This window comes from Vidua chalybeata, chromosome 10 (genome assembly GCF_026979565.1).
Source record: "Vidua chalybeata isolate OUT-0048 chromosome 10, bVidCha1 merged haplotype, whole genome shotgun sequence".
Taxonomy (NCBI): Eukaryota; Metazoa; Chordata; class Aves; order Passeriformes; family Viduidae; genus Vidua; species Vidua chalybeata.
Window position 1 is genome coordinate 4,258,689 of NC_071539.1, and position 136,728 is coordinate 4,395,416.

The 136,728-nt window shown below is 44.5% G+C and overlaps 4 protein-coding genes and 3 long non-coding RNA genes across 10 annotated transcripts in view; 5 read left to right on the forward strand and 2 right to left on the reverse strand.

Moving 5' to 3' along the window:
• The first annotated feature begins 5,322 nt into the window (after positions 1-5,322).
• PRKCI (protein kinase C iota) lies at positions 5,323-32,304 on the forward strand. 2 transcript variants are annotated; one of them, XM_053951786.1, is made up of 18 exons: positions 5,323-5,647; positions 12,758-12,879; positions 17,275-17,364; positions 18,699-18,749; positions 19,973-20,058; positions 21,081-21,221; positions 22,020-22,074; positions 22,597-22,655; positions 23,124-23,300; positions 24,035-24,132; positions 24,899-24,985; positions 25,584-25,719; positions 26,210-26,297; positions 27,253-27,378; positions 27,494-27,573; positions 28,547-28,636; positions 28,946-29,061; positions 29,796-32,304. In XM_053951786.1, exons 1-18 carry the CDS (start codon positions 5,532-5,534, stop codon positions 29,881-29,883), a joined length of 1,806 nt encoding a protein of 601 aa, XP_053807761.1. In that variant the 5' UTR covers positions 5,323-5,531; the 3' UTR covers positions 29,884-32,304. The 2 variants fall into 2 exon arrangements, with proteins under 2 accessions (XP_053807761.1, XP_053807762.1); XM_053951787.1 differs by lacking the exons at positions 5,323-5,647; positions 12,758-12,879; positions 19,973-20,058.
• Positions 32,305-37,788: 5,484 nt separating this feature from the next.
• Positions 37,789-55,163, forward strand: SKIL (SKI like proto-oncogene). Its single transcript, XM_053952116.1, has 6 exons — positions 37,789-39,085; positions 43,844-43,941; positions 45,296-45,537; positions 45,743-45,984; positions 47,003-47,227; positions 50,014-55,163. Exons 1-6 carry the CDS (start codon positions 37,979-37,981, stop codon positions 50,173-50,175), a joined length of 2,076 nt encoding a protein of 691 aa, XP_053808091.1. The 5' UTR covers positions 37,789-37,978; the 3' UTR covers positions 50,176-55,163.
• A 3,331-nt stretch (positions 55,164-58,494) lies between these two features.
• On the forward strand, positions 58,495-68,884 carry CLDN11 (claudin 11). The gene is made up of 3 exons (XM_053952371.1): positions 58,495-58,899; positions 61,638-61,802; positions 67,696-68,884. The coding sequence occupies exons 1-3, from the start codon at positions 58,674-58,676 to the stop codon at positions 67,926-67,928; spliced, it is 624 nt and encodes a 207-aa protein (XP_053808346.1). The 5' UTR covers positions 58,495-58,673; the 3' UTR covers positions 67,929-68,884.
• On the reverse strand, positions 68,701-69,744 carry LOC128793247 (uncharacterized). Its single transcript, XR_008432705.1, has 2 exons — positions 69,303-69,744; positions 68,701-69,010 (listed from the first exon to the last, which is right to left on the reverse strand). It is a non-coding gene; the product is annotated as an uncharacterized LOC128793247 (long non-coding RNA).
• Positions 69,745-69,881: 137 nt separating this feature from the next.
• On the forward strand, positions 69,882-71,201 carry LOC128793058 (uncharacterized). Its single transcript, XR_008432650.1, has 2 exons — positions 69,882-70,125; positions 70,349-71,201. It is a non-coding gene; the product is annotated as an uncharacterized LOC128793058 (long non-coding RNA).
• Positions 71,202-71,508: 307 nt separating this feature from the next.
• SLC7A14 (solute carrier family 7 member 14) lies at positions 71,509-100,699 on the reverse strand. 2 transcript variants are annotated; one of them, XM_053952007.1, is made up of 9 exons: positions 100,647-100,699; positions 87,321-87,713; positions 82,161-82,397; positions 81,177-81,394; positions 79,135-79,281; positions 78,045-78,253; positions 76,647-77,524; positions 75,108-75,453; positions 71,509-71,814 (listed from the first exon to the last, which is right to left on the reverse strand). In XM_053952007.1, the coding sequence occupies exons 2-8, from the start codon at positions 87,622-87,624 to the stop codon at positions 75,131-75,133; spliced, it is 2,316 nt and encodes a 771-aa protein (XP_053807982.1). In that variant the 5' UTR covers positions 87,625-87,713; positions 100,647-100,699; the 3' UTR covers positions 71,509-71,814; positions 75,108-75,130. The 2 variants fall into 2 exon arrangements, with proteins under 2 accessions (XP_053807982.1, XP_053807983.1); XM_053952008.1 differs by lacking the exon at positions 100,647-100,699 and adding an exon at positions 100,232-100,458.
• A 32,450-nt stretch (positions 100,700-133,149) lies between these two features.
• Positions 133,150-136,728, forward strand: part of LOC128793197 (uncharacterized) — a 12,065-nt gene continuing 8,486 nt past the window's right edge. The window contains exons 1-2 of one of the 2 annotated variants that reach the window (XR_008432680.1): positions 133,150-133,299; positions 136,482-136,552. This is a non-coding gene — a long non-coding RNA (uncharacterized LOC128793197). The remainder of the gene's footprint in view (positions 133,300-136,481; positions 136,553-136,728) is intronic. The other variant, XR_008432681.1, reaches the window with a different exon arrangement.

Here is a 136,728-nt window from a genome sequence, read left to right on the forward strand (position 1 = left end):
TAACAGCAATACCTCACACGATACAGCAAGAACTAAAGAAAAAAAATACCTATTTAAGCACCTCAAATGATCCTCCCCAGTCTTATGCGGCTTCCCTCTGCTGCAGAGCACAAAATGTCATCTTTATAACTGAAATGAATCACAAACCTCAATATATGTTATGGGGGTGTTTACTGCAGTTTCTTTTTCAGTCTTTGTATTATGATTAACAGGAAATCACATAGTAGCCGTTTATTGCTTTCCAAACTATGCCAAAAAAAGGGAGGGTTGAGAAGATGTGTTTCCTTCTTACCATAAAGAGGAGCTCAGAGAAATAACCAGAGAGAGCTGCAATGTACTCAAAGAAAAGCAGCTTTGCCAAGTTCTTAACAAAACCGCCCGTTGGATGCTGCATCAAATGGGAATATAAATCAGGAGTTTCAACTCACACAGCTGGAAGCAGAGCAGGACACTGCCAGGCTGCCACCCTCACCTCCCAAATCACGACTGCTCTGCAAGCAGAGGGCTGCACATGATGCTGCAGTTCCTGGAGACCTGCAACAGCTAAACTGTAACACACACACGGTCACCTAGAGACCTCTTGCCTACCCTTGTATTGGACACTTGCACAGACTTTGCCATGAAAGAAAACTTGTGGAAATCAAGGATGCTTTGAACGCAGAGATCCCTGCTACTAGAACTGAAGAAAAAATAGGATTTGTTGTTAAAAATGCAGGTCTGTCGTGCATTACTGATGCCACTTGTGTACCTACATCAGGGCACAAGTTAACACACTTGGGTTCCCACTCTAACTGCAATAAACCCAGCATCATTTCTAAAACTACTTTACATTAATTTCACATAAAGAAAAGTATATTGAAAAAAATCCTGTCTCCTTCAGTGGACATTAAAAGCACCTCCAAATACTAACAACCTACAACTTGTCTAGCTAGTTTTTGCAGAGTTATACAACCAGTAAAATTAGCTTAAAACAACATGTCTCGTTTCCTTCATTCTCAGCCACGTTTTCGGTGTGTTATGAGCGAGGTGTGTAACATATCCCACTTAATAACTATTCCATCACAAGTTTACTCCATGAGAGCTGTTAATCCTTTTGCTCAAAATTATTTAAAAAATAGAATTGTCATTGCTCAGGTTGTTCTCACAAAGGACATAAAATGAAAAAAGGATGTACAGTAAGGAGCTCCTAAATTTTTGCTCAGCATCTCCATCTCTCTTCTGACACCACAACTCGTGCAGGCATCAGATGCTAACTTGTAAGAAAATTATTTTTGTTTAATGATGAAGACCTTGCAATGATGCTCCCTGAGCAATGTTAACTCAAAACAATCTCCATAACGCAAAGTAAGTTTTAGAAAACACACTGATTTGAAACAACCACTACACATTTAAGTGAGCCCAAAATACAAAGCACAACAGAAAACTCTATTGAAAACATGTATTTATTCAAGCAGTAACAGTACAAGACACCATATAATGTCAAGTTACATTATGCATAAGGTAAATATTCCAAAGTTTTGTTTCTTTATATTTTTCTTGGTCAAAGCAACAACCTGAAGTAAAAAAAAAAAAAAACCTGATGTTCTATACCAATTAACAAACTACCCTTACAGTGGACATACGAATGTCATTACTCATGTTTTCATGTTTTGGAAAGTTTTGGTAGATGCCATGGTAATAACAAACCCTGCTGACAACCCACATCCACAACCACAACCACATGGTTTATTCTTTTTTTTTTTTTTTTTTTTTTTTTTTTTTCAATTCACAACTTCTCCCTACAACTCCAAACCACAAAAAACCCAAACTAAATAAAAATATCCTCCAAGCCTAACCCCTATACGCATTCCGGTATTTGACAGAGAGCTCTGAAATAATAATAAAATAATAATAATAACGAAGGTATGCTCTGTGGGAACACACCCCACGGCATGTGGAGCACCGCGCCCGCGCTGAGGGGCCCCGCTGCCCCCTCGCCGGCCGCCCCCCGCCCAGGCCGGGCTGACCCACCCTCAGCCCCCGCCTCGCCCAGCCCGGCCCCGCCACCGCCCCCTCAGGAGAGCAAAGGCAGGCGGGCGGGAAGGGCCAGCCCGTCCCGGCGCCGGGGCGCGGTCAGGGCGCGGGTTCCCCGCCCCCGCAGCCCGGCCGGGGCCCCGCGGCTGCCGCTGCCCGCGCTCCGCGCGCCCCGCCGGGACACTCGCCTGGGACGCGCCGCTCAGGGCGCCGCCGCCGCCGCCATTTTCTCGCCTCCCTCACGGGGGAGGTGCCGCGCGCGCGCGGGGCGCGGCCGCCGCCGCGCACGTGACGGGGCCCGCCGCCATGTTGGCGGCGCCCGTGAGGGGCCGGGGCTGAGGGAGACCCGCGGCGGGGCCGGGGAATTGGAATATGCGGTGTTTTCAGCCCAAATAACCTTCCGTGTGTAACAAAGCAGGGAACGTCTTTCAAGAGCCTCCTACATTTAGCAGCTGTTGCTCAGACACTGTCAGCAGTGCATCCATCCTAATCACGGCGTGAGCATCTCAGCTTTCCTTTCTGAGGCTCTCCTGGCTTCCTTCCAGCCTTCCAGCCACTCACCAGCTCAAAGCACTGCGTGAATATGAGTTAATTACCTCTGGCTCTCTTACATCATGCCTTGTTGTTTTAGCACCTGATACTTACAAATCTTTGTACTGTAAGTACAGGAAGGCTGTATTTGGATGACTTTGGGAGGTGCCCTCAGGCTAAATCCTCTGTGATTCCCACACCTGAGAGTTCAGGAATTGTCTGGACAATGCATTCAGGCACATGGTGTGGCTCTTGGAGATGTTCTGTGGAGGGCTAAAAGTTGGACTTGACAATCCTGACATTTCTTAGGCCATCACCACAGAAGCCAGGTTGGGGGATCCCCATGGAAGGGTCAGGGATGTGGGGGCCACCCTGGGGATTCCTAGAATGGACTTTTGGAATTCCATTTGGAATGGAAGGCCATTGATGGAGACTACACAGAGAGGTGGTGGAGTCCCCATCCCTGGAGGTGTTCAAGGAAGAACTGGATGTGACATTCAGTGCTCTGTTCTGGCTGAGGTAGGGATTGGTCAAAACTTGGAACTCAATGATCTTGGAGGTCTTTTCCAGCCTAAATGATTCTTAGGTTCTAAGAGGAGGGGGGAAATTGCCAGATACCTAAAAGCTAGTTGGGATAGCTCAGTTCTTTGCAAAGAAAAGAGAGTCAGCAAGTGTCTAACAAAACTCAAATACCTGCCAAGGCATTGGAGATGAGCTTAAACTGTTGACAGGTGAAACAGTTGTACTGAGCACAGGTAAGATGCCTGTGACAAGTAGTGGCAATTCCACAGGTCTAATGAGGATGCCTCCTTTCTATAAAATATGACATAAATCAGCAGGAGAAAATGGGGATTTTCACAGGTTAAAAATAAAGGTGTAGAGAAAATGATGACCCATTTTTAAATACTCATGTAACAAAAAGCTGAACTCCATGATGCTCCAATACAAACACCCAGATGTGATGCTGACTGGAGGAGGCAGTAGGGAAAAGCAATCGTTTTACTAGAATTGAAGAAACCAAAGGTTCGCATTTTCTTAGGACTGCCGGAAGCATCAATCTGTTCCGGAAGTCCTGGGCAGCAAATGTGGGTTGCCAAAAAATTGATGTTAAAAAGGCAAGGCTGAGAGCAAATACTGCTTGCAGAGATAAGGAGGCTTATGATTTGCAGCTTTAATAAAATACCTTTTTTAACCACCCTGCTTCACCCCTAGTTGAAATACATCCTTCATGTTACTTTCTTTAAAAATATCTCAGCCATTTGATAAAAGGGAATTAAAGCTTCGCCTGAAATTAACACATTGTATTGTGGGCAGTGCACATTGCAGGAAGTCTTCAGAATTCCCACAGAAAACACTTTGCTCAGCAGTCTTTGTAAGGAACGCATTGCCATTGCCTCTGAACAGCTCCTGCTGCCCCTCAGCTCTGTGCTGGCTGCTAAAGGGCAGTGTGCTGCTTTTGCCATGGATTTGTGTTAAAATCCTGAATTTTCTGTCACCTCCCAAATTGGCCTGGCAGCGACCACAACAGTGGAGGAGTTATGGTGTGAACAGATTGTCAAGATGCATAGTTAGATGTGTCTGGTGCTGTTTTTCCTAATGCTGGGACGGGTTCGGTTTACGTAACAGCTCAGAAGCAGAGCCTGGTCCATGGGTGGACAGCATCTGCTTCCTAAGAACTACCACTATGGGCATCTCTGGTTCTTTCAGCCTTAGAACAAGGACAGTTGCAGAATGGCTGGGATTGGAAGGGCTCCAGATGCCATTCACTTCCAACCCCCGTCACAGGCAGGGACACCTTCCACTCTCCCAGGCCGCTCCAGGCTGGTGAGTCTGGGACACTTCCAGGCATGGGGCAGCCATAGTCTCTCTGGGTAATGTGTCTCAGGGCCTCATCACTGTCACAGGGAAGGATTTTTTCCTAATATCTAATCTAACCGTTCGCTCTTTAAATTTAAAGCCATTCTTTCTTGTTCTGTCACTCCATGCCCTTGTCCAAGTCCCTCACCGGCTCTCTTGAAGACACCTTTAGGCACTGGAGGGGGCTCCAAGGTTTCCCTGGAGCCTTACTGTCTCTAGGCTGAACATCCTCTCAGCCTGTATCCAGAGCAGAGGAGCCCCGATTCTTGAGCCCTCTCCTTTGCCTCCTCTGGACTCGCTCCAGCAGCAACACGTTCTTCTTCTGTGGATGGACCAGACCTCAGAGCAGGACCGCAGCACTGCAGGTGCTCAGTATGAGGTGGAGAATCCCCTGCTGCCCACGCTGCTGGGGATCAGCCCCATTGGTACTTCGGTAGAACAAGTTTTCGTCCTTGGCTCCCTATCGCGGCAGCCACCGCGGCTGAGGCATCCCACAGCGCGGATCCCGCTCCCGCCGCGCCGGCGCCACGGCCGCCCCGCCGCCCGCAGCCCCGCCATGCTTCGCGCTGGGCCGTACCAACTGTGGGTGGGGGAGTGACACACGCCGCGGTGTCGCCCCCGTTCCCGACGCGGCGGCGGGAGCGGAGGGACCTGCGTGCGCTCCCGCACCCGCCTGACCGGGAGCGGCCGCTGCGGCGGCTTCGCTACGGGGCTGCCGGTTACCTGGGTGCCGCCGGCGCCGCTGCCCCCCCTCCGTTGCGGCGTGGAGCATCCCGCTCCGCAGGTGCGGAGTCCCGTCGGAGAGAGCCCATGTAGAGCGCAGGGGGACACGCCCGGGACTGACACCCGCATCCGGGGGTGGCGGAGCTGCCGCCCGGCCGCTCTCGGGGCGGCTGCTCCGCCCCGCCGGGGGAAATCCTGCGCTGCCCTCCCGCGCCGCCTCGCGCAGCTCCGCGCTCCCTCTCGCCACCGCTTCTGCGCGGTCCCCTCCCGCCCCCGCGCGTGGTGCCGCCCGGCGCGGGCGGGGCGCGCTGGAGGCGCGGGGGTCGCGCAGCCGCCGCCCCGGCCCGCTCCGACCCTGCGGCTCCCCCGCTCCGAGCCTGCGGCTCCCCCGGCCCGGCTGCGGGGCGATGCCGACACAGCGGGACGGCGGCGCCGGGAGCACCATGTCGGCTCCGGGCGGCCTCGGGAGCAGCCTCGGCGGGGACGGCGCCCACCAGGTCCGGGTGAAAGCCTACTACAAGGGGTGAGTGCGGGCGCCGAGCCCCCGGGAACGGCCGGGCGGAGAGGAGCGTCCGAAGCGCCGCGGGTGTTCGGGGTACCCGGCACGGGCTCCCGGGGATACTCCTGGGTATCCCTGATTTTTCGGGGAGGAGGGAAGGAGCGGAGGAAAAACATTCCACGACTGTGGACCGGCCCATCCACCGGCCGTGCTGAAGTGGATGTCAAGTGCAGGACTGGTGTCAGGGTTCAGGGGGGAAGTCGGATCCTCCCTTCTCCTGGGGTGGCCGTCCCGGCGAACAAGGATGTGCCTGAGCAGCCTCTGTCTTGCTCACCCTACTTCCCTTCACCCCCAAACCTTGGCTGCCAGTAATAAGTACATATTCCTCCATAACACACGCCAGAATTTTCGGGATCCAGGTGTGGTCATCGTCTTTCTATGTTTAGTGATGTTCAGGACTAAAGGAAGAGAATGCTTGTATGAAAATTTGTTTCATGGATTTTTAGAATGTTTGCCAGCGACAATTTCCAGGGGAGTCTGTAAATGGTAACTCAGATGCATCTATTGTCAATTATGCTTTGGCTGTTAAAAAAAAAAAAAAAAAAAAGCCAAAATACTCGATGTCTGCGAAATGGAAATCTGAATTTTGTGGACCTTATTCAGTGTCTCTCCAGCAATAACACACAAAGGAAAAGTTCTGGCTTGGGTTCACAGCCCACTATTAAATAGTAACAGTTACAGGACTTAATAAGTTTCAGCGCAAGGGTTGCCAGTAGTTCACTGGGCCATTAAGTTTGAGGGGAGGTGATCTAAGCAGAAAACAATGTAGGTTGCATTTTTGGATTAAGAGTGAACACGATGCTCTTGAGAGCTTCCTTCTAGTTATATGTGTTAAGCACAAGAAGAGGTGTATTACATTTTCAGTATTTACTCTCTGCTATCTCTAGCTGTGTAATTTTTAGGAGAGGTATAGAAACTATGCTGAGCATTTGGTATTTGCTGCTGTGTTTGGTTTCTGGCTTGTGTCTGCTTTGGGGCTTTTCTTGACAGGAGTCTGTAGAAGTTACTGTAGAGACTGGCACAGTCTGTGGCTTTAAAGGACATGTGAGACACTGTCAAAGTATGTGAAATTCTGAGCTCTTTGTTTCACAGTCCCTTTAATCCACTTTTTCTTAAGGAAGCAAAGATGCCCCTGGCTATCAGCTGGTAGAGGTGTTCATTTGGTCAGACAGTGAGCTAAAATGGGAACTCTTCTGAGTGAAAACCATTTATTTTTCTTCTGCTGGGTCAGTTTTAATCTTGATCATTTCCACATGCAATCACATAGATTCTTGCTTTAGCATAGGGAGGAAGCAGCCCAGGGTTGTGGGAGTGAGGAAAAAAATCTGCTGCGTTGGGCAGGAATGCTGGCTCATGACACTGGTAATAATTTCACAGGCACTGGAATGTTTCTTTTGCATCCTGACCATTGACTTTTTATCTGTTAATGCAGTTATCAGTTTAATAATGGCATTGAGTCATAGAGGGTGTTGGTTAACCATTGTGAATACCAACAAACTAACAAGCTGAATGCCTTAGTCATGATTTATTTTGAGATGTAAGCAAATTATTCTCTCCACTTGCTTACAACAGAAAATCTCAAGCCCCTTCTCAGACTTACACTATCAAGTGGATAGCAAAGCCAAACATTTTACCTGCACTTACCCTGAAATTACTCGGAGACTGAGAACTGAATGCTGATACCAAGGGCAGCTTTTTCCTTGTTTTTCTAATAAACTGTCTCAGAGCTGGATCGAGGAATTAAAGGGAAACAGTGTTAATCAGGAAACGTTAATCTCTCCTAATTTCCTTTTAATGGAAGCATTTAAATGGGTTGTAGAAGTTATTGGGAAAGTCTGGCTGTGAAGGTCTTTTCATCTTCCAAAAAGAGTTTCTGGTTAAAAAGAAAAAGAAATAAAAAACCACCAAGACAACCCAACCCAGCACTTAGAAGCACAGATTTGTTCTTGAAACGTTTGGGAATCTGATAGTCGGGATACTTGCCTGGGGCAAAGAGCCGAGCCTGAATCCTCAAAACTCGGCTGGGTCTGGCCAGGAGCCCAATTGCTTTTCTCAGCCAAGACAAAGACTTCACACAGGACCCTTTGAAGAGTCTTTGTTTCATTGAACCGTGCAGTGGTAATTCTGTATCTGAAATTCATGAAATATGTTAAAACAGGACCGAAAATTTTCCTAAAAATGAACACAGATCATGAGAATAAGGGGATGGGGAATTCCCAGAGACTTGGGAATTAGGGCATTAAGTTGAGCTTTTCCAGGTATTTCCTTCTCTCAGTTAAACTGTGCTTATCTTCCACAAAGATTGGTTGTTTAAAATTCTTAAAATAGTGTTACATATTTTAAAGAGTTGCTGTGATCTGTGCAGTGTGTGTAACAGAGGTTCCTGAGGGGGTTTTAGGAATTCACTCTGTTACTCCAAAGGTAGATTTTTGTTGATGCAGTAACAAAGTATAGCAGCTCCCAATGTATGGCACTGATCAGCATCTGTAATTACAACCATTTCAGTCTAATGATATTCAAAGTTTGCCTTTTGTCTTACCTCATTTGCTGGAGATGCTTTTTGTCAGGTCAGTACAAGAAGTTGTTACATTATTCATACCTATGCTGTAGGAGTAGGGAACAGGTAGGAATAATTCACTGCTCGTGCTCAAGGAATCCTGTAGAATTCATGCTGATTTAAAAAACCAAGCAGCTATAATAACCATTTTTCTGTCACAATTAGATCTGCTAGCATATATTCTTTCAGTGCCTGATATAGATTTTACGCTGGTTTTAGCTGTGCAGGCTGTAATGTAGGTTAGATTTTTAATAAAAAAGGCGTAGATACCAATGCTTTGCTCGCCTTCAGTTTGATTTGGTTCAAATGAAGAACACGCCTGACAGTCCTCTCATAATACATGGTAAACCTACTTCTTTTCTTAATTTTAATTACTTAATTACTTTAGTTGCATGAGTGGGAAAAGTGTGAGGAGAAAATGAATTTTAATTGTAAAATCAAAATTTACCTCCATAAAGATTTCCAGGGAATTAATTTCTTAAGGATTCTTGAATTCTTGCATAATTTCTTTTTTTTTTTTTTTCTTTATCATGGGCACTTTTTTTGATCAGTTCTTCAGTATAGCATCTTCTGTTGTCTGTTGACAATCACACTCTTTGTAGGAGAGCGTTCAGCTTAACAAAACTTTGGATTCAGCCTGTGAATACATTTCCCCCCCTTCTTGCTGTTTTAATATTTATTTAGCTTTCTGACAGTGTATTTTTTGCAGAAAAACAGACTTGATCAGGGGAAAGCAATACTTTAAATGGTTGTGAATGGCAGTGGCTGCACCTCACGATACAGAAATTACCCTGACACAGCAGAATTCCCCAGGAGTCCTGTGGGGGTTCATTGCAGTGACCTCTAATTAGACCTTTTCAAAAGCCTTAATGACTGGCCCAGGTGTGTGATGCATGTGTGGATATGTAGGTAACATGTATAATGTGTCTGTACATTTCCCCATACATAATATGGGATATATGAGTATGCAGGTGGAAAAGTCTAAAGCAGCAGTGTCTATTCTTACAGGGTTGTTCTTTCACAGGAGTTTAAGATCAGAGTGAAAAACAAAGCACAGATACTGAATTGTGTTTAACTGTTGGCATTGGTTTTGGAGCTTTTGTGTTGGGTGTTTTTTTTTTTTTTTTTGTTAAAGGATGTTACAACTCTTAGGTGATTTGTAAAAGAAAGTGAGGAAAGCTGTTTGATCTCAGGAAAGATGGACAATATGGTCTTCTATATGTATTTAAAATATATTCTCTACTGTGTTTAGGTTTACCATTTGCCTTTTCTCAGTCTTCCTAGAATTTATGTTTTACTGATTCTGATATTTGCAGGATATTGACTCAGACAGGCCTCCTAGTAGTATGAATAAATGATCTTTATTAATATTTATGAAAGATAGAAGTGATAGCATTTTCAGTGAAAATAATTCAGGACAAGTTCTGTCTTGTATATTTGCATGTTTCCTACTCAGGTCCCTGATTAAGACCAACTACAGTAGAGCTAAAACAAATGTAAAAAGTCCAGTGCTTCCATAGTAAGAGTTAATTGGCACCTCCAGATGTGGTGGTGCAAAAGGTGTGCTTGAATCAGATTTTCTTCCGGTTTCCTGTGTGTGCCAAGAGGGGACAAACAAAGATATTTATTTCACCTTGGAACAGCTTTATGACAAACATGCTTATTCCAAGCAGTGTATAACCTAATCTTCATCACAAGGAAAGGCCAATTGTCAGAAAATTTTTACCCACATCTCAGTAAAAGAAAACATTTTGTATCTTTAATGCAAGTCAGCAGTCTGTGGTCATATTCACTTTCCTTTGTCCCTTAATTTGATCAACAAACTTTAATTTAAAATGCAAAATTTTTTCTTAATAGAGTTTAGCTTCTTCTTGGCTTGAGTGAATGCAGCTTTTTCCTAACAAAGGCATCATCAGTGCTGTGTTAGGGGCAAGAAGTGTGGAGACACAAAGGTGTGACAGCAGAGCCATAGTGAAAATGAGACCTGTGTCAGCAGGAAGTGTCAGGGTCATCAGGGGAATTCAAATGGCAAAATAAAGCAGTAGGGAGACCTGTAACCTTTCAGTTCCTGTGTTATGTAGATATTGCTTGTGGAACCTCGTTTATACTTGACATCATCTTTTTCTTTTAATATTGCTGTTGGCTAGAGTTCTCTGAAAGACTGATTGCTGTCTGCTATAGCAGAAGAGGTATTCCAAATTATTTGGTAACTGTTTGATACATGTCCTGCTAGAGGTATTAGAGTAGTAATTTAGAGAACACGCTTAAATTCCAAAATAATTAAACTCTTCTTTTTTTCTGAAGGAAAACTGGTTTGCTACTTAAAGGTGCCAACAAGTAGTAAGATATTTTAATTTTTTTTTTCATTTGGTACCAGCTTTTACTTTAGAGATATGAAGAGATTCCAAGGCTGTTCAGTACATCTTAACATTGTGATTTTTCCTTTTTGCTGCAGTACAGATAAGTCTATTTTAAGTGAGCTTGAATCATCATATTTGAAAATGTGCTGAACAGATTTTGCTAATATATATATAATTTAATCTTCAGTTTTTGCTGAAGCATCAGTGATTAGTCTCAAAAAGTGTGGTCTGTAACTTTCTGCTTTTCTGGCAGTAGTAGTCATTTAACAAACTCTCTACTGGCTAGTTCAATCCCAAAAACCCCTGCAACATAAATTTATATAAATACTTTCTCAGCACTCCTCAGAACTAATCTTTTTTGTTTAAGAACATATTCCACAGTGAATATATCTGTGCTAAAATGTGAATCGAGGAAGGGGTGGTAAACTTAGTGGAGCTGCTAACTAAGCAGTGCCTTATTTCCTTCCCAGAAAAACAGGAAATACAGGTTAAGGCTTTGCCTGCTAATCCAGGCTTGCTGTGTGGTGGCTGCCGGTGTGTCTGTGACAGTGACATGCTGTCAGATCCTGTCAGATCCACCTTGTTGGGATTGGGTTCCCAGCTGGTGTTTCAGTAGAAGATGAAAAGGGAGACCTTTGTGTCTGAGAGAAGAGTTAGCTGGCTTGGATGGATGTGACTGGGCTTTCAAATAAAGCCCCATTTGCTGTAAGTGACTGTGCTGTGTCTGAATCCCAGGGCCCAGTTGTTGTTTGTTTTGCATTTTGTCTCACGTGGAAAGAACTGGAGGGATTCCTCTCACAGATCACGTAGCAGCTCTCTGACTGCTTTATTCAGATTATTGAAGAGATGTTGTGTTCATCCTGGGCACGTGCCTGCTGTATTTACTGGAGTCTGTCCCCTAACTCAACCTAACCCGACTGATGATGCTCATGAATCCAGAAGCTGGCTCGCAGTTCCTCCACAGTGCTTAGAAATTGCCAGTTGATTTTATTCCTCCTGCTGCTCTCAGAGGAGCCTCAGGCAGGCAGTTTGGTTTTTGTGTGCTCTCTGTCCCTGCTGAGCATTGTTCCGGTTCCATAACCACAGCATTTTATGTTAAGTCACCTTCTTGATCTCAGTCTGCCCATGCACATGATGATTTAAAGATATTTAACTTGCTGCATACATACACTTCAGTCTGGTAGGAATCTTGATGGGATTTCTGACCAGGTAAAAACTTTGTTGCTTCAATTATTTTTTTTAGCTCCCCCAACAGTCCTGGGCACTGGCACCCACCAGAGCAAATCCAGCTGGGTGAGGTTTTTATGGGAAGATTAATCTGGTAGCTCAAACATGGAGCTTTTATGCTATGTTTGAGGAGTGTGTTGTAAACAGCCTTCCTCCTTCCTCTCACTGTGTGTCCCACTTCTTTTGTTTAAGGGTCTGAGCCCTGTCACCTGTACCCCTTTAAGTCCCAGCCAATACAGTGGGCCAGAATTTTTTGCTAATATATAAAAACCAGGTTAACTCACTTTTAATTATCACAGAAATACCCATTCTGCATAACAGTAAAAGCAGTACATTTAAATTCTAAGTATATGGTTCTCTGTCAGCCTTCCCCTTCATTGTGTGAAGCACCACTCTTTATTCAAAGGGACTTTGAATATTTACACATGCCCCAAATCTGCTAGGAAATCTGTTTAGTATTTGTCATTAATTTTTCATAACATCTACACAATCAAAATTTAGTTTGAGTAGATGTATGTGTTTTTACATTTTGATACAGTAACTGTTAAAGAGGAAGTAAAATCAGAAATACGTTTTGAACATTATTCAAACATTTGCAGCATTTCATTCTTGTGTTTCCACTGATGTAAGAGATCTAATTTCTCCGTGTGATTAATGTCTGCTGCAACTCACTTCATGGTTACTTGGGCATGAAATCTGAGTTTTTCTGAAGCAGATACCTGGAAGATTAAATGTGAAGTAATAAAAATCACTTGGAGCCTGACTTTGCTATAAGAAAGGAACTTAGGTACTTTTATTTTGCTTTAACATTTTGGAGGGAGCTGCATCAGGGATGGGATTAATATTAGTGGTGTATGGAAGGTGTTAGAGATGATGATCAGTGTTATGTTCTGTGGAATAGTTTCTGAAGTTTATTTTTCTTTGTCTCAGGGACATCATGATAACCTATTTTGAGCCTTCCATCTCCTTCGAGGGACTGTGCGGTGAAGTTCGAGACATGTGCTCCTTTGACAACGAGCAGCTTTTCACCATGAAATGGATTGATGAGGAAGGTAAATCAATGCTCATCAATGCATTGCTCAGCTTCCCAGCTTTTCTGTCCCTTTCATCTTTTCCTTTCCCTCTGCCTTCATAAGATAAACTTATAAAACATAGAATGTGACTCCAAAAAGAAGTTATCCAATGCCTTCTTAGGTAGAGCTTAATGAAGACTATTTGTTTCACTCTACTTAGTGTGTAGCTTGCTCTCTTTATAAAGGTCTTTGTAAACCCAACAGGACCTCAGTGACTATGAAAATGTTAATTCAATGTTAGGATTTCTTTTGAAGGCAACAGAAAGTACTCCTTTATACTGCTGAAGATTCTCTTTATGTCTTGTATTTTTGAAAGAGTTGAACAGACATTAAGCTATACAAATTACAGTCTTTATCTAAAATACTGATATAATTTAATGTATAGTTGAGTTGTAAGTGTAACCAAAAACATTATATATCAAGTGTTATTATCAGCTGTTACTTTAGGAACCTAAAGTCTATTAACACATAGCTAGTAATAAAACTTTTTCCAAATACTAATGATGTGTAGTAACTTTTCATCAAAGTGCAGTGACAACCTTGATGGAGAACTCATCTCTAGTGCTTATATTATCCATCTTAAAGTTTACCTTGGATGAAAAAAGTCCAGAGCCTACTCTGCCTGTTAACAGATGTCATCCATTGAGCTGTGTGTGTACAGTAGTAATTTTTTTAGAAGGTTATTTGTAGATTCTGTTTTCTCAGTGGAATTAGTTCATCCCACACGTAGGTTTTGAGCTACAGCTACAAGGAAGAGCCCTCTGAATTATGAGATTGCTGTGGAGTTATTTTAGCTGATGCAGTACATAAAAGGCTGCAGTGTGCAGTGATTTGTTGGCTCTGGTTGGTGTTTGCATGCAGCCATCAGCATAAATGGTGCTTATGGAACTGTTTCCTCCCGTTTCAAATTGGGCTACTGCCAGTTTATTCAGCCTAAAGCTAAACATGGAGCAAAGTTGATTTTTGGCAGTGCCATATAGGCAGGTGTGTTGAAGATTATGTGGTCTTGGGAGTCTGAGCAGGTGGGGTTTTCTTTTCTCCTCGTCATTCCAAAGTTATTTATACCAGGCAGATGCAGTACAGTAAAATGAACAGTGTTTATGACTGAGCTGTGCAGCAGAGCTACTGGGAGTTGAACATTTACTTTATAATAAACTGGCTGTATTGTTTTATCATCAAGAAGATAATGCTCTCCTCACTGCAGGGGAGGAGTCTGCAGTGTCAGTCATAGCAGGAAATATATGTATTTTTTAATAAACATTTTGTACTGATTCAATAATTTACTTGAAGCCACAGTTTGTTCTGTCTCAATTTTTGCTCTTTAAGTAGAGATAGGCTTATTAAAAAAAGGAAGGTTGTGGTTTGCCTGAACTATTTTCATTTGTAGGATTTGATTTTCACAGGCAACCCATGTTTGCTTTAATAATTGACTTACAGTTTAATGTCAGTGGAGAAAAAGTTAATCTGCCAATGAGGAGTGTGTTTAAAGCAAATCCTCATGTCTTTATTGTGCATAATTCTTGCATGTACAATACATGGCTTTTTGCCAAGCTCCCTGCCTCTTCTCTCAGCACCACTCTGTAGTGTTTTCAGTTGATATTCTTTCTAGAAACCTGTTTTGCTTTACTGGAAAATTCCTGTATCACATCCTCTTCACCAAAACTGAAGTTCACTGTTGAACAGTAGCATGAGGAAATGTGTGTGCTGCAGGCTGGTACTTGTTACTCGTGCTTTTTATAGTCTGAGAGAAGATAAGGGGTCTGGGGCATCACTACTTCCTGACTAAACTGGATTTACCTGGACACTAAGGTTTTGATTTGTCATATAGTATATGCCTTTGTAGGATGAGCTTCATGTGTAACTACTCTGATTTCATAGAGATAATGGCACACAAAGATCAAATTTAATTGAGTGGAGTAATTTCCAAAATCTTCAGAATCAACTGGAAAATAGAATGATCTTGATTTGATTTTAGACAAATTTCTATTTTTTCCATATATGGTCAGTTCAGCTTCACTCTGCCTTCTGAAACATCCTGTGGGATGGACACCGGCCTTGTGTGTGTCTTCAGTCTGTTGTTTCTCACTATATAGCTCAAAAGTAAATATTTTCTTATATATCCCAGCTGTCTTTGACTGCAAAATTTGTACTACTCAAGCCTGTAGTAGTAGAGAGATGTCTGTAAACCTTCTGTTCTGAGTTTGCTTGTTCTTGAGACCCTCTTTTGCTTCTGCCAAAAGGAAACACAGAACTGTTTGCACAGGTGTCGGAAACAAATGAAGAAAAACTGGTTTGTTGATTCTCATAGTGAGTCTGAGTAAATACAATTGTTCCTTCTCCTCCCACCCTGCTCTGCACAGTGTAAGTCTGTGCCCTGGGTGGGCACTGTCCAGGTGTCCAGCTGCAGGGGGAAGTGGTTTGGTGGAAAATGACTGGTGGCTTCAGAGACTCATCGGGGGATTTTGATGTGCAGGAAACAATAAAGACAGAACACTGAAAATGGACCATTTACATTTATTATTTATATTTTTTGCAATAGCATAGAATGCATAGAACCACAGAATGGTTTGGGTTGGAAGGACCTTAAAGATCATCTCATTCCACCCCCTGCCATGAGCAGGGGCACCTTCCACACTCCCAGGTTGCCCAGAGCCCCATCCTGTCTTGGGCCTTGGACACTTCAGAGATGGGATGGCCAGAGCTTTTGTGGGCACCCTGTGCCAGGCCTCACCACCCTCACAGGGAAGAATTTTTTCCCAATAACCAATCTAAACCCTGTCAGTGTGAAGCTGTTCCCCCTGTCCTGTCACTCCATCCCTTGTAGACAGTCTCTCTTCAGCTTCCTTGTTGGCTCCTTCAGGTTGTGGAAGGCCACAATTAGGTCACTCCAAAGCTGCTCCAGGCTGAACAGTCCCAGCTGTCCCAGCCTTTCCTCATAGCTGAGTGCTCCATCCCTCTAATCAACTTGGTGACCTCCTCTGGGCTGGCTCCTACAGGTCTGTGTCCTTCCTGTTCTGGGGGAAGATACATTGGCAACAAATGCGTTGTGATACATTAGAAACAAAACAAATTCTCTGGAAAAACTTCTGTGGGGTAAGTTGAAGTACCTCCTGCTGCTGGGTGTGTGGTTGCACTGAAAAGCTTTAGCAGTGGCTGTATTAATTTAGATGCCTTGCAGTATAAAACACAAAGAGAATAGTTAATGGTCTGTTGCTTGTGAACTTTCTGACTGTGGTATTGACTGAGGACTCAAAGCAGTAAAACTTCCAGACTGGATCCAGTTTAGCCGGGATGGAAATGGTTCTGCCTTCCTCCAGTTTGGTTACCCATAATCAGTTTGCCACTTAAGGACATGGAAAGTAGTATTTCTGTTAAAAATTAGGAATATAGAAAGGCAGACTTACTCTATGGGATTTGGGCTAAAAATAAAGTTTTGCTCATGCTGGAGGACAAGCAGGCAGAGATAAATCCCTTGTTCTTGACCAGAACATCTTGTGTAGATGAAGAGGGGGGAAATAAGTTGAGCTAATAACTAGAAGTATTTTCTTTCTTTGGGGCAGTGATGATGGAGACTCAACATTGTTTTTAAAATGTTTCAGTTACAGTATTATTTTGAAAAAGGCTTATTCTTTTAGGGAGCTAATTTTTTAATAATGTTGCTAATCTGCATCAGACACCAAAGTAAAAAGAAAAGTTTGAGAAACTTTATCATCAAGGATTTGGCATGTAATTTAGTCTGCACCATCACAAAAGGTCAACAAAACTGCAGTTGTTTTATTAAAAAAATAAGAAACAAAGCCAGCCAACTCCTGCCTTTCTTCTGCCTTGGTGTCCTTTCTTTAAGGGATTTTATTTCAAATAGTTGTGTGAGTGTGAAGGTAGTAGTTACAAATCAGAAAAACAGGGTGTTGCATTTGGATTATGTTATTTGTCAGAAGTTTTCATTGAGGTTTGAGGAGAGACTTGAGCTCCTGGTGCAAGTCTTGGCAATGCTGAAGCAGCAGTGAAAATAGAATTTACTCCGTTTAATTAAAAATCCATCAAATAAAAGGTAATCTTAGAAGGCTTTTAGGTGCTGGAATATAGCCTGCACCTCCTGTACTGAAATATGTGTAAACATGCTTGTAGCAATGATGTTTTGTTTTAATGATCTGCTTGCCTCTTGGGAATGTCCTGTATTATTATTTTCCATGAAAGTACTCAATATGACTCTATTTTCAGATATACTCTTTGAACAGTGTTAAAAACAAATACTACCGCATTTGAGAATATTGGATTTTTTTCTACAATAATTATCCTGGAACCAACTGTGAGGGAACTACTGAATGGTATGGAACTAACTGGGTTGAGTTTTGTGCTATTTTCTTTCCACAGGAGATCCATGTACTGTTTCCTCTCAGCTGGAGTTAGAAGAGGCCTTTCGTTTGTATGAACTGAACAAGGATTCAGAGCTTCTGATCCATGGTAGGTGAAATTTACTGAAATTTACTGCTGCTCATGTTTGTACCTGTGAATGAGTGGAATTCTTCCCTTCCATTCCTGTGCCTTTCACACCCTTCTCCCCTCAGGCCTGTGGCCATCCTGTCAAGGGAGGCTGATGACCATTCATTGTGCTTTTAGCCCTTCTTTTTTAAATTAAGGGAGAAAAAATATTTTGCTGTTAGTTTATTCATGAAATGCAGCCTCTGTTTCTTCATTCAGCCAGCCCCAAGTGCCTTCAGACACATGCTGACAGTTAATGGTAGAAGTGATAAAGTACAATTTATTTATTTATTAGATTTATACATTATCCTGAAGTTGATTATGGATAAGTGCTTTAGAGCAGCATCTCTATTAGGAAAAAAAGTTAATGAGCTCCATTTGTGATGGCAGATTAATGAAAAATTTGACTTTCCTAAAATTAAGTACTTCAGTTTTAAACTTAATAATATCATGCCCCTGTTTAATGTGTAGCTGCTCAATTTTTATTGTTCAGGGTTATATGCCTATTTTGGCAGCTTCTCCAGGGTATTTTTCTAGCTATTTGTAACTTTTATCAGTAGAAGGTCGATCTTGGTTTATCAGAGGTTAGAGCAGAAAAGTCATCATTATGAAGTGTTGGTGTGTTACACTGCAGTCTTAACAGACTCCTTCTCTTAAAAAGATGCAAAATATCTAGTTTATCACCAAGCCCATTTGAAGGGAAAAGACAAATTTCCAGCTTCCCACAGAGTTTTTTTTAAAAAGGGGAAGAATATAATCCATTTGTAGATACATTTTACTCTTTCTGTGCAGATTGAATTTTTCATCTGCCCTTTCTCCATTAATTTTTCTGTTTGATAAGCTTCTGATTAAACTGGCACCAGGGCTGTCTGTCCACATTTATACTTCTCTCTGATGGTTACTGAAGCCAAATAAATTGTGAAAAAAAATACTTACATAGTCAACATCCTCTGTAACAGTTAGGACACTGTCATATAGAACATTTATAGTATTTGGAAATCTTGACTAACTGTGAAGATTGGCCACATGAAAAGCCAAAATCATTACATTTTCTAGTTACTGTCTTTAAGAAATAGCTTCATTTATTCTGCATTTTGAGTGTATTTCTCCTGTATGTCACTGCTATGCACAGCAAAAGGGGTTAGTGGTGGTTTGCAGCTCATCTGTTCTTAAAGAAGGTTTTGTTGAAGTGCAGTCAGTGCTGTTCTCTAGATGGTTGAATGCCTTTCAGGAGTGTTGTATTTAACCCAAAGATATATTTTATTTATTTTCTGTCTGAAATGAAAGCTAATCAGAAGTTAATGTCTTTCTTGCAGTATTTCCTTGTGTCCCAGAGCGGCCTGGCATGCCTTGTCCAGGAGAAGATAGTAAGTAGGCATTTCAGCTAAGAAATACAGAAATCAGTTCAGATTTCCTGTCTTAGCAGATTATGATGTTCTTTGGTTTGGCATCCTGCACTTATGAATATTAATATGCAAATCTGTAAAAATCAAATATTTAAAAGGAATAGGAAATCTTGCTGAACTTAATGTTTTTCATTTCTGAATCATTGTTAAAAAGCATTTCACATTCCTGTTAACTACCCATGTCACTCTGCTTTCCTTGCTTTTGCCTCTTCATTCATGACAGTTTTTTATCCTATTCCTGTCTTTTGGGGAGTTGCCAGATTGCTGGCTGACAGTTGTGAGCAGAGGCTTGTAACCAGTGATAATGACTTGTCATGTCACTATTTACAGATCTGTGGTTAATTCATTTGAAATTGATGTTTAGGTACTATCAGGAGGATTCTCCAAAAACCTCTAGTGTGTTAACTAATGTTCTAGACATTAAAAAGGTTATTTCCCCCCAGTCTTAAAGTTTTATTAAAAAAGGGTGTATCTGTTACACACACAAGCATCTGTCAGCTTGGTACCCAAATCTCTGATCAATCCAATCTACATGTGCATGTTTAAAAGTTAACTTGGGCAGAATGGGTAACGCTGGTTATCTGAAAAATGAGGTTGCAGATTACATCAGAAAGAGATTTACAGCTCAGTGTAGTTTTTCATATCTTAGTTTTCAGTTTAGTTTTCTGACATGCCTCAAATAATGAAAAATAAAATAATACTTTAAAAAATGAAAAAAAAATTAACAGTGGCAGCTGTGGATTTAAAACACTGGAGGATTTGTCAAGCAATCTTGACATGCTTGTAAATTGTAAATGAGGACATGCTCCCAGTTCACCTCCCTTCCTCATTTCCCTTCTCCACAGTTTCTCCCCAAGTTGAGCTGAGGTATATGTATACTTTGCACAATATACAAGTGCTTGTATTGTTTGGACAATTTACCTTCTCTTGACTCACTGTTCTTTTAACTTCAGAAAAATCAGAATTAACTTTGAGTTGATCAGGATATTTTACTTCAGATATTCTCTAAAACTTAAAAAAAAAAAAAAATAGAGGAAAAGATACTTGGAGCATTCCTCTCTTTCTGTAAGGAGCAGGAGTGAAACTTTACTCTGCAAGTTACTCTGCACAGAATCCTCCAGGAGAAGATGATGTAGTTCTGTGTTTGTATTTGTCTGGATATAATCCTGTGTTTTTCCTCTTAGAGTCCATTTATCGCCGAGGCGCCCGCCGGTGGCGAAAGCTCTATTGTGCAAATGGTCACACTTTCCAAGCCAAACGATTTAACAGGGTGAGACTCTTGTTGGGTATATAAAGCCATGATACAAGGATGTCTTATTTTCATAATGATGATGCCACTGCCTTGAAAAGTTATCAGGTAGTTTTATTCTCATTTTTGTTGTTTGTCTATACACTTCTAGTAATCCTGTATCTTCGGGAAACTTAAGCAATATTAAATCATCAGGAACTTGAAATAGAAAAAAATGAAACAAATTGGTTGCAATTCACTTTACATATACTCTGAAAGTATAATATCAAAGCTCCTGTGTTCCCTTGAAATCTTCCCAGAGGGCAAACTGGAATGTATTAGATGGCTAAAAGTAGATACTCAGTTTTTCAGCTTCTGTGAGTAAAATGGTCTGAACTTGCTTATGATGCACAGACTTTTCTTTCATGACTTTTAAAGGAGAAAGCTGAGATGTTTCTCCAGGCAGCCTGTTTCTGGTGCCATGTAATCAACTGAAAATAACAAACCATTCAGAATGTTTTCAGGAAGTAAGGGTCAAATATCATTAGCTAAGGACCAAGAAAGCTCTTCTGTGTTTAAAAACAGCAACAGCAAAAACCAAACCCAAAATATTTGAGTAAGTCAGATCCCTTGACAGCTTCAATAATCTTTCCTTCTTCTCTAAGCTTAGCGTATTGTGTGCTTAATGCTTGAGATCGTCTCCACTAAACTTCATCTTGAGCATCTTCATGTCTAACTTCAGCTGTATTGTTGTTGTTTTTTGACCTCATCTCGGTTAAAGGCTGTCAAGGCATCACAGTTAAATCAGTTTCCACTCTTGCCTCCATGGGCACCCTGTTTTCATGGCTCTTTGGAGTTGTTTTGTGAATGTCCTTCAGCGAGTGGTGACCTTCCCATTTGCATTATCTGGTTGTTTAAGGTGTTGAAGCTTCTGCTCTCCTGCCTTCCTGTAAGGACTCACCTACAGAGAAATGAGGAGATGAGCTTGGTTAATGCACGTGTGGCTGGATAGTTTTATTCTTCAGTTTTGCTCTTTAATGAGTTTCATTGGTTTCTGGTTGCAGAGAGCTCACTGTGCCATCTGCACCGACCGGATCTGGGGCCTGGGGCGCCAGGGCTACAAGTGCATCAACTGCAAACTCCTCGTTCACAAGAAGTGTCACAAACTCGTCAACACTGAATGTGGCCGACACACACTACAGCCAGTAAGTAAAACTGACCTGATAAATTGTCTCAAAAAAGCAGCAACCAACCAATTAAACAAATAAACCCCCCCCTCATTTTATACTGTTGGTTTCAAACTGCAGCCTGCAAATAATCGCAGTAGTTGAAACATAATTTTTATGGTTACCATGACTTTTGCAAGAAAGTTTGGGGTTCACCAAGCAAAATTGCAACTTCTGTCAAGACAGGAGTCTAATCTGCACATCTGACACTTATTTCCCTTGTCACATATAAGCATATAAGGGACATTTATCTCATCCTTCACAGGGATGTTGCATAGCATGTATATATGTACACACTATTTTACATCTTCAAAATTGATAGATGGAATAAATTCTCTAAATACCTGATAGATTATTGGATAATTTCCTATTAACAGCAAAGGAATATGAAGAGCAGAAATTTTGACTTTTCTCCCAAGAAATTCAATCATCTTCAGTTCTTAAGTCCCAAGAAAAATTGAGATTATTGCTGCTGCTGGTTTAATAAAGCAGACAGATTCAAGTCTATATTTTGGGAAGTCTTTTGATATAATCCTTCTTTAATATATATACTGCTGAAGGACTTGAGTTTTTCTATGTCATGACTTCCAGAAAATAGGGAAAATAAAGAATGTGGTTGTTTATTTCATTATATATGTTTTAGTAACTATGTTGGCTAATCAAGTTAAAATTAGCTATATTATATTCCTCAAGGGTCTTTAATTTCATTTATTGACTCTAAAATAATGTGTCTGACACTTGGACAGTCTATTGCAAAAATCTTATTTATGTTTGCAGGAGCCAATAATGCCTATGGATCCATCATCAGTGCATTCAGATAATGTAGAAACAGGTAAGAGCAATCATTTTTTTCTTTAATATACTATAAATTCCTGAAAAGTGAACTTTGAAGTAAAATTATTTTTAAAAACCCTTCTTTACTTTTTCATTGAATAAGAAAAGTAAGACAGCTTCTTAATGCTAAGGGGTGTCTAAATATAAAAATTCCAGTTTTCCACATCTTACCCGTTTCAGAAACTTGACTAAACAAAGAAGAATTTATGCTGTCAGTTACATTTAGTAAGCTGAGGACTTCAAATGCCATGATCGAGAAAAAAACCCATAACCAAACCCTTAACAGCATTAGCAGAATTTCTGCTGGAGTGGTGGCCAAACATGTTTATTCTTATGGCAGTCAGAGTGATGGTCCTAATGCTAACCTATCAGTTTTGAATACTTTCAATAGAAGCATTTAAACTGTGTTTCTCTGACTGATAGGAGCACTTAAACTGTTTCTCTGACTGTGGAAATTTTAAGGCAGAAGAAAATCCTGTTGTGTTGCATCAGTCTTAATAAATTTTTCTTGCACCTGTAGTGATACCATACAATCCCTCGAGTCATGAGAGCCTGGACCATGTTGGTGAAGAAAAAGAGGTAAAATTTCCAAGCTAACTCTGTACATAGAATCACAGAGTATCTGAAGTTGGAAGGAACCCCTGAGGATCTGCAGAGATTTTAAAGCCCATATGTCTCAATTTCAAGAAATTAGTAGTTTAATTTGCCACAAACCAAAAATTAGCACAGAGGGCACATTTGGTTGCTCCTGAGATGTGTGCATGTGTGGCTTACATGCTGCTTTATTTTGAACCTTGAGTTGAGATGTGCTTTGATTGAGAAAGTGTTCTAAATTCTTCCAAAAAATAGTTTGTTTATCTGCCAAGTCTCCTTTGCCTCCTTTGTTTCCCAGCACATTCCTTTCCGGGACAGTACAGTCTTAAGATATCAAGTGTTGATTGAATTACTTGTTTATATTAATTTTGAAGTCTTGTTTGAAATGCTGACTTTTGCAGTTGCTGACACTGGCAAGGCTGCTTCTTCATTTCAGTGCATCTTTATCCACAGGCAATGAGCATTAGGGAAAGTGGCAAAGCTTCCTCCAGTCTGGGCCTGCAGGATTTTGATTTGCTCCGGGTCATTGGAAGGGGCAGCTATGCCAAAGTGCTGCTGGTTCGACTGAAGAAAACCGAGCGCATTTATGCCATGAAGGTGGTGAAGAAAGAGCTCGTCAACGATGATGAGGTGGGCAAGGTGTTCTCAGTGAATTGGGCAGCTCTTCAGACAGCTCCAGTGTCCCCCATGAGGTGGGAGCCAGGTCTGGGCTGCAGCACTCAGTGAGAATTCTACAGGTTTCTTGTACTGCTCTGTAGGAGCAGTATACTTCTTGTATAGCTCATACAAGGCAGGTAGCCAGGTGGAGTCTGATTTTCATATGTTCGAGTCTGGGTTTTTGTCACAAAGGAATCTCACCGTGTTATTTTAATTGCTTGTTAAATCAGACCCCCATCTTAGCAATTTTTGCACAGTGATTGGTGAAAACATGTCAGAAATGGCACTATTAAACTGCTAAAATCTTCTTGTTACTGAGGATTTCCCTTGGGTTTCTTTAGACTACTCTGAAAACATTGGAATGACTGTAGCTTGCTGTCCAAGAGCTTTTGCATTTATTTCTCAATCTACTATTGATTCCTTCTGCATTTCTTGGTGCTACTTTACATTTCCCTGCACCAGTTTATCTTTTATAGATCAGTCTGTTTTCATTCCCAAGGTGCTTAAACAGTGAGGCTAAGAGTAGAGGACATTCAGGAAATAAAATCAGCTATTGCTTCACATTTCAGAACTATGGAATATTTAATTTCTTGCAAGTAAACCAAGGACAGCAAAGCCCTTAAATGTCTTTCTGCTAATTGTCATTAATACTTGACCTAAGAAGTGCAACAATCCTTTTCTGAATGTCACTTTTTTTCAAAAAATAGGATATTGATTGGGTTCAGACAGAGAAACACGTCTTCGAACAGGCCTCAAATCATCCCTTTCTGGTCGGACTGCACTCTTGCTTCCAGACAGAAAGCAGGTAAAGGTCATAAATTGATAATAGAATAGTCTTATTAAAAACATTTCATCCTATCAGGCACCTCAAAGGCCTGAATTTACAGCATAAAGTGTTAAGTAGCAAAGTCAATGTTTTTTAAATCTTTGTAGTATTTTGTGATCCAAGTGCCATATGCATCTGAGGTTTTCAGATGGGGAAAATGTAAAGTACTGGTAGATGTGGTGGGAAGGACTCTGGACAGGAGGAGAAATGCAGCTAGTAGGAAAAAAGGAATTGAGAATTTGTGATAGAAGAGAATGTAGAATGGAAGGAAAAAAAGGCTTGAGATGAAAATCAAAAGTACAAAATCTGAGCAATAATTGTCTCAAACTTGCCTGGATTCTTTGAAGACAAATCTGTGAGCAAGACTCAGAAAATAGAATGTGAGTTTTCAAAAGGAAACACAAGTAATAGAGATGAAAATTATTTTTTTTCTATTCTATACAAGAATAGAAACTGATGTGGCTCCATACAGTCACATGTTGTAGTAATGACAGGCAGTACCTGTAATGGATGAGGAATATGGGAACATTACATTCCTTTAGCAATGAAGGAATTATCTAGAGAAACGCTGTATACTTGATTTTTAACTTTGGGAATTTATTCAAACCAGGGGAAAATGGTAAAACCAGCCATGGTGCCAGAGATGGGAGGAGTGGAATGGGCATTGTTCTGTACCAGACCTGTAACATGTCACACCTCTTTCAGCCATGCACACAATCATTGGTAACACCCCTGTGTGTTCCAGGTTATTCTTTGTTATAGAGTATGTCAATGGAGGAGATCTGATGTTCCATATGCAGAGGCAGAGGAAGCTGCCAGAGGAACATGCCAGGTGTGTCTCATTCCAGATTTCTTGCATCAAAACAGTGGTTTTCTGACACAGTGCAGCAGTGCAGAGATTATGAGGGATGAGCCAGCAAATCCTCTCCAGATGTTAAGGATTTGAGACATGTGAAACTGCATCCTCCTTTTGCTGCTGCAAGCCACCATGTTTTTGTTTCAAGAAGGAACTGTAATAAGAAGCTTGCTTCCTAAATGTTGTTTGCATTGGCATTATTCTGTATGACTTCAGTCTGCTATTTTTTTCTAGAAAAACAGTTTTTGTGGTATTTTTTTTAATGTCTAATGATACCAATGTGTTTCTTGTACAACAACCACTACCAGCTGTCCAGGCAAATGCTGAGTTCTTGGTGCATATGCTTAATCTCAGATGGTGAGATAAAAGGGATGATTGCAGGAGACATTATTATTAACTAAAGACAATTTTTGAAGTGCATAGAAACATTTGTATGATTATAAACAATTTGCCACTTCTCTGTGGAAAAGAATAGAATACTTGGGATTATGTATAAAAAATATACTATCAAGACTGTGTTATTGTGCTTTTGGGTTTTGATTACTTGAGTAATCAGTATTTCTTTCTACACTAGGTTTTATTCTGCTGAAATCAGTCTAGCACTGAACTATTTACATGAGCGAGGGATAATCTACAGGGATTTAAAACTGGATAATGTGCTCCTAGATTCTGAAGGGCATATTAAACTCACAGATTATGGCATGTGCAAGGTAAGATCTAGTTTCTTGCTAACCAGGAAAATCAACAATTAAGAAATTGTTATAAATTAAAAGATGCAGAGCCTTTAAAAATGAAATTTCAAGGTCTCTCTTTGTACACAGTGCACACAGGCTGTATATTCATTTCACTTCCACCTGTGGAGAAAAGGCAAATGTCAGAGTGCACAGACTACACTTAAATCTACTGTTTCTGTTTTCATAAAGCTCCTGGATCAACTCGCCTGGGAGGGGTTGGCTGAAATAGTCAGGATAATGTGATTTCAAAAGAAGTTGAAATTATCAGTCACTTGCTCCTGTTTGGATTCTGTGGCACTGCCCATTTCCCCTGGGAAAACTTTTGTCCTTACAAAGACACTGGAGCACAGCTTTGGCTTTGCCATGGAATTGCCATAATGCTGGTTATTCAAGGTGAAGCTCTTAGCAGAGGAGTGGGGAATCTTCAGTTAACTGTAAAGTATTTTCTTCCCATCTTTTCCTAAAGGAGGGTCTGAGGCCTGGTGACACAACCAGCACGTTCTGTGGGACTCCAAACTATATTGCACCTGAAATTCTCCGGGGAGAGGATTATGGTAAATGGAATCTCTTGTTGCTACTTTCTAACTTCTACTTTATCTCTTCTTATTGGAGTTGTTTAAGCAGTAGAAAGTAAAAATCTCCATTACACTGTAAAAAAGTAAAAAATCTCCATCTCCGTGATCAGTCTGGATTCCACATCCTGTCTGAAAAAGTAAATACAGCGTTCAAAGGAAGAGCAGAAAACATCATGCAAAGCAAATGAGATACTCTGCATTGCACATTTTAAATTCTTTTAAACAGTCTTGAAGAATAGCTTGAGTCTTCCAAATTTATTATTGTTTATAACTGTTTTAGATACTACTTATGATATACTTGCAGTCTGGAATTGTGTTTGGTTTTGGAGCTTTACGTTTGGCAGCAGTGATAGATGAGATACAAATTAATTGCAAAAAGGCCTAGATAGTAGATGTCCCTTTACATATTTTTTTAAATTTACCATCTTATTTCAATCAAATGTTTTTTTCATGCTGGCTTCTGATACTCCTGCTTATCACAAGCTTTCTAGGCCAGCCAGACTGTATCAGCCCCAGCCTGGCTACTGGGATTTCCTTTAGCAGAGAATAGTAGGGGAGATATGCTTTGCTCCATGGATGACTGACTTGCTGCTGTTAAGACTCACACAGTTCCTCCTTGGCCTTATCTCCCACCCTGGATAATGCACTGTTGGTTAGTAATGACTAGGCTTAAATATTATCTAAACCTTGGTTAAGGGCTTAACACCAACCTTCAACCTCTTTGCATTTCCTCTGCACAGCATCTCCTCCTGTTGTGTACATAATGATCCACATAATGTCTGCTATAGTCGTTATCTCCTTTATTCAGCTAATTGGAAAGACTGGCTATACTTATTTTTTTGAACTTGTTCTTCTCTATCTGTTTTTAGCCCCAGAGGTGTTGGTATTTTTGTTGTGCATTATCTCCAGTGGTGTTTTCTCTCCTGAATTCCAGGTTTCAGCGTGGACTGGTGGGCCCTTGGTGTGCTGATGTTTGAGATGATGGCAGGCCGGTCGCCGTTCGACATCGTCGGGAGTTCTGACAACCCTGATCAGAACACAGAGGATTATCTCTTCCAAGGTAAGTACCATGAGTGTTCATACACTCCAGTGCTTTGCTTCTACTTAGCCTTTAAACTAACTTCAAAGATGCAAAGGAACCTTGCATCTTTGATAGGAACCTTGTTTTCTTGCAGTAATTTTGGAAAAACAGATCCGAATTCCCCGATCCCTCTCTGTGAAAGCAGCAGGTGTTCTAAAGAGTTTCCTTAACAAGGTAAGAGCTGATGCCCTTTATCTGCCATATACAGAAACAGGGTGCGAAAGGTGAGAGCCTAAAGCAGAATTTCAGTGGGGCTAGGGGCCCTATTCTACATACTTCTCTTAAAATCTGAAGCTCCTGGTTCTCAGGCTGGGATTATGAGTAAATTCCAAAGTGAAATAGAAATAGAAATGCTCCAAGTGATTTCTTTAACCTGGAGAATTGACCAAACTTACAAAATTAAGTTTGGTTCTGAGAGAAGCAGCTTAGCAAATCACTTGGACAGCTTCTGATGACTTCTGGAGGGAGATGCAGAGGAAGGATGAGGGATGCTCACTGCTTGCTGGGGGCTCTCTAGCCTGAGTGCCAGAAGGTGCACGTGTGGTAGTGGATGAGGAGTCTAAGCACTTGCTGGCTTTTAGTGAGTGTTACACGAGTGGGAAGAAAGAGATGCAGGAGAAACCAGATTTGGATAAATTATTCTAAGAAAGTCACACCATTCACTAAGGACTATTACAGCTCCCTGGTAGTGTGTGCATGTTTGTACCTGGAAATGGAATTGTCTTGTTAAAATAAGCTTCTTTCCACATTATTTACCAGGAGCTGCAGTTGCTGCCCCAATGTGATCTCCTGGCATAATCTGTACAGGGAAGAGCAAGGGAAGGTGGGGGGAAAGAATGAAATTCATTAGTAATCTAACCAAGCCTGCTCTAAAACCTATGGAATGTTTAACAGGTCTGAATGAAAATGAAGAAAATCAGCATAGTCAGTTATATAAAACTCAGTTAAGGGCTTCCATATATTCCTCCCTATTTCAAAGGGTAAATTGGAGCAGTTTCCAAAATAAATAATGCTAATTTAGTTTGTCAGCTAATTTAGTTTGTTGTCCTTGTAACTCTGGTGTTTCATTTCTCATGAGATTTGTAACATTGGCATTTTATTCATGTGTAGGCTGTGGCATTCATTTAGATATATTTTCCTTGCACAGGATCCAAAGGAGCGCTTGGGCTGCCATCCTCAGACAGGATTTGCAGATATCCAGGGACATCCCTTCTTCCGCAACGTTGACTGGGATCTGGTATGTGAATGCCTCCTGCCTTGGCTGAGGCTCTTTGCATACAGTGACAAAGTTGTTTTGAGCTTGACAAAGTTGTTTTGAGCCTAAGAGAGGACCTTAAGCTCAAAAACATTAAGCTCTTAATTTATATTGTACCAAAATTACAGTTCACAATCTTTTTATCCTTTTACACACAGTAAATGTAGTAGATTATTAGAATGTTTGTAGAAAGTATAAAAAATAAACTTAATAGTAATTTACAGCCTTGTTTAAAAATAATTCAATAGGTGGTAACTCATTCTCAGTGTGACTAAGTGCATTTATTCTTAGATGGAGCAAAAGCAAGTGGTGCCTCCATTTAAACCAAATATATCTGGAGAATTTGGTCTGGATAACTTCGATTCCCAATTCACCAATGAACCTGTGCAGCTCACTCCAGATGATGAGTAAGTAATGTAGAATTTAAGAAGTTCAGAGAAGAGAAGAAGCTTTTTCTTTTTTTACTTGTTTGGGTGTTTTATAATGTTAGTAGTCAGATGAGATTATCCTGGCTGAAAAGCCTTTATAAATGCATGAAAATGTGCTTGATTTTGGTAGTGGATTTGTGATTCCTTACTCTTGAGAGGGCCTGATTTGAGATGGGGAGGGAAGGACCTTTCTAGTTTGATTGAACTGCTCCTGTTCACATTTTAGGAATTTTTATGCGGTTTTATATAACATTCACATAGTATATAAATATAAACAGTATATTACATGTTACCTGTGCACCGTAATCAGGTCTGAAATCCAACTTCCTTCCTCATCCCTTTCTAAATACAGACTGTACAAATAATGTTTAGAAAAGTTGCTGATGCAGGTGCAGTATCTGTCACATCCTAATGTTTTCAGGTCCTTACAAAACTGACTGTTTAGGGCAAGTTTTGAAACTGCAAACCTTGCAGACTGCTTTGTGTGTTAGTGAGTGAAGCCCAGTCACTGCTTTTGAGGGGTTTTGTGTTTTGGTACCATTATTGGGGTTAAAAAAACCCAGTGGTAACTGTAAAGGTAGAGAGGGACAAAAGAGGGAAGGGAAATTTTCTCTCTTGCAGTCCACTGAACAGTTTAAAATTTAAGTCAGACTATCAGTTAATGTTATCTTTTTAATTTTGCTCAACTAATGATTGTTTTTTAATCCTAATAGTGATATTGTGAAGAAGATTGACCAGTCTGAATTTGAAGGCTTTGAATACATAAATCCTCTTTTGATGTCAGCTGAGGAATGTGTCTGAATTCTCCATTTCTGAACTGTGCCAATTGTTACTCCATTTGTTTCTGCATGGATAAACATCTCTCCATTTGGATGCACTTGCATAAAATCAGTAACTCAATATCCTGCCCTTGCCACCACCTAGTGTGAATTTTCTTTTTGTATTGATTGTTGACCAGGATAGTTGTTATGCTGAACCTTCAGCTGCCAGATTTAAAATGTTAGAACTTTCTAACAATTTTGCCAAATTTGAATTTTAATACAGGAGTTGGTCTCTGGGGCTCCTGACTGAACAAAGGGTCTGACTGTATAGTTTGCCAGTATAGTGTTCTGAGCAAGGAAAGGTTTTCAGTGCTTTATGAAAACAAATTGCATCAGGTGATGTAATAAATTATCCTTCAAGGATTTCAGATATTTCAGCGAGATGAGTAAGAACTTACCACTTCTGTAGTTCCAAATCTCTTCTCTCTGAACATCTGATTTCCCTGTTCTAGACATAGAAATTAGAGCTTTGTTCATGCCCTTCAGACTGAAATGACAGCAAGGAGAGCAGATATTTACACTGAATAGGTCAAGACTGGCTGCTTTCATGGGAACTATTGATCCTACCATGAAGGAGACTATTAACTCCATATCAGAATTGGTAGACTTTGCTCCAGCACTCACACTAGGAATTGTACACTGATACAAAGAGTGTCTTCCTAGCCTGGCCCTTTCAGCAAGGGTTGGACATGGCATCAAGTGTCAGTTTAATTCAAAATTCAGTTAACTCTTGGAGAAGTTAAAATCTGTACAGAGTAATTCAGCAGTAATGGGCAGCTAATACTGAACCTCATCCTATTTATTGCTTTTATACTTGCTGTCTTAACTGCATCAGAAGTGCACACGGTACAGCCCAGCCTGGAAAAGGGCATCGGTTCCTTTTTTATCTCACTGCCACACAGCTCAGAATGAGTTCCACTTTGCCAGTGGAAAAAGCATATCTAGAACAAAATAGGTGCTGTCCACAATGACTCCCTTAACTTCTGCCCTCAGAGATGGTGATCTGTACTCACAATCAAACCTGAGATGTTGGTAGCAGGCTCAAGGAAAGCAATTGAAAGAATGGGTCGAACTAGGACTAAGAGGTGCGTTTCTTACATTTCATGTTAGTAAGCAGTGTAATATACAGCACAGATAATTCTGATTTTTAATGTTAAAGCAATAGTTATGAATGTGTTGGGCTGAAGAAATGCCAAATGTACCACTTTTTTTATTATTATTTTGGGTAAAAGGGATTAAGAGACATTGAGGAAAGGAATCTGTGTTGTATAAGAGCTGTAAGAGAAGATAAGTGTCACTGAAAGCAGATTGGAGAATCTGTAAGCACAAGTTGGTGAACATTACCTGAAGCTTTTAGTAGACTTCTGATTGGCCAGTGTCTTTCTGTGAAAATCCTTGTATGGCAACACTGATTTCATAGCACAAGTTTTCTGGTGTATGTCTGTTCACTTCCATGTCAGCTGCAAGCAGAGAGATTGCACAAATCCACACCAGTGTCATGGTATGAGATTTAGTTCATGTTTTTCTTTGCAATGTGAATAGGAAACTCTTTAGTATTAGGCTGAGTTTCCAAAACTAAAAAGTGATTTGAGGGGCTTCAGTTTCAGGGAAGTGTTGAATCTGCTCACTGTTAAAAATCAGGTTTCCTTAAATTCAAGTTGCATCTTTTCAAATGTAAAATATGAGAGTGAACCTTCCTTTCAAAAGCAGCTGATGGGGTCAAGTGAACTGCACTATGTGCAGTTTAAAAATGGTGATTGTTTAGCCTCTGACTCAAGTACCCACATGATCAGTTTAGGCATCAGGGCATAACTGATATTAAACCTGGGAATCATTTAAAGCAAACAAGAAAAGCCTTGTCTCTACAGTGGCATAATTTCCTACGAGGTATTAAAGGAAATATCTTTATGTAAGGAATGACATTTCTGCCACTCATCACAGAAGAGTAAAGCAAAAGTTAATTTTTTTTATAATGTCACAGAAAAAGTATTTTTTCTATTTACATATCTAACCATTAAGAATGTTGCAATGACAAATACTTAAATTACAGTAAATCCATTCTTAAACTTTAAGTTTCTCCAAAGTGCCATGATATTAACTGTTATTTTTCATTGTTAAGCATACAGCAACTGTCATAAATATTCAAAAGGGACATTGGGTGTAAACAGTCCAGTGCAGTAGGTTTTGTTTTTTGGAGAACGTGTCTGCATCAGAAGCATGATGTATTTATGTGGAGTAACCTCTTTTTGGTACACCAGTTGGATTCCTATGGGTGCTCTGCTAGTTAATATTGTCACTACTATTTTCCTGTTTCATGTGGAATATGGTCTTGAATGTTATTGTGTAATCATTCCCTTTATTTGTGCACACTTTTTACTTTAAATAAAACATTTATATTAGATCTCTGTGTGTTAAAATCTCAGAGAAATACTGTGAAATGCTGGTCTTTTCTTGGGATCATCATCTAACCCTTTTAAACTATCCATGTCCCATGGGAGCTTTGTTCTAATCTTTTCATTTCTTGTAGAAAATTGCACTGGGATGGGCCACAGCAACCCAAGAAATGCCTTTCTCACCCTGCATTTACCAAACGTGTCTGAGAATGCAGGTTCTGCTCCAGCATCATTCCCCAGCCTCATGCTCATCTTGTCCATTGGAAAAATACCATCCTTGTAGGTTCTGTCTTTCCTTCCAACACCAGTGATGAGACAAAGCAGTGAGGCATCAGTCCTCTGCACAGAGATAGAAATCTTAAAGGAAAATACAAAATGCTACTTTAGCCTGCTCATCCAAGGGCTCTTTCAGCTGGAGCTTGTACGTCATCTCAGCTGCCAGAGCTGGGATTTGGAGTTCAGAGCAACGCTCTCGTCTGCTGCACTTACTTCTGCATGATTTATTTCTTTGTTTCTTCAACTCCTCCCCTGCATTCTCAGATTTCTGACACAGAGGGTGATGGCACTTAGCTCATACCCTGCCAGGGATGCGGTGGTTTAATTTCTGTATTTCAGTATCTTTTTTAAAAGAGATTTTGTCTCGCCTCTTAGCGCGGGTGTGCGTCGGCAATCCTGGCGAGTGCTGCAGATGGCTGCATATCTTACATGCTTAACCTCCCCCCACGCACGCTCCCTGTTTCTGTTCAGTTGGGTGCCCAGCTGCTCTCGCCTCAGTCTGAGCAATTGTTTATGCTGAGGCACTCTATGGAGGAAGCTAATAGCTTGGATAATCTATACATACACTTGGTAAGTGCTAAGCAAGCGTCCTCACGTCAGCATGGATGGTGTGAGGCATCAAAGCAACAGAGGTATCTGCAACTGACCACAGAATAATGATGTTTTCCTGGGAAGAGAGAAGGTAGGGATTGGTGCCCCTCTGAGAAAAAACTGATTTTACCATATCTTGCATTTTTTCCGCGGAGAGATCCCCCATGGGTTTATTTAAATTTGTTTCTTCTGCTTATAATAAAGGGATCTGGACTGAATACTTGAAAGGTGGACTGTTACCATTTAATCACCAATAATTGAAGGCAGAGCAGTGTCTGTGTCCCAGGTCTGTGCAGCTTTTTGTGGGACATAGCTTTTTCAGGCATAAATGGAACCAGGAATCTCTTGTGTCCACGTTTGACTTCTAAGGATGAATAAAGTGTCTGGGCTTATACTCCTCTTACATCAGAGGAATAGTTCAAGTCCTTCATGAGCTGAAGTGTTTTGTGCACTGTCCCCACTGTGACTTGTCCTGCAGGATGTGGTGTCTGCCAAAATCTATCAACTTTTTCTTCTTAAAACACAGCCTGTAATAGGATATCTATTTTACAAGAGTGAAACCTCCTATGACAGATTAGGTGAGAGTCTGAACTGTTACAACTTACTATTAAACATGACTGCTAAAATGATCTTTTTTCTTTAAAAAGCACAATATAATCTCATCAGAGAAGAAAATGCACTGTCTTTGTTCACAGTTAAATTGTGCTCTCCAGGGCATAGTTTATAGTTAAATTGTGTATCTTCAGGGACGCTGCACAGGGAAGTTTGTGAGCTTCCCCAGAGCCTCAGCACTTCTTGAAAATTCAGACACTTTATTAATCAAAGCAAGATTCCTCCTGTGCTATTAGTGCACTTTATTACCACTTGCAAAGGTCTGTAACTCAGGTTTTAGTTGTGCAGTGTCTTCAGAACTGCTTTTCACAGTCCACAGTAGAAGTAGGCAGAGCTAACACCTTTTTTTAGACAATCTTCTACCTACAAACTTTGTCTTCCATCGCCTGATTATTGTAGCTCTATAGCAACACTATCATTACAGCACAATAGTTACCAGGATTTGTAACCTGAAATGGAACATTTATGCAGCAGAACCTGAAAAAAAATCAACAAATTAAACAATGCCACTGAATCCTAAGCTTCCATGACATCAGGAGGTCTAATAAAAGATGGAATATCTGCCTACATATGTTGCCTTCCTCACAGACATTGATCAGTCCAGCTGCAATGTTAGATGTTACATTTTCTTCAGTAAATTTGAAAGGGATTATGACATAGTGCATTTCACTGATTGGTATTCAAAGAGCCTTTTTTTTTTTTAAATCAGGTCATAAAGTCCAAGAGGGTGAAGCAGACAGGAATGTCTAGAATGTCTAGACAATTCCCTCATAGGTTCATATTTTTCAGAATCAGCTCCAAAAGCTGGTAGATTCAAAAATCTTGTTTAATTCTGCCACATTGTTGTGGCTTTTAAGCAGACCTTATATCCGCTTAATAAATAAGTAGTGGGTGTTAGTATTCTTTGCAAAAATGTTTGCTTTTCTATAAAACCCTGATGGTTTGGGTTGGAAAAGGCCTTAAAGATCACTCAGATCCAAAGAAATTGTTGCAGATACCGCAACCGATGTGGTGGTTTGAGTGGGAGTTAAGAGGTGACTCGTGAAGCAGCTTTGCACTGATGCTCAAGGGCCTCTCCATCAGCGACCCCGCCCAGCCCAGAGGAAACCTGAGCATATCAAAGGTGCGAAATCAAGGATTAAAGAGCACCAAACGCCTCTCTCAGCAGATCAGCAGCGAGGCGGGTTCTGTGGCCGTGCCATAATCCTCCTGGGACGGCATTAGGGAACGGCGCGGAGGGGATCTCGCCGGCCGCGGGCAGCGCTGGCCGGTGCTAAGCGGTGCCCGGTGGTTGTACAACTGCCCCATTTTCGTGTGCTGTGCTTTTGTACTCGCATCAAAATATGTAACTGTGTGGGATGAAAGGAAACGGCAAACTGGATTGCGCCGTAATCCCAGCTGAAGCGCTGTCTTCACAAAGATGTAAACTGAAAAGCTTTGGGCCTCTTGCAGGCAGAAGAAACTTGTAATACATGAACGAGCTGTCCCTGAAGAGCATATTCTCCGCCTCTCCGCGGTTTGATCATTTTGCTTCCCAAAATATCTCCCGCGCTTCAGCATCTCCCGGGAGCCCGTGGCTGGAGGGAGCGGTCTGTGGCACTGCTCCGGGGACAGGCCCCCCTCACACTGGCCCGCCTTCCCCGCGTCTCCCCGTCCCCAGCAGTGGGGTGCCAGAGCACAGCCCACCCTCGTGGGGACCCTCGCTGGGGGACAGTCACTGTGAGAGCCTTGCCGAGGGACGCTCTTGGAGGGACAGTCACTCAAGGACTTTCACTGAGGGACCATCTTTGAGCGACCTCCTTTGAGGGACAGTCAGTGAGGGATCCTCTCTGCGGGAGCCTCGCTGCGGGGCAGTCACTAAGCGACAGTCACAGAGATCCTCTCGCTGGCGGCCTCTGCCCGCCGCCGCCGTCGCGCCTCAGGCGAGCGACACGCCCGACAGCGCCTGGCCCTCCTGCCGCCCGGCTTTTCCCCTTCTGCCATGGCCGCTCTCCCTTCCCCCGCCCCAGCTGCCGCTCCGTCCCGTCCCTCAGCCGGCCCCTCTCGGCCGCCGACGGGGGAACGGCGACAGGGCGGCGCGGGGCAGGGTCTGACCGGGCGGGCTGAGGGGAAGCCGGGCAGAAACAACACTTTTCCATGCACATTCACTTTTTAATATATATTAGACATATATATTTATTTTATTTTATTTTTTATTTATCCTCCTGCGCTTTCCCCGCGGGCGGCGGAGGCGGGGGGGGGGGGGGGGGAGGCCGGGCCGGGTTTCCCGGCGCTGAGGCGGCGGCGGCGGCGGGCGGGGGAGGGGCGGGCGGGCGCTCCCGCCGCTGCCCCAGACAGTGGGCGGGGCCGGCGCGCGCCGCCGGCGGGTTCGTGCCCGCGCGCCGCCGCCGCCGCCGCCGTCTCGGTCTCCGCAGTGAGGTCACGGGTGGGCGGCGCGAGCGCGGCGCCTGTTCCGCTCCCCGCGGCCGCCGGAGCCCCCGCGGCGCCGGGTGAGCAGCCGGGGAACTTACTGGGAACGGCGGGGAGCGGGGCGGCGGAGCCGTGGGGGAAGGGCGGGAGCGCCCGCCGGGGGATGGGAGGGAGCGGCGGCTGCGGAGAGGCGGCGCGGGGGCGGCGGGGAGAAGGGGAGCGGGGTACCGGGGTCGGGAGGCGGGGAGGGACGCGGGGGCGGCGGAGCGGCGCGGTACGGCTGGGGACAGCGGGGAGCCGGACAGGGCGGAGGGGCGAGCCCGGCGGCGGGAGGGGGAAGGGCTGAGCCGTGCCCGGAGCGGTGCCGGCGGGGCCGGGGTGAGTCACGGCGCGGGAGGGAGCGGCGGCGTGCGGCGTCCCGGGAGGGGCTGCGGGGCGAGGGGTCGGTGCCCGGGATGTGGGGGCAGGTGCCCGGCTCGCCGGGGCGCCCGTCCTTTCGGGCGTGCACGCCGGGAGAGCCGCTCCGGACCGCCCCCTCCCCCGCCGGTATCGCCCATCGGTCGGGGGCTTGTCCCGGTGTTCCGCAAGTTACTGGGAAATGCGCCCTGCCTCTGGCAGGGAATCCCGGATGGCTTGGGTTGCAGGGGGCCTTAAAGCTCATCTCCTTCCAACCCCCCACTCCGCCACGGGCAGGGACGCCTTCCACTATCCCAGGCTGCTCCAAGCCCTGTCCAAGCTGGCCTTGGGCACTTCCAGGGATGGGGCAGCCACAGCTTCTCTGGGCAGCCTGTGCCTCACTGCTATCACAGAGAATAATTTCTTCCTTGTATCAACCCAAAACCTTCCCTCTCTCAGTATAAAGCCATTCCCTCTTGTCCTGTGACTCCTGTCACATTTTCGCCCTTGTCAAAAGTCCCTCGCAGCTCTCTTGAAGCCCCTTTAGGTACAGAGCAAACTCTGGGATTGCTTGTGATCGGGCTTCTCTCTTTCACAGGTTATCAGGAAGGACGGGCAGAACTCTGTGCTAGCACACGGCATGCATCCAGCCCATGGCCTGGATCTCACCTCTATTACTAATAACTTGGGCTGGGAAAATTCTGACACACGCCAGTGACATCTGGGCGAAAGGTGACTCTCTAGGGACGTTCAGTTTTTGCCGTCGATCTGGATCAGCCTTCAATTTCAGGATTTATTTCTGAACTGCCATAGTAGCTGTCACAGTGGTGGTGGTGAAATCATAAAGCTGGCAGCACAATAAAGCAAGCCCTTAAGATTGTGTTTGATCTCTGGGAGCTGAAAGTGCTGAATAAAATTTTCACACAACTTAAACTACGTTTTGGATCAGTTTCGTTAAGATTGACATTCTTCTAACTGAACCCATTTTTCTATTTTAATATTTAAATAGAGACTTATTTGAAAAGACAGTATATTTTTTAAAGGAAAAAAACGATTGAGGATGAACACGCATCAGCGCATCGTTTTTTATTAAATTGCTGGACAAGACTACTGTGTAAAGTAGTGGCTAGGGTATGAAGAAAACCTTTTGTATACATATTGCATTGGGGTTTTTATATTATAAAATTGAACAAATAACTAAGAAAATAGTGTAACCTCTCCATTAGTAATTTTATGGTATTACATGCAAAATGGCTTACAGTTTTTACTGTTGGATGCTGAAGAAGATGTTTTAGGGAAAGGAGCGTGCAGCTCCAAGATCACATGAAGCTATTTTTTATATAAAAAGCAAGAAAATGCACATTCAGGACTGGCTTAATTAAAGCTCAGTGTTTAGCAATGGAAAGCCCACAGATAAACTTCCAACTAGGTCTGGTTTCAGACCAAAAAAGGAGCAGGATCCAAGAGGATGGGAGTCCTCCACTGAAAAAAGCAATGACCGAAATGCATGTAAATAACAAAGTACAGGTAGTAATAAATAAATTGCCAACAATAAAGAAGGAAAACCTGGATGACTACGGTGAAACTCCGGTGGAGGCTGATGGGGAAACTGCTAAGCCAAACAGTGCTTCACTATCTGAGCCTTTGAGTTTAAATCCAGGTTTGAAACACACGTTGGCACAGTTCCACCTGAGCAGCCAGAGTTCGCTGGGTGGACCTGCAGCTTTCTCAGCTCGGTATTCCCAGGAAAGTATGTCACCCACTGTCTTCCTGCCTCTCCCATCACCACAAATCCTCTCTGGTCCTCTGCTCATCCCTCCAGACAGCTCCACGGAACTCACGCAGACCTTGCTGGAGGGGGAATCCATCTCTTGTTTTAAAGTTGGAGGAGAAAAAAGACTTTGCCTGCCTCAAGTGTTGAATTCGGTTCTCCGAGACTTTTCCTTGCAGCAGATCAACACGGTGTGTGATGAGCTCTATATCTACTGCTCAAGGTGCACTTCTGACCAGCTTCACATTCTGAAGGTTTTGGGAATTCTTCCGTTCAACGCTCCGTCCTGCGGGCTCATTACGCTGACGGACGCTCAGAGACTATGCAATGCTTTACTGCGCCCTCGCACTTTCCCCCAAAGTGGCAGTTTCCTCCCTGCTAAGAACACCCTGGCCCAGCTGAAAGAGACTGGCAGTGCCTTCGAAGTAGAGCATGAATGCCTGGGCAAGTGCCAGGGGTTGTTTGCACCTCAGTTCTACCTTGCCCCGGATGACCCGTGTATCCAGTGCTTGGAATGCTACGGGATGTTCTCACCCCAGACCTTCGTGATGCATTCTCACAGATCCCCGGACAAGAGGACCTGCCACTGGGGGTTTGAGTCGGCCAAGTGGCACTGCTACCTGCACATTAACCAAAAATACCTGGGCACATCAGAGGAGAGAGAGCTGAAGCATCTCTTGGAGGAAATGAAGGAGAAATTCAGCGAGAAAAATCAGAAAAGAACTCGGTCCAAAGTAAGTTCACCTGGTGTAAAATTCCCAGATGTCTTTCTGCTCACACGTAAATACTTGTTTTAGAAGCGCATTACTTGGCTTTTCTAAGTGGGAATACTTGTCACATCAAGCCTAAGTTAAATCTGTGAGAGCTTCACCATGGAAATAACATTTCTCATTAAGAGGGGTGGTAATTTCTTTCCTCTTTGGGCTGCAAGTAACCATTCGGGGTGGCTTGGCTTTGTTGGTTCTTGTTCTGTCCTAAGGTATACAGACTCTGGAAAATTCAGGCTATTGTGAAAATTTTCATTCTCCCATTTGACCTTTGAGTAGGTTTTAATGCAGTGTGTGCTGCAGCAGCTGAGCAAAGCAGAAAGGAGCTTGAAAATCAAGTATTACAAATGAATTCTTCATTTGTTGTTTGTACTCCAGCATGCACACGTAGTCTGGATGGCAACCTGGCTTGCTGGCCACCCATCTCATGACTTGTGTGCAGGGTAATGGTGCTTTGCTAAATGGCTATTTAGAAGCCCAAAGTCTGCTTGTTCAGCAAGAGTTTTCTGTTTAAACCACTTGTGCAGTAAAATATGCCAAAAAGAGGGGGTTTTAAGCAGCCCAAGTAATGAGCTGTGGGCCGGTATCTTGACAATAGTTAATAATAGACATCTTATTTTTTCCTAAAATACTGCTGCAAGTCTGTGCTGTGGTTCCAAAATACAGAGTTTATTTGTCCCTTGGAGAGCTTCTACTTTAAATAATAGGACAAGCAGCAGAGAAACATTAATATCATAGATGTTCCCATTCATAGAAAGCACAATTTTGGGGTGTAATTTAAACTTTAATAGGCTTTTAATGGTTTCTGCCCCATAACAGTTTCTTTTCAGTGTATTCAGTGTTTCTGTGTCTGTTTGATGGCTGCTGGTTTGATGATAAATCCATGTTGCCTGTTGGATGTTTTGTGGTGGATTTCAAAATAGCAGCAAGAGCAGCGCAGATGGTTGAGCCCAAAAAGGGGTGCTATGAGCTGACACCTTTCAGCACAAATTTCTGAAAAGTTGGTGTTGCAGGAAGGCTGACTGTAGTAACAGGTATTGTTACAGTGGTGCCAGTCTGCAGGAAGAGATTTTACCAGCAGATTCCCATGGAAGTCTGCATTATGGCATGCTTCCACATGCTGAATTATTTGAAGATGCAGTCTCCTAGCAAAGAGACTTTGCTTTTCAACTGATAAAGACATGTCAGTCTTTATTCTTGCAATGCCAGTGTAGGAAATGGACTACAGCATGGTGGATGCATCAGTGGAAATAGTTTTCCATGTTCACACCTATGAATGCTGCTTCTCTTCCCACAGCAGCAGATTTCAGACAATGAGATCTTTCAGTTTCATGTGCAAAGATGAAAAAAACCCAGCTGAAAAGAGCAGTGGCAGTAATATGGACTGGACTGGTGGAAACGAAATTGTAAAACTTTCTGCACTCTTCTGTTGCAGACATGTGTAGTTCTTTCTTACAAAGCAATGTGTGAAACCAGAGTCAGAAGCTGTGAAAACCTGAGCAAAGTACAATGGTGGGGGAGGTTTTGGGGTTTTTTTTTTTGTCCTGTGGATATTCATCTGGGAAGTACAAAAGAGTAGAAGAGTTTAAGAGGGCAGTGCTGGAGTACAGTTTCCCTTTCCTTGTCCTGAGGGAGTTTAGGCTGCTTCAGAGAATCACAGAACGGTTTAGGTTAGAAGGGACCTTAAAGATCATCTCATTCCACCCCCCTGGCCTGGACGGGGACACCTTCCTCTAGCCCAGATTGCTCACAGCTCCATCCAGCCTGACCTTGAACACCTCCAGGGATGGAGCAGCCACAACTTCTTTCCCTCATTTCTGTGTTGTGGGAGAGGTATCAGGTACAAGACATTCCTTTTCCTTACACTCCTAAGGGAATTTATGTGCAGGATGTTCTGTTTGCTGTTCTGTCACCTCCTCACCACCTTTGCTGAGTCAGTCCTCAGAAGTGCTGACACATCCTTTGTGGTTGTCTTGGAGGACCCAGGAAGAACAGTTGCCCTTGGCTAGGTCTTTCCCCAGGTAGTAATAATGAATTAATGAAATCCCACAGTCTTTGGAGCATCCTAGATGCTATGCTTTGCCTTTCTTAACATTTCGCTCTGAGTTTATTCACCTCACAGTGCAAATACACTTTTGTTTCAATATTTTAAGAGCAAAGTACTCTTGAGATTAATTCCTTTCTTTTCTTTGTGCTAACAAGAAAGCTGTAAGCTGTGTGCTTGATTGTCATAATTTTCTGTGGAGTTCTAGACTGCAGTGCAACATCCACTTGCTCTTCATGGAACAGCTGTCACCGAGTCTCTGCTGATTCCTGTGCTGACAGATCCTTGTTCCTTTTGACTTTGCGACAGTTTCTCATCATCTCTGCACTAAAACTTTGCCTTGCTTCTCAGGCTGATTCCTTGGGCTGATCCTGGTCCCAGTGTGTGTGGGAAATCTCACAGTGTGGGGATTTTATAAATCCAATCTCTGCTAAAACTACTGGCTTAATGATTTCACTGAAATCATTACTTGCCTATATATTTTTTTTTCCTTAAAGAACAGCTTTGTCCAGCTAGCCTTAAAGAAAAAGAAGTAATTTTTCATGTAACCCTTTTGAACAGTTTGAGTAGAAGGAATTCAATTCAACTTGTTGTGTTTACAGAATTTTTTAAGAGCATCTAAAATAAACAAATTGTTGGGTAATGAAATAGATGTATATATATATATATATATATATATATATATAAATAGATGCCTTATTTCATTTACCTGAATGGTGAGGGAAGAATCCTGTTAGAAAAAGACTTCATTTATTTATGGTAGTATTTAATTTTCTTTCCTTAAGTAAAAATTTGATTGCATGCTGTGAAAGTCATTTGCAAGATTCACACTAATGAGTAGACAGTAAATTCAGTTTCCACTTGAAATAGGTAAAAAAAAAAAGGGCAAAAATCTGACCTAGTAATTTGAAAATAGAGATGACCTGATAATTTCATATGTAAATATATGAGCATGTTAAAATGTGAGTCCTGAAATATGGACAAATGTGATCTGAAGCTAAAATCAGATCACTGCATACTAGCTGCAGTATAAGTAGATTATATGTGATTATTTAAATTATTAGAATGATCTGAGTAAGTAGAAAAAACTTGGCAAGTGTCAGGATGAGGCCATTTTTCTAGAGATTATTCAAATCTTTTTTATTTATTTAAAGCCTTTTCATGAATTTACAACTTCCTTGTGCCCTCCCTTCCTTTCTGTCTGTGTTGGAACTGCAGGGGTGGAGTTGAATTTCAGTTTCATTGTGAGAGCTGAGTTTGGTGGGGTGGGAGTTTTGGTCAGAATGGGGCAGGTGGGGTTTGGTCGGGGCTGTTGGATTGTGCAGACCACAGCTCAGGTCACAGCCAGGGATGAAGTTCTCTAAAGGTTTATTCCAGGGTGTGTAAATACAAACCTTTCTGATAATATAGCACATAGGAAGTTGTGGAGATATTAGAACACTACATAAAGGTTTCAATACAGGATTATGTAACTTTCTCAGCTTCATGGGCTGTTTTTAAATTGAGCAGCCTGTGGAAGGGACTGCATCTGGCTGGAATGATGTTGGCTTACTTTGTAGCAGCCTGTATGGTGCTAGGTTTTGGATTTGTGGCTAAAACTGTGGCTAACATACCAATGGTCTGGCTACTGCAATAAAAACCAGGATAGAAGGAGGAGAAAGAGGGTTTGGCATCCAAGGTGGAGGTTGTTTGAGGGTAGCTGGGCAGTTGTCTGAAGGAGGGACTGAGCCATGTCCTTTGCTTCACTTGTGTTTTTCTCTTTCCTTCACCTCTTAAACCAACTTTATCCTGATCCAGGAGCTTTCTTGCTCTTTTTCCCTTCCATGCCCTGGGGATGATGCTGAGGGAGCAGCTCTGTGGGTGCTTGGCAGCTGCCTGGGGTCAGCCAACCACACCCTACCCAAAACCCCACATCCCAAGGCTGTTCTAATACAGTGAAATTATGAATCAATTCCTTAGCTCTGAGAATATTGTAAATATGTGATGAGACACATTTGGCTTGAAATTAAGAGCAACTTTGCAGGGGAGCACCAAGTATCACCAAGAATTTTAAGTAAAGAGTAGTTCCAAAAACATTTCTTGAGATACACAGAACAAGAATTGTTTTCCAAATGCAAAATACACAGAAGTTTTTAAGATTGTATATTCTGATGCACCTGAGTAAATTTTGTTTGCTACTGCAAAGGGAATGGCATTTTCATGTTACTGGGAACAGCTTTGCCTGCTTGTGTAATAAAAATTGGTGATGACTGAAGGAAGTTATGTCCCTGGAATACCAGCACACTGTTCCATTTAATTTTGAAATAAAGTCTCTGGCAGGTGCTTACTTTATATAGACACATTATTACAAAAGGCTCCTACAACCTTTTGGGAATCCTAGTTTCTACTTTCTGTTCTCCCAAGCTGGTTTAGTAGAGTCTTGGAAACTCAGCAGAGTTTTTTAGATAGGTCTGTAAAGACATTTTCTGTTAATTTCATTGCTCTTTTGTGCACAATGGTAAATTGGAGATCAAAGAAAATTCTGTGGTTTGTATCATGCTGCATCTTTGCCAAAGACACCCCATTTTCCAGTGCCCCAGTTTCTCTGGTGTATTAATGGTGTAAATGCCATTTCTCTGAGGAGTGTTTATGAAAATGTGAATAACCAGGTTTCAATTATCAGTTTATTTGCTTTCCTTTAGGCAGAACCACAGCAGAACCTGGAATTATCACAGTGGTATCCAGTTATAAAGCAAGAAGCAGAAACTGATCCTCAACCACCTTCCTTTTTCCACCCCAGGTAAATCGAGTTTCCTATGTAGAACTATAAACACTGACAAGTATTCAAATACTTTTGGCTATTTAGGAAACCAGAACTCTTAGGAAAACTCTTCAGGTATCACACAGGAATGATTTAACCCTCAATTTTTATGCATTTCTTAGTGTAAATACTAATGAACTGCTTGTGAGTGTTTTTTTGGTATAGGACTCAAGCTGTGACCTGTGGGTGTTCTTCAGCAGGCAATACAATTGAGATGTAATTAAAATTTCCCCTTTCTTAGTAGAAATGACAGAGGTAACTTTTGATCTTTGATATTGTAATACAATGCATGCATGTGGAAAGCTGCACAGGGCCTATTTACCATGAGAACAACTTAATTTCCTTTCAGAAAAGACTTCCAAGAGGTGTTTGAAGGCTTTCTTCCACAGTGGGACAAGGGCTGCAGCTGAATTGTCTGAGGGCTGGTTTCCTGGTTTTAGAAACCAAGTGCATTTCCTTGACTCCTTACCCAGTTTGTCACCTGCAGCAGCGAGGGAAATGGCTTTTCTTGATACTCCTCTTGCCCTCACCCCCTGTGGTTGCCCAGGTCCTGAATTTGGGTCAGAGCAGACCCTTTTTGGTGCACACACATCACACTGGTTCCCACGCAGAGAAGGGAGTGGAGGAACTTCTGTGATGGGCCCTCGTGTTGTGTTTCTGCTAGTGCCTTCCTTCAGAACCAGGAGGAAGGGAAGTGTTGACGGCAGCAGTTGAACTCCAATGACGCTGGTGATCTTGGCACTGACCTGAACACACCTGGGGCTCTCTTCCCTCTGTACTGAGCTGAGGGAGGGACACAGGGATGCTCCCTGGAGTCCAGGAGCTGTGAAAATCCAAATGGGCAGCTCAGTGTACTTGGGAAGGAAGGTCCAGCATTGGTCTCAGATGTGCCCCAGGACTGTCAGAGCACAGCTTTGTTACTTAAGTGAGGTGCTCATTCCCACTTCACTGATCACCTCCCCATCCTCCATTGCTAATATAAGGATTATGAAAATGCTGGAGAGTCTGGATTCAGTGGCATTCTAATTTCACTCTTTGAATTTAAATGAAGTCTTGATATGATGTACTGTAATTTTTTTTAATCAGCAATGTTTGGAAAATCTACTTGTTTGATAGCCTCAAAACCTTATCTAGATAATCTACTCAGTAGAGATTAAGTGGGTCGTTAGGCTTTCCTTTTGCGTAGGAAAAATTTAAAAAGGATGTGCTTATTTTTCAGTGATGCTTTCACAGTTTGAAGTCATGTTAAATTAAGCTTACTGCTCTCAACCAGCCATCATTTATTATGTCTTACCTTTCACTATGAGTTTTATTCTTCTGCTGTTTTTTTCAGTTACTACCTTTACATGTGTGATAAAGTGGTTGCCCCAAATGTGTCTCTTGCATCTCAATACAAAGATGTTGCAAAAACAACGGTAAAAGCTTCCGAAGTTAATAAATCTTCACCTGGGCAGTCAGAGAAGAAGCTCAGTAGTGGAAAGCACAAAAAAACTGCCTCCTATCCAGAGCTTTCTCTTGAAGAACAGGAAAAAATTGACATGAAAACTGGGGTGGAGCAGCCAATTAAACGTTTAGGTGAGTAGTGAAAATTACATTGAAGGCTTTGATTTTTATACCACAGAATTTTGGAAAGCTTTACACTGAGCTAGAATTTTGTGATGCCACTTCAGGTTTCCACAAATTCCCTCCACCTTTTTGTAATCTCAGTTTTCTTTGCATTTTTTTCACTCTGGAATTTGAACTTTCTGTGATTATTGTCCTCTTGTTTTCTCCTGTGTAGATCCTCCTGTGTCAACTCGTTCCGCGAGAGGTGCAAAGTCTGAGCGCGTTTCTTCCAAAATCCCCAGAGACTCTGGCTGTGGTGAGGGAGGTGCTGATGCACGAACCTTGTCCCCCACGCTCATGAAGGACATCAGCTGTGAGGATGACAAGGGAAGGATCATGGAAGAAGTCATGAAAACCTACATCAAGCAGCAGGAGAAGCTGAACACGATTTTGCGGAGGAAGCAGCAGCTCCAAATGGTACAGTGGCAGTCTGAGTGCGTTTCCCCCTGGGCAGCAGGGAGCTGGTGTGGGCTTGCTGGCTGCACATCAACATCACATCATTTAGATTGCATCATTTAGAAACACCAGAGCACACAGATCATCTCTCTCTCAGCTTAAATCCAGACACCAAATCTTCAATATCCCTTATGCTCATGAGTTTTGAGCCCACTGATAAGTGGTGTCTCTTCAGTTTGCAGCTGTTGGGTCCAAGCAGCTCCTGCTTTTGCTGAATGCTCTAAAATGTCTCAATTTTAGGGTTTTAAAGACACAGATATCGGTATTCTAGGAATGGTCTTATCCACTTCCATGTGTAAAAAAGAACACCATTTTCCTATTCCCATTTGCTAAGCCGTGCTTTTAGGGACTTTATTTTTGGTCTTTTCTTTAATAATGGATTATTTTAGAAGCTGGTGTTCATTTGTGACATTTCTGTTTTCTGAATTCAGTGAAATACTGTCTTTGCTTCTTGCGTCCATGGAACAGACCTAATATTTTAATTTATTTTAATGTTAATTGCAGAATCTAGGAGCTCAGGTAGGGCCCTAGAGCTGCTACTTTAAAGTTGTTTTGCTGTCGGAGGTAAAGCTTGTAGATAAGTTTAAAAAAAATATGAGTTTAAAAATATCAAAATGTCAGTGGACAAAGAAATCAAACACTTCATTTTGTTTTCTGATGCTGCAATTCTTGCATCTTCAAAGTGTATTTTAGTGAATCGATGCTGCTGCTTCCTGAGGTTCAGTGCTGCAAATGCAAATTTGTTTCTGAAAGCTCCATGTACTTGGAAGTAGAAGTAATTTCTTAAAAATTAGATGCATGTTACAGAATTCCATGCTGTCATTGATAAGTAGATAAATACCATTATCAGGCTGTTGTTATTGGTAGTTACAAGTGGTCTTTTTGGCCTCGTTGGTTCCAGAAACACTTTTAAAGTGAGGTTTTTCTACTTTTCTGGTGTTAGAAGGAAGGAGTACATGATCTTGATCTTTCTTTACAGGAAGTGGAAATGTTAAGCAACTCTAAAGCTATGAAGGAACTGACTGAAGAGCAGCAGAATTTACAAAAAGAACTCGAGTGTTTGCAAGCAGAGCATGCACAAAGAATGGAAGAATTTTATTTTGAGCAGAGAGACTTGGAGAAGAAACTGGACCAAGTGATGAAGCAAAAATGTAGCTGTGACTCCAATTTGGAAAAAGATAAAGAAGCTGAATATGCAGCACAGGTGAGAAGGGAAGGTTTATTTCAAACAAAACATGTTTTGTGTATCAGGAAATTGTGAAGGTGTTGTTCAGCCACCTTAAGGTTTCGTTTTCTCTGTGTGTTCTGACACCACAGACAGATACCAAAATAGGTCGGTGACAGCAATATTTATTTTCCTGTTCCTTGACTGAAACTGAGGTAGAATGTAACTTACAGAAACATATGATATTATTGATGAAATATTAAATTTAAACATGAGGTCTGTTACATCCTCATTTAAAACAAATTCTGGTTTTAATGTATATAGGCTTGCCCATGATACGGACTTAAACATTATTACTATTTTATGTAAAAAAAAAAAAAATTCCAAACCTCTGAACCTTCTTTTTGTCAGATTAGTAGCATACCTTGCTGCTCCTCATTTTCCTTGCTGGTAGAACCTTCTGTAGTATCTGATAAGCCCCTTCTGGGCTCTACCAAAACATTTGGCCAAGAGTTTTCTTGGAAATGAAAATCATATTGGTGTCTCTTATTCTTGCCTTTTGGATTCATATGTCGAAACCTATGGAGTTGTTTTTTCCTTTCACTTTCCTTTTAGCTTTTACTATTGCTTCTTTATGTTGGAGGTTATTCCAATGGGGAAAAATATAGTTAATGATAAAGGGAACCTTGGAATGCCCCTTTTAAAAATCAGCTGTAGTTATGATTATTTTTTTAATTTTGCATATCACAGAAAACTAGTCTTAACAGGCTCATTTTTAAAGTGAACAAAATCTAAAACTTGAGCTCAGTAGGGCTCTGTGGTCCTTTGTTCACAACTGTGTATATTTCCTGCTCTGACTGACTCAAACTGAGAAACAGGCACTACTTGAGAGACAGGTTTTGATATTTTTGGTGAGTAGGGCAGAGACTTGCATTGTAAATCCTTCTCATGAATTTAATTTCATGACATCCCACTCCACTGATTCCTGGCCTTTGCTGCCAGAAATAATCCTCTCTGACTAAGGCCTGATTTACTAAACATCTGGTACAAGCCCTGTTAGTGCAAGTAACAACGTGTTCTAATTTAGGGAGATCATCATGTACAGCATGTTTTATAGGGCTTGTGCAGCTTACTCCCTTTGGAGAGTGAAAACTGTGGATTGTTCCCCAAGGAGATTGGTTGTGTGTTCCTTTTGAAGTTAGACTTTGAAAACTACATACATTCCTTGTGTAAAAGTTTGCTCTGTTATTACCTCTGTGGTAGATTTATTCACAATGTATAATTTGAACCTTTTTTTTTTTTTTTTTTCTATTTATCACATCTTGCAGTAGATTCTGGTTCCAAGAAGCACCAGAGTTAAACAGAGGTCTTGGGAACAGAGAACTTCCCCAGGTTGTGTATACAGCATTTTAAAAAAGCTGTATTTTAAAAAATCTGATGTGCTCTTGACACAGTTGCCCAGGCTGCCTTTTCTGTCTGAGAACTGTGGACTGGGAGGAACTCTCCTTGTGCATTAAACAGAATTAAGAATTTGGTATTTGCAGCTTGCTCTTCTCCCTTTTAGGCCTGTCTGAATATGCACTGTCTTGTCCCCCTTTTTGCCTTCTTTATTGAAACAGTTGCTCCACCCTGTCAGTCACTGTGGGGCAGAATAACCAGTCCTGGAACCTTTCCTTAGAGCTGGAAATCAAAGCCACAGGCGTGTTGCAGCATGCAGGCAGTGGGCACTGTTGCACTGCAGCACTTCACTGCATCACTTGTGCAGTCAGGACTTGCAGTAACAGCCTGTTGTTGGCTAAGAACTGCTGAAGTATTTCTGATTAAAGAAGTGGGGATGAAATGTGGTGTTTCTCTACAACCAGCAGAGCCATTCCTTCTCCCAGTACGTTCTGTAGCAGTTGGTGAACACCAGTAACACCTTGTGTGTTCCTGCTCTTTCCTTCTCATGAGCTGTCTTCCTAATTCTCAGTGAGAGGGATGCTTAGTGATGATGTACCTCAGGTAGATACCTGTAATTATAAAGGCAAATGGGTTTTTTTACATGGAGTGAGGTCTTTTAGTAAGAAATAACCCCTAGATTAATGGGAGAGAGAGAATAGCTGCTTTCCAGTCTCCTCCCTGTTTTAACTGCTGGTAGCATACTATAAACAATAAGGAACTTTCCCACACTTGAAAAGATGTTTCCAGATGTCCCTGAAAATAATTTTGGTGACATTCTAGCAAGTTTAAGCCTTGCTGTATTTCAGAGAGGAAAAGAATACTTAATTTCAATGTTTAAACACAAAATATATAAAAAAAACATTTGTGTGGACTCAGGTTTTTTATTTGAACACACACACACAGATGGTTATGTTCAAATTTCCTGAATACTTCATTTATACTAAGGAATATCAGAAAACAGTGTTGTTGGTTTTGTTTCTTTAGAAAAAAAGAAATTCCGGCTTTGAAATAAAGAAGTAGTATTTCATCAAGTAAGAGAAATGGACTTGAGAAATGAAAAAATGCAGTTTGTTCTGGGATTTGTGACACATCCAATGCAGACATCACAATTTTCCACAACAGATTCTGTGTGTTATTGACAGTCTGGTGTGACAGTTCATATAGATACAACTTACATGCATTTAAAAATTAGATTTTCCCATTTTTTAAATTATAGTATGATGTTTATGCAACTTTGCACATTGGCATTGTTTGCTAATGGTGTAGCAGGTAAGTGATAACTCCATAACTGCATCATTCTGTTGGACTGAAATACTTGGATGCATAGAGTGGCCATCTGTGACCCTTTGATGTTTACTAAACATCTTGTCTCTTGTGTTTCACAGCTGGCAGAGTTGAGGCAGAGGTTGGATCATGCAGAGGCAGATAGACAGGAGCTCCAGGATGAACTGAGACAGGAACGAGAGGCCCGGCAAAAGCTGGAGATGATGATAAAGGAATTGAAGCTACAGATCCTGAAATCTTCAAAAAATGGGAAAGGAAAATAGAAATTGGAAGAGGAAGCACGACTGTGTCCTTCAAACAGGGTGTTTTGGTTTTCATGATTGTGAACAATTTTTGTGTGCTGAGAGGAAGTGTTCTCTATGGATTTCTATTTCCCAGATAGGTCCAGATCAAGATATACATAGATATAAATAAATAGAGATAGACATTTTTAGATTTTCCTAGCCAATGAAAATCTGCATTGATTTGTACTGGTGTTTTTTTCAAGCAATGAAAAATACGAAACTCTTGATTTAGAGTGACCAGTTTCTGTCTATTTCTAATGCAGTCTTAAGGACTCTACACCTTTAAACATTGTCTGTTAAAACATATGTGGGTATTTTATTTTGCTATCAATTGCACATCCAGTTATGAAAGTACATTAAAAATATCCTCAGTTCTTCAAGGTCTTAAATATTTTGGGTTTCAGTATTCTTGAACTGAGGAAAGTAAAGGCAGCTTTTTGTCTGTAAGGCAGAGCTCAAAATTGCCACAACTGATTGATGGTTGAGTATCAAAAGTGATTTACCAGCATGAGTTTTTCCCATAATTTCATTATGTGAAGTCAGCTGATCTTTTCAGTATTGTCTATTTAACAACTCATTATCAATCTAAGGAGTGTTAGACCCAGCACTTGCTTGCTCTGCTGGAAGAGGAAAACATTAGGGGTTATTTTTTTTGTTTTGTTTTGGTTTTGTGAATTAAAAAATTTGCAATTACAGTGGAATCTTGGGAAGTTAAAAATTCACAAGTTTTCTTCTGTTTTCTTCTAGTACATATGAAAGAAATGTTAATAAAAGGCTTAAAGGTGGGGCTTTTCCTTTTAGAAACTGAGAAAGCTTAACTGTTTTTCAGATATTAATGCTTTCAACAAAAATAATATTTATTAATGAATATGTATTAATTTCTTCAGTACCCTAAGCCTCTACACTTTGAGCTTCTTGCCAACTTGTGGATTTTTCTTTCATTACATGGAACAGGCCTTAACTGACATTGTGATCATAGCTTAAAATATAAAATTCTGAGGTATGGCACTTTGAAAAATCATTTTGATAGTCTCTGTATTTGAATGGCATGGTAGGGTTACCATGAATCAAGAAAATACAGCATGTTTGTTAAGCTATAACATTGGGAAATGTGTAATTGTACAGAATTACTGTTGTATGTATATATATAATGTCTGAGTACTTCTGAAGTCTGGTTCCTAGTGGGTTAAATGCATGGCTAAAGTTGGATGAAGAAAAGCTTTTTTGCACTTCTCTCCAAAAAACTGGATACAGCTGGCAGATGTCAGCTGGTCATGTCAGTGATAGGAATATTTTAACAATTCTAGTGTTTCACAGCATAATTTTAACTTGTACTTTTAGTTTCTGGTTTTAAGGTACTTAAGTTTAACATTCTCTTAATAATTCAGTTAATTTTGGATGAAACCACTAGTAAAAGCCTACATAGATTTTTTTTTTTCCCTCCTCAATGAGTAAAACTGAAAAATCTTTTTTGTTTCTCTGTTAGTGATATAACAAGACTGAATATCACAGAGAAAGATAAAATTGCACATATCTTTAAATTGAATGAGAAATGAGGTGGTAAATTAAACATCACAGAGTCATAGGATGGTTTTTTAAATAATTGTACAATTTTGTTTATGAGCTCTGTGTCATATTTACACTGACAAGGTTAGATGAAAAGAAAAAAAATTTCTTTGTCAGTGTTGAGAATCATAGAATGATTTGGGTTGGAAGGGATCTTAAAGATCATCTAGTTCCACCCCCTCCTGGAAAAGAATACCAGGATTATATTTTTCTCTTCTTCAGCTCCCATCTCCAAATTTTTCCTTTGGAGAAAAAAAAAAAAACAAACCAACAACAAAAAAAAGAAAAAAAAGAAAAACACAAACTAAAAAGGAAAAGGCCTATCTTTGCAGCTTGGTTTGGAGGGAAGGGTGCTGACTAAATGGTTCTGGTTGTGTGTGCACCACTTGCTTTAAAAACAAAACAAAACAATGTTTTGTCGTCCAGCCACCAGACCCGTGGGCACAGGGAGATTGCTGGAGGTGTGATGGCTGGGGAGCAGAGCTCGAGGCTGTGCACTGGGATTGGTGGATCCTGTGTTGGATGGAATGGGAATGGGGAAGTTCCACCTGGGTGCTGCTGAAGGATGGACAGAGCCCCTTTGTGTTGCTTCTCGGTGTTGTGGGGCTGGCTCGGGCTGTGGGTGTGGGTAAAGCCACAGCTCCTCCTCACAGCTGCGGTGGCTGATGCACCACAGCATTTATAGCTTAACTCTTGGATATCTGGAAGCCTCCTGGGATTATTCTGTTAGTAGGATAGTGAATATTCTGTTTCCTTTGGGGTCTTGTCCGTGTTCTTGTCCTGCTCAGATGTTCCCCTTGGCCAGCGGTTGTTCAGCAGTGGCCGTGGAGGGCTGGTGCTGCCCAGGTTCCTGTGCCTCAGCCAGCACTTGGGTCACTGCTGGAGGCTCTGGAAATGCTGTGGCCATCCTTTGTACCAATATTTTCGCTGTTGCAAGAACTCCAGCAGCTATAGGAAGTTTTACCAATTCCAATTGCAGATAAGGCCTCCTGATTATTTTTGAACATCTGTCTGGTAAAGCCAATGGAACATTTATTAAAATGACCTTAAAAGTAGCTTTGTAAATATTCCATTTAGTTAATCTAAAGTTAGAATGCATTTTAAATTATTGTAATCCTCTTAAAATTCTTAAATACTACTTTCAGGCTCTTGACGTAACATAAACAATTTTCATATGTGTAGACTTAATTTTATACTGATTTTAAGTAATAATGTATACATAAATGTGCCATAGACCTTTGTGTGCTCAGTCTCTGAAAGATAGTTTTTTAGCAAATTGTAAATAATGCTCTTCAGTTTTAGAAAAAAATTTATGTTGACCTTTTTTTTGCTACCTTATCCTAATTCTGTTGAATGGTTCATTTTACAGCCTGAACTTGGAATGCACACTTGAGGGCCCTCACTTAAGTGCACACTTCATGGTAGAGACTAAATCAGTCATTAGGTTTTTGCTTTTAGTCACAGCATGCTCATTTTATGTATTTGGTTTGCCTTCAGTCATTGCTTGCTGATCTTTTCAGGCAAGAAGTAAATTTCCCAGGTAGTTGTGACATGAAGCCTGTAGAACAAAGCCCTAAAATTGTCTATAATTTGAAAGTTGCTTTCTTAAACAACTACACCAAGATGGAAGTTGCCTAGTGCACCTTTTGGAATAAGTTGGATTGGAGGTGAATACTTAATTTGCTCCTATACTTTTATAAAAGAGAATTTTAACACGCTTTGTATACTTTAATCAATAAAATATGAGAGCTTAGAGGATAAAACTCTTGTAATTTTGGCAGTCTGGAAACACCTCACTCGTAGTGTAACCAGGTGTCCCTCAACGAAAGAGATTTTTATCTGAATCTCCAAACTTTGTTAAATCTGTGTTTTAGTTTTTGTAAAGCATATCGTTCATTTGGAGTATTTAGATGAATGTAGTTATGTTTCACATTCTTAAACTAATAATTTTATTCTATATTTAATATATTGATAGCTTAGGTGTAAAACCATCTGTACATAGTAAAGGCATAATGCAATTAGTGATGTAGGAAAAGTTGGGTGGGAGCATAAAGCTACTGGTTGGCCTGAAAAGAAATAAGTCTTGGCCTATATTTTAGAAGTCACAATGTTTTATTCATACATTCTTGTTTTGTATTGGGGGAGGGGATAGCTAGAATGTGTTATGAAATTTTTGGAAACCTTTCCTAGCATTAGTTGGGAAGTTGGCCTCAAAATGCTGTCGTGATCAGCTTCCTAGAATTCACTTGTTTGTAGAGTATATATTTTGATTGTCAGTAAAGATAACAACTTTGTATTTTTTCTGCACTTGATTTGTGTAATTAATCCACACAACAGAGTTTTCTATAACATGGTGAAGTCGACAAAAGACATAATTTCTCCTACCTATTAATCTGTGCTTGCAATATTTCAGTAATTGTATTTAAGCCATCGATAGTAAGCAGCAGAAAGCTGCAAATTTCAATTTTCTTTTTGCTCATTACATTTGTAGTGTGAATGTTCATTGGTTTTCTTTACAGAAAGCTTGTAGAATTTTCTATTTGCTGCATATATCTATTTAAAAAATACAGTCATTTTTTAGCTTTTGTTAAAGCAGTTATTGCTTATGAATTGCACGACGATTTTATAGTGTGTCTCCCTTACTTAGGAAATTGTTTTTCAGGGTTAGTGGTTCAGTTGGAAAATGCTTGAAAAATGAGTTTTAAGCACTTCATCAAGCACAGCAAACATGGTATAAAATTTTGCTATTTGAAAATTAATTAAGCATAATGATATCAATTGATTTTTTTTTTCTTCTAAGAGATACCTCACTGAAAGGAAAGCACAGCTGTACTGTATTTAAACAAATTCTAGGAAATAATAAAAAGTTGGTCTGAAATATTTCGTTGCCATCACGTTGCTTTCTGTGATTGACAGAACGTTTTTTGTGTTTTCATCCTCACTCTCTAAAGTATTTATTGCTGTTGACATGCCAGTATAATTCTCTCAAATGACAGAAAGTAGCTGCAAAACAGCTGAGTCCGTGTTAGCTCAAGGCAACAGGTTGAGTGACAATTCTGAAACCACAGGAAAAGCCTGTGAAAAACGATCAGTGCATTCAACAATTTTTAATACTTTGCCAATGATGTACAGTCTTATTGTCAGCGTTGCTGTGGTTGCATCACATGACACACAAAACTGTCCTCTACCTCACGTGAGATTTAACAGATATTTTATATGGTTTTAGTAGACAAGATGCATTTATCTGGTCACTTAGTTTACAAATTTTGAATTATATTTATTGAAACATGACATACTGTGCTCTTAGCTTATACCTCAATTGTATTTTGTGCTGTTATCCATTTCCATGCCTTGTAAATACCTGTATAGATCGTGGACTCAAACACAAATAAAGAACTGTAATGTCAGAACACTTGTTTCTCGTATTTTTGAACACTGACTTCTAAACCTGGCTCTTTGAAGGTGTTTAACTTGGTGCTTTTTCAAGAACAGAGCCTTCCTTGCCTTGATTACAGTAAATTAAAATCTGATTACACCAAAACCTGTTAGCAGAGCTCCCACAGCCTGCAGCAGGTCCCCAGTTCTCTAAAAGGTATTTTAAGCAAAATCTACAAGATAAAGCCGTCCCTCCCCATGGATCCACTTCCTAAAGCTCTTAAGATTCTGTAAAGGTATTGGCACCAAGCTTTCTATGTATCTTGGCATAAATTTGGTGTTTACACCTGAAAATAGAATTCCTTGCTTACTTGGCAAGTTCTCTGGTGCCCAGCTTTGTTGCTGCTTGACTGCTCAAGCAATGTGTGAGTTGTTCACAACTCTCTACCATAGCCCAATAACAAATGAGATTAAAAACACACATTGCCAGATGAAATGCTGAGATTATCCAAAGTTAAAATCAGAAATGAGAATTTTACTCTGTTTGCTGAAAAAATAGTTACTGCTGATGGCGAGTGACTCTCAGGAGTTAGTTTTTGTAAACCGTGTGATTATATTACCTTAACTTTTGCTGCAAATAATATTTTGGAGATTTTCTGGGGGATTTTATTCCTACTGAGAAGATTTTCTTGATGCATAATAAAGCACATTGACACAGCTTTTGGTATATTTGCTTCCCCTCAAAACAGTGCAAATGTACTTTGTCCTTGTATTAAGGAACTCCTCTCCCATATAGGAAATCCTGATGATGTTTCAGATAATTTCAAACCCTTAATGCTACCACGGGCTTGCCTGTATTCTACAGATAAAGAGAGAAAGGAGCAGTATGAACCAGGATAAAGATGAAAATTACAATGATGAGCTCAGCCTTCGGTACAGAACAAAATTAAGAACTGACTGTACCATTTAAACTTGTTTATTTCTGCATCCCATCTTGCTTTTGTGTACTGCTGTGCTTCCAAACAGGGAAGAAACAATAAGGCTAAAAATGTAAAGAAAAAGTTCAAGGTGAGTCATTTGGATGAGAAAGCCCTGGGGTGTTGATAGCTTGGGTAGCTGTGACTAATTGCAACGCCTGTCTTTTGTCAGAGAGAACAATGCAGATCAAGGAAAAACGCTGGGAGTGAAGGGTGAAAAGATTGATTTTTAAGGAGCTCACACTGTTGCTGGAATAAATGCCTGTGTAACACTTGCTTTTAAAAAGGCAGCTTTTAAGGCTATTGCCCAAAGTGTATCAGCTTATTTGGTATATAGCTGTCAAGTCATTCTTGTTCCTTCTTTTAATGATCTTGTAAATCATTGTCCACTTGCCTTATACGAACTTATATTCACTTAACTGTTGGTGGTGTGATTTATAACACTGACAAAATGGTAAATGTCTCCTGTCTCTGTTGACATTAATGAAATAATTCACACTGTGCCCTGTGGGCACCAGCTCGAGTTCTGTTGAACAGTGCTGGTTACCAAAGTGTCAAATTTACTCCTTGCTCCTGCACACTCCTTGATAAATACATTTGTGAAGGAAAACATAGTTAAGAAGCTTTTGTGGTTAAGGAAACCAAAAATGTGGGAGACTGAATTACAGAAGGATGTATATGCCAATGAATACCTTGCAGCATTTTAGAAATACTTACATTGTGCATTAGGATGTGCCTGCTCTATCACTGTGTAAAGTGATTCCAAACTTCAGCTTTGGGGTGAAATCTCTCATCTCCTTTTGAATTCAGGAGGTGACACATGGTCTGTCCAATTGCTCACTCCAAGAAGTGGAACAACACCACTTTCACCCAAGAGGTGACAGGTTTATCTCCCGAATAATAAATTAGAAGGAATATTTTTTAGGGGAAGATTAAATCCATCTAGAACTGACCCCTTGACAACATAAATTTGTGTTTGGTTATCAGCAACAGCACACTCCACCTGAGGTGTGTGCAGTAGAAGGATAGGCCATGCAGGAAGGTGGAATCACATCAGGAAATTTCATGGAAGGCCAGCTGGCAGTTTGGCTTCACAGAAATACCATAAACCAGGTGTAGAAAAAAAACCCAAGAAGCAACCAACAATATAAAACAAATGTGAAAACAACTATTAAATTTATATTTATTAAAAAGCTTCTCTTGAAAAAGAATTCTCGACCATATTGGTAGTGCTCCAGTGTTCAGATAAAGCTTTGACAGAAAGCTGTGACCTCATGTCCTTGAATTTTGGATCTAAGGAGCAGGTGACAAATGATAGTTAGGATGTTCTTGTTCGTGTTTTTCTTCTTAGTTGTTAAAAGAACGGCAAAAACAACCTTGGATGAGGAGCAGGATATATTTAATTCCTAGCGCTTTAAACTCGGAGTGGCGTTTCCCGTATTTCTTTCTCACTGACAGCTCTAGGAGTGAATGAAATTCATTGTTGTGTCACTTTCTTGTCCCCGTTCCCTGCCCGTGCACCGCAGACAGCTCTCCACTAGTGGTCTCTCCAGGCATGCGGCATCCGCCTCGTTCAAACCTTCCCTTCCCAAAACCGCTGGAGGAGGGCACACGGCCATGACATATCCTCAGGGAAGTGCTGGCACGCGAGAACATACATATGTGCTGTGAAAATCCAGAGCGAAGCTAGGAAAATGTCCTGCCTGCCTGTTTCTCCCGATGCAGAACGGGAACATGTGGAGTTTCTCCGCCTCTGCCGTTTTGAAACGGGCTGCTCCTGTTTTATCAAATGTACTAAAATTCATACAGTAAATTTACTCGGACTGAAAGTCTGAGTTAAAAGCTGCTCATTTTAATTTGAGGATTCAAAAGAGGGACTGTGGTGCTGTTAAACACGTATTTAAGACTCAGTCAGTGTTAGTTAATGCTTCTGAAAGCCCAGGCACAGCAGAGAAAGCAGTGGTGGGTCTTTTATATTTTTACAATTACTGGAAACATCAGGAAAGACCCAAGACTGATTTTGTCCCTTTACAGCAGCCGTGCTGATGGCTTTGATGACGAGATCAATTCCACCTCTTGAGTAACTCTGTCCACCACATTCCTCCCCTTACCTTTCCATGAGGACATACCAGCGCGACTATTAAAGTTCAGCTGGCAAACGCTGCCTTAATTTTTCTCCCTCTATGCTAAATTTCGAATAGTCAGACTGCTTGCTTGCATTTGAATAAACCCCTCCGGCTTGTTTTCCAAGCACAGTTGGGTGCGACCGTGCATCTCCTCCTCTGCACACCCTCCTTCCCCTCGGACGCTCCGGATGCTCTGGCAGAAGTTGGGGCTCCCCCCTTGCTCCTCCCATGCGCTGTGGGGCTGGAGGCAGCTCTGACCCCTCCCAGGGAGGGAGCTGGGCAGAGGCAGCCGAGTGTTTGCAGCACAGCCTGATCAGGGACCTGCTCCTGCCCATCCCCATCCCCGCCGCTCCTGCAGCCGGGACCTCTCCGGGCGGCTCCGCTGACCCCCGTGGGCACTGTCCTGTCCAGCTGTCCCCACCAAAGGACGGAGATGGTGGCCACCTGCCTGCACCTGGCTGGATTTGTCTGCAGCTTTGTAGGGTGGATCGGGGTGGTTGTGGCCACGGCCACCAACGACTGGGTGGTGACTTGCGGCTACACCATTACCACCTGCAGGAAAATGGACGAGCTGGGATCCAAGGGGCTGTGGGCAGACTGTGTCATGGCAACAGGTCTCTATCACTGCAAGCCCCTCGTGGACATCCTCATACTGCCGGGTGAGTGTGTCCCATCCTCCCCTTCCCACCCGAGTGAGGGCTGAAGCCTTGCCCAGAGCAGCGCAGGTGCTGCTGCTGCAGGAGGTGATGGTGAAGCTCCTTCAGCTTCATCAGCACAGGAGATGGTCCATTGAATGCACTAAAGAAGTTGAATGATTCTTAACGTGAAGCTCTTAACGTGATTCTCATTGATTTACACCTGGTTTTAATCACACCCAGGTCTCATGTTTTCTGTGGCTGCTAAAATCCAGTTAATGTTTAATCATCGCTCTTAGTAAAATCTCACTGCTCCTTTCACCTCTTGTCTCTGGATTGCACTGCAAGACGTACAGAGCACCCCGAGGTGTAATAGAGCATTTCAAGGGGATGGTGAACTATTACAAATGTTAAGGTTTGATTCCTTAAAGTGATTTGGAGCATAATGAATCTTTCAGCATCTATTATTAATGCTGCTATGGCTTTTAATCTTTCAGAAGATCATCATTAGTGTTGGTGGTCTTGTGCTTCCCACAGATTCTGAGGCAAGACAGGACTTTTACACAGCAAACTGATGTAACTACATTTAAGTTGACATTTTTTAATGGTATAGTAACTTTCATCTAGTTTACTGAAAGGCAAAAATTAAGCAAGGTGTTTAGTCAGCATTAATACATCTTTTGGACTAATTAAACCTGCCAAAGTCTTGTGAGGTCTGTTCCCTGTAAGTTTAGTTTGTGAGCTTGCCAGTTTCAACCACTGTTCACTCTGTAGCACTTCATTCTGCTGTGTTTTAGACTGCAACTCCTCTTCCATGTCAAAGGTGCCCCTCTCAAAGCTGACAGGGCAGAAATGACCATTCATTGTCATTTTCTTTCATGTTTCCTTATTTACTGGTTTACATTGTCATGAAGATAATTTTGCAAGAGGTTAAAAAGATAATTCCTGAATTTCTCTCTGTTACAGAGCTTGGTCTGTGGCACACAGCCCTCAGCAATGTTGAGTCTCTTATTCTCCCTTTCTCTGTGTGAGCTTACTTTTATTTTACTAAGTTTGCCTGCTGCTGTTAAATCTGATTCAGCAGAGAAGACAGAGGAAGGTTTTGCCCCAAAGGAACATCAGAGAATGCAACTTAATAAATAAGTGAATGGGTCTTGCAGTAGCAGAGAGCAAAGCTTCCCTCAAGCAGAAGCAAATCACAAACCAAGATGTTTCTGCATGTAGCCTGTTTGATACCAACAGCTTGGCATGGGAGGGAAATTTACCCTGGTGTGCCCAATAGCTGAAATATATTTAGAGCCTTTCTTTGTCTGAGTCAAGTCTTTAAAATGAATTGTTTTTATTCTCATTTACTTGGAATGGGTTGCACAGAATCCACACAGGCTACAGCCATCTCCTTTGCTTAGGGTCTGCTTTTATGCCCTGAACTCCTAAGGTAACAATTTTTTTAAGTTTCCTCTTGAAAAAATCAAGCAAATATTCAATACACGCAGTGTCAGCATTTCCAGAAACAGTAAAATCCTCATTCCTGGTGTTGTACCTGTGTGTCAGCGGGGTGTGCTCAAGGCCCCTCTTTGCTGGTGTTGGTTGAAGCATCTTGAAATTCCATGCCTGCATCCGACAGCTTCTTTTTGTTAATAAGAAGGGACAGAGAGCCAGCACACTCACTGTGCTGAGACTGTCCTGAAAACTGGGGGAAGTCACTAGGCACTGGGGCAAATCTGACATTTGTCCTTTTCCTTTTGCATGCTAATAATGACCTGGTATAATTTACTTATATGTAATTTTTATATAGTATATATACATTACATATAAAATATCTATTATAAAATTTAGATATACATTTAATATATATTTTTTAATCATATCTTGTGATACATAGACCCTCCCAGAGTGGCAGAAATATCATGCTCCTGCCCAGCACCCCCACAGCCCCTGGTCCCTGTTGTTTCCTGTTGCCTTGTGCACAGGGACAGGTAAGAGAGGAATGGGAGCTGAGGAAGTGCCGGGGGATCCTGTGATGTCCATAGGGATCCAGAGGAATAATCTGGCCCTTGGTCACAGCAGCTCCAGCAGCTCTGCAAAATCTTCTCCCTAAGGAAGGGCCATGCCAGTACTCAGCTCAAGCCATGGATCTCCTCTGAGACCCCAGAGCCAGGCTGAGCTCCTGGGGTGCAGTGCTGAGGTGTGGGTGTGGGTGATAAGTGTCCCTCCTCCTCCTCCTCCTCCTCCCAGGTCAACAGTGCTCATTGCCTCGGGGCAGCTGCTGGCAGCATCCCATGGACCTGCAGTGTCACCAGTGGGTCTACAACTATTCAGCCCTCTGAATGATGGGAGAATCTTTGAGGCTTTAAATTACTGGTATTTAATTTCGAAGATTTAAAAATCTTGTTCTTTGATCAAGCTCTCACTATGAAAAGATACAGGGAGACTCCTTCCTAGAGAAAATTTTTCCTACTTTCCCTTCCCGTATTTTCCAGCTCCATGATTTCTAGTGTCTCTCTGGGAAGAGCTTGTGTTTTCCGGGCAGCGTTGTTTGTTTGTTGGGAAACCGTGAGCCTGCACATCCCGTATCCATGCACTCCCCACTGCACTGCAGCCTCTCTGCCCCATGCCTGGTGAAGATTGAATGTTTACACAGGGATGAACCCATTTCCCCTACTCCGTGCATGCCTCGGGCTCTAACCAAACAGGAGCTTTTCTCCAAAGTCTCCTTTTCTTGTGCCAAATAATAAAATCCTCCTCCCTTGCCTTGCCCACAGGGTACGTCCAAGCATGTCGAGCGCTGATGATCGCCGCCTCCGTGCTGGGCCTTCCCGCCATCTTCCTGCTGATAACGGTCCTGCCCTGCATCCGGATGGGCCACGAGCCCGGGGCAGCCAAGTACCGGCGCTCCCAGCTGGGAGGGATCCTCATCATCCTCCTGGGTAAGGCACCTGCCGCAGCTGGGGGGCTGCAGCCCGTCCCCCGCTCCCGGACGCTGCAGGCTGGCTGGCCGTGTTCTCCTGGAGGGTTTGTGCAGGCTGGGCCAGCCCTGGAGCTCTCCAGCATTGCTGCAGTCAATTTATACTTTTGTCCACTTTTGGGTGGACAAAAGGCACGGACAGGAGTGGGAGGACGAGGACAGGAGGCAGGGATGAAGCAGGGTTAGAGGGAGGGCTGTGAATCCCTCTGTCTTTGCCTTGTGGAGTTCTCAGGCACGGCTTGTCTTGGAAGGCCATCGCACATGGGCAGTGCCTGCAGGCATGGATCGCGCTGATTCACTGTGGAAGTGGTTTTTGGGAAAGGATCTAAACTTCCAAGCTACTTATAGGGAAGGCAGAGCCTCCAAGTTTTCCCTGGACATGCAGGCCAAGTAAGCTGAGGCATGTGGGAAGGGAAGCCCTTAATGAGTGGGGCTGGTCCTGTGGCAGCCACAAGGGAAGGACATGGAGGTGGCACAGACATGGGCAGAGGGATGGCACTGGCACGGGAAGAGGACTGGCATGTCCTCTGTGCCTCCCAACCCCCTCTAGCCAGCCTCGCCCTTGGCCTCCAAGCTCCCCTGGGAATTTCTTCCCGTCCTCGGTGCTTGTGGAGGAGATTGTTTTGAGCAGCACAGACTGTGGAGCTCATTGTCCCCCATGCAACACCTGCATGTTCTTGAGGCCTCGTCATCTCAGCAACAGCCTGTGGGGCCTTGTTGTCACCCGTCTGTGGCAGAGGAGGAGGGGAGAGGCAAAGTGACCTCTTTGTGTGGCTCTGCTGCTCGCTGGCAGCCAGCACTGACATCATGCCCGTCTTCTTCTTCTTTTTGTTCAAGTGGGCACTGAACATAGCTGCCCACTTGGAAGGGCTGTCCTCTGGATGCTACTTCCATGCAAGTCGTGCCTCCTCCATCACCTTGTGGTTAGCACAAGTCCATACAGCCCAAATCTGAGGGATTGAGTCCAAGGGGCCTGAGGAGTTTAAGAGCACAGCTGGAAGTCCTAACATCAGGTTTAAAGGGCCAGTCTAGGACATCCCAATCATGAACAGCTATGTTGGAATGTGATCTTCATCCCTGCCCTGGAACCTTGAGTCACGTATTTGGGCTTGGAGAAGTGAAAGAAAAGGTGGAGGTTTTCTCCCTGTGACTGAAAGTTTAGTGGTGGAGGAGTCTGCTCTGCCCTGCCCAGGATGGGGAGGCCCAGCAGAGCTGCACTTTACCACAAAAGCCACAAGATTTTGGTTCCACTCAAGGGGAGCTATGCTGCAGATCAGCCCTCCTTGCATGGCTGCAGGTGTGAAGGCAGGAGGACTGTCCCTAAAAATCCCAAAGGGCAAGAGGATGACAGGACCAGCTCACAGATGACAAATTGCAGTGACACTGTTGGGTACCACAGTATTAGAACAAGTGAAATCCTTTGTGCTGCAGTGTCCCACCAGGGTTTGGTGTCTGGTGTGCCACTATCCCACCCCAGTCATGCTGCAGTGGGACACCAGGGAGGAGAGCAGGTGTGAGGGGATGATGGAGAGCTGTGGTGCTGCACAAACCACGTTCCCCTCTGCCTCAGAACACGGCTTTCCAACTAGGTAGATCCTGTGAGGAAAGGAAGCCTGAGAGATCACATCTGTCACATTTGTGTCATTGAGACATTGGCAGACAAATGATCTTTGGGTCAGATTTGGACCACACCTTATTGATTTTCACCCCTGTGAGCTCTGAAGCACCTACAGGTGAATGATTTACTGGTGTTGCTGATGCCCTGAATGATCTGGGCTGGGATCAGCAGCCTGGTCACAATGTTTTAGTCACAGTTACAATAACGCTCTTTTTGTCAGATCAGAAATGAAGAATAAATAAGCTTTTTTTGCTCCTAGGTTGCTTTTTTTGAAAAAAGGAAAGAGGAGACCAACCCACATTTATATTTACAAAGCCCATTTTTTTTCCAGGCTCATCAGCAAGACAGTCCCTTTGGAAGAAGAATAATGTACAGAGTTTAGGACTTTGACATTATTTAAGCTGATTAATGGTCTGTTAGCTGCAAGATGAGGTGTCACCATTCCAGAGCATTTAACAAGCGTGAATCAGGCTCTGAAAGATACAACACTCAGTTAAAATCCATTATATTCTAGACGTAACATGCCCTGTACTGTTTTTATTCACCCTCCAGCCACTGAACTCTCACTCATGGTTTCCACAACCTCACAGGCTCCAGACTTTTCCTCTTAGGGGAGAGCAACATCCAGAGCTCTGGTTAAAAGAAAATGGCCCCCAAAACACTCCCTAATGCAGCAGAAATAGGGAGTGGGGTTGCAAACAGGGAAGCTGGCCCCAAAGAAAACTTTACTTGCTGCTCAGGGAAGGGATGGCAGTTTGTCACTGAAATTTGGTATAAGGGAAAACAGGGATTGAAACACAGCACGGAGCCAAAAAGAAAAGAAAATATATATAAAAAGCTGAAAAGTTGCCAGGAAAACAATGGGCTCAGATATTCCATTGATTTTTCTGTCCACTGATAATCACAGGCTGCTGGAGTGCAACCTGTGTGCACGCCCTGCTATTCTGCTGCTGATGTGTTTATGGCTTTGTTTGATCCTATCTGACCAAGAGAATTGATTTATGGCTGAAAACAACCGTCAGCAGAGGTTTGCTCTGAGCTGGTATGAAAACATTTTCACACTTTGGTGTTGGTGGAAAAACCCTGGCCCAGCCCATGTTGTTGATACTAATTTGGAGGACCCCTTGCTGGTAACCAAGGGGGCATTTTCCCAATGCAGGAGAAGGACTCAGACACTGGAAAATAGATTAAATATATGTTAGTGGGAATTGCTACTACAAAATAAGCCATTGGGTACTAAATAAAGGATGTTAATGAGTTTTCCTGAAGACTGCGTGAGGTTTACTTGTAAAACCATAGTTATTAAGATAAAAAGATTGCCTTAAATGCAGAAAAAAAATATGGTATCTATTTTATTCAACTAAATGCTTTGAAAGAGAAGTCCATGTGACTTTGAGTCAGCAATTTGGAATAGTTAAATTTAGATGTGAAAGAAAAGTATTCTTTCTTCTGCAAAAAGCCTTTAACTTACTGTTAAGGAATTTGGCAGGGACTCATTGTCCCTTGAGTAAGAACAATCCTGTTCCCTCTCTCCCAGCTCCCCAAAGCACCTTCTGTGCTTCTTGTCTCTGTGCACGTCCTTCTGACTCCAACACATCTCTAATGTTGAGTATTAAGGGTTTCAGCTCAGCAGACTGAGCTAGTGCAAATCCACAGTTAAAAAAGACTTGGAAACACTGGGAGCTGGGATGTATCCCTGTGGATTCACAGCAATCTGATGGAGAAAGGACATTCATGCCATGCAGTGCTGAGAGAGTTTTTTAGGTAGAGGCAGTGGCTTTTACAAGATTGCCTACTCCAGCTGCAAAAAGCAGGCAGGATTTCCACACATGTGCCCCAAAACAGGCTTGTTTTCCCAACTAAATTGGTTGCTCTAATAGAAAATATTCCTTCTCTTTGCAGACCTTCTTTTATTTTTCTGCTAGACTATATTGGCTACAGCAGCTCTACTGTCTGAAGATTTCTTGTTTAGAGAGAGGCAAAGGATGTCCTGACATTAGCACAAGAGAAGGGATAACAACTTCTATGTACACTTCTTTTCCACGGAGGCAGCCATTTTAGAACTTGAAACTTGCCCTAAAACTCCTTTTCCAATCTCTTTGGAAAAGGTTTCTTGTCAAATCTCTTTGGTTTCTTGTCAAATCACCTTTTTTTCTCAGCCTTTCCCTGTGGTAAAACCAGAATAAAATTCAAGCCCACAGAGAGACATTGCAATTGCTGACTGTCCTTTTCCCATCCCCTCGGAGGATTTACAGCCCAACCTAATCTATGCAGGGCCATGAAGCCCAGTCCTGTTCCAGGGCATTCCTCTTGCTCAGCAGCAGGGTCACTGGTGACTGACGGCAGCTGGCGGCCTCCGAGGACAGAGAGGTCGAGTGAACCCATGCAAAGTCCTTGGCTTGTGTTTCACAGCTTTCTGGCATTGGCAGCATTAAAATAAGGTGTTTTACATGTAGTGGTGCCACATGCACAAGAGAAGCCGTTGTGTGAGCATCCCTGAGAGCTCTTCTCACCCCAGTGCAAGTGTTTTCTTCGGTCCTGTCTTGTGGGGGAGGGTCTGGAGAGATAAGGCTCTTATAGTCTATAGACAAATATATATATATATATTTACTGCTGACAGAGAAAGAAAAGATGATTGTGTTTTTTTGGACAACAAAGCAGTTTTGTTCGCAGAACCCATTAGAATGCTTTGTGGATTCCCAACTGATACATTTTTGTTTTAAAGCGTTGGAGGTTCACGAGCTGTTTGCAGGACCACTCCACACACAGGAGAAATGCTCTTCTCCCCTCCCTGCCTTCTCCAAAATTCCTTCCAAAGCTGCGGGGCCCTTCCTTTGAGGAGGCCCAGAATTATTTCTGGCTTTATGAGCATCCTTCAAATGTTCTTCTCTTTTCCATAAGAAAATATTTTCTCTCACAATAACTGCAGCTTTGGGGATGGGTTTTTTGCTGTACCGGCCAGGAGCTACGGTTTGTTCTCTGCTTTAACTAAACAATTTTATTTTTACTCTCACCCCTTTCTTTTTCCCTCTTGCAACCTTAACTTTCTGACACTGCCTCCACTACCTTTTAACACGGTCGGTGGAAATCTGTAACGCTGCCACGGTCCTGTTATTGTTTTGCTCTGATTCTCTGATAGCCACAAGGATGGAGTCCTGCACAGCTTGTCCCGGAGGCAAGTAAATATTGACAGATTAATTCTTCTCAGATGTACAGGCCATCAAGAAGTATTGTTTTAGGACCTGCTCCTGGGAGGTGATTAACACCATCAACTCCCGTTGCCCTCGGTGCATGTGGGGACTCTGTGGGGACTGTCTCCCTCACATGTCACCTCACAGCACCACTGCAGCTGCCTTCTTTTTGTGCAAAATCCCCCTATGGAATATCAAGTAAAATGTGAAGCCTGCAGTCATTTTTTGACCCAGTGTAGTCCCTAGGTAGGATCCCGTTTTCTCTTCTGCAGACTCTTCAGGTCCCATTTTTATTCAATTCAGTAAATATCTGGAGAGCCTTGCTGGATTTGTCTCCAACGCTTGATAGGAATTTTCCACAGGGAAGTAGATTCTGTTTTCCAGAGCTGAAAGACATTTCCTTTTCCATGAAAAAACTCCAGCAATGCCTAACTGCTGCTTATTTTGTCCCTGCTCATTTTCTGCTTGTATTTCATAAACCCTACTCTGTGTTAGAGTGCTGGGAGATTTTGGTGAAGTTTATGTGACCACTCAGTAGAGCCTCTGCAGTGATGAGAAGGGACATGGGCTGAGGACACAGCATGTGAGTCCATGTAGAAATAGAGATTTAGACCACTTCACACTGGTCCACAGATTTTATTCTCTCACTGATCCATATGGTTTTCATGCCCTCTTCATATCTAATCTATTCCTAATTCTGCAGTTCTCCAGAACATCAGTTTCAGGGATGACTCTCATTTTTCCCTCTTGAAGATATTTTGAGGGAACAAATCTGTTTCCCTTCTAATAAATATATTGTGTTAGGCAGCTGTTGTTTTTCCTCCTTCTTGGTGCCTGAGAGATGGCTGTTCTCTCTCCATCTCTCACTCCTGAGGCTCCCATGTTGCCTCCAGCTTGGAGATCTCCTGGACCCAGCACTGATTCCACTTCTTCTGGGGTGGCACTGGAAGGGAGGAGGGATGGGTTTCCTCTCTGTCCGCAGATGCGTGTGACACTGCTGTCACTCCCTCCAGTTCAGATCCCTAACGCTGTCCCCCCGTCCCCAGCCATGTGCGGCGTCGTGGCGACCATCTGGTTCCCGGTGTGCGCCCACCGCGAGACCACCATCATGAGCTTCGGCTACTCGCTCTACACGGGCTGGATCGGCTCTGCCCTCTGCCTCTTCGGCGGCTGCGTCATCGTGTGCTGCTCGGGAGACGCGCAGACCTTCGGCGAGAACCGCTTCTACTACGGCTCGGGATCCAGCTCGCCCACCCACGCCAAGAGCGCTCACGTGTAGACGCCCCGGGGGCGCCCCACGGCTGCCGTCCGATGCTTTGGCTGGTGGGTTCGTGCGCCCTGGGTTTGCTTCTGCTGACACGCGCGGCTGTCAGGCTCCCAGGGAGAGATTTAGAAAAGCAGCACAAATGTCTGGTAGTTTGAAGCATTATTCTCCCCATCTCTTCCCCCCCCCGCCCCTTTCTCTAGAAAGACAGCTCCAGCCAGCCCTACCTCTTGGTCCTCACCGTTTTGTCCCGACCACCTGCCCCGTCTTCTTGCAGCCAGGATGGTCTGGGGTTGTGGTGTGGGGTTTAGGGATTTTAGTTTATCTTCTAGCTCCCCTGATTATAGGAGAGTTTAAAGCAATAAAACAAAAATGAGAGAGACACTTTCCCATTGTTAGGAGGACTCTGACAGCTTCTCCCCCATCCTCACTGTTTGATTTCTCCCACTCAAGGTCACGGGTCTGGCACGGCTGGGGAGAGAGGATAGGGAGAAAGGCTGTCCTCTCCCACCGGGCAAATGTTTCTCTTTTGGAACAAGAGGAGGGGATTTTTCTGCCTTTCTCTGTAAATACTTTTGTATGAGTCTGATCTTTTTAGTAACAGTGTTTCCCCTACCCCCACAGTCATCAGTATGAAGGAAACCGAACCCAAAGGACCTAATGACATGGTAGATAACAGTGCCTTTTTAAATAGTTATAAATGACTTTGGGGGCTCTAATCCCTGCCCTCTGGTTCAGTTTATTTTTCTTTCTTTTCTTTTGTACAGATCAGTTACTAAAAAATGTATTTTTACATTTTTTTTAAACTCCTTTCTTTCTTCCTCTAAGTTTGTGTTCTGTCTTGCCTCGTTAAAGCAGCACATCTTAACAAGCAGTATAATGTACCTGTTACAATACAATTCTGGTGAGTACTGATGATGCCTTTGTACTTTCAGTGAAATACTGTACAATAAATAACAGAGTACCTGCAACCCCTGGCTACTTTTCTTTTCCTTCCTTCCTGTGTGTTTCCATAGCCAGTTTTTCCATGACAGGGATTCCCAATGATTTTGAAGATTTTCTTTTTTTATAGCAGTTCAGGATGAAAAACTGCTCTGCTGTGGCATTAAATGAAGAATATTTTAAATATGAGTAATCTTCCTGCATGGGACTGTCCGTTATCTTATCCTTTCAATGTTCCCAGTAGCAGCTTGTACCAGTTGTGCCCACTAGTGGGTTTCTTTATATTGGGAAGAATTAGAAAGCCCCTGAAGTGGTGGAGATGACCCCAGGCACCATGAAGGTGAGACCTCATGTTGCTGAAAGTGCTCTCAACTGAAGTAGGAATCTGATCTGGGGTCATTGCTCTGATCAAAACTGTGTAAGATCAAGATCTAGCTCTGCCCTTACCAGAGGCTGTAGCAATTTAATTACACTGATACAAAATCCCATCTGTTCCCAGAGATGTTAACTCAGTTCAAACAACTTGTGTAAGCCAAGAGAAGGAAAAGAGGAATAGCTGCTGCTCAGACATGGGCAAGAGGAGAGCCCCAGTGGAGAGGCAGCAGGAGGAGGAGAAGTTTTTTGGGATGATGACTAATGGGAAAACAAGGCTGTAAGTCAAGCTCGTGCATTCCGGACTGTCCTTGGTCTGCTTCACCTGGAGAAACCAAACTGAGTGACACAGCCACAGGCAAGGGTGCTGCAGCTCCCACCTCCCCCCCTCCACGTGGGAAGCTGGAGCATTTAAAAGGAGCCAGAGAGAGGCTGGCTGCGCTCCACGAGGAGCCTCTGCCTGCCTGGCCCAGGGATGGGCAGCAGCCCGACCATCTGCCTGTCACACCGAGCAGCCTTGAACGCGGCTCTGTTGTGCGAGCTGTGCAGCGCTGTGCAATGTCCCCAGGGCGGTGGCAGGACACTTGTGCCCATGACATCACAGGCAGGGCACAGGCCGTTGTTGTACAGCCCGAGGACGCTGTCAGTGCTGCCATTGATGGGCGGGTGCCCCGGGCGGAGGGGGGCACAGACGTGCCAGCTTGTGCAGGCTGCCCGGGGATTGTGGATTGTGCCCGCGGGTTTACCCTCTTAACCCCGGGACCGACTGCGGCGTGCGACACCTCGGAGCACAAATCCGATGGAATGCTGCCGGCAAACAGCCCTGGAGCAAACTGGGAGGCAAAAGCACAGGAACACCTGTGTCGGATGGCCCGGGAGGGTTTTGGTGCTGCGGGAGGTGCGTGACCTGATTGGGAACGAGCCCTGCCAGGCAGCGCTTAGGGGATTTTTTTTCTGCCCACCCCGTTAGGATGCAGCCGGCCCCTTCCAGTCTCATCCATTCCACGATCCTCATGCACCTGGTGCTGGGGACCCTTGGCAGGGAGAGGTGCTGGGGCTCTGTGTGCTCTGCCCACAGACACAGGTTACCAGCATCCGACCCCAAATCCAACTCTTAAAAGGCCCTGGGAGTGCTGCTCAGAGGAAGGAAGAAGTTTTATTTCAGGGAAGAGAATTAAAAACCAAACAAAGCAAAGCAACCCCGCAGCAGCTGCAGGGAAAATGCACATCTGCAACCGTGGGGTGTGAGGAGATGGGGCCAAGAATGTGAGTGCTGGCACCACACAGGGGAAGGGATCTGAGGAAGCACAAAGAACATTAAACTCTTCTAGTTTTTAAAGGATCAAAGCTGAAACACCTGCTTTGTGCCTGCCCAAAACACTCTGTTTCCATGTGGGGCTCTCTTGGTCTGGATTAGCCACAGCACTGTTGACTCATGAAGGATTTTAGTGCTCATTTGCTGACCCAAAGCCTCAAAATAGGATCAAATATAATTCTCCTGAATCAAAAAACTGCTCCACACCATTCCTAACACCAAGTGTGGAGTGGTGGCTGTGAGCCATGGTGGTCACCCCAGTGTGGAGGTCCCTGATGCCCAGCAGAGCTCTCCCCAACTCCACCAGGATCAGCTGGAGCTCTTCATCCCATCCCCACGAAGGGGAGAGCACCTGGCAGGCTCCCCACTCCCCAGTTAAGCAGGAAGGGCCCTTTGGGGCCACACTGGTGGCTCTGAGCACCCCAAAGGGGACAGGCAGCTGTGTCTGCCTCCCCACAGCCCCGCTGCCCACGCAGGGAGGGGACAGTGCTGTGACACCCCAGCTCCCCCAAGGAAAGGTGAGTGCCAGCAGCTGGGAAGACATCGGTGCACCCCAGGCCTTTGCACTGCAATTGTCAACCTGTGGTCATTAGCTTTAGGTTTTTCCTTTTTTTTTTTTTTTTTTTATTGTGTAAACAGATAACCATTTTCTCTCACAACACTACAAGTAAACAACAAAGTCAGCCCGCTGAAATGGATCTTCTAAAATGGAATTTTTGAATCACTTAAAGTAAGATTTTGTTAATTTCTAGCTTCAATTTAGCACTGAAAAAATATCAGAACTTCAGGTACTGATTGGCTTAACAAAATTTGCATGGGAATTTTTTTTTATTATTACTTTTTGGTTTAGTCTTTCATTTAAAAGATTTACATTACTATGGAAACTAATTCTGAGACACATTTATCTCTGGCTTTCTTTACAAATCCCTTAGTTCCTCTTCGATTTTTAAATGTAAAGGCACACAATAAAGCTTTATGCATTTATTAAAATATACAGATTTTGGTAAATTTAGATTTTTTTTCTTAGTATCTTGATTATATATATGTATTATATGTATAGTTGTCAACAACACAGTCATTTGAAAATAAAAATCACTCCATAACATATCTGCATATTTTTTCTTTCTCATGACACACTACAAGACCCCATTGTAAAATGCACCAATGGGCTTCTGAAAACCACAAAAAAAAATGGATAGAACAAACTGCTTTTAACAAATACACCAACTTCATATCAGAACTGCAGAGAATTATTACACCAGAAAGTACCACCTGCAAAAAAAAAAAAAAAAGCAAGATATACATCAGAAAGACTGAACAAAACGAAGTGAGGGTCATTTACAAGCTGGATTTACAACATCCCATGTTGTTGGGGTGTGATTTCGCTGCCATGTGGAGGATGCCGGAGTGCTGGGCATCGGACCAAGGGGTCATGACCGTGTGGAGTGAATTTGTGGAGGGGCTGAGATCTTACAGAGTCGGCCTGGAAGGTTTGAGGTATTTATGCTCCATCTGTACCATGCATCTGGCCCCTCAGGGCATGTGCCCCGTGGAGGGCAGGCAGGCACGGAGGGGCTTTGTGCCTCTCACCAGAGGTGGGAGCAGGATGGTCCCGCTCTGCCATGTCCTCCCGATGGCCCAGGGATGTGAGAACCTCCCTCAGGGCACCCAGGGGAAAGGCTGGAGTTGGGGTTACAGCCAATCAAGCACTTGCACCTCTTCCCAGCCCCCTGGCCAGCTGTGCCCAGAGGTGATGGACACACCTGGACATTTTGCCTTCTCAGCCTTTGCTCGTGCCCACTGAAGAGCCCACTGCTGCTACAAGAGACAGCACGTGAGTTCCCAGAGGCTGAACCCACACATCTCCCAGGAACTGCCACCCAGAACAGGGAGCAGGGATCCTGTAAACCAGCCCATGGCCACTGGCAAACCCTCAAGACCTGTGGCTTGGTCACCTTCTCCTTAAACACCTGTTGGGTGGGATGTGGTACAGCTCCCACCCCCAGCACAGCGAGGGCTGACAGCAGCCCATCTGCATCTGACAATGCCATGGCATCAAATGCTGTTCCCTGGTGGTCCCAGGACAGGACACAGCCATCTTGCCCCAGCACTTCCCCAGGAAGGGGAAGGAGGACGGGTGACTGGGAATGGGGGCAGCCAAAAGGCTGCTCAGATCCAATGGAGAAGTTCCTACAGACACCAAAGAGCAAGGGGTCAAGCCCTTGTCAAATTATACGGCGTGACTAGAGCGGACGTGACGACAGACACTGGTACGGGTAACTGATCCGTAGCAAGAGATTAAGGCTGCAAGAAGAACAGGCTTTGACTCAACAGGGTGCTTGGGCATGAGTCTGTGGCTCGGCAGATGCCCAAATACCGTGTGGAAGCAGGACGAAAATGACTACCTTGGATACGGTATAGTACAAGGGCTGGTAGGAAAGTAGCATCAACCTTTCTCCCTGAAAACAAACAGCCAGACCTGCGAGGTGCCATCTCTCCTGGGTACTTCTAAGGCATCAAGGACGAGAGCAGACAAGCGTGGGCGGTGACTGTCGCAAGAGGAGCTCAGTGCTGCCCCAGAGGTTTCCTGAGCTGGCCCGTGAGCGGTGCACATTGCAACAGCTTTTCAGTGGGACACACTCAGGGTTTCTCCTTGTAGAAACGTGGTAGGGGCGGGCAGCAGGAGTCAATGCCACAGCAAAGCTTACAGGTCCTTTAGCCAAATCCTCACCCTGAAGCTGCTGCAGAGGCCAAACTTCCCTTGGCTTGCCCGGAGCACTCCAGGTTAAGATCTGCAGAACTGGATGCTCTTCTCCACTGGGAAAATGACTGTAGTTTGCCACTGTTTTGGACAGGAGCTGGAGGGATACTTTTGCAGCCCCAGGCACCCTTTTGCAGGAGTGATGGGGATGGGCACAGGTCCAGGCACCCTTTGCACCTACTTGCCCACAGATGGTGCCAGGCAGGTGTTTTGGGAGCCTGAGCCTCATCCAGTGTACCAAAGCATTAATGATTCTCAATATCCACGAGGATATTTCCATATTGGAAATCCTACCCCTGTTGATGTTAAATTGTCCCCTGGGATGCCAGCAGCAGCCCATGGTACTTGGGGTTGGTCTGGGCTGCACTGGAGCCCCTGGGATGGATCCATCTGCAGCCTTCAGCAGCTGGGGGGAGGATGGGAGTTGCTGTCTGATGGGTTTTGGAACTGTTTATTGAAAAAATGTTCCTCCACCACAGTGTTTTACATGAAGCATGATGGGCTCCACAACTGGACTTGCTGATAATCACTGACCAAACCCCGTCACTGTTGACTGATGATTCTGTGGGGACACTGGCAGCAGGGAGTCTGATGGCACTTCTGGGGGCCATGGCCATGTTCAGGGGGTTTAACATCCACCTGCTGACCACCTCTGCCCGCGAGCCACCAGCTCTGTTTGGTTTCAGACTCAAATACAGACACTTACGGAATGAGCAGCATTTCAGTGTTTTTCATACAGCACCCACCAAGCCAAGGTCAAAAACAGAGAATATTGTACAAGGTGCAGACGGCAGCAGGGAGTCAGATTTCAGCCGCCAAGTCCTCTCCGCTTGCTACCCATGGCCCAGCCCCGCCAAGACGTGGCTGATCCACGGCTGCTGCTATTTTGTGAGGGCATGGATTGGTGTCTGGAGCACTGAGGGCAGAGTGAGCACTGGAAGGTGCCCAGCAAGGTGAGGGAATGACAGCACAGTCATTTTTGTAAAAGACGCAAGTTGGTGGAAGCAGTGCCCAACCTCAGACTGGTGATGCTCAGAGGAATGTGTGGTCCTCATTGACCATTTGTACAAAGAGGCTTGAGCTAAGAGTGAGTCACAGCCCTCACCATGACCAGGAATGGGATCAGGCTCCCAGCCACAGATTTGGGGTGTTGGGCCGCGCTGGGACTTAAAGATTCGACTGAGACATGGACTAATTTTGAATAACAGTATTGGGGTTTGGGGAGTGGGGATGGACGTGGGGGAAGCACTGCTCTGTGCCGCGCACCAGAACGGGCCATGGAAACACTGTGTGATGGAACCAGCTATGCATCTCTGAGCTACTCCCAGGGAACAGTGTGTCCATCTCCATTTTGTACCTACCCACCTCTCCGTGCCTCTGGCTCAGCTATCATTTCTAGGTGGTTCAAAGGAAAAGAACACACATGCCAAGAAAGTGCCAAAAATTTTAGAGTGGCATCCCACTGCTGCGGCCATTGGGTGGACATTCCCCAGGGACAATTTGACTTGTCCCCTCATGTGGCTCCTTCCACCTCTCAACACCCTCCTGGTTTGGCACATCTCCCACTCCGCTGCCCGCACTGGTGCAGCTCGTGCTGGGAGATCAGCCACTGCTGGGGGATAAGCCAGCATTCACCAGCGTGACACCCGACTGGTGGAGCTGGGACGGGCCACGGGTGGTTTTGGTTTGGGGTCAACGGCAATCACACAGCGTGTCCCCAGTACTGGAGGTGAGCAGGGCGGTGGTGGAGGACCCGGGGAGGATGGGGCAGGACGGGGGAGCCACGGGGACCCTTCCTCATCACCTGGGCGGTGTGGCCCCGTCCCCCTACTCGGGCGAGTAGTCCAACTCGTCGTTGGCAATCAGAGCATCCGACGGTGGTTTGTGCCGGCCTTTGCTTTTCGACCTGCTACTTGTCCGATGGCTTTCCTTGGCGCCTGCCATGTGCTGGTACGAGAAGCTCTTGTCCTCAGAAGGACCCCAGGCCGGGTAGCTCTCACCCTCAGGGGCGAAGGAGAAGCCGTCGTCCACGGAGAAGGGGTCGACGTCCACGTCGTAGCGCTGGTAGGTGCTCTGGTGCAGGGCCTCCTCCCGGGCGCTGATCTCCAGCGTGCTGTTCCACATCCCATAGCCAAAGTAGATGAGCAGGCCTGGGGTGGGCAAAAGGGAGAGGGTTGGACCCCAGCTACTCACTAGCCCGCTAGCCCTACCTGATTTCACCTTCATGCACAAATGCTTTCACTGGCAGCAAGTATATCCAGAGATCTGATTTCCGGTGGGTCATATTAACCTACCCCAGACATCTGCACAGAGAAATCCAGACTCCACATGCCATGGACTAGCCATGGGGGACTGACATGAGATTAAATCAGGACCACATATCTCTGCCAGAAAAACCAATGGGATGTCCCATCCCCAACAGCCATGGATGGGCTGGTGGAGCTCATCACACCTAATGCAGTGGTTTAATTGACTCGTTGCCATTGCTGGCAGCTCAAGAGGTATTTGTACCCACAGAGGAAAGTGCTTAATCACAGCAGATTAAGTTGATGCTTTGGAGTCATCTTTTCTTCCAGGTAGAAGGGATTTCTCTGGGTTTGCAGAGTATTGACTTCAAGAGCCAAAAAAGCACCAACTATATCTTCTCCAGCCCAAAAATGCAGATGACAGCTCCTGCCCAATGGCTCAGCTTGGAGGAGCTATGAGATCTGCTTTTTTCTCATGGGTTTGTGGACTAAGTGGCTTGCAAAGTAAAGCACTATGGATATGCTGGACTCCTGCTTATGTGTCAGAAATACTAAATTTGGGAAAAAAGGATCCACAACAGAGTCTGTGAATCCCAAGATGTCCCTACCCAGAAGTTAAGAACTTGAGCTAAAAGGACATACAGTCTACAGATCTGACTTTCCCAGGGCTTCTAGGATTGGGCAGCTCTGGACTTTGGAAAAGCAGTGCTGAAATACTAGTGTGGGCTGCTGAAAAACTCAAGTGGGTGACAGAGCAAGAAATCAGGCTGATTTCTGTACAAAACCTGCCTGTGAGGCAATTTGCAGAACCCGCCTACTTCACATCAAAAAAGCTGTCAAAATAATCACCTTTTCATGAAGTCATTCTCTTCCATGAAACTGATGTTTTCTGGAGGTGTAATTTTCCATTTAGCTGTGGTTCAGGGGCTGGATAAAATGGGATTTCTAAAAACTTCAGGATGGCAAGGGGCAGATGAGAAGGACTGGGTATTTCCCAGGCATCAGCCTATGCACTCTAATTAGGGAAGTTGTTATTATCAACACCCTTCCAAAAGAGTGTCAGTGAAAAAATGAAAATAAATGAACCTGGGACTCACCCACAAAACACCAGACGGCAAATCGGATCCACGTGACTGTGGAGAGCTTCAGCATGAGATAGATATTCACCAGCATGGCGAAGGCAGGGACAAAGGGCAGACACGGGGCCATGTAGGGCAGCTTCTTGGGGTTTTCTGGCTGCTGCAAGATCACAAACACCAGCACAGCAATGAGCAGGATCATCAGCACGACCAGGAGGACGGCCCACCAGCTCTGCTCAGAGATGTAGTCTGACCCAAAAATGATGAAGGAGCAGAAGATGAACATCAGGACAAAGAGCAGGAGCACACAGGTGGTGACTGTGTGGCCGGTGGCCGCCGTCGGGCGATCCATTTTACCCGGCAGACCGAGGTGGATCCGCATCGTGTAGTACCGAGGGCCGATCAGCTTCTTCAGCTTGATGAGATAGATGTTCTCAGACTCATCTGCCTCTATCCCCGAGGTCATGTCGACGGTGCCGTAATTGGGGTGATTCACGTTGTAGGCGGATTTATCGGATTTCCCAATTAGCATCTCGTTATCTCCTAGCGACGGCAGATTTTTTGCCCCGCACGTGTTGGTCGGTGGGCCAGAGAACTCCTCTCCTTCGCTCCCAGGAGAGCAAGCTTCCTTCTCACAGTCGGCCAGGATGCCCTCCTTCTTCTTGGTGTGCTCCTCGGAGAGGAATTTGACGAAGCCGTCGATGTCGCTCTCGGGTTGGTACCGGAGGAGCAGGACACAGACGGACACCAGCGTGTAGGCGAGCAGGGTGCCAATGGACATCATCTCAATCAGGTCCCTCAGGCTGACCAGCAAGGAGAGCAGAGCTGCCAGGAACCCGGACACGATACAAGCCACGACAGGGGTTTCCGTGTAAGAACTGACATGGGACAAAAACCTGGAGTGCAGAACAATCACAGAAAGTTAAAATCACAGAGGTTCCCTGTTGCAATAACCCTTCCCTGGTTGCAGGGGAGAGTCGCAGGGATCCCTTCAGGTCTCGTTGCTTTTTGGAACTTTGATTCCATGTGGGGACCGGCAACACTGCTGAAGTTGAATTTGGAGTTAGATCTGGGTGTGACCAGCTCTGCAAGGAGAACTTGGACACTTGCAAATAAGTACCCAGATTTTATCCATATAAACTGCTCTCCTTTGTAAGTAGCTCTTGAATTAAACACTCATCCCCACATAATCAGACTCTCTAGGTAACAGCACCAAATGAGAAACTGTAGGGTAGGCTGCCCCTGATATTTTCCCCTCAGGAAAATGCTCCATTCTGCACCCACTGTGTCTGTGCATGCCCGTTGCTCCCTGCAGTGACAATATTGTTGGGGTGTTGGTTCCCCCAAACCCCCCAGCACAATTTCCCCTCAGATCGCCGGAGGCCAAAAATAAATGCCAGCATGGGTATGACTGACCTGAAGAGCAGCCCATCACCAGCCATGGCATAAATGACTCTGGGCATTGGGAAGAGGGAGCCCAGCAAGCTGACAGTGAGGCCGGCCACGGACCCGATGGCAACGATGAATTTGGCTGCGTAGAAGCCGTGGACCACGAACATTTCCATCAGTGGGGACTCAGTGTCGATGGCATCGTAGGGCACCATCAGTGTGAGGATCATGCTCACCTGGGCAAGGCGAGAGGAGCAGGACAGGGGTGTCAGCATCAGCACTGGAGGCTGCTGGGGATTCTCGGGGTGGAGGGGATGTAAAATGCTGGAGTTAGGTCTGTTTGCACTTTGTTAATCCAGAAAACTGTGGGGTCTTAGTCTCTGCTACCCAAAGGCAAGAAGGGGATGCTTGAACCTTGCTTCAGGGGTGATGCTGGAGTCAAGTGGGACTGGTGAGGCTGGTGGGACTGGCAGGGTTAGTAACACTCACTTTGGCTGCATTCCTGTGTGGGAAATAATGCTGGGGCAGGCCTCAAATCCAGATTGCATTGCTTGGAGCAACACTCTTGCCCTATTTGAGTCAAAGAATTTGTTTTCATGAGAGGCCCACTCCCATGCAGGAGAAGTAGTAGGTGAGTTTCTTTGAAATTATCAGAACAGTGTTTTTTTTCTTCATAACTAATTTTTGCTCTTTTGCAAGGAAAATTTCTGAGCACAGGCATGCTTTTATTGGGGTGCTGAGCAGTGCAATCTCACACAGCCATCCCTGCCTATCCTTCCCCTCACTTGGATCCTTTCCCATATCTCCAGCAGAGGCAGTGCTGCTTTTCCCAGAAACACAAAGAAAGGATGCTGCAGTGCTGCTGCTCCTTCTTCTTTGCTTCTCTCCTGGGTGCAAAAATATCTTTGGATGGGGATGAGAAAAAAAACTGCCTGCCACCACGTCCCTGCAGCTGGCAGAGGGGTCTTGTCAGGTGAAAGGAGCCTGGGGACAAATGGAGAGGAGCCTTGGCAGGCACTGTGCAGGTGCCCAGAAGGACTCACATGGTACATATATATATATTTATATGCATACATACATATTTATGTACATTCACACCTGTGTAGGGACTACTTACAGACACATAAGCTGTCAGGCACGTGACGAGCGAGGCTGTGATGGCGTAGGGGATGGAGGTGTTGGGGTTCTTCGCCTCTTCTCCCGTGGTAGCAATGATGTCGAAGCCAATGAAGGCATAGAAACAGGTTGCAGCCCCCTTGAGTACCTGTGGGGAGGATCAAACATCTGGGTGCCAGGAGGGAGGCCGGCACCCAGCCAGGGAGAGGGAGCTGAGCAAAAATGGAGCAGCGCTGTTGTGCCCTGTCTGAGCTAAAGGATGAGTGGCCAAAGGTCAGGGGGTGTACATGTAGCTCTGGAGACTGACCCTGGGAGCACCCCAAACCCACCAATCTGATCTGAGGAAAAGATTTCAACCTGTGCCCTGAGCCATGGAGGCATCTGCAGCTCACCCCACAAACCTGCAGTGCCCGAATACGCTGGGAGATCCTGCCAGTGTCAGAGGAGACAATCAACCAGTTTAAGGTTTGCTTTAACAATCCTCCACACCAAATCCATTTTTATGAGTAGGGATCTGGAACATGTTTACATGTTCTGCCTTAGTAAGATGTCTCATGTGGCAGCAAGATCCGCTCACAGAGGAAGCAGGAGAGAGCAGCAGCCGTCAGATGTGAGCCGCTTCCCAAACAACCTCTGTTTTGCTTGGAAGCTGCAGACAGGTTAGGAGCACACATTGGAGCACTTGGATGAGGAATTATTTGTACTGTTTGGTTATTTTTTTTTTTATGTGATTTTTAAAAATATACAATATTAACGAGGACATTTATAGGAAAGGAACACTGGAGCAGGGTGAAGGCTGCCTGGCAGATCTGAAGCTGTGAAACCCTTGCAGCTTGCTGGGTACCACCTGTCCATCACACTTCTGTCATCTCAGCTGTCTAGTGGGTACTGCACACTGTAAAACTCACCTTTTTCAGGGACTGTCTGTAATTATCCTTTTTAAATATGCCCTAAGCTGTTGGGGATCTCACACTTGTGCTTGGTGGTGGATTTACTTTTACAAACAACTTGTGAGACAATGAACCAGCTGAAAAGGATGAGACCACCCTATTGAGTTTTTTGTGTTTTGGGTATGCATCTATCTTTTAAAACTACCTTTTCTTTAGTTTGTTTGTTTTGGCAAGAGATATTTGGTGCATTGAATTGGAGCAAAACGGATATTCTCTATTTTCTCATTTTCACTCCTATTGTATGGTATAACAATCCAAGCACAACCCAGAGATAAATATGGCCTCTGCTCTCAACCGAGCCTCAGAGCTCTTCTCCTCACTGTTGTTCTCTGGCAAAGAGGCATTGATTTACTGGAGGAAGGTGCAGGCACTGTATGGCAGTTTGGGACCCTTTCAATAACCAAGATTCATGGTTTACTTTACTTTCTTGCTTATTTTTCTGCACAAAACCCCAGTGGAGTTGAGCAGTGTAAATCTGAGAAATTATCTTGGGTTTAGGCCAGCTGAGATATTTTCAGTCTCTGTTCATCCTTGGATAAAAACCAGTGCAAGCAAGCTAAAAAAGCCAAATATGTCCAAAATCTCAGTAAGCTTTGAGGGAACATCCATAAAATAAGTACTGGCAGGTGGCATTATGAAGTGCTCAAAACAAATGCTTGAGAACATTGTTGTTGAAAACCAGCCAACAAAAGTATCTCCCCACTCCGCAGAGGCTGATCCAGCTCTCTGGAGCACCCCGTCTCAGATAGCCACAGCATTTTGCTCCATTGCCTGGCAATTAGTGGCATTTCCTTGGGGATACTTTCATGTGGAGTTTGGCTCTGCAAAAGGACATTTTGGAAAAGTTCTGGGCTTATGCTAAGAGGAGTTAGGAGATAAAGCATTGCCGTAGTCTTTGGGTTTGGTGGAAACAGCAGGTCTGGATCTGTGCCTGCACTCCTGGGATTTGGAGGTCCCTGGCCAAAGCACAGGTGGATTTAGCGGGGCTGGGATCTGGAGGGTGCAGCAGAACTGGGGTGTGTAAACCATGAGCAAGGCTGAGTGTGTGGCAGCACTTAGGTGCTGCGTGTCCCTCCGTGCTCCCAGGACTTACCCCTGGCCATCCGAACGGCAGGAATTGCCCTTCAGCCCAGTTGTCACTTTTGATGTAGAACAGACCAGCAATCATGATGAAGACCCAAACTGCCAAGTTAATGACATTGAGCACGTTGTTGAGTCCCACCGAGTTCTTCACCCCCATGGCCACAATGATGGTGACAATGACAGCAATGACCAGAGCAAGAAGGTCAGGGTACGACTCCTCTCCTTTCCCTAGGTGAGAGAAAAGACATGTGCTACTCTCTCCATCCACAGAATACCCAGGAACTGTTGTGGGGGAGTTTTAAACACTTTTCAGACCTTGAAGTTTTGCAGGACTCTTTGGTCTCATTGCAAAAGTGGTCTCCAGAGGCCCGTGTCTTCACTAGCTAAAGTTGTTTAATTAAGGTGATAAATCTTGATGTCTCAAGACATTGTTCGGACTTTTGGGAGAGCAGCAAACCAGTGACTGTGTCCCAATTTGCATAACATGTATCTGCCAAGTACTCATTAAAAACCATTCAGCCATGAACTTTTCATGACATAGGTACAGGACAGCTGGCTGGTTTGCTTACTGGTAGGATTCATGGACTGTTGCTGGAGCTGCTGCTCATACAGGACCACCACATACAGCCCCCAGTCCCTGGCAGTACAGCAGACACCAGCTTGTGTTCTCTAACAAAATTCTGTGTGTGCCTCAAGAGGACCAAGCAGAGTGTTTGCACTGGGTGAAGTGTTTCTGTGCTGCCCCTACCCTCTGACATTCGACTATTTCTGCACACGTATTCTAAATGCCAGCTCGTCCCAAAGGGGCTCGAAATATCCCGTATCCCATCCCCTCCAACCCTGCCTGTGCTCCAGGCTGCTGAGGCAAAATACCAGAGCCAGACAGGCAGTAAATAATGAATGAAGCCTAATATCCATGTCTGACTCCTGACGAGCTCCCAATTACTTTTTCAGGCCTGAATTAATGGCGGTATCTCTGCGCAGCGGGACGCACCCAGGCCGTTGAGCGTGCCGACGCTGTTGATCATCCAGCGGCTGATGGTGTGGTTGGCCAGCGAGTCAAACATGCTGCTGAGGGCGCTGGCGCCCGCGGCCGTCCCGATCAGGTACTCCAGGATGAGGTTCCAGCCGATGAAGAACGCCACGAACTCCCCCACGGTCACGTAGCTGTAGGTGTAGGCAGAGCCCGTGGTCTTGGGGACCCGCACGCCGAACTCAGCGTAGCAAACGCCTGTTTGGAAAAAGAGGAACAGGTGTAAGGAAAAAGAGGTTGGGGAAGCGGAAAAAGTAAAACTGCCTTGGTGCCACCTTCCCAGAGGTGCTAGGAGGTGTCAGGACTGCAGTCAATGTCAGGAACACAGAGACATTGCACGGTGACCCTCCTTCCCCTGTTTCTTGGCTTAAAAAACAGAAATATTTCCACTAAAATCAAGTTGTGATGGGTTTTTCTTTTTGAGAAGACACAGTTGAAACCAGCCAGACGTTTGCGTGGGATCCTGGACCAGTGCTGCACAGTCTCATCCCAGAGGAAGATGCCACAGGAGGGCTCACAGAAGGCTATGCCTTTCTCTGTCCCAAACTTCCAATCTCCAAACACTCATCCTGCATTATTGCTCTGCAAATCCAGGCATGAGCACTGTCCTGATCATCCCTGCTTTTGTTCATACCCAGGCAAGAGGAGTTTGAAGACGCCTTACATAGAGAACATAACTTATTTTAACACTTAAAAAATATTATATTTAAGTCTTCTAAAGAATATTTGCAAAACTAACTGTGCTGAAGAAGAAAAGAAAAGCAAAAAGAAGTATTTAACTGTAAGTGTTTGGGAGGAGGATTCATCAGACTTCAATACTTTTTGAACTCCTTGTGCGCTTACTATGTCAGGATAATTTTCAATAAAAACCTGACCCTGACACATTGATGTATTAAAACAACCGTTGGTTTTTTTTTTTTTTTTTTTTTAATTAATGGATGTACTTAGTCTCAAATTCCCCAAATATTATTCAGGACAAGTGCTGGAAGGGTCCTGCATGTTTAACACTGATTAAGCCCCTGCCCCAAAGACCCCAATAAAGTTCATATGGGTGAATTGGTTAAGGCTGTTACTACCATTGAGTAAACATACAGTAATTACTGAGCTCTCTATCAACCAATATTCTCCATTTAGAAGATAATAATTGCTTCAAATTTGCAATCAGTTTAGTATAGAGAGGGGAATGAATAATTTATAAAACTGTTGTGAGGCGGCTGCTCTTCCTTAAGTGCTGCTTTTACACTGTACAAACACAGAGTTATTGAATCTCTTAAGCTGAATTTGGTGGTGCTTGTTTTCTTGCTTTTGGAGGATTTTTATATTCCATTCACTGCTTAACTTGAATGTGGGTTGCTTTGCAATGGGACTCTTCAAAACTTGATTTCTGTGAAGCAGCCCAACAGGAGCCACGAGAGGTTTCCATCATCCATCCAGCCCTACCGACAGTCATTATTCAAAGCTGCTGAAAAATGCATGTACTCGGCAAAGGTACAGCGTTCACAGATAACTACAGGCCTGAATGATTTATGAAACTGGTGCTCTGACAGACACAAGTATCTAGTTTCTCTCTTTGATGGCCTTAAAAATACATGTATATATATATACACTCTTGTAGGCAGCTCTCGTTTTAGCCAACAACAAGATAATGATTGAAGAGGATGGTTATTGATACACAATGATAATGCTAAAGCAAAGAAATTAATATGTATAAAATGTTGGAGTTTTTGATTGTTCTACTAGGATCCCAAAAGAGAAGAGCTGTTTCTCACTAGGGGCGGCTGGGTACAGCAATAGGTTGAGAATATCAGCATTAGGTGTCTGCAGGTATTACACACAAACATATATATATACATAATATATACTAATATCTGCTGCATTTGCAGTATTGTTACTATTGTTGTTGTTATTATTATTATTTTTTTTACAATCTAACTGCACAGTAAAACTGTGTTACTCAGTTACTCCTTGGCAGCTCAAGCTATTCAGCACCTTGTTCCCCTGTATCCAGAGGAATGCAGCTCCCCCAGTGCTCCTGCACAGCCAGCCCAGCTCTGGGACTGCAGAGAGAGGTTGGGTACATCCTCCCTGTCACAACTGTTTAATTTGGAGACAGATTTATCTTCTTCCCCCCAATCAACAGTGTTCGCAATTTTTGAAGCAAACAAGACAACACAGTGGTTTTTTTAAAGAAAAAGCATTCTACAGAGGATCATTTCTTTTCCTTGAATATCACTCCACTTGTGCAATTGGTGTGAGAGTCATTACACTTGTGTAATTATACAGCTACTGACATAGTTCAGCAGGACATAAACACAGCTGAGTGGTCTTGGTCTTCCCAAGATCCCATCCACAGAACGGCCACTGGGCAGCACAACTGGTGCTATGAGAACTGGTGCTTTTGGTGTGCTGGCATGGTGGTGGGTGCTGACCCTGCCACTGGCACAAGGCTACACAGGAACCACGAGACATCCCACAGGGCACTGCCATGGTGGCAGTGATGATTCAGGTGAAAAATAACTTCTGAGAGGGGCCTTTCAGCTGCTCTGGAGGTAACTCCAAATAATTAATGCTACCACACAAGAAATCCAGAGGGACCATCTTTCATCAATGAAGAGCAGCCAACTTATTGAGGAAGCATATTATTTTCATCAGGCCACTGAGACTGTCTGTTGCACTTCATGATCACCATGTGCTGATATATCAAAGGCAGCTCCATAAAGAAAGTTTCCACAGAGCAAGGTCTCCCAACTCTCCAGCACCACCAGGCAGCTGCAGGTGCAGCCCCTCAGCCCAGCTCTCATCCTGCAGCCAGGAGGCACATGAGGCACATGCTCAGCTCTGCCCTGTTCCATCGTGCATCCTGGCTGCTGCTGATCCTGTTCCTGTACCCCTGTCAGGTAAGAGTGTGGCACTGTGGTCCAAACAAGGTTATTGCTTTAGGAGAGAAGATCACTAAAGGGACAAGAAATGGCTGGTGGGAAAGGCTGTGGAGAGGGTGATGGGGTTGGGTGAGATGCAAACTGCTGATTTTTCCTAAGGAGGGGTTTTGGATAAACAGGGGTGAAAGCCTGAAGTGCACTGGAGGCTTTGTGGAGAGAAGCTGAGCAAGCATTCCTACTTGAGAGATGAATGAAAGGCCTTCTAGTGAGAGAATGAAAGAGATTGATTTAATTTATCAGTTTAATCAATTATAGTGTGTTTGTAAGTGCCCTGATGTGTTGCTTAAAACTATGGAAGGCAACACATAGTAAGTAGAATTTGCTGAGTAGATGAAATTGGAAAAGTCCCTTTCTGAAACCAGGCTTAATTGTGCAAAGAGGCTTCCCTATGGCAGGGCTTCCCTATGGCTGTCTCCCTGGGAAGCCAGATAACCTTCTGGATGGTTTTGGTTTGTCTGATTTTTGGGGTTTTTTTAAATCCAAAACCCTTCTGTGCTCATTTTTGCAAGCAGTGGGGTTTGACTTAGTGATCTGTGATGGACAAAGCAGAAGTTCCTTAAAATCTGTTTGTGCACACTTACCCAAACTCAGTGCCTGGCATACCAGGCGTGACCACAATGGGAGAGCTGAAATCTCATCCCCAAGGAGTCTAACAGCCCATCCAGCTCCTGAATTCTTACTTGGTTTTACTTGCCAAAAAAGTGTTGCTGTTACAAACAACAGCAGCGTTAACGATGAAGTGAGGAAGCAGCCAAGGAGACTATCAAAACACTGCATCCCTCACAAAACACTTTCCCAGGGCTACAAAAGCAAGGGGAGATGAAAGCGGAGCGGGAAGCGGTGCAGGCTCCTGTGGGCGAAGGCGGGAGGAGCTCCTGCTGCGGGCCAAGGCTCATGTCTGGGGTGAAAAAACCCCTTTTGGAGGACAGTGTGTTTTTGTTAGCAGAGACCCACCCAAACTCCATTTGCTCTTGGTTTGCATCACGGCCAACAAAACCTTTGCAGAGGAGAGAAAGCAGGCAGTGGGAAAGGAGAGACACCGATGCTATCTGCTGCCTTGGATAAAAAACAAAGCGTTTTGGTTCATTTGTTGTGTTGGGCACCCAAATAAGCATTGGATCCCATTGCAAGCTCTTGGCTCTTTTTGTGGGCTTTGGAGAGAGCCTGAGGGTCGTTCCTGGGCTGTGCCAGGGTGTGTCTCTGGGCTGTAGAGGGGTTCAAACTCCTACTCACTTTGGTGGGATCTCCATGAAGCAGCACTGCAAACTCTAGGGAAAAACCACGATGCGCTTCCACCTCTCATGACAAAAATCCAGAGTTTTGAAAAGCTGATCTGGGTCACATTGCTGTATTGGCTCTCCCTGTCTTCTATCAAAGCCTTTTGCCATTTGCTCAGGTTTCCTTATCCAACCCACAGACAAAAGCTGGATACCAGACTGACACAGCATGCAGCATGAAAAGTCTTCTGAGCAGAGAGAGCAGGAACATCACATCATCGTGTTAGCACTGATCTGGAAAGGACAAATGCCAGCAGTACTGGCTTCATGGAGAAACTGCAGCTCGAGCCATATGCTCAGCTGGGTTCCTACAGAGGAGATAGAAGTCACTGTGTTTTCACTAAAATACATCATTTCTCTCTCCCTGAACATTTGTTTGTTGGTTTTTTTCTTTTTGTTTGGAAATTCAAAGACTGACCCTGCATGAATGGGAGCCAATGAAATCAACTCCAGAACTAATTGAGGAACTTTTTAACTGTTAGCCCTGTCAACAAAAGAAGCTGGCCCTGGTACTGCCCAAGCCACTGACATCCTTCCTGCTGGAACTGAGTTTCCCACAAGCTCTCGCTCCAGCGCTGTGGCTTGGCCATGCTCTCAGCCTAGGACACACTCTGCAAAATTCTCAATAATCTCATAAATATTGCCCACAGGCTCCATCCTTGTAGAAGCCATTGACAGCTCATCAGGATAATCACGCTGCTGGCTCCCAGTACAAGATTTGGTCTGATATTTGGGCAACGAGGGACAGCGCGCCCCATGAGCTGTGTGAGATCCGTGGCAAATGGTTTTTAGTTGGTGGGGAGGGTGCTCCCTCCTTGTAGCTTGTGGTGCTGAGTAGGTGTCCCCCCATGAAGGGAGAGGACGCAGGACATGGCACATGACCCAAAATCCCCCACAAAACTCACCTGACAGGATGGATGCCACGGCAGCGATGATGAAGGACACGATGACCCCGGGCCCCGCCATCTCCTTGGCCACCAGGCCGGACACCACGTACATGCCGGTGCCCACGCAGCTCCCGACACCCAGGGAGATGAGGTCAAGGGTGGTGAGGACCTTGGCCAGCCGGGCGCCCTGGGCGGCCGCGGCCCCGGTGCCCTCCAGCATGGACTCCACGGGCTTGGTGCGCAGGACGCGGGTGCGCAGGGCATGGCCCGCGGCCCCCCAGGGCACCCGCCGTGGGTCCAGCCGAGAGAGGAAGCCACTCATGGTGCCGGGCTGGGCAAAGCTGGGCCACGGACAGGGGCAGCAGCACCCGCTCAGGGCTGTGGCTGTGTCTCCATCCTGCGCTGGCAGCCCTGCAAGAGAGGGGAACAGAGTTTTTGACTGAAACAGCAAAGAAAGAAGGAAGAGTCAAAAGGGGCCCCTCAAGCTGGTTTTTGCTGGGCTCTGGTGCTGGCAGAGCTTTGCTTTGACCAATGCTGCTGCTGTGGAGAAATCTCCTTTCTCCACCCTCAGTTGTTTTGTACAACAGCAATGCACTGCCCTCCTTTGTGTGCACATGGGTTTAGCCTCAGTCATTACTACAGCACTACAAACAGCAGGAACTCGATTTCTTCCAAAATTCTCTTTACGTGGTTTAATTGCTACCAAAAGTGGTGATGGCTACGTGTGACTGTGAGGTGCTGGTGGCCACCGAGGCACACTGGGCCCTGGTGGGGACAGAGTGTGACTCCAAGCCTGTAGTTAAGGCAGACTGGGAGAGAAGCTCAGCTGGAGCAGTGTGGGCTCCACTGGAGAGTGAGTGACCAACAGCATGGCCAGCTGCAGCCATTTTTAACACTTTTAAATTATCTTGCCTCAACCCATGTGCTTGAGGATTGTCTCAAAAATCACATCCTTATCTTGGTTTTCTCTTTCTCTGTGCTTTTTTCATCTCCAGTCATGTTTTCAAGAACAATTCAGCAACTGCCACTCCCCTCTCCCTCCCTCCCTTTCTGCTGATCTTCAGCAAACTGTGTGGTTCTCCTAGTACCAGCAGCAGTTCCAGGTGACACGTGATGACTTCTGACTTTGAGCAAACCAAGAATTGACAAGCTGCAAGCTAATGCAAGGGAACAGGAAAAATAGTTTATCAAATATGAATTTTTACCTGGCAGCTTCTTTCCTGTCAATACAGAAATATTCTTTTATTTTAATTGCCTTGAAGACAAAACACTTTTTTTTTTCCATCTTTACATCCAAAACAAATTACATTGTGTCCACAAGGCAGCCTCGTGTTGCTGAAGTTTATTAAATGAAACACAGCATTCATTTCATGTTTTGGTTGATCACTGTTCAAATTGTGCTTATTTTTTACCTCGAGCAACCACAGGCTGAAAGGCTGCATGTTCTAGCTAGGAATAATAATGAGAAATTGTTATTGCTCCAGAGCAAATGTGGATCTTTGGGTTGAGAATAAAACCTGGGTTTGGCTTTTGGGTTGCTCAAGGAGTCAGCTGTTTGTGGGATGGGCTGGCTCACAGGTCAGGTTTTACTTTCTGGTTTAAAGGAAGGTTTGTGCTGGAAGAGGGCAGCTGAGCCAGAGCTCAGCAGGTCTGCACCAGCCAGGATGAAGGAGACCTGTCCTCGTGGAATAAACATGGAATTGTTTAGCTTTGAAAAAACCTACATCCTTGCAGTTGTAGAGATCAGTAAAGTCCCTCCTGAGCCCCCTTTTCTCCTCAGGGCAGGGTGCTCCTGTCCTGGCACCCCCACAGTGACTCTGCTTTGCCAGGAATGTGTTTTAGCCATGTGAAAAACAACAACTCTAAGAAAAAACACCCAAAATTCATCCTTTTATCCAAAGCATGACACCTCTGGAGTGTGGGCTGGAAAAGAGGTCTTACTGTGCTTCCTACTTCCCATCCTTTATTTAATTATTTTCCTTGAACTTTGTGGCTTCTCTTAGTTGAGTTTGAAAGACTTGGATTGCTATACTAGGGTTTGCACTAAATTGACTTAAACTAGTCAAGAAGTGGGGCCTTCAGAAGAGGTAGGATGGTGTGGGATGAAGGCACCAAAGCTTCAGGCTGGTCCTTGGTGCCATCACCAGGCCATGCTCTGGCATGGGAAGATCTGTCCTGTGTTTTAAGGGGGATTGGGACCCCAGTTTTTCATCCTCATGTCTCTGGGTGTCTGATGAAGGCTTTGGGAAGGGTGGCATATGCTCCTTACTGGAGGAATTCACATCCACACTGGAAAAATTAGTGAATTCCTCAAATGAAGAGAGATGACTGATTTGGACAGCCCAGTTCGCTCTCAAGCCACATCATGGTATAGAAATTATTTTCTCACCAGCATCGCAAAGAACCCTAAGAGAAGACAGGGCAGTCTTGTCCTGGAATAATCTTAACTGCTAAAATGATGAAAAAAGCCCTTAAATATTTTAAATGGTTTAAATTTAAAGCAGGAATTGGCTGGTGGATTAGTGATGCACCCAGCTGTTCCAGCTGCCTGGGGCTGGGCTATGACCAGGTCCTCCTGCATGGCAGCCCAACAGAGCCCTGTAAATCATGGGGTTTAGTCTTCTATAAGTCATCAAGGAGAAAGAAAAACCCTTTCAAAACCTCTGAAATGAAATAACTCTATAATTGCTGCTATGCTCAATTAAAGCAGTCATTCAAAACTATTCCAGATGTTCACGCAAGACGAGCATATTGCTGCTATGTAGCTTGGAAAACATCATTTCTCTCCATTTGAGACCACAAGAAAATATGTCATGGATGGCAACCACCTCCATGGGGCAGAGGCAGCTCACTTCTGCTCTGCTCCACTAACCCTGCCTGTCTAGAAGCCAACAGTGGGAAGCAAAAGGAATTTTTACTTGTTTTGCTTTTTAATGTTCTCTCCTCACTATAAACCAGGGAACATGAAGGGAGCTGTGGCTCAGAGGGGACAAGCTGCAGCTGCCTAGTTTTGGAGCTTTGGAGCTGCTCAGCTTTCCACAATCAGGCTGTTGGGGTTGGTTTTCCTCACTGGCTGGCACTTGCTGCTGCCACCACTTGTCAGCACCACTGTTTGTACCAAAACACTCCTCTTCATCAGGGTAAATTGGCTAAAACTGCAATCAAGCCAGAAGGAGAGACATAGGTGTTTATAGGCATGGATCTTCCTTAGTGTCTGGGTTGATGCTGGATTATTCCTCATATAAAACTCATTCTGCTGGGGAGATGCAGCACAGTGCCCCCCTCCAGGATCTCCTATCCTCATCACTCCCCACAGCTCCAGTTTCTCTAGAAAATTGTCCCCAAACCACACCTGTGCCTTGGGATGGCTTTTGATTTTTTGTTAATGACTCCCCTCTGTCCAGAAGTCTGTAGGGGAATCCATGAGCAAAGATTTCTATTAAAATCTGCTGGGAATGCAACAATGAACAGAACATCAATGGTGGTAAATGGAACAAAGAGAGCTCCTCTTGTATTGATGGAAAGCCAGGCAGGGGCACTCATTAAGAGGAAAAGGTTGGGTTTTCCCTGGTTTTCCATGGCTCACAGAGTAATTACTGCAGAGGAAAGATTACTGATGCCTCCAGCAGCTGGATCAGCATGGATCTGGCCCTGGCATGCAGGACACCAATGCCCAGTTTGCTGCAGAGGTTTTTAGGGGAAAAGTCCCTTTCTCCTTGCCCAGGGGAGCTATGCTTCAGAAATCTGTGATTGAAGCCTGCTCCCCCAAGGCAGTGCCTGCTGTGGACCCCAGGAATATTAATTCTGGTGTTTATGGTGCAGGAGCATCAGCCCTCAGACCCGCTCCGTGCTCCAGTAGGGACTGTGTGCCAACCCCCGGACAAACAGAGCCCCAAAGGCTCAAAGGAATGCTGGAGGTAGCTCGAGATGATGGAAAAGGCATCTCCTGGCAGCAAACTCCACTGCAATCCCAGAAAAAGAGCAAGAGAAATAGGAGCAAACGTGCTAGGCTGAGCTCCCTGTTGCCCCTTCCCTTTTCCCTTTAATTGTGAGCTCGCTATTAGTGAGGCGGGTTCGTCTGGAGAGACTCAGGGGCTGAATTTCATCCCAATTTCATCCCAGCTCCTCTGGCAGGGAGAGGGCTGACGTCAGCCAGGCAGCAGCTCCGAGCGCAGGGATGCCTTCTGCCGGGGTTGCTCGTCCCCGAAATGTTTTCATTACGAGTACGATTTGATTTGGAGCTTTATGTGCTTGTTTTTACAGTGTTGATCCCCAGCTGGGCTGCCACTGTAAAAGCTGGCTCTGTCTCCATTACCAGCCCTCCTTAAAGCGATTTAAAAGGCAGGCACAGAGCCGAGAGTGAGGGCTGGTCCCTGCCGGTCCCGGCGCTGCTCACGTGAGTCCAGCTCCAGCAATCTGGCCTTGTGCCTTTGCTGGTAATTTTTGGGCTTTTCTTATTTTTAATCTTTCCATTTTTACCTCTGCTTGAGCAGTTCAAGTGGAGCTGTGGTTAATTTAAACTACAGTAGTTGCTAAATTAAACCACTGATAACACTTCAGGTTTAAGACCAACTTTCTCTGTGCATCAGCTGAAGAAATGGGATATTTTCTGTGTGTCTTCATGCATAATGGAAGTGGAGAGGTTGAACAGCACATTTTTATGGTGCTTCCATCAAGGTTATTCAACATGCTTTTGCAGTGTTAGCATTGCTGTAAGATGGCTAAACACCATTATCTTCTTTTGACAAATAAGCAAAATAAAAGAGGAAATGTTTAATTTGTCCAAAGACATAAGGCAAGAGTGCCACGCGCCCAGAGGCAGCCCCCAGGAATTCCTAAATTTTGCATTCTAGTCTATAGTGCAAGTATCAAAAGAGCATAAATGTGCAATCCAGTGATATAATTAGCATGTACATAGAGATCACCCTTTCTCCTTCTTTCCAGCCTTCAGGGGGGATACAGTGTGATGGTTTAGATGCTGTCCTTGCTGGGGAGAGACTGGACTGCCTGGATAATCAGGGAAAAGGCGGAGGGTAGGATGGGAGTGATGTCAAAGCTTTTTTTCTGTCTTGCAGCTGGTGTTTCCCTTTTCCTAAGTAAATAGCAAATCAATATTTGAGCACTGATCTGTGCCCATGCAGGTGAGCAATGAGAAGGTTTTGGTAGCTGAGGGCTCATCTTCCTGCCTGGGTGAGGTGGGAGATGAGGTGACGCATTCAGAAGTGAAATTGGAGCGTGCCACAGGGAAGGCCAGCAGATCCCTTGATACTGAGCTGTTCTAAACTTTGCCAGGATTAATTACATGCCGACTTCACAAGCAGCTGGTCCAGGTTCCCTTGGGATCCTCTGGAGCACCAGGCTAGTGAGAAACAGCTCTGGGACTGAAAGGAGCAGTATTTGCCTCCTTCCTAGGGGCTGGATGCACATGGAGCACCTACAGTTCTTACAGCTTGAATGGGATGGAAGCTAAAATATTCCTTTTGGAGATACTCATGCACATCCTTGCAGGCATATCCCTCCCCTTGGTAAATCCACTTGCCCCAGTCCATTGTCTGGCATTTTGGTTTTCCACTTGTTTTCTGCCCTTTTTGCACGGGTACCAATCATCCCCGTGGTACAGAATAGTGTAGGAATGGATGCAGGTTATGACAGATACAAAAGTCTGTGCGTGCCGAGCTGAAATAATGCAATATGCATGAAGTGCTCTATTTGGGATTGCAACAAAGCTATTTAACCACCAGAAGGAAAGAAAAAAAAAAAAAAGGAAAAAAGGAAAAAAAATATGGAGAACTACAGAGAAAGAGGTATAATCAATTTGCACATTTGCAAAAAGGTCTCGTTTGTTGCTGTTGTCTTGAGGTGGGAAGGTAAAAGCCTAAAATACTGCAAAAATGCAGGGAAATGGCAAATCAATAGATGGGTGATCTGAGCAGGAGGTGGGGAACCAGGAACATCTTGGAGCTGCTCTAACAGGCTCCCTCTAGGAGAGTAGTGAAACCACATGAAATTAGTAACATTTGCTGCTCCACCAGTAAAATGGAGAAATTCACTGCCTTAAAAAAGTGTGTGGTGGTTAATCTATCTGGGTTTTCCACGGAAGCAGACGAGAAACAATGCTAAAAATGATTAACAGTCCCCTAGACGTACCTTGTTGAAGTCAATATTGGTTTTGTACCTGCATTTGCTCATCTGCAGAAGGACCCTAGAGGCTCTGTGCACTTTCTAATTCTCACTTGTGGTGCTGTGTGATTTTGCATTCCAAGTGCAGATATTGATACCAGCTCTTCAAGCACAGCCTCCCCCACCTTTCTGCAGTCACAAACTGCAGCGATGTTGAACAGTGAAACTCCTAAAGGAAATTTGGGTTCACAGGTCTGGGTGCTCAGGCTTTCAAGGACCAATGTACTGACCACTGAGGTTCAGGCACTTTAAACACCGTGGGAGGGGTGCCCAGGAATGCAGATTTGTCTCACACAGCCTCGTAGATTCATAGGATAGTTTGGGTTGGACAGAATCCTAAAGATCACCTCATTCCAACCCAACCTGCCACGTGCAGGGCCACCTTCCACTAGACCCAGGGCTCCATCCAGCCTGGCCTTGCAAACATGCTGGCACATCCTTCTGCAGGCTCAGGTTTTGGGAGTAGCAGTTCCAGACCCTGAGCTGTCACAAGAGGAGAAGCATCATCAGATTTTTCTGGAATAGAGTGAGTTGCCCATTTGCAATGCTGGGCATAGATTCCTGACAGTACAACTGCCAGCAGCATCCGTGGGATGGTTGCAGCCTTGGGTTTGTGACTCTGAGCTTTTCCCTGGTTTTAGGTAGTAGGTTGTACTTCCAGTAATTACCACTTTGATGAGATAACACATTTTCTGTACCAAATCTCACAGTGAGAATGGACAACAGATGCCTTTGTATCACTGAAACTCTAGACCTGGGCTACCAGACTGTTTCTTCTCGAATTATACTCCTTTAAAAACTGTCTTTGCTTTAACAACACACAAGAGGAAACCTCTGTAATTACTGGGCTGTGTTTTCTTTTTCTTTCCTCAGTGGATCCATACTTTTACATCGCAGAATGAAAGTCATTATGGTTTGCTGCAGGCCAGACAGGAGAGCTTTTTTCATTTGACATAATTCACAGAATGGGTTATTTATTAATGTGTGAGGCTCTCTAAACAAAATGGATTTTTACTCTTGCGAGAGTCTGGCTGATACATCATTATGACAACTTATTTCATTTCTGGGTAGCATTTTGAACCCAGTGGCAAAAACACAAATCTTTCAGTAAAGAACTGATTTAACACTAAGGCTTCGTCATCCAAACAAGGAAAAAAATCTCCTGTATATCAAATACAGGATCTGAAAATGCACTCTTTTTAAACCTCTAGTTTTATTTTGAAGATTGCTGGTTTTATAGAGATTCCTTTATTCCCCACTAAGAAACTGCTGGGCTTTTTCCTCTCAATGCTGGCTCTCACTCACCAGCAGTCTTTCCACCTTTCTGTAATAATTCAGTAGGAGTCTGAACTGGCCTTTTACACAGTAAGCACATCAAACTTACCAACACCATTACTCGCTCTTGCCGAGTTTCAAATGCATTTATCTTTTGTATGTGCACATGGTCTCATTAATTACTTATCGTGTTCCATCAGCAGTTATACAAATGTAATTGATTATGCCTCACTGCCCCACTTCCACTATTTTGGCTATCAGCTAATTAATGCAGGAGAGGATCTCAAACAACTGCTTTTCTCAGAAGAAGCTGGAAAAATGCATTCTTCAATCCCAAGCCTACTAAAGGTTCCAGAAGAAGCATTAGTAGCATATGCAAATCAATGGGAGCTTTTTGCATATGCAAATTGGAGCCTTGAGCTGGGGGAATTTGGCTGGTTGTAACCTCTGTCTCTAAATTCCTCAACAGAAGCCTGAGGTAGGTTCAATGCACCTCCAAGGAAGTCAATAGCAGCTCCTGCTGATTTTATTACATTTTGCTGCTTCTTATTCTTATTCACTAGGACAAAAACCCCTTGCCTTACATGAGTAATTCTGCTCCATTTCAGCACAACCGATTATATGAGTAATGTGATCACAAGTGGATCAAAGATGATGATTTAGAATGGAGTTCATGTGTTTAGTAATTTATCATCATCAGTCAGGCAAAGGCACTGCAACACCTAAGTGATGTGTAATGTGAGTAATACCTGCTGCTGTAGCAGGAGGGCTTTTTTCCCAGTGAGTTACAAACTCACTGCAGACTAACACTAAATCAGTCTCTAGGATGGTACTAGAGAAGCAGAATTAAATGAAGAATTATGTGTTCTTAAAAGATAATAGCATAAAAGTTAGAGTATGATAATATTCCTGAGCAATGCACACGCACTGCCCAGAGATGTCCTTTTGTAGCATGGGAATCAGTGTGAGCCAACATGATTACCCTAAATTAAAGTAGCTAATTGCCTCCTTGCTCTTAGCCTCCCTTAGCAGCAAGACCCCAAACCCCAACCTCTTTCCCTGAGACTTTTGTCTCCCAGCTGCAGTCAGTAGAGGGTCCCCATGGTGTGCTGCCCTGCCTGGCAAGCATAATTCCACTGCTGTGCCTGCACATGAGTAAGAGAAGAGCTGCTGGAATGTTACTGCTGTAGCTCCTGTTTGTGCCAGAGCTCCCCACCAAAGGACATATTGCTTCTTTCTGTCTTAATTTACTTTGAGCAGAGCTGGTGACCCTGGTTATTAATTGCACATCTCCCAGTCCCTGTTGCTTCCCAGCCAGTTGTTTAATGAGTGGAACACACCTCCTGGTGCCCAGGTGTCTTGGACAAGGCTCTGGAGATTCCAGATGCTTCCTGAGCGCGTTGCTCCAGGGCTGGAGCAGCACAAGACCTGTGCCCGGTGCTTCCTGCCTGTTCCCACCTGGGAGGGAAGGACAGCCAGGAGAGGCAGCTGCTTCCTTCACTACTAGATCAGGGTGCCCAAATCCTACCTGGAGCCACCTGGCATTGCTGAGCACCACGGGGCAGTGGCTCATCTAGCACAGCTCAACAGGTCCATCATTAAGACCTGGTTCAGTAATGCTCAGGCACACGTTTGAAGCAAAGTTTTAATTGTGCTGCTGCAGGTGGAACGTGGCCAGGTGTGCAAGTGGTGCACAAAGGGGTGTTTCTATCCTCAGCTTTAAAAAACTTAGTTGAGGAAGACTGAGCCCAGACTCAGGGAGCTGAGGATGTGCAGGAGGAATGGCCCAAACCACCAACTGAGGTCATGCTCACCAATAAACAAGAGCCAATGGCTGCTGAGAGGGGCTGCCCTGAGCCCATGTGTGGTTTTGTAGATGTTTACTGAAGTTTGATACAGATACACTCACAGCTGTGGCATGGCAACAAAAACCCATTTCCCTGTAGGCAGCAAGCCACTTTGATCCTGTCCTCTCAGAATTAGGACGTGGTGCTGGAAACACATGTGCTGCAAAAGCTTTTCTTCTGTTCACCTGCCACGTAGATTTAATTTATGGTATCATGACTTTCGATGAATTATGGATACAGTGACTGTGCAGAGGAACACAAACAATAGAGTCATGTGCTGCGTGGCTCCACCTTGCTGGCTTTGTTTCATAAGTGCCTGGGCTTCGCTCTGACAGTGGGAAAAAAATAGTTTTCTCTTAGAGATGTTCCAGCCTGGTGACAGCAAGGGATGGGCTGTGGTGGGAGCATAAATGCTGGCCAGAGCACCCAGTCCCCTAAAGATGACTGCATAGTCTGGAAGCAGGGCTGCTATTCAATGAGCCAAGGAAACTCAAGAGAATTTTTCTCAATATACAAGAGAAAAATTACAGTTTCCAGTTCTTTCAGTTTTGGCATTTTCCCGTTGACAGCCACAGCTTAGATGTGTCTAATTCCTTGTAAATGAAAAATGTCTTAGGACTCTCTGTGGATCTGAGTCTGCTCCCATTTACACGTGGGTGGTTTAATGAGTTCAGCAGACTCACCCTGGACTGAGGTGAGACTCTGGCCAGGTTTTCATATCCATAGGAAGTAGGGGAAGAATGCCTGCTGTATTTCTGGGCTCTGGATACTTTACATACCTAGATCTGTCTCTCACAGACTGACAAGCTCAGGCCCAACCATGGCTTTATATATTACAGAGGGCACAAATCTGGGAGTGATTTGGGGGTTTCATTTTTTTTTTTTTTTTAATTAATGTGAGAGTCACAAATGCTGCCCCCTGCTAATGTTGTTTTTGTGTGATATACAGACCCAACTGCTACACACAGCTGAAGAAGTATCTGCTTCATTTTTACCTTCTTGTTTTTAAAATGTCTTAATAATCCAAACAACAATATGTTGCTTAAACATTATGATGATTTTAATGGATCAGGTGCTCTGAAAGCAAAGTTTTTATTATTTGGGGACTAAGAAATCAGTTGCAGACTGCTCTGTTATCCTCTTTTTTTTGCTTGGCTTCATGAAGAGCCCAGGATCGTGTTTACGTTTGTGTAAGTTCTTGCCATCCTATTTGCTTGAATGTTGCAGGGATTCAGAGAAAAAACATTCATTTAGCCATTAGGAGGTTGTCCTGTTCTCACTGAATTTTCTAGAAAATCTCCTGTTGCCTTTAAGGGAACATGGAAGAAATTTTATTATATGTGCGTGATTTCAGAACTGAGAAAACAGACTGTCTTCAGAAGGAAGTAGTGTCAAATCAGCCTACAAATATATCCTTTAAAATGATTTTGGCTGGAATCCTTCCTGATATGATACCATCTGAGACTCTGAAGTTACACAAAGAATAAATTTTCATCATTTTTGTATAATCCAAAAAAAAAAAAAATTAGAGAAGGATAAGATATGTCTTGACTTGAGAGTCATGAATAACTCCCTGAGGAGAATGATTTATGTCTTAAAATGCTTCTCTTTAGTACAACATGTACAAAGAATGATATTCTTTTGGGGGAGAGTTAATTAATGAAACAAGTTGGAAAATTGGAGGATTCAAAATAGAATTTGGTCACTTATTTGTTCTGCTCTTGGCATGTGGGGGGTAGCACCTATCTAGAGGGGTGTCTGGGGCACCTGGAAATAAAGTTGTAACATGTCCATACCTTATTTGGGGAATTAAGGATCAAAGGTACCATAAAGTCCTCTGAGTTAATTCTGTCTGAGTCTCAGGTCATTAGTTTCCAGGCAATTATTGCTGCAGGGAGCCCAATGCCTTGCTTTGGCTAAGTTGCATATTTTGGGAGGATATCAAACCTTGACATAAACAGATGGAGAATCCAGCCCATTTTCTGATGGCTCCTTCATCAGGTCACCAGCACTGCTCTGTTCAAAAATGAGATCCCTCCCTTAAACTGGAATGTTTTGGCTTTAGCATCTCGGCACCAGCTCATGTTGTGCCACTTTTTGGCAGACAGAGGAATAACTCAATGCCTGCTAATTTCTTTCTGTGGAGGCTCTTACATTCAAGGATTCACATCACTTCCCTCCCTGCTTTTTAATGAAGTGAATTATCAGGTGCTGTAATTCCTCCTCTGTAAGGGCCTTTCTCCACTCCTTGACAGGCTTTGGTTTTCCTTTCATTTTTTTTTCCTTACTTCCAATTTTGTTGTCAATTTTGTTGATGTCTGCTGTACTCTTAGCAGTCTGTTTTCAAGGGCTGAGGTAAAATTTCCTTCCTACATCTCCACTTACTGAAGAGCAACTAAACAAGTCTTTTTTTCCCCCTTCTTCTTGTTCAATGACTCGTCTTATCACAGCTATTGCATCTGTGCTGTTTTCTCAGATATATACTGCACATTTGAGTTCATGTCAATAGGACTCAAGATTCTTTGTTGACGCTATTTATTAGTCATCAGTAACTGTTTTGTTGGAAAATTTTACCCCTTTTAACAGATGAAAATGGGAAATCAGACCTTGGACCTCTGCAAGACTCCCTAATTCTCTGTTCTCATGCAACAGAGATTCTCCATGGAGCAGAATAGTTTAAGAATAGATGCTGAGTTTAATCTAGGTAACTTTTCTCTCTAGTGTTGTTTTTAGCTTGTTTGAGAGTCTTGTTTGGCTTGTTTTGTTTATTTACAATATGTTTTTCAATTCTGTTAAGTCACATGCCTTGGCAATGTGTACCAATAAAACAAACACATGTAAATATCTTTAGCAATCAGACTTTCGGTCTCATGACAGTTTTTGGGCAGTTATTAAACAAATGCCTTGGCATTTCTAAAATCTATTTCCCTGCTACTCAGGGACACTGGGAGAATTAATCACTTAATACGCTAGATTAAATCAGACATGGCTCTTTTGAGACAAAAATCTTCTCTGGGGTCGGCCAGACACGGCTTCCCCCTCCTCTCCAGAGCCGGTGCTGCTTCCAGAAACCCTGCGTTAGAGCACTCACAGGAGGGCACCGAGCCGATCTGTACAAACTATCATTTAATAGGCCACAAAACCCGGGCTGCAGAGCAGTTGTGAGAGCAGAGATGAGGCTTTCCAGCGGTGCTGCCGGAGCGCACCTCGCCGGGCCCGAGGCGGGCGGGCGGCTGGTGCCAGGCAGCTCCAAAATACCCGTGCGGAATCAACAAACAGCACCGAGCCAGGGTGACGTAAAGAGGAAGCCAACTCCATTACCGGCCTCCAAGTCGCAGGGAGTTTTGCAGGCGCCGGGGGGGAGGACGGAGCCGTAAACCGGGGCCCCGTCTGCGGGGTCGCGGCGGGGCCGGGGCCGCCCCGTCGGGGCTTCAGCACCGCGGACAGCGCCCGCCCGGAGCCGCGGCCACACGCGTGACCGACCCCCGAGGGTGGCACCGGCCCCGCGGGTCTCACCTGCCCGCTCCCGCCTCCCTCGCTGTTTCCCTTCTCGCATTCTGTTCCCCTCGTTGCCCCCCTCCCGCAGCGTCCCGACCTTCCTTCCCGCGGCGTGTTCCGTGCGGTCACCTGTAGCAAGAGCTGTCGCTTCGCTCAGGCCACCCGGTGTCCCTCCTGTCACTCCGTTTTCCCCCGTTTCCAATCAATCCCGCGCCGTCAGCTCCGGCGCCCCCGCCTCCTCCCCGCCGCGGAGTGCCCCGCCACTCCGCACACGCGGGGGCCGCGCCGGGCCGGGGCAGGGGGATGCTCAGGCGGGCTGGGGTCCCCCGGGGCCGGTGCCCCGTGGCCCGGAGGAGCCGGCGCGCTCCCTTTGCCGAGCGGGGCACAAAACCGGCTCCGTCTGCGTGGCGGAAGGGGGGGGGGGGGGGGCCGGCCGCGCCGAGCAAACCTTCCCCGGGCTCGCCGCTCGTCCCTCGCACCCCGAGGCGCTCCGAGCCGCCCCCCGCACCCCGTTCCCTCCCCTCCCCGCGGAGCGGGCACTCACCGCCGGCGCGGAGGGCAGCGGGCGGGCGGTGCTGCGCGGCCGCCGCGGGCGCGCTCCCCGCGGGGGCGGCTGCGCTGCTGCAGCCGCGGGGCGGGGGGGGCTGCGCCGGCACCGCCGACCCCGGCTCCGGCCGCGCACGCAGGGCGGAGGGAGGGGGGAGAGAGGGATGGAGGGAGAGAGGGAGGGAGGAAGGGAGGAGGGCGCTGCAGCTCCTCAATTATTCAGCGCTTCCCCTCCCCGCCTGCCGCATGTGACCGCCGGCAATACCCACGGGCCGTGCCGGCCCCGGGAGAGCTCCTTGCGCGGGGCTGCCACCCCCATGGCCACCTCCCCTCCCTGCGAGTCCTCCTGCCTTTCCAAGTGTCCTGAGGGGCTGTGGGTGGCCTCCCCCAAACTGTCTGGCTGCTGAAAAATAACTCTCCTGGCTGCCTCCTCCAGCGCAGGGCTTTCCTCACCCCACGGACAGAGCGTGGGGAATCTCGTTTTTGTTTTCTCCTTGAGCTGCACTGTGAGATTTGGGTGTTAATGCTGTAATCCCGGAACAGGCAGAATTAGGACTAAAATAATGCCTCATGCATTGCAGCATACTGAGCTGTCCAGCCCTCTGCACAGCCCAGCTCGGAGGAATTAGGTATCAGGTGCAGGGTATATTTAATATTTTATACCCGTAGCTACTTTAGAGGATAGCTGAAATTCATGATCAAGATTATTCCTTTTTGCAGTTTTGTTTCTCAGTTTCTGCTGTTTGGTTTGCTCTAGAAATACTCCCTGTCTGCATCTGTATTGTACCATTTTGACATCAAATCCAAACTGGGTTCATCTCCAGTGATGCCTAGGGAGGATCTGGTTTCAGCCTCTGTTACAGTTTCATTTTATAGCTTCTAACAGGACCTATTCCCAATGAGAGCTGTGTCTCCAGTGGAGAGAGACCTTTCATCCTCCAAAAACTGAAATAAATCTCTTCTGATAAAAGTTAAAGGTGGGAACCTTCAGTGCAACCAGTTCAGTTCAGGAGCCAATGTTTGCCTAACGTGAGTGACCCTGCAGGAGCTGCATCAATGGCAGTGACCTTCTGGGGACATACAGACAGTGACATTGCACAGATAAACACAGGGTGGGGGTTGGACTAGGTGACCTTTATCCTTCCAACCCAAATTATTCTATGATTCCATATCCATGATCTTGTTTTGGCCAGGAGAGCAGACCACATGTCATCTCCAATTTCCTTTCCAGCCTTGACTTCTGTGGCAGTTTTTGTGTCTTTCCAGATGAGTGCCATAATCTTCCCGATTTATTACCAGACTCCTCCTCTCTCCAGCACAGCTTTACCTTGCTCTCTTCCCTCCCTCACGGAAGTCTCCTTGCAGTCCTCCCTCTCTTCCCAAACAGGCACAGAAAAGCCCTCTCCCAGGTTACTGCTGGCCAGCAGAAGGTGTCATCACAGGATGACAGGATGCTCTGTTCCCTTCCTGCCACTCTGGCCAGCGCACATCACATCACACAGCACAAATTGCAGTCAGCTGATTACCTTCCTCACAACCAGCAGTTTTGAAACCCTGTTTTTATTCTTTTCCGTATTCTTTGATTGCCTGAAAGCAACACTCAGAGCTGCAGCTCTCCTGTCCTTATCTATGGCCCCCATGCTTCCCATGTTGTTTCTCTTCACATCCACTGGCTTCCCCCAGCTGCTTCACTCAGTCCCTGGACACTGGATGGAGCTGTGGATGGCTGATAACAGGAGCTTTCCTTGGACTACATCTGTGCAAAAGAGAAAACCTTCTCCATTTGTTATTCCCTCTTGTTTTGCATCACTTTTAAGACCGTGGTGAACTCCAGCTGACAGCACCACCAGCCTTTTGTGCTCACACCCAACTCCTTGGTGCTTGTAGAGTGTGTGAGTAAAGGGCGTGAGCTGGTGTGTTTCTGAAAGGATTGGCCGTAGGGCCAAGATTCAGGGGGATTTATTTAAGTGTGTGGCTGCAGAAGAATTTGATTCATATTTATTAACTGGGGCTGGTGTACCAGAGCACGGGCAGTTTGGTTGGTAGCAGCAGAGAGGGGCTTTTTTGTCCTCTTAACAATCATTGTGCAATACCATGATACCACCCCCATCTTCCACCTCCCCTCTACTGTTCAGAGATCTTTCTTCAGAGGATTTTGCTGTTCACTAGCTTTCTAGACCTTGTTTTATCCCAGCCTTAATCTCCTTTTTATAAGATTTTTTCTGTTTTAGCCAGTGGCACCTGCTGTTAGCTATGCACAACAACCTGCTGCCACCTTGAGTAATAAATGTCGCAAACGTTTTGTCAGAGGATCACTTAAGCTCTTTCTCATTAATCTTTACCCTGTTCTCATGAGTTTTGTAACTTCCAATCTTACAGAAATTGAATCTTGAATTTTTACAGCTACCCCTCTAATGTTTCTCTTCAGGTTGATTAAATGTAGATGAAGAACTCAATGAGGACAAGTTACCCTCTCAACAAGTCCCATCAGTGAGGTCACCCTCAGATTAAGGTGAAATTTTCCATAGCAGCCAAGCACATGATGGTACATTTGCAGCAGAATTTCCTCTGTCCCCAGGCACTGTCCAATTTCTAGACCTAACTAATTTCTGTAAACCACTAACCTAACCACTTTTGTGTAGTAAGTGGCCATCTGATTGGTCGTTCAAATACGTAATCCTGTTGTGAATCTGACCAAGGTTTTGGCCTCAATAACACCTTGTAGCAGGGATCTCCACCAGCTGCTGTCTCATTATCTTGGCTATTTTTCCTTTCACCATCAAATTTGGCCATTCCGATTTCATGGGACATCATTTCCTTTTTTTGTGACTCTAAATATAGAGAGAGAAGAAGTCAGCAAAAGCTGCCCTATTGACTTTCTTTCTTACTATTATTAAAATGTTTGTTTACCTCTCATAATCCCCTCATACTTGTCTCATCCGTGACTAATTAATCATGCCATTTAAATACCACAGTTCCTGTTTTTCTGGGTTATCTCTTTATCTGCACAGCTTCATATTAAAACAGTCAATATCTCTTGGCCTGCTGACCCCTAGATTCTTCTAGGGCTTCCAGCATCCTCACCTTATGGGCCCTCTCTCCCTCCATGAAAACTCCTCAGAGAGGAAAGTCTCATCTCCAATTCCATTGGTTTGATGAGTTTTCTTCAGTGCTGTTTCTCAAAATGTTTTGATCATCAAAACTGACTAGTGGAATGTTGAAGACAAACAGCTTGGGGTTCCCCTTGGATTTACATTGGGTTCCCCATGTGTGTGCTTGGTCACCCCAAAGCATTTTTGTTGGTCTTACAAAAGTGCACTGATTTGGGTTATGTCTCCAAAGGAAAAAACTATTTGAAACTAAGAGGGGGAAGCTGCAGCACCTTTCCTGTGCCATTTGTGTGTCTGTGTGTGCTGGCTGCCATCCCTCCAGCAGCCTCTGTTAGACGAGCAGGGCTGAAGGCACAGCACATCACACTCCTGTCATTCAGTGAAGGTGGTTGGAGAGTGTCAGCTGTCTGTCAGGAAAGAGTGATATTTCATAGAAAAGCACTTCTGTCTGCAGGCACCAGGCTACACAGGGACATCACAGAAAGCAGCCATGGGCTGTAGTGATGGGAGCTGGTTACCCCTCCACCTGCTCGCTCTGCATGTCCAGTGGCTCATGTCCATGGCTCTGACAAATGTTCTCTCTTTGATTTGGTCTGTAGCATCCCAAGCCATCTCCCAGAACAGCAGTAGCTCCCAGACATCCACTGCAAAGTTCAGCTGACCGTGTCTCTGAGCAGAGACCCAGTGGAGCCTGGTAGAAGAACTGGTATTTTTAGAAACATTGCCAGGATGGTTGGCCTCTCTTTTTCCTCTTTTTGCATTAGTTGGAACCTCAGTGAGTACTTATAGGGGTCAGAGTGATTGGAGGCATCCATGTAGGAGGATAAGAAGAAGGATTAATCTTGCTGTCTCATCTGATGACTACTGCCATGATGAATACCAGCATGAGGAAGGGCAGTTCTGTTATTAAAGCCCTGACTTGAGACTTATAAAACCTCACTGGAGTTTCTGGCTCTGCAGCAGGAGTCCTGGGTGAGTTTCAGAGTTCTCTGTATCCCAGTCATATGAAATTACCTTGGAAGTTGGCTGCACAGGCTGTAATTTCTCTCGGTGAGGGATTGTCTCTGCTTCCTCAGTGGGGCAGTACAACTGGGGGAATTGACTTGCAATTAGCTGGACAGGTGAAAAAGTGCCTGGAGTGGTGAGCTGGGCCTGCCTCCTCCCTGACCCCATCTTACCCTGATGCACAGGGACTGCAGCCCTGACCCTGCTGGGCAGGGGGTGAGCCCAGCACTCACAGTGCACCCTCTTCGTTATTTAAATGACTTGTCTGTAGTGGAGCTGGCCATGGGTTTAATTTATGCTTAAGGCAATGGAAAGGATTATTCTGAGGTTATTCTGCATTGCTAAGAGGCATCTTGGACAGGGTGAAAGGAAACATCCACATGGATGTTTCTCATAAACCCATATCAGGTGCTTCCCTCTGCACCAGTGGTTCGTGGGCATAAACAGAAATGGGTGAAATCCCAGCACAGCAAACCCTGGGAGTGCTTTGCCATTTGATGTTATCCAGCTAAAATTTCCCCCAGCCCCTTTCGTTGTTGCTCTGTGTCATCCATGAGCAGAGAAGATGGGTAATGCATCCATCAGCCACATTCACTGTTCAGAGACACACGGGGTGATGGAGCATTAAATAAATCCCTTTCAAATCCCCATGCAAACACAAAGTCCAAGCCTAGCTCCAGCATGAGCTGTGGCCTCTCCCCTGGCTGGAGGCTGTCACTGGTGCATGCAGAAGTGATGCTCTTTGGTTGTGCCACCACCATCCCCAAAGGGGAACAGCAGCCTTAACCTCAGCACAGACACAGCAGGAACCGTGTGATGGGGCTGGGGGCTGCGTGGGGTGGGGGCACCTTGGGGACAACCCACCTTTGGGAGCTGCAGTCCTCAGCGGGGCTGCCCTGGGCTGCAGACGTGCCCCGGGGGGAGGCTGGGATAAAGCAGCTGCCAACGAGAGGGGATTAAATGATTCAGTGTTTGGAGGCTGCTGCCTTATTTAAAGGACCACACACTATTTTTTTTTTTTCCTTATTCAGAGAAGTCTGCTTTTAACAACCAAACCAGACAGAAGTCTTACTTTTGTTGCCTTCTCAGCTTCTTCATCTCATGGGTTAATATGAATGTTTTGGGCCACTGTGTAGCTGCTAAGTGGGACCCATCCATCCAGGTCTCACCATGTACACTGTGATGATTATGGATTCATCAAGTGATACTTGATCAGTTCCTGTTGCCCTGCAAGTGAGTTTAGCTCATCTAGATTTTGATTAAAGTCACAGGGTGACGCTGATGGCAGCATTTGGTCTTAGTTGTCTGTTCTGAGAGTAGCAGACAAAGTAACAGCACAGTGTCCCACCAGTGCAGGGACATTTGGTGGATCAGTTTGGAGATCACACACAGGCTGTGAATCTGGATATAGAGTTGTCACAGGGCAACATCTCTGTGTTAGGCATGAGTGTGGCTCCCCTTGGATGCTTCCCAGGAAAGCAGCATGTACCTGATGTCTTTCAGCCCCCAAAGCCTACCAGCCATGCTGAGGTTGATGGGATGTGCCACATGGAGCCTGCACCTGCTGCCACTGACTTGTCTGGTGGTTCAGTGCTCAGTTCAGAGTGGTGGGTCCTGGTGTTTGCCACCCTGTCATGTGCCCTGTAAAGAGGTGCCTCTGAAGCGGAGAGGATTGCTTGGCTTAGCTGGTTACTCATCTCAGTAAAGCTGTGGTTCTAGCAGGAGCCATGCTGAGCTACTTTTAGGCAGAAACTCACTCTTATCAGTAAAGAGCTTGGAAACTTTATTCTTAATTTGCTGTAGGATCGGGTGCTGTAAATGGTTCTGTTATCAGTGTGGGAATGCTTTGAGGACAAGGCTTTGGCAAGGGGACACACAGCCTGGTTCACCTGCAATGAGCAGGGGGCAGGGAAGACTTGTTGCCACAGGGCTTATTCATGGAAACACAGAATCGTTTGGGTTGGAAAAGACCTTAAACACCTTCTCATTCCAGCCCCCTGCCATGGGCAGGAACACCTTCCACCACACCAGGTTGCTCTGAGCCCCATCCAGCTTGGCCTTGGACAATTCAAGGGAGCTCTGGGAGGCTGCTGAGGGCTGACTTGCTCTGCTGTGGTGCTGCACACACCAGATTGGTTTTGATCTCAGTTTTCCCTTGCTGCCTCTCATGGCACCTACCTTGGACTCATTTCAGTTCCCCATCACCTGTACCTTGTTTTGGATGGCTGGGAGAGCCAGGTTCTGGGTGGGCAGTGCTGCATCAAGGGCTGGGGAACACCCATGAGCTGCTTGTCCCCAGTGTGACACACTATGGTGACAGGTCCAGCTTAGTCTCTGCTGGGCTGTCCACACACAGGAGAAGCTGTTTGTGGTGCCCTCAGTAACAGCAGTGTTACCCACAGCATTTGTTTTGGGTTCATACACAAAAGGTCACTCACCACTGCTGAGAACGCCAGGTTAAATCAGCAGCCTGCAGAATATTTTAGCATTTACTTGCCAAGTCTGTCCCAGAGACTGAACTGTTTCTGCTTGGATAAAAAAAAACAACATTTTTTTTATGGAGAAGAAAAAAAAGAAGGATATGTGAATGCTTCCTGGGCATCATAGCTGGCTGTGTGATTTATCCATCTTGCTAATAATAATGGACAGGGCTTTGCCCATCCCCGGATTTGATGGGAGGCTGCTGTTTCTGTGAGTGCATTTGCTTTGCATGCAAATAAGAGGGTTTATTGTCTGTTGTTTGTTTTTTACAAAAGTGCAGCTTTTTGCGTGTTCAGAATAACTGCTGCTGTCCCGGGAGCAGGCCCTGCAGGAAAGGGAAGGTTTAGAAACATCCCAGGGTTTGAAGCTCAGTAGCATCAGCTGTTCAGCAGGAGAGCACTGCACATCTGCTCTGAAACCAGCAGCACTGCAGAACAAAAGAGGCTGGTATTGATCTGATCATTTGTTGTCATTGACATTTCTATTGATCTACTCTTCCCTGATGATTCCTTACTGCTAAAGCCAAAGGCCAGTGCTGGGAAGGGTCAGCACTGAAGGCAAAAGCCTTATCCAGATGTGCACCATGGTGCAGTTTGCCCCTGACTAAACACAGCTTCTCAGTTGAAGTTCAGCCAAGATATTTCAGCTGGGCCATTCCAGGTCTGTTCAACCTGATTTTGCATGTCAGCTGAAGGACAAGGAGCCAAAGCCTACACCTCTGAAGTCACTGTGGATTTAATATCGTAATGCAGCCTTGGCTGAGTGCTGCTTGGAAGAGCAGAGCAGCACGGATTGAATTACCTGCAGCATTTTAGTTGAAATCTCCTATTCAAGACCTGCAGGGGCTGGTGCAGCTCAGCTTTCCAGGGAGGTTGATAAGATCACAACCTGGGGTAGCACAGTTTTAGGTTTTAGTTTGGTATTCATTATATCACTATCAGCGATCGGGCTCCTGGCTCGATTACGAGCTGGATCTCAGCGTGTGCCTGCCCCATCCCCTGGCTTTGGTGCAATGCCTTGTCCTGTGTCAGGCCCCTGGCACAGGTCCCATGACCTGGACAAACATCCCTTGCTGACCTTTTGTTGATACACGGGGAGGTGCTGTCCATACCCCAAAGAAGCTTTAAAACCAATGCAAAAGAGGGAACGGGCGCCAGATGTCTTCTCTAGAAAACAAAGATTGGACTTTCAATAGTTTGTGTATCTTCTAACTTAAAATAGCTCCTTTCTGTTTGTTGAGGCAAACAAGACAAGACATTAATATGCACATCCCAGCAGTAAATAGGTTTCAAGCAAGCTTCTGTAGAGCTGGAGGAGGATATTAGGACAGTGTGTTTTTCATCACTAATGTGCCAGCTAGCATGCAAAAGACTCATAGTGCAGGAAAGGGACTGGAAAATTGAGGGGGAAAAAAAAAATTTCACAGAAAAAACCCTGTCGATCAATGCAAAGCAAATACTGTTTTCTTTTCTGCTTCCATGAGATCTGATGCTAAAAGTACATGTTTTGATGAATTGGTTCTGGAGTGGGCCAGGTACAGACTTGATGTAGCTCTTGAAATCGGGTGGAATGTACATAAATAAAATGCTGCTTGCATTGACCCATTCTGCTGTTTTCTTTTTTAAAATTTATTGTTATTTTCCTGGCCTTTGATGGTGTGCATTTATAAAGACAGGCTTTTAGAAATTACATCTCATGGAAAAATCCACTGGGCTTTTCCACAATGGCTTTTATGAAAAGATTTACCTAATGTGAGATGATGTTTTCAGTCTCATGAAACCAGCAGTGAGCAGAGCTGGAAAGGAGAGCTGAAGCAGGAGTTGGTGCCATCTCTTCTGTGCAGGGCACAAAGGAAAATGAAATGGTTTGCTTTGTTTCATGCTTTTGGGCACAGTTAGGTTGATTTCAATATAAAAACCAGGAGGAGTGAATGAACAATTTCTTAATGTATCCAGTCAGCACAAGAGAAACAACCACATCAATTAGACAAACCAGATTAATGCTCAGGGTGTGTCCTCACTGCCCACATAAAGCATCGACAGCCCAGCTTCTGCTCAAATGCACCCTGAAAAGCCCAGGCAGTGACTGATCTATATTTACCTTCTTGATTTATGAGAACAGAGACCAGCAGGGACTCTGAAGCATATGATTCACTCATGTTTCTCCTGGTTTATAAAACTCCTGGTTGGGAAAGGCTGCCTGTTGCAGTTAGGGAGGGGGTGAGGGAAAACCCCCTCCTTCCACCCCCACTCCAGCTCTTTGAGGGGGATGTGAACCTTCAGTGGCGCTCACCACCCAGGGCTGGAGATGGCATTTACATCCTGAATCCACCGTTGTCTCTCGGGGGTGTTGTGTTTGGCTTGCTCTGTGAAAAACACAGGATTTGAGCTGTGTTTTGGTGACCTGCGCGGCACCACGAGCCAGGGCTGCGGGCTCACGGCCGTGCTGCAGGACAAGGGGATGTGCCACAGCTCCATGCCCCCCCTGGGGACAACAGGGACCCCAGGTGCCCCAGACATGCTGGGGGCTTGGCACGGTGGGCAAAGCTAATGAGAGGTAGCTGTTAACCAAACAAGAGCGTGAGAAAAGCAGCAAACAAACCTAAGCAGCAGAGGAATCACAGAGCACTACAAAGGGAAGGAGGAGAAACCTCTGTGCAGAGTTCATCTTTTACATTCACAGCATCACAACTAATTAAAAAAATGCTAATGCTTCAGTGTTTTCCCACCAGCCTAATAAAAAATTGTTTTAATCCCCATTTCTTAGTGCCATTCTGTTTGTGCTGGCACTGGGCTGATGGGTGCAGCACTGAGAACAGGGAATAACCTCTGGGTCTTTCCCACCAGGAAGGATCAAGCTGAGGGACCAGGGACAAAGCTGCTCTGTGCTTCTTGGGAATGGTGACCAGTGGCTGCTGACCCAGAAGCTGCTCCTGTGTGGTGGCACTGGTCATCCCAGGGGACAGTGGGGACCTGCCTGCACAGGAACAGCCCCACAGCAGGAGGAGCAGGAGCACTGGTGGCAGAGGAAGGGACTAAACCCAGGATCTATGCTTTAAGGAGAAATTTAAATTGGTCTTCTGTTAACAACTTTATTGTGCTGATACAGCATTATTTCTAGTTTGAGATCTGAATGGAGATTTGGCCACCGATTTTAACATTACAGAATTTCCTGAGGTGCTTTTATTACACAAATAGGAATAAGAAAAGTTGTGCATAATGAAATTTTGCTGTAGGACAGTGCATATTGTAGCGTGAAACAGTTATTTAACCACCACCACCCCACATAATGTATGTATAAACAGGCTTCAGCCAGCTTGAATTCCCAATTTCCCATTCACTGGGGAGCACGAGCTGCGTGATGCCCTGTGCCACACACAGTGCCTGACACCACCAGGTCCTTAAACACATCACAGATGGACAGGCCTGCAGGCAATTTGTATCCCCTTGTGCCCACACCAAATCAGAAAGTCAATTTATCCTGGGGCTTGTATGGAGTTTCTGGTGTTCGAGCATACGGGAGGGGACTCAGGAAGATATGGTTTGCTGGGTATTCCTTTCTTTCCAATGCCCACTCTGGAAACAGCAGTCTGGGAGTGAAATTTCCCTTTTCTTGCTGGCCATTGGTGCTGTGCTTCAACAGAGCTGTTGTGGAGCATCACTGGCCACTGCTGGGTGACTTATCCCTTGTCTCTCTCCACCAGCTGTTCTTTGGAAAGGTGGAAAATGAACAAGCAGCATTGGCTACGACAATATGTCTGTTTTCCTTTTTATTTTTCTAAGCAAGAAACCCTAGTGATTTGTTGACACAGAACAAGTAACAGTTCATTTGCAACTCCCCAAATGAAGCTAAATTATTCTGAATAAATTAAACATTAAAACAGCATCGGAGCAAAACCTGTCTCCTGACGGAGTTTAGTCCTGCTTGGAAATGCAGATGTTTCAGCCTAATGGGCTCCTCAAAGGTAACCAATGTCAGCCCCTGCCCACCCTCACAATTCCCTATCTGTAAGACTTATCCAAGCCTATCCTTTTTTTTTTTTTTTTAAATTTCCATTTTTATTTCCATTCCTGGCTTTTCCAAGATATTATTTCCTGCTGGCAGTCGGATTGTCTGGGTATTTCCCAGCCAGAGCATGCTCACAAGCAGAATACCACCAGTGGGTCTCATCACAGAGCAGCACGGCAGCTTGGCCCTGGATTGATGAAAACAGACGAGCTCTTAAATTGAAGGGTCGTTTGACATTGTGCAGTTAAAAGAAATGTTCTCCCTGATGATAATTAATGATTCTTGAAGGCGGGGGGGAGCAGGGATGGGCAGCCCAGGGTGCTGCTGGCCAGGAAGAGGAGCGGGCAGGGGAACACATCACTGGCTCCTCTCTGCAAGAAAAGCAGTGGATATCTGCGGGAAGGAAAGAAATGCTACCCAACACTGACGCAGAAATCTAGAGCCATTTTAGCAATCCCTAAGGAAATTTGTGATTTTTGCCTCTGGTAGGAAGGATCACTGGGTAATACACAGCTGTCAGTGGGTGCCAAGTGGCCAAATCTGGCAGCAGAGACGTGCTTAAATCAGAGCTGGATTTGCCTGCTTGTTCTGCATTACTGGTGCCCTTCCCTGACTTTTCCCCCTGTTGAGGTTGTAATTTCTGTCAAAATGTAACTGCAGAGCTCTGCATTTTAATCCCATGTAATTACAGTCCTCGGGAAATCGGTCATCCCTGCGTCAGCCATCCTCCCTGCCCCGGCAGAAGCAGATTGAAGAGCTGTCACAGAAGGCGGCTGGAAGGGGGGTCTTGTTCACCTCAGAGGCCTTTCTTGTCCCCCCTGCTGTCATTTTCAGAGCTCTGACTCGAGGTTCGCTGCCACAGGGACAACCTCCTCCCCAGCATCCCCTCCCGGGGCAGGGAGGGACACGAGAGCCGCCCCACTGCCACCTTCAAAGCAGCTGTGACTCAGCCTGGCGTTCGGGGGCTCTGTGCTCCGGAGGAGGACGAGTCACGGGAGGCAGAGGCTCAGCTGGCAGGATCAGCTGATGGCCTCGCCAGCCGGCTCAGCTGGGCTGATTCACGCTGGTGGAGGGTCCTAGGCACAGCCATCCCACCCAAGCACCTCCCGGCTGCGCGGGGTAAACTCCATCGGTAGTGCCATGATCTGAGGCACAGTTAGCAAGGCAATTGTGATGGAGATAAATGGGAAAAAAAAAAAAAAAAAAGAGAGAGAAAAAGTCTTCCTGTTCCATTTAAAGGCCTGGGGAAAACAGTTTTCTGTTAATAGTTCTCAGTGTATCCCACTAGGATGAATGGTGTCCTCCTTGTCCAGCACTGTGGTAAGTGTGGGCTTGGGAGGGCTTGCAGCACATTTCTTCTGTTCTTCAGTTCAAAATATCTTGCATTAGAGGAAGGAAATGCTATCTATAAAATTTATTTTCTTTATAAGGATTGAGGATGAGGATGGCAGTCAGAATGCAGAGAAAACAAGTAAAAAATAATATTTCAGGCAGCTGTTTTGAGGAAGATTCCTACTTTTATTTATTTTATCCGTATGCCACTGTTGCTTTTCAATTTCTTCAATGTGTTTAGTCCACACACTTCTCAATTTTCCTTGCTCTTTCAGCTGGGTTCTGTGTTTTCCTTCCCATCCTCTAAATCTCATCAGTTTGCTGCATCCCACAGATGATGCAGCTCAGAGTCAATAATCCTCTCCTGGAGAAATTGCTTCTGGCAGGCTGGAGACCCGACTGAGCTAAAGACACCTACAGAGTGGTGTGTTTTCCTCGGGGCTCACAGCACCTCCCTGTACAGGAGATGGGGTGTGACTCAGAGGGCAGCTCTCAGCTGAGCTATCACAAATCAAAAATGCTTTTTTTCTTTTGGTATTAATATAGAAGCAGGATTTCCTTTGCGTTTGTGTTGGGTTGGTTGTCAAATGTTTGGTGCTGATGGGAAACAGTCTCAGTCCTGTTGCCCTCCTGAACCAAAAAACAAGAGATTCTTACATGAAGGAAATGAAAGGACAGAGTAGAACCATTGAAAAATATCAGTGTGGATACAACAGGTTGCAGTCATTGTGTAACATGGGATTCAAAATAGCTTCATATATATCTGCTACTAGTGGTACTCTTGTCACCTATCTACCCCAAGAACTTTATATAAAAACTATGTTATTACAGAACAGACTGCAAATTGACCTACTTAAACCAAAATAGGTCAATTTGTCATCGTGATAAGCACTCCTGTTTGGTTGTGTGGACAGCAGATGTGCACCAACCCAAACTTTTTCAAAATAACAATACTAAAGATGGAAAAGAATGTTTTAGAAAAGATGAAGTTTAGCTCTTACTCTAGTTTTGATGGAATTGTTTTGTGGTAGCCACAGAAGACCTTACAAAAGAATGTTGCAAGCACAGCTGTTGGGTTTTTGAGGGAGGACGAAAGTTTAAAATACATAGCAGAAAGTGAATAAAACAAACCAAGAGTGGTCCTGCTGTAAAATATCCATTGCACACCAGAGAGAGCCCATGGCAAATGCAGCACTCTGCTGGCAGAATGCTCTTGTTGGGTCTGGAAATTCTTGTCCAAAGCTCAGAAAAATCAAGCAGCCTCTCTTGAGTTCCTTGACCTTGGGATTAGGCAGGATGTAAAATGAGGAGGACATGGAGAGAGATAACATGTTTTGAAAAAGTTATTCAAATTATGTTAAAATACATGATTTAAAATACTAGCTCTGGCAGAAAGATTGCTGGAGTTTCGGTCAAGGGGAACAAATATTCAATAAATTAAAAAGTCAGGAGCTGGCTCTGTAACAATTGCTTTGTAAGCAAATGTTGGCTTTTGTAGTCAGTGTGAAATGTGCTGGAGAAGGGATCCAGCCCAGCAGCATTCCCAGGGTAGATATTGCCATCATCAAATCCATCTGAAGGAATGGCTCAAGTTTGCTCTTTCGTTGGCACTCAGGAACCTCACAATGATTTACCATATCTTTTTATAATTTTCTTTTTCTTTTTCTTTTTATCATTTTGTAAATGTAGGAGAAAAACTGAGCAGAGCCCCCTCCATGCCAGTCCAGCACCATCATGAGCAAGAGTTAACTTTTATTTTAAAATTCAAAGTCATATCTAGTCCAAGAAGTGTATTTTTTTTTTTTTTTGCTTTTTTTTTAAATGCTGGAAATACACATCTACTTGATGTTTTCAGGGCAAAGTCTAGAGTATATAGTAATATTTCTTTTGTTATTTATCTGGGAAATCTGCAGTGCTATTATTCACTATGGCTTTGTCTCCATAGGAAAAAGGAGACTATAGACTACAAGAAGGAGCTGGCAAAGAGAAATCAGTTTTTGGCAGTGCAAAATCCTTAATTGCAAGGAGAAATTTATAAAATTTAAAATATAAAAGATGGTTAAACAGTGGTAATTTCTTCTGTATGGAAGGGCAGTGTTGTTTTGGTTTTAATTCTCCTCCCAGCTTCAACGTTTCCAGAATACTGAACAGTTTCTTTAATTTCTTAAAACTAATGTTATTGCTGGTCTCCCACCTGAGTACCCAGTGGATGAGTAAAAGGAGAGCTCTAAACAGTGAGGGTGAGGTATATCCTAAAAATGTGTGAAATGATTTTTGGGCATGCAAACTCATGACCTGGATCTGGATGCATGTTTTCCACTGCCTCACGGGAGGCTGATCCATGGAAATCATGTGATTCAGATGGATTAAACTTCAGCCAAATATTGGGCAGAAACAAAGGAAAGAGAAGCAGTAAGTACAGATTGGAATGAAAAAAAAAATAACCTCTGGGTTTGAGGTTGTTTATTTAATTGTCACATTGATTGATGAATCTGATAAAGTGGCATTTTGACATCTGTGCCTGCTTTTCCCCCCACAAACTGAAAATATCTGTTCCCTGCCTGCAGCTGCCAGGGAGTTCCAGGCCCTTTCCAGTAGCCAAAGAAATCAGAGCTTTCATTCCATCAGCATGAACCAGGAACAAGTGTTTGGCCAAAACTTTGCTCTGGGGATGGTAAAACACTTCTGATTCCTGAACCTGACCCCAGACCTTCAAGTCTGTGCCACCATCACATAGTGACCAACCTTCATGATGAACTTTTTACTTCGGGAGATTTGGAGATGGACTCAGGAATGCTTGTGATACTGATACACTGAGGTCCTCTGGTCCTTAAAACAGCTACAAGAAAAGCAAATTAGACATTAAAGGTTTTACTTCTCTTTTCAAATTATTGGAATGGCATTGGAGTGGGAGGCATTAGTGCTGAGGAACATTGAATTTGATTAGTCCCCGCTCTGCTTTTTTTTTTTTTTTTTTTACTTTGGTCAGAAAATATCTATTTCTCTTGCAGAAACAATTTATTTGCAGTGTGTGATAGCAGAGCAGTGGGATGTGCTCTATCCCCATTTTCAGATTTTGTATTATGGAGAACAACTTCATTGGTTTTTCTTGTCCAGATATTTAACCTTCACCTTCCCCTTTGATTTTTGCCACCTGAACATTTCTCATGTCTGTGTTTTTCAGCTGAATATTTCTCATTTTACACAGGCAGATAGTGATAGGACAAGGGGGAATGGTTTCAAACTAAAAGAGGAGAGATTGAGAGTAAATGTTAGGGAAAAATTCCTTATTCAGAGGGTGGTGAGGCCCTGGCAGAGGTTGCCCAGAGAAGCTGGGGAGACACTGGCATTTCCCAGTGTGCACAGCCTGCTGTGAATCCTCAGATGGATTTACCCTGTTCCTTCCCAAAAGGTCAAGGCAAGAGAAAGCCAGCTTGGTGAGACTCTGCTCTCTTTAACTGTGGGAAGATGTGCAGGAGAAGAGCTCGTCCATCACTGCTCTCAAGAGCAAAACGTAATGATGCAGAATTTCTTCTGGAGATATTGCTAAGCTGAGGACCCATCACTCACCCACAGTCTCTCCCTGCAGTTATCTTTCTTCTATTGAGCGCACAAAAAAAAGAAAAAAAAAAAAATTTTTTTTTTCTTTCTTGTCTAATGCAATTGCTTTACTTCCCATCCCTGTTCAGTCCTGTGTCAATGAATCCCTCAGGCTGTCAGGGCTGTGCTGAGAGTCCTCTCTTGCAGGTAAAGGGGCCCTGCTGGGTAGGACTGGAGATGAAGTCTCGTCTATAACCACAGATTTGGAACAGGAGTGCTGGGTGATGCTTTTCCAGGATGCCTTTGAGTAAAATGTCCATGTGCTTCTCATAATCTTCATAGGAGTAACTAAATGCAGAAGGACTGTGGGGCAGTGGAAACCAAGAAATGTTCATGGAGTGGCTGGAAGCAAGACTGGGGGTCTGCAGATGGGAAACTATCAGTGATATCTGAGTGCTGGAAAGCAGCACAGGACAGATGGCAGAAGGCATTTTACAAAACACTTTGCTGTCCTAATCACTCTCTTTGCAGTCTATTGGACTCTGGTCAGAGACACTTTTGGGGCATGGACTTAATATTCTGAAATAATAATACAAATTTAGTGATAGTAGTAGTGTTGTCAGAAATAGCCAATGCTTTCTTTTTGAGCTGTTATGATGGAATATTTGACTGCCTTGCTGTTTTCTCCTGGAGTTATGGGTTTTTTCCTGACAGTGCAGTAATTTAATTTCTTTATTTTTCTTTTCCTATTTTACACTGTAAAAGACCTGACTGATGTCAATTCAGAATATTCCAGGCCTTGCAAGCTCTGCTGATGCCTGGGAGGACCAGTCTGCACCAGCCCCTGGTGCACACACAAAGCTGTTGAGTGCTTGTAACACTCCTGCTGTGCTAGGAGTGTTCTGGAGCTTGGTAAAGTGACTCTGAGATTCTGTGAGAGGAATGAAGAACTCTAAAGCACTTAAAATAGGTAAAGGAAGAGAGAATGAACCTTTTCCTCATAACTAACAACCTCGGCATGGGGTCAGGAATTATTACTCACAGTTTTCGCCCACCCCACTCTTCTATAATGTCTTTTTTTTTTTTTTTTTTTTTCCTTTAAGTTTGAAAAGAGCTGGTTGTAGATGAGATTCTCATTTTAATGCTGAGGTTGCAGCACACGCTGTGTGATCCTGTGGTGGTGTCTGGGGGCGAGGGATTGAACTGCTTCTCTTCGTGCCATGGAGCTGCCTTTGCTGCTGAGAGGGTGGGGAAACAGCATGTCAGCTTTGGTGAACTGGGGCATTGGGTCCCTCGTTATCCCAGACTACCACGGATGCTTCCCTGCCTCCATCTTTTGTGCTGCTGGCCTCCTTTTACCTTTGTCTTCGTCAGCCTTCCCAGGCCCTGTGGGATGTGCAGCGCAGTGCCACGCACAGGGCACATCCCACGGGCTGTGTGGGAGGGCAGTGAGCACATGTGAAGCCATGGATGAGCATTTCGTGCATCTGCACACAATTTCCAACTTCTCTGCTCTGGCTGCTGCAGTGTTTCCAGGTTAAATATCTTTGGGAACCAGGAAACAGCTCAGTATCCAAGAAAAATCCAACTGAACGTACAATAGCCTGGAAATTGTTCTTTGATCAAGTAGCACTTTCGTATCACCATAAACAGTGTAGGAACACAAACTAGGTTACAGGATGGCTTTTTTTTCCCATTGTTCCATTTAATTTGATAGCCTTTCCTTGGGCATGCAAATGCTTCCTGCCTCTCTCTCCCTGAACGTGGAACACAGATGGTGCAGTGCTGCCTGTATTACACAGACAATGAAAGGTATTTAACTTTTTTTTTTTTTTATGCATTTCAAGCAATATAGAAAAAAAAAACATCCTCAGTTTTTGAGACATCCTTTAGCCTAAGGCTTGGCCTGAAGAAGGGAAGGACTGGACAGAGAGGATGAGTGCAAAACACAGCTCAGGTTTCGTGTTTAGGGTTTCCCTTGGCTTTGTTCTGAGACCTCTGGAGAAAGCAGACACTGGAGCAAGCAGCAAAACCTTTGAAATAAGTTACTTAAATGAACAGTGCTGCCTTGAAGAGGACAGTGGTGCCCTTGAGGGAGGGTGACTCCTGAGCCACAAGCACTAAGCTGGTGGTGAGCCCAAGCGTCCCCCTGGCTCTGGCTCTGGCTGTCCTTGCCCTCCCTTCAGAGCAGGTTCTCTCTGTTCAGACTCCAACATAAATTTCAATTGCAGTATAAGCCATATTAAGGAAATTGAGTGTGGCATTAGTCATTCCCTAGGCAAGAGCCCTGCCTGAGGAGGAGGAAAAAAGCAGAGTAAGGCATCACACCATGGTTTCTGTGCGGTGCCAAGGCAGCCAAAGCCCAGACCTCCCTCGCTGCTGCTCAGGGGCAGCAATATGTTCAGTACTGAGCATATTTCACAACATTGGTCTGTCAATAGTGTCAATTCATCCTGTTCTCTTAATAATTCTTCTCACTCTTTTCCATGAGGGATTAAGTGGAGAAATACAGTAATGCAGTGGATTGTACAAGGATTATCCAGCTTTTCCTATCAGCTGTATCAGGAAGGCATTTTAACTGGAAAACTGCAAGTTCAAGCTTCTAAGATTAACCCAAAGAGTGTCATGTTTTGCTAAGTTCAGGAGCCTTGGCTCAGGTTTTACATTTGGATTCATGGATAGTTTCTGTGATAAAGGACTGTGCAAACCCAGCAACAAGTGCTGACCCAAGCTGGAGTTTGAGGCTACATTTGTGCTCATGTTCAAGGACTCTGGGGTCTCATTTCCTGGTGCAGGAGGTCAGTCCTTGATACCATTCAGTTTTTAGAGATGTCCATGGCACTCCCCAGGCATGGTGCAGATGGGATGAAATGGGATCATGGTGCATCAGGATGGGTCAATGCTCCCCACAGGAAATTTTCACAAAACTTTTTATTCTGCAGATTGGAAGAGTTAAGCATTATGGACACAGATCATCCTGTGCCAGCTGGCCAATATCTGAGAGAATGCTCCCAAACCTATTTAATCTATTAGCAGAGAGGTAGCCTGATAGAATTGATGGTTTTATTTCTGGGACTGAAGCTTCTTCCAAGATTTGGTCATTTGAAGGTGATGAATCTTTGCCTCAATAAAGGCTTCTGGATTTGACCCAAAGTAAATTAGTTCAGATGGGTCAAACAGCCAAGAAAAAAAAACAGCTCAGAGGGCCTCATACAAACCATAAATTGTGTATGAAGAGTTACAAAGGCAACTTCATTATTGTCCTCTTCTTTTGGTGTTCCAGGGAATTCTTTAGGCAAATACCGTGGGAATAAAGGACATATTTTTGTCAACAGAGAATCCTCAGATAGTCTCAAAAGGGCAACTCTGTTAATAAATTTGTTGAGGGTACGTTCTGCCTTGTGCAGAAACTGCTGACTGTTATGTACAGTGCTTAAACTTGATTACTTCATGTCTTGCAACTCTAATCACCTCTGAGTGTTAATGTATGCGAATTAGGGAAAGGATTAAAATTATTCTTGGAAGTAAAATGTGTTCTTTCTGATGAAGCATAAAATTAGTTGTCTCTTAGGGAAGGCCCAGCTGAACTGTTGTTTACAGGGGTTTCTTTCAGAACTGGGTCATTCATTGCTTTGGTTCAGATTTAATTTTAAAAAATAAAGGAAAATATTTGTCATAAGTTTAGGACCACAGTGTGGTGTAATGTTTGCTGACAGTGATGTGGCTTTCTTCAAGATAACACCAAATTATCCCGGGGTTTCCTTTCCACTGTTGCTTAACTTATAATGGATGACTCTTTCCAGGTAGGGAATTTAAGGAAAATGAGGAACTGTATAATTTGAAAAATTGAGTATAAACAAGGCAGCTGTTGTCCAGGCAGTCTAGAGGAAAGCAGGAACACACACAAACCAGAGGCATGAGAAGAAGGATCACAGGAACAGACTGCCCGTGCCCAAGGGAAAAGCCAAGGCAGAGTAAGAAATCACTGTTTTAACCCTCCTGCCTCTGTTGTGTTTGTGTGGATAAATGAGTCAGGCTTTGGATGGAAGAGATTGTATGTTGTCACTCTGTTTTGTGAAATTAGAAAATCCATAGGGAAAAGGCAGAGCCAGTAAATGATCCTTAGGAAGATGCCTGTTTCATTTCATTCAAATGACCTTCACATTAGATTTTACCAGCTGGGCTATGACCACAACAATCAATTGAAAGCTGAGTCACAGGTACTTGAATCACTCCATGAGTCATGTCTAATCCAAGATATTTCTGTGAAGATCCCTGGGGCTCCTGAACAAATGTCTGGGGCAGGTGAGGTACATTGTCCTCGTGAAGTGCTTCCATCCCTCGCTGGCTGTGGAGGACCTGGATGAGACCTCAGACCAGGCAGGAACCCTTCAGGCAGCCACATCTTGTCATGTTGTGATGTGAAGCCACCCTGAAGCTGGTGGACTTGGCAGTGTTAGATTTATGGCTGGACTCTGTGATCCTAGAATTCCAGCTTAGGAGATTCTATGGGTCTACATCACTCTTTGCTCAAGCAGAGGCGAACCTGGTGGCAGGGCTGGGACCCTTGGGGTAAACTGAAGTCCAGAGACCACCTAGGCAGTGGTGAAGCACTGCTGAAGGACCACCAGAGTACAGGCACCTGCCCTTCCAAATTCTCTGACAATGGCATGTTTTACAGCTGCTTTTTTCAGTAAGTTCCCAGCTGATCATACTTGTGATCTACAACAGCTCTGTTAATTCCTGCTCTTGTATCTGCGCCACGGCTCAGCGGGCAGTGATTAGGTGTAGCCTGGCAAGAGTGTGTGCCAGCAGCATTAGTGGCTGCTGCTTGGCTACAACAGGGAATGGAGAGTGCTCACAATGGGGTTTGAAACTTTATACTAAAATTTAATGTCTAGAAAATAAGTGGGTTGCAATTTTAATCCAAATAAGTCCAAGCAGGTAATGTTTGTGCTGTAAAGATTAGTAAGGCTGAGCCCTCAGGTAGATGAATGCTTTAGGGACAGCTAGAAAAGATTCAGAGCTCAGAGGCTGGTTAATTTACCATCCAGAGCAGAGACCATCACCTCTGTGAGTGGGTCTGTGAGCATCCTGCACTCAGACTGTAGGAATGTGTCTTTTTATCTTGGTGATAACTTTAGGCTGGAGCTCCTGGGCATTTGTGCAACACTGCTGTAAGAGAGTGAAAAGTTGTGAGAGCCTCCTCAGAGGATTTATGCATGACCCTCAGGTCTTAGGGCAGTGAGGAACTGAACGTGCCTGGCATCTTCATCATCCTCCAAAAGCAGCATCATGTCCCTTTGTGTTCATTTAGAAATCTTTCCTGAGTTCAGGTGGTCATCTGAGCCCATGGGCTGCCACATGAGCCATTTGCTTTGGTGCTTGATTTGTCCTGCAGCTCTCAGGAACAGGTGATTCACCACAAAGAGTTCAGTCAGTGCAAACCCAAGGAGCTGCTGAGCAGCCCACTGGTTTACTCTGCAGAGTTGGCATCATTAATTCTCCATGGTAGCACCAAAATCTGCTCCAAATAACCCCAAATCAACATTTTTCCCAGCTGGGTGAAGGGTGTTGGCTGGGCTTACAGCTTTGCTTTATGAGCACTGTCCTGTCTTCCAGTTCTTTGTGTTTTTTTAATCAAGTTAACCAGATTATTCAAAGATGGGAGGAGACTTGCCAGGCATAACTGTTGGTTTAATTTCCTTCTGTGTAATCACTTCTGTATTCATTTTCCATTAAAAATTATTTCCATTTCATCTTCCTGAAAACAAATATCTTTTTGAAGTCATGCCAGGACAATTAAAAGAACACTGCAAGGCCACAACGATGTCACATATGGGCTTCATGAGCCATTTGCAATGGAAATATCTGAGACAGCATTAGATTGGATTTAAACTGGATTTCCAGGGGCTAAACTGCACTTCCAGGGCCTGTTGTAGTTCCAGCTACAAATTACTCTCTTCTGCCTGTCATCAGAGCAGTCAGCTTTTATTTGAAGTTTTGTGTCATGCAAAGCTGGACATGGTGTGTAACACCAAACAACGGAACTTAGCTCTTCTTTTGTAACTTAAGAAAAAAATTCCTAGTTATAATGTCTGGCAAAGAAGCTTGAAATGTGATTCAGTATGGTGGGTCTGCGTGGATTGTGGGGACTGCAAATCTCACTTCTGAGAGGGTGAGCTGCTCTGTTCATCCCCATGAGAAACTGTTACGAGACTCAGAGAAAATTATGAGGACACCCTTATCTGCATTTAAATGACTTTTTGCTTTCATCCACCTCTGGTCTGTGCAGAGGTGGCTGCTGGGAGGAGTTGAGGCTTCCCAAGGGTTAGACAGCATGCACTAAATTCCTGCTGAAGCTCTCAAAGTAGGCATGAAGAAGGCTGGAAGTCTGAACTGCCTCTGCTGTTAAAATTGAAGATGCCTCCTACATGGAGTGATTTAAGTCCTCACTCCTCCAGACTTCAGCTGTGGAGTAAATAAGTGGTGTAGTTCAGCACACAGTGAAGAACAACATTGAATTTAATATTCCCAATACTTTCAAACAAGAAAACTTTCCACAGCAGTCACTCATATTGTACATTAATTAGAAACAAAGATCTTAAAATACACCGATGACAGATTTAATTCAAGCGGGAGTTTCTGCAGTTCAGTTTACTGGAAGCCATGCAAATATACTGTGCTGTGGGATGTAGTTGCACAGTGAAGCAGCTTGAGATTCAGCTTTCTGGATGACCTGTCTTCACTGTTACTGATGTGCAGGTTCTCCCAGCCCTCTAACCCAAAGTGCTTTCACTGGCTGGAGTCAAACACCTGCTTCCAACCTCCCAGTATTTATCTGATGGCCACAGCATCAGCAGAAGCAATTCCTCTGTGCAAAATACCCTTCATCTCCCAAAGAAAGGCTGCTTTTTTTTTTTTTCCAGATCTGACTTTCCCTGCTCTTTTCTTCTTTTGCTCCAACTCTAGTGGCAGAGCTCCCAGAGCTGCTCCAATCCCCACCACCTCACAGGAGACATTGAACCCTGTCTCTGCCTTCACCTGCAACAGGCTGGGGCATCTAGGAGCATCACAAGTACAAAGCCAGGAGAGAGCCTCTGGAAGTGTCAAAGAGTTGCCCCTTTAGCAAAACTGAAAATGCAAACCTTTTGGAGAAAGATGGAAATTATTAGATGCATTGGTTTTGATCCTTGAACTCTTTTATCCGGAGCTCAAATTTTGCAGCTTTGGGAAGAATGAGTTTTGCACAGTCTCCAATAAACTGGAGGTGTGACGCCTTGCAAGGCAGAGGTGGAAAATGGCATCTCCAGCTGCAATCACCTGGGAAACAGGTGACCACCTTCAAATCCACCCCTCACCATCATTCAGCCCAGGACACCAGGGTTAAAGCTCCTACGCATCCAAAGCATTGTGTCTTCTCTTGAAAACTGACTCCAGAAAATAAACCAGGCCATTCATCCCAACCTTCTGGCACTGTCTCCAAATGCAAATACCAGGTTGCACAGCCTGCTCTTCTCAGCATTGCATGCTCCAAACTGGGAGGCTTTTTGTGTGCAATGCCTCCTGCAGCTGGCATGGCCCCATTTTGTACTAGACAAACACTGACAGCTTTATTTCTTGTTTGTTCGGTCCCAAAGATCCTCAGCATCCTGGTTTGAATTGAGTATTGTGGTTCTTCACTAGCAGAAATGTAAATAACAAAGAAATTTCATGTATTTTAATTACCTGAAGGCGTCTGTTTTAATCTGGTAAATCCTCTTATGTGATAAAAGTAATGTTGCTATGGGAACCCTATCTAACAGGAAAGGTAGCACCAGTCTGCCTGTAAATAATTAGGAAACTGATGCAGTGAAGTGATTTTTCGGTCACTTGGCACAGAACTGGCTTTCACAGTGAAAGTTTAGACCTGTGTTTTGGTTTTATATGTATGAGTGAAATAGGCAGAGATTTAACTAGGAGGATCCCATTCAGGCATCTTGGAAGGGTCAGCAAATGGTTTTTTCTCACATATATTCACCAAACTACAGCCCACCCCCACCAGCAGTGCATTTGCATAATGTGACACTCTCATCAGTGTTTATTAAGTGTTTTAACTCAGTAATGTGTGAAGTCCTCTCTGGAGTGAGACACTCACTGAAAAATAATCCCTCAAAGGCCAATTCTACCCAAGAAATTACTGGTGCCCGAGAGCAGAAGCAGCTCTGGGGGTCCCCTCTGTCTCCCCCAGCAGTGATTGGTGTGACACCAGCTCCTGCTGTGGTTTTGGCTGGAATGGGCAGGGGAAGGGTGTAGGAGTTGGGCGTGGTCCTGTTTGTCTTTAAATCACCAAATGTCTGCTTTGTGCAAAGCCTCCAAGGACAGCAGTGCTGCCCACATGGATGAGTGGTGGGTCCCTAGGGCAGGACAAGACTCCTCTGTCTCCATTGTCCCATCCCAGGGTTACCAGAGCTGTGCTGTGAAAGGGTTTATTCATTTACCAGGAGGATGTGCTGATAAGAGTCCTGTGATAACAGGCAATAAAGCAATAATGGCAATATGGTTCAATATATTAGAAAAATTTTCATGCTATGAAATCCTTTTCTCTTAGATTAAAAGGAACTGACTAATAGGATATTTCTCATTTTACTTTATGTAAGAACATAAAATTCAGTATATTCTTGTGCCTCGAGGCCACTATTGAGAAAGAAGCTCCCATTATAAATTTGGAACAGATATTGAGTTACTCTAAAGTCTGGGATGAAAAGAAAAAGGGGAAAGATGAAATCTACCATTCATTAAATACTTCTGTATTGATTAAATTAATTGCACACCAAAGAGAACTCATCGTTTGCCACACAAATGTAGGGTGATCAGTGAAAAACTTGTAGACTTTTTTTTTCACAGACTGAAGAACTCAGAACATCAATCTACTCCTCATCCACAGATTATTGTGCAGGGGTGGGTGATATTTGTGTCTCATTGCATATCAGAAGTATGGTTTCCATGGATAATGCTTCCATGAGAAATTGTAAATTTTTGTCAGGTAAATATTTTTTTGTCTGCAAAGAAAAACCCTTGTAGAGACAACCTTAATATATATGCTGCATAAATACACTGTTTTTGCAAGTTATGATTATTTCAGTCAACACTGACAATGTGCTAACAAAATTTGAATAGAATGATTTCTTTTAACACAAGGAAAAGTTTGTTGTAGTTGAATAGGAAGGCTTGAACATATTCAAAGATTTTGCCTTCCAGGAATGTGACATTCAGAGATTTTTTTTTTTTTTTTTAAGACTTCCTCATAGGAGCACCATGTGGGCCAGTCTTAGGATAAGGTGATCTCATGGATTTTATCCAGCCTCACCAATTAGAAGAACATTTGGTAATAAATTGACTCTCAGAAATCATAATCAGGTTCATGGAAAACAATCCCACCAGCCCAGCCATTTCAGACTGAGCCTGCCTCATTGCAAGAACATCAAGGACAATTAGCTGCTATCTGGGTCGTGCAGGTGGTCCCCAAATGTCATTGTCTAGGACAGTGATTTGGGAAAAAGGGGTGGGAGAGGAGAGGCAGCAACACTGGGAGGATCTGGGCATAAAAATAATGCAAGCCATGTTTTGTACTGCAGTATTAGGTTAAATTAAAGTCGTGTTCCTGACATAGCTCCTGCCAGCTAGATATGAATCATTAGTACAAAACCAATTTCCTAATTATCCTTCCATTGCAGGGTAATGCAATGAGTTTTGTACAGCTGTAATTTTACCCTGGTTTATTTCCATGTCCTCTATTTTCCCTAGAGACTTGCTCTGTTCTCCTCTGAGGTTATTTCTGACGTGATCTTTGGCAGCAGGAAAGGTGGTGGTGGATGGATGAATTCATCCATCGTCAGCTGCTCTCCCAGATTCCCAGGGAATTTTTGCTGGAAATGTATAAACTTGTACAGGTGTTGGATGGTCTCTCAAATAGTTTGTTTTAATGGTTGAATTGATCCTCATGGCAGATGATGGGAATATTTTTGTTGCTGACCTGCTGTATCGTCTATTGGTATTTTTAGGCGGTTTCTATAAAACAGGTGTAAAAAACACTGCAGGGACCATGTTATGAGGAGGTTCCTGAAAACCCTCTGTTACTAGACATTTCTGTCAGTACCTGTAGATATTTTAGAGGTGAAAGAGTGGAATTTGTGAAAAAAGCTGAAGCAGAAGAGAGCTGAAGGAGGAAGTTTTGTCATCCCTCACCTTCCGAAGGTGTGGATGTTCCTGTCCTGCACAAGGCTTCATCAGTTGGGTTCAGAAACTCAATCTCTCTGTAGAAACGGGGGGGGAACCTCAAACTTGAGTGATGTGGCATCACCAGCGGGTCTGTCTGTGAGAACTGCAGCCACACTGCCAGCAGATAACCTGTGCCTTGGTCCAGGGAGGGAAAGAAACCACTGCCACCATCCCCGGAGGGGAAGGATGGGAGAGTCCCCAGCTCCACTTAGTGGGCAAAGCACAAACAACATGTAACAGCTCAGCAACCGCAGCTGAACAGTGTTTAATCCCTCCAGCTAAGCCATGAGTAGGAAAAGGCTTTCTTTGTCCTTGGAAGACCACCCTGAAGCCCTGGGCTCCTAGAGGAGGACACACAGGAAGTGTCTGGGCTTCCCTCGGAGTTACGGAGGGATGCGCTGCATTGAGTTGCTGCTCAGCAACTCAATTTTTTATTGTTTGTTAGCCATGGCCAGATGTTCTAACTTCTGTTATCCAAAGCTCCTGTGAAATGTACCCACAAGGAGCACCAGGAAACATCTTCTGAAGGGAAGGCAGCAAGGATCAGCCTGCACAGCAGTGGCTCCTCTCCAAGGGGCAAGAAGGAGCTTTGTTGGTAGCTTTGGCTCTTCAGGCTGCAGGGGAGGCTGCACAGGGATTTCCAGAGGGGTCATTAGAGCCAGGGGAAAATAAAAATCAGGATTTTAGTGCAATCATCCTTTCTGCCGATACCTGCAAAATATCTCAGTAGTTCTGTTGCTGGTTTAAGGGCAATTCATTAAATCATTTCCATTGGTTAGACACTGCCCAAATCACTTCATTCTCTAGTGCTTCTGCTTTTGGCATTTCATCAAAAAAAGCCTTTTTAGGTTATATCTTAATTAAAAGCACCCCCCAGCCTGGCTGCAGCTCTCCCTGAAATGCTCCTCAAGCAACAGCACTTCATGTGCTGTTAGCTACCTCCTGACCCCATCCTTTCCTGGTGGCCAGGTCTATTTAAGATGACAAATCGACACAAATTGTATAAATGCAGCACATTTTCAGGGGCCAGTTGCCATTGCGCGTTGTCCTGTGCTCCACAGGGATTTTGGGGGTGTTTCCAATACTCCCACAGTGATCTTTTTACGAAATAATCCCTTGAACCAGAAATAAAGACTCCTAGTCCCAGTTTTTCATGATTACTTATAAACAGGATGGCTCTCATGTCATATAAAGTTGCATTTAAACGAGTGTCCTCTTCCTCCATGTCAGGATCTGTCACACATTAAAGGGGCAGGGAACAAAAAGTGCTTTTAGCATCTGTTTTCTTTTTTTCCTTATTTATTTTTATGAAAAAGAATTGCAGGGAATCGGGAAAAATGGGAATGGTCCCCTGTGCATTTGGAAAGGATGCAAAGAGAGGATAATGCTTAGTGGGTTGGCACTCTACTGGGGATATCCAACCTTTATATATAGATGTATATTTTATTATTGCTTCTTGTGAAGTTCAAGTTAAAGGCACTTCCAATCCACCACTGTTTACAAAAGTTGCTGGATTTTTTTCCCCCATCCCCTCTGTATCTCTGCTCCTCTGTTTCCCTCACCCTGGGAAGCTGATGAGCACTAAGGTAGCTGCACAGCAGATATTGGATCCTCAGTATAATTTTCAGCAGTTAATTAGCAGCTCTGCTTCTCACATTAAAAAAATAGAAAGCTTTAATTAGACTCACAAAAGGACCTGAAAAACTAGATGGCAAGTAGCCCCTCTGTGCCTGGGTAGGTGAGGGACTTGTATTGAAGTGTGGCTGTGCTTTTAACCTCTGCAGTGCTCAGAGAAAACAATTTTATTAGAGAAAAACAAGAGAAGGAGATGGAAGAGGTTCTTATTCACCATCTGAAGTGTGTCTTCTCTACTCGGTGCCCCACACTGGCTTGAAATGTAGTTTTATATGTCATTATTCTGTACCCCCTGTCAGTAAGCAGCTGATGCTGCTCCTGCTGTTGCTTAGCTTTTTTCCCATGGGATTTAGCTCTTTGCCCTCTCCATCCACCTTTGCTCATTTCAGTGTCTCTAGAAAGACTGGCAGCTTCCAGGTCCCCTTTTCAATGGTGTGGCTGAGCAGAGCCTGCTTTGAACATCAGGAGTGAAACACAATTCTCATGTGCTGATGGGCCCCAGTTAAATGCAAAAGCTGGATGGTGTTGAGAGGGGATGGAATACAGAATCAGAAGGGTTTGGGTTGGCAGGAACCTTGAAGAACATCTCATTCTACCCTCTGCCATGGGCAGGGACACCTTCAACTAGACCAGGTTGCTCAGAGCCCCATCCAGCCTGGCCTTGAACACTCCCAGGAAAGGGCTGTCCATGGGGAGTCTCTTAACAGCTGCATTATCAGTCTTAAGTTCTGTGCTGATGCCAATATCTACTGTAGAAAGGGCTCTTTTGAGATTGGAAAATATGCATTGGCTTGGCAATCTAGGCGCTGTGCTACAGCTTACAGTTAAAATTAATTATTACACTGTTGTATGATTTAATCAGCTAATGAATATAACATTTTTTGATAATGTTGTTGCTATTATTTTGAGACTCTCTAAGATACTCTTTGCTTGCATTAAATCCTTTCCTGACCTTAAACTGGCTGAGCCCTCTCAAGCCTGAGGCAATGAGAAGGGTGAAACACAGGTCTGGGTGTTTCACTGCCTAAACCAGTGTGGGGGTGCAGGGTCAGTGTTTGGGGTCTTCACACACAGGAAATGCTGTGATCCTGAAATACCTTCTGTGCTCAAGGTTTGTTTCATGTTCTTCATCCTGCTGGAATTTACTTAATTTGCAGAAACTTAAAATAAATTCATCAGGGTAAGGCATTTTCACTACATTTTTTTTCTGCCAGAGAGGAGATGAGGATGAAAAGAAGAGACACTCTTGCCTTGAAAGAGGCAGGGAACCCCATCCAAAAGGTGTGGGATGAAGGGTCCTGACCCACTCCAGCCTCCCAGGCTGGGCTCTGCTGCTGCCCCCACATTCCCCCATGCTGGAGGGAAATTCACTTTCCCTTTGGCTGTTTGGGTGGCTGCTTCAGGCTGCAGAGCCCATTTAGCTGCTGCACATCTGCCAGTGCTCTGCCTGGGAGAGACGTTATTCCACTAAGCTGCAGATCTGAGAGACTGCAGGAATATTTCTGTATTAAAGATGTGTTGTCCCAGGATGCCCCTGCCGGCAGGGGACCCACACCCACCATGCATATTTGCGTCCTGTCCTAATTACCTTCCAGCCCAGCTTCTGCAGCCATGCACTGACGGCAAAGCTCCTTATTTTGGAAAGCAGAGTGGAGCTGCAGGGCAGGGAACGACCCCAGCAGCAGCCTGAAAGCTTTTCTGTCTCTCTCCAAAATTGTAACCTATTTTTGGACCAGTCATTGAGAGGATTACAATTTTATTAGCTGAAATAACTGCAAACTGCAGCTACTCACCAAATGGCTGCAGCTTTTCACCTGTATTTTGGCCTCCTTCTCTAGGGGTTGGTGTTTGTGGCTCAGAACTAGCTGTGACGCTGTGTTTGCTGCCAGCCAGGGTGATGTGGGCACTGCTGCAAGGTACCTGCACAAAAAAAAAACCCCACCAAACCAAGGAAGGATGCTATTTAAAGGAGAAAGGGATCATTTTAGATAAATTTTAGCTGTTTTCCTCTCTTCTGTTCTCTCCAGATGTCAGCTATACTTAAGTATCAGTGGGAAGTGGGTACCAAACTCCTTATATTCCTCAAGGGTCCTTTCTCTTACCTTCATCTTCAACATATCTCTGATTTATACAAGAAGCTGGTGTACTGGAAACAAGAGAACCAAGTCATTGCCTCAGATTGCACAGCCATTGGACCCCAGGTCCTGCCTAGGAATCATTCCCCTCTAAACAATGCTGCAGGTCAAGGCTGGGCAGGGCAGGACCAGCAGCTGCTGATGTTGGAGCGTGACCTGCCAGGTCCCCTCACTCTCCTTTCCATGTTATGCCCTGATTTTAACGCCACAGTGGAGCCTGATCATGCACAGGAAGGAAATCTCCAGCTTTCATCACTCAAGTCATGTGGTGCTGGGCTGTGTGGAATCTCCCAGTGTTATTTTATCAGCCGTGTGCCACTGGGTTTACTCTCAAAGCACCACTATTGCACAGCACAGGCTCCCTTGGGATGCTGAGGCTGCCCAGGCTGGAGCAGGTCACTCAGACTGGGCAGGATGGAAGTTCTGGCAAAGCCCTTGCTTGCTTGATCCCACAATATTCCTGCCCAGGAAAGTCAGCCTTCCTCCACCCTGTGGGTTTTAGGCAGGGTCATTCTAAAATAAGTAGGGTTTGTTTTTATCTATCGGTCCCAGTGAAATAGAATTTTAGCAGTAGGTTTGTGTGTAAACTCTGAGCTTCAGGATGGAGATGTTCTTCTTCAGAGGACCCTAGATCCATCCTGAAATTCAAGATTTGAGCCACAGTTGTGTCCTCCACACCTGCAGGCTACTAAGTAAGATGTCCATCACCAAATGGTGGTCACAGCCCCCATGACCTGCCTTGGCCTCTGCAGATACCTCTGACCAGCAGCATGTAGATAAATTCACCTGTAGCTTGCAAAGCTCAGGGTTTAGCAGACATCCCCCATTGTTTAGGCTGTTTATGGGGCTGCAGTTCTGTCCTCAGGCTGGGGTAAAGATTTTGTCAAATTGTACAGCGAGTTACAAAGCGGGGGGAGGCTTTGGCTGCTCTACAGCCTGAGAAATTCTACAGTGACTCAGAAAGGGAAATTTTCTGCCTGAGGAAACTGGCAAGATGCTACAAGCCATGAAAAGGGACTTGTCACTGCAGTGGTGACGAGAAAGGTGAAAGAGAGATTGATGCAGGAGCTGAAATATTCGTCTGGCACGAGAAGGCATGAGACGTTTGACTCCAAATATCAGATTGCACTCTGAGTGGTGCTTTGCAGTTAATGATCTGACCAGAAGCACACTTTGATGGAATAAATGCATGTAATTACAGACATCTCCTACTTTTCCTTCTATTTTGGATGACAGTCTCTTCTCACACAATTCTCCAGCATAATTTGCTGTGCACATTAATGAATGCCTGGTATAGAATGGAAAAATGTAGAAGCCTATAAAGCAAGCCTTCCTCAGAGGTGGAAGGTGGAAGACCTGCTGCCTGCACTACAGGGCAGCTCTTCCAGCACCTTGGGCTGTGGGGGGACGCCAGCCAGAGAAATCTCATTTTGCAGCCTTTGATTCCACCAGCAAGGGATGTTTTGGCATTTAGTGCTCAAACGATTTTTAAAAAAGATTAAAAGGATTGTATATTTCAAGATGGAGAGATGCAGAGGAAAAGCTCTAAAGCAGAGTGGGGCCCTTTGTGCATTTTGGAGCTGTGCTGGCTGCCAGGGGCATCCTGCAGGTCCCCACTCACAGGAAGGAGAGGAGGCACCATGGCCTTCCCTGCCCAGAACTCTCAAATTGCTGCCACTTGCAGTTCCTTACTAGAAGAAACAGCATGAGAAGAGCTGAAAAGAAAAAAATAAAAAAAAAAAAAAAAGAAAAAGAAAAACCTAGCATGGTCATTAGGATGAACTGTTTGGAGTTAGATAACCAGAAATGAGTTGCTAAGCAATGCTCAGGGAAAATGATTTGGAGAGAACGTCACGGTGTGTGATACCTAAGAAGGGAGAGAAGTGTGTGTTTAGCAGAAATCATGCTCAGCTACCATGGCACAGCAAGCTGGGCACCAGGGCTGTTACAGAGAGGAAATGCAGCATTTTGCTCTATGGATTATTACTTTTATTATTTACTCCTTTATTGCTGCTTGATGGGTTCTGGAACTTTCAGGGTCTGAGTTGGCAGAGGAGCTCATCTTTAGGATGCATCCTCAGCCTTCTATACTTGGATCTGCATGAATGTGTTTACTCCTCGGTTAAACAGATTTCCATCATTTTGAAAAGCCTGTCAAAACCATTTAGCTATTAAAAAAATCACTAATAATTTTGGATATCTTCAGAAGGAGGGTGTATTTGTAGAACTAATTAGCTCCTGTCAACATATAATGCGTGTCTTTACTTTCTCTGGTGTAGAAAACCATTCAACCCCAGCCCTGAGAGATGCAGGGCACTAAAGCCTTGGAGGGGAATGAGATCTTTGTTGAACAGTTCAAGCTTTCCTGGCTGTCCATGCTTGGCATAGAAACTATTTAAAGATTTTGGTGTTCAGATCTGGCCCTCAGCATAGACCAAGCTGCGAAATCGTTAATCAGCAATAGCCTCCTCAGTAAAATTGAAGGTCCTTTTTCTCCTGGCATTTATTCATGGTATCTATTTACAAGCCCTTGTCTCTTACCCCGGGCAGAGCTCTGAGTTGCAGCTAATGACTCAGAGCTGTGATATCACCGTGCTTGGCTGTTCTCCTCCTGCCATCCGTGGCTGCAGCCCATCCTTGGTGCCTTTTCCTGAGATAAACCCTGCCTGGAGCAGCACAAAACTCTGGCTCCCTGCTGCCCCAGCACGCCACCTCGTATGAAACCATCAGCAACATCAGTCTGGATGGCCCCAAAGAGCAGCTCCCCTGTGGGACCCTCCCTCCTGTCAGCAGATTTCCCAGGGAACAAAGGCAGCTGTATGTGTGTTATCTGCAGGCTGGAATTGCCTCTCCCAGGCACAGCCCCTGGCTTGCACAGAGATGTTTCTTGTTTAGGCAAGAGGAGCAGAAAGCACTGTGAGGAGTGTCCTGGTTGATAAGGGATGTGTTGAGCTGAGCAAGCCTGACGTTTCCAGGCCAGCTCTGACATCGAGAGGGTGAAGGTGGCTCTGCCAAGGTTGGGCTTAACCAGACCTGGATGACCCCAGACTGGGGATGATCCATGGCAGCTCATTAAAGGATGATCCAGGTGTGTGAGGAGGGATTTATCATCAGTGAAAGTTCCACGGTCAAGCATCAGTGGCAGGTGGGAATGGGACATGCCCTGTAACCCTGGCACTCTAAATTTGGGGTGGTAAATTTGGGGTGGGAAAAGTTTGGGGTGGCTGTAGAGAAGTCGGGTCATGCTGTGTTTTCTGTGTGGAGGAGCTGGTGGGCTCATCTGGTGGGACCTGGTTTTAGAGGGGAGCTCATGGTGGTGGTGAGGAGGGAGTGCCCAGGGAGACCCCAGGTCCTTAGGGACACCCAAAGGGTCACAATTACTTGCTAGGACACCAAACCAGGAACTGCTTGTTAGGACTTAATTAGGAACAAACCACCTCAGAAAGAGGCAGAGCAAGCTCCAAAACTTTGGAGATGGATTTTCCTGTCTCATGTTGCACCTCTGCCTTTTGCAGTGTCCCCCTGTGAGGCAGTGATGTTGAGTGCCCACGAGCTGATGGCACAGCAGAGCCTGGCACTCAGCACTTTGACAGAGCACAGACTTCAGGCCTAGCCTGGAGTGATTTTCCTTTTATATTTTGCTATAAAACAGCAGTGAGCTGGGTCAGGTCAGGGATTCTCCTGCTGAGCTGTGACATACCCTGTGCTGATCAGTTAATCTCTGCCTGCTTTGCTTTTTGCTGGGTGTCACAGCCTTGTGAGGGCTTTGGGAGAGTTAACGGCTGTAAACAGCTTTAATGAGTGTTACAATTAAAGACAAACTGCAAGTTCAAGGAATTGCAACCAACCAGCTTGGGAATGCATTGCAGGTTGGTGGTGCTTGTCCCTCAGATGCTGGAGATCAAAGAGAGATGTGTCTGTCAGTGCCTCTGGCAGGATTCAGGCCCCTGGGAGTGAAGGGGATGTCCCCTCTGTCCTGGGAGGGGACAATGTCATGCCCACAGCACTATAGCAAGAAGGGGTGTTGCTCAAAACTACCCTCTACCTGACACTTCTGCTTATTTTTAGCTTTCTGTGAATTTTCTCTGCTCAGAAGATTGCAGGTCACCATCACTGCTTGCTTCCAAGACAGTGAGAGCAAAAAATATTAATGAACTCTTCACTCCCCAAGTGTTTTCTTCTCTTTTGGGGAGTTAAAGAAGACTCAGACTGCAATTAGCCAGCCCAGTCTTTCTCATGCCCTGACCCTGGGTTCAGACAAGGGCCACAGTGCTGTCTCATTAAAGATCCACAGAGACATTTCTTTTCATAAGAAAGTTTAAGAAAATACTAGTTTATTTAACAAATGTGTTTTTACACTGACCTTCCTGCAATTTGCATTCAGACCATCCAACTATAAAATGCCAAAAAGGTTCTTAATAGCAATAATAAAGAAATCATGAACTAAGAGGAGCCAGGGATATTGGCCATTTCTTCCCCAAGACTGTTAGTTAATCTGTAGTGTGTATATTTGTGTTGGATTGTGGTTGTGTATTTGCTGTGTAAAGGGCTTTTTTCCTTCTGCTGCTGCTGTTCTTCCCTTTCAGAATGAAATTCTGGTACGTTCTCCCCTCTGCCCCTCCTCTTCCATCTCCATATTTTAGACTAACTGGAGGCAAGAATCGATGTTGTTATGAAGATTTCTTTAATGGGGTGAAACTTCTCATTTCCACCCTGAATAATTTATAGCCAGCTCATTCCCACTAGTTCTAACTAAGGGTTGTTAGCCTAATTATTTTGTTTTCCTGCTGATATTCCTTATTTACTTAAAAACAGCAGTTGTATCCTCTCTCAAACTGCCTCTTTTTTCCTCAGCTAAGTAAGGCAAAATTCTCTATTCTCAAAAGGTTATGCTCTTTTATTTCAGGTCAAAAAATTATTAAATCCATAAACAAAGACCCAGTTGGGATCTTGATCACCTGTCCCAGTTTATCTTTGCTCAGCAGGTGAAATGCTGCTGTGTGGGGCTACTGAGCAAACTTCCACTGATTTTAACATGATCACCACCTCCCTTGCCAAATGTGTTTGTTAAAGTCATGCAGAGGAGCTTGATAAATAAACAGATTTTTAAGTGGGGGTTATATATGTATAGCCACAGAAAAGAAGGTTTGACTGTTTAATTGAGCAACTGGTCTGGTGGAAATTGTCCTTGGCAAAGGCAGGGGGTTGGAATAAGATGGTCTTTAAAGTTCATTCCAACCCAAAACATTTGATGGTTCTGTGTTTATCTTCAGAGCAGTTGCAGAGACGAGCCATCTGCATTGCTGGTGTCCAAGACTGGCATTCAAAGGTTAGAGGTCTTTCAGGTGGCATTTCTGCTTGTCACTGATGAAACTAATTTATAGCAAATTGTATGAAATTGGAGTGAATTTTCTAAGGGCTACTTCTCCAGTGCCTTTCACAGAAGGCAATTCCACCTGAAAAAATAAGATTTTTCCTTGACTGCCTCATCAAACCCCTTTAGCAAGCCTTAGCTGTGTCATGAGGTGTCCATGTTGCAAAATTTAGGGTTTTCACACCTTTTCCTGGGGCTTAGAGCAGAGTGTTGCTAGCATGAGGAGCAAGACCGTGCACAGGAACCACATCCATTGCTGGATTCCCCTGTTGTCTCTCCTGGATTATCTGTATTTCATATTTGAAGGCTACAAATGAATCATTTCAGAAAAGAGAATGCAGCTAAAACTCAGGGAGAGCACGTATTTGGCATCCATCTCTAGCGTGTGAGATCTGTGCCAAATCTGCTGCTCTCTTTTGAGGCACCAGACAACGTCCCCAGTTTTGTAGCAGGCAGCAGCACCCACTGAGCACTTCAGAAATCTGATCTATTTTCTTCTGGAAATCTGATGGAGTGTTTGAACTACACAACAGGGAATGATTTTGAAAAATGGTGCTAGGCAGCCTTGTTTGCCTTCTGAAATCTTTAGAAAAAAAACAATTCTAAATTTTTAGAAAAAAACTAACCGCAACCCTAGCAGAAGGATTAATTAATCTGTTTTCTTCAGGAAAAATAGTTATTACGGATCTTTCAAAGCTCCCAAGGAGCTGGCAGAGAAGTCAGTTGTCTGGGACAACTGATCTGGCTGTGACACTGTAAAATCAATTATCCCTCCTGGCCAGGGCAGTGAGCAGGAGTCACCTCTGTGCTGGCATCTGGAGACTCAAAGCTGCTGCTGGGACCTTCCTTTTGCTGAATGTGTTGAGAGATGCAGCATCTGCCATGGTTGGTGCTGATGAAAGTATGTGAGGGAGGTGGTTTTAATCTCCAGCGTTCCCATTGTTCACTTCCAGGGATGCAGAGTGCCCAGGGGGAGGCGAAGCTCGGCGCTGTGGTGGTCCCTGGAGCCTGGCAGCGGGACAGGGTGGGAAACGAAGCGTTTTACATCCACGTGAAACCACTGGGAAAAGTGAACCCGTGCTGGCAAAGAGGGGGAATCTGGGGAAAAGCCTTGCAGGAAAGCTGTGAGCACATCAGGGGGTTGGTGCTGGGGCTTCAGAGGGCTCAGAGACATCCCCGAGCTCCGCAGGGGGAGTGGGA

Excerpts from the sequence above, each read along its gene's own strand:
- PRKCI (XM_053951786.1), top strand. The coding sequence starts at position 5,532 with ATGCCGACACAGCGGGACGGCGGCGCCGGGAGCACCATGTCGGCTCCG. Across the intron at positions 27,379-27,493 it reads AGAGGATTATCTCTTCCAAG|TAATTTTGGAAAAACAGATC; the intron begins GTAAGTACCATG and ends GTTTTCTTGCAG. Across the intron at positions 27,574-28,546 it reads TAAAGAGTTTCCTTAACAAG|GATCCAAAGGAGCGCTTGGG; the intron begins GTAAGAGCTGAT and ends TTCCTTGCACAG.
- SKIL (XM_053952116.1), top strand. The coding sequence starts at position 37,979 with ATGGAAAGCCCACAGATAAACTTCCAACTAGGTCTGGTTTCAGACCAA. Across the intron at positions 45,985-47,002 it reads GGAAGCAGCAGCTCCAAATG|GAAGTGGAAATGTTAAGCAA; the intron begins GTACAGTGGCAG and ends CTTTCTTTACAG. Across the intron at positions 47,228-50,013 it reads AAGCTGAATATGCAGCACAG|CTGGCAGAGTTGAGGCAGAG; the intron begins GTGAGAAGGGAA and ends TGTGTTTCACAG.
- CLDN11 (XM_053952371.1), top strand. The coding sequence starts at position 58,674 with ATGGTGGCCACCTGCCTGCACCTGGCTGGATTTGTCTGCAGCTTTGTA. Across the intron at positions 58,900-61,637 it reads GGACATCCTCATACTGCCGG|GGTACGTCCAAGCATGTCGA; the intron begins GTGAGTGTGTCC and ends CCTTGCCCACAG. Across the intron at positions 61,803-67,695 it reads GATCCTCATCATCCTCCTGG|CCATGTGCGGCGTCGTGGCG; the intron begins GTAAGGCACCTG and ends CCCCGTCCCCAG.
- SLC7A14 (XM_053952007.1), bottom strand. The coding sequence starts at position 87,624 with ATGAGTGGCTTCCTCTCTCGGCTGGACCCACGGCGGGTGCCCTGGGGG. Across the intron at positions 81,395-82,160 it reads CGGCACGCTCAACGGCCTGG|GGAAAGGAGAGGAGTCGTAC; the intron begins GTGCGTCCCGCT and ends TCTCTCACCTAG. Across the intron at positions 75,454-76,646 it reads TGCCGTCTGGTGTTTTGTGG|GCCTGCTCATCTACTTTGGC; the intron begins GTGAGTCCCAGG and ends TGCCCACCCCAG.